This window comes from Rhamphochromis longiceps, linkage group LG9 (assembly GCF_057381845.1).
Source record: "Rhamphochromis longiceps isolate RC_006_pf linkage group LG9, R_longiceps_female_GT1.1, whole genome shotgun sequence".
NCBI classification, from domain to species: domain Eukaryota; kingdom Metazoa; phylum Chordata; class Actinopteri; order Cichliformes; family Cichlidae; genus Rhamphochromis; species Rhamphochromis longiceps.
Genome location: NC_140565.1, coordinates 37,235,506 through 37,360,732, shown reverse-complemented (window position 1 = coordinate 37,360,732; position 125,227 = coordinate 37,235,506). Strand labels below are relative to the sequence as shown.

The 125,227-nt window shown below is 44.1% G+C and overlaps 4 protein-coding genes and 1 long non-coding RNA gene across 10 annotated transcripts; 1 reads left to right on the top strand and 4 right to left on the bottom strand.

The window, feature by feature from the left end:
• Positions 1–42,507: 42,507 nt before the first annotated feature.
• On the bottom strand, positions 42,508–43,146 carry LOC146662844 (uncharacterized). Its single transcript, XR_014913213.1, has 2 exons — positions 42,945–43,146; positions 42,508–42,812 (listed from the first exon to the last, which is right to left on the bottom strand). It is a non-coding gene; the product is annotated as an uncharacterized LOC146662844 (long non-coding RNA).
• Positions 43,147–47,546: 4,400 nt separating this feature from the next.
• zbtb14 (zinc finger and BTB domain containing 14) lies at positions 47,547–62,383 on the bottom strand. The gene is made up of 10 exons (XM_085419436.1): positions 61,889–62,383; positions 55,268–55,456; positions 50,422–50,592; positions 50,178–50,273; positions 49,966–50,103; positions 49,654–49,898; positions 49,493–49,578; positions 49,273–49,412; positions 49,093–49,188; positions 47,547–47,994 (listed from the first exon to the last, which is right to left on the bottom strand). Exons 2-10 carry the CDS (start codon positions 55,454–55,456, stop codon positions 47,854–47,856), a joined length of 1,302 nt encoding a protein of 433 aa, XP_085275562.1. The 5' UTR covers positions 61,889–62,383; the 3' UTR covers positions 47,547–47,853.
• A 6,225-nt stretch (positions 62,384–68,608) lies between these two features.
• On the bottom strand, positions 68,609–83,896 carry gnal (guanine nucleotide binding protein (G protein), alpha activating activity polypeptide, olfactory type). 4 transcript variants are annotated; one of them, XM_085417678.1, is made up of 14 exons: positions 83,768–83,817; positions 83,351–83,437; positions 82,345–82,485; positions 81,840–81,912; positions 78,846–78,900; positions 78,570–78,689; positions 76,745–76,842; positions 76,277–76,331; positions 76,128–76,201; positions 70,348–70,406; positions 70,149–70,269; positions 69,671–69,801; positions 69,117–69,184; positions 68,609–69,040 (listed from the first exon to the last, which is right to left on the bottom strand). In XM_085417678.1, exons 3-14 carry the CDS (start codon positions 82,478–82,480, stop codon positions 68,894–68,896), a joined length of 1,137 nt encoding a protein of 378 aa, XP_085273804.1. In that variant the 5' UTR covers positions 82,481–82,485; positions 83,351–83,437; positions 83,768–83,817; the 3' UTR covers positions 68,609–68,893. The 4 variants fall into 4 exon arrangements, with proteins under 4 accessions (XP_085273804.1, XP_085273805.1, XP_085273803.1 ...); XM_085417679.1 differs by lacking the exon at positions 83,351–83,437 and having other exon boundaries at positions 83,768–83,896; XM_085417677.1 differs by lacking the exon at positions 83,768–83,817 and having other exon boundaries at positions 83,351–83,479.
• A 624-nt stretch (positions 83,897–84,520) lies between these two features.
• Positions 84,521–109,712, bottom strand: sycp2l (synaptonemal complex protein 2-like). Of its 2 annotated transcripts, XM_085417648.1 has the most exons (25): positions 109,478–109,712; positions 108,926–109,045; positions 107,835–107,948; positions 107,649–107,753; positions 105,358–105,382; positions 105,002–105,081; positions 104,639–104,727; positions 104,503–104,537; positions 104,014–104,156; positions 102,151–102,203; positions 102,020–102,065; positions 101,832–101,924; positions 100,731–100,803; positions 100,484–100,611; positions 97,168–97,288; positions 97,003–97,052; positions 96,869–96,935; positions 90,109–90,242; positions 89,985–90,018; positions 89,098–89,190; positions 88,862–89,034; positions 88,693–88,787; positions 86,123–86,222; positions 85,463–85,509; positions 84,524–85,329 (listed from the first exon to the last, which is right to left on the bottom strand). In XM_085417648.1, the coding sequence occupies exons 1-25, from the start codon at positions 109,478–109,480 to the stop codon at positions 85,275–85,277; spliced, it is 2,076 nt and encodes a 691-aa protein (XP_085273774.1). In that variant the 5' UTR covers positions 109,481–109,712; the 3' UTR covers positions 84,524–85,274. The 2 variants fall into 2 exon arrangements, with proteins under 2 accessions (XP_085273773.1, XP_085273774.1); XM_085417647.1 differs by lacking the exon at positions 109,478–109,712 and having other exon boundaries at positions 84,521–85,329; positions 108,926–109,107.
• Positions 109,713–109,957: 245 nt separating this feature from the next.
• On the top strand, positions 109,958–123,374 carry gcm2 (GCM transcription factor 2). Of its 2 annotated transcripts, none has more exons than XM_085417658.1 (8): positions 109,958–110,354; positions 114,690–114,753; positions 116,486–116,674; positions 116,764–116,876; positions 117,919–118,044; positions 118,132–118,388; positions 118,502–118,742; positions 118,969–123,373. In XM_085417658.1, the coding sequence occupies exons 1-8, from the start codon at positions 110,262–110,264 to the stop codon at positions 119,281–119,283; spliced, it is 1,398 nt and encodes a 465-aa protein (XP_085273784.1). In that variant the 5' UTR covers positions 109,958–110,261; the 3' UTR covers positions 119,284–123,373. The 2 variants fall into 2 exon arrangements, with proteins under 2 accessions (XP_085273784.1, XP_085273785.1); XM_085417659.1 differs by lacking the exon at positions 109,958–110,354 and adding an exon at positions 110,378–112,455 and having other exon boundaries at positions 118,969–123,374.
• The last annotated feature ends 1,853 nt before the right edge of the window (positions 123,375–125,227 follow it).

The following is a 125,227-nucleotide window of genomic DNA, read 5'->3' as shown; positions in this document are numbered from 1 at the left end:
GGTTGAGAGGAAAAGAGGAAAGTACAGAGAGAAACATAGAAAAAACTAAGTAAAGAAAAAATTAAAAAGCCAAGAAAAAACCTAAGTAAGAAGGAACAGAAAAAAGTAAAGACAAAAAAGTCAGAAAGAAAAGCTAAGAAAAGAAAAAGTATAAATAGAGGACAAACCAGTCCCTACCCTCATTGAGCCCAGCCTGATGAAGGCGAAGTAACGCCGAAACGTCGCGACGGGCTCAATAGAACAACTAATGGCCACTACTACCCAATGATGGGCAATTTTTTGATCCGGGGGCATCAGTGCCTACCCCAGTCGAGTGAGCGTGCATCAGGGGACCCAGACTTCTGCCTGGGACCCCTTTCTTTCCCCAAACCCTTACCAGCCAGGTCCCGGTGGAGTGGGCGATGCCCCTACCCACATCTCCTACCCTAACCCTAACCTATCCCCCCCTCCCTGTCCCAACCCCAGAAAAAACAGAAAAAAAGCCTAAAAAAATGGAAAAACAAAAAACAGAAAAAGAAGCCTAAATAGAGTGGTTACTAAGGATGGGGGTGCCAGAAAAACAAGATGATAGACAGAGTGGACTAAGGAATAGGGGGTGCCATAAAGAAAAAGGATAGAAAGAAAGCTCCCCAAGTAGGGTTGAGAAAAAAAGAGAGAGAGTAAGAAAGCTCCCCAAGTAGGGTTGAGAGGAAAAGAGGAAAGTACAGAGAGAAACATAGAAAAAACTAAGTAAAGAAAAAATTAAAAAGCCAAGAAAAAACCTAAGTAAGAAGGAACAGAAAAAAGTAAAGACAAAAAAGTCAGAAAGAAAAGCTAAGAAAAGAAAAAGTATAAATAGAGGACAAACCAGTCCCTACCCTCATTGAGCCCAGCCTGATGAAGGCGAAGTAACGCCGAAACGTCGCGACGGGCTCAATAGAACAACTAATGGCCACTACTACCCAATGATGGGCAATTTTTTGATCCGGGGGCATCAGTGCCTACCCCAGTCGAGTGAGCGTGCATCAGGGGACCCAGACTTCTGCCTGGGACCCCTTTCTTTCCCCAAACCCTTACCAGCCAGGTCCCGGTGGAGTGGGCGATGCCCCTACCCACATCTCCTACCCTAACCCTAACCTATCCCCCCCTCCCTGTCCCAACCCCAGAAAAAACAGAAAAAAAGCCTAAAAAAATGGAAAAACAAAAAACAGAAAAAGAAGCCTAAATAGAGTGGTTACTAAGGATGGGGGTGCCAGAAAAACAAGATGATAGACAGAGTGGACTAAGGAATAGGGGGTGCCATAAAGAAAAAGGATAGAAAGAAAGCTCCCCAAGTAGGGTTGAGAAAAAAAGAGAGAGAGTAAGAAAGCTCCCCAAGTAGGGTTGAGAGGAAAAGAGGAAAGTACAGAGAGAAACATAGAAAAAACTAAGTAAAGAAAAAATTAAAAAGCCAAGAAAAAACCTAAGTAAGAAGGAACAGAAAAAAGTAAAGACAAAAAAGTCAGAAAGAAAAGCTAAGAAAAGAAAAAGTATAAATAGAGGACAAACCAGTCCCTACCCTCATTGAGCCCAGCCTGATGAAGGCGAAGTAACGCCGAAACGTCGCGACGGGCTCAATAGAACAACTAATGGCCACTACTACCCAATGATGGGCAATTTTTTGATCCGGGGGCATCAGTGCCTACCCCAGTCGAGTGAGCGTGCATCAGGGGACCCAGACTTCTGCCTGGGACCCCTTTCTTTCCCCAAACCCTTACCAGCCAGGTCCCGGTGGAGTGGGCGATGCCCCTACCCACATCTCCTACCCTAACCCTAACCTATCCCCCCCTCCCTGTCCCAACCCCAGAAAAAACAGAAAAAAAGCCTAAAAAAATGGAAAAACAAAAAACAGAAAAAGAAGCCTAAATAGAGTGGTTACTAAGGATGGGGGTGCCAGAAAAACAAGATGATAGACAGAGTGGACTAAGGAATAGGGGGTGCCATAAAGAAAAAGGATAGAAAGAAAGCTCCCCAAGTAGGGTTGAGAAAAAAAGAGAGAGAGTAAGAAAGCTCCCCAAGTAGGGTTGAGAGGAAAAGAGGAAAGTACAGAGAGAAACATAGAAAAAACTAAGTAAAGAAAAAATTAAAAAGCCAAGAAAAAACCTAAGTAAGAAGGAACAGAAAAAAGTAAAGACAAAAAAGTCAGAAAGAAAAGCTAAGAAAAGAAAAAGTATAAATAGAGGACAAACCAGTCCCTACCCTCATTGAGCCCAGCCTGATGAAGGCGAAGTAACGCCGAAACGTCGCGACGGGCTCAATAGAACAACTAATGGCCACTACTACCCAATGATGGGCAATTTTTTGATCCGGGGGCATCAGTGCCTACCCCAGTCGAGTGAGCGTGCATCAGGGGACCCAGACTTCTGCCTGGGACCCCTTTCTTTCCCCAAACCCTTACCAGCCAGGTCCCGGTGGAGTGGGCGATGCCCCTACCCACATCTCCTACCCTAACCCTAACCTATCCCCCCCTCCCTGTCCCAACCCCAGAAAAAACAGAAAAAAAGCCTAAAAAAATGGAAAAACAAAAAACAGAAAAAGAAGCCTAAATAGAGTGGTTACTAAGGATGGGGGTGCCAGAAAAACAAGATGATAGACAGAGTGGACTAAGGAATAGGGGGTGCCATAAAGAAAAAGGATAGAAAGAAAGCTCCCCAAGTAGGGTTGAGAAAAAAAGAGAGAGAGTAAGAAAGCTCCCCAAGTAGGGTTGAGAGGAAAAGAGGAAAGTACAGAGAGAAACATAGAAAAAACTAAGTAAAGAAAAAATTAAAAAGCCAAGAAAAAACCTAAGTAAGAAGGAACAGAAAAAAGTAAAGACAAAAAAGTCAGAAAGAAAAGCTAAGAAAAGAAAAAGTATAAATAGAGGACAAACCAGTCCCTACCCTCATTGAGCCCAGCCTGATGAAGGCGAAGTAACGCCGAAACGTCGCGACGGGCTCAATAGAACAACTAATGGCCACTACTACCCAATGATGGGCAATTTTTTGATCCGGGGGCATCAGTGCCTACCCCAGTCGAGTGAGCGTGCATCAGGGGACCCAGACTTCTGCCTGGGACCCCTTTCTTTCCCCAAACCCTTACCAGCCAGGTCCCGGTGGAGTGGGCGATGCCCCTACCCACATCTCCTACCCTAACCCTAACCTATCCCCCCCTCCCTGTCCCAACCCCAGAAAAAACAGAAAAAAAGCCTAAAAAAATGGAAAAACAAAAAACAGAAAAAGAAGCCTAAATAGAGTGGTTACTAAGGATGGGGGTGCCAGAAAAACAAGATGATAGACAGAGTGGACTAAGGAATAGGGGGTGCCATAAAGAAAAAGGATAGAAAGAAAGCTCCCCAAGTAGGGTTGAGAAAAAAAGAGAGAGAGTAAGAAAGCTCCCCAAGTAGGGTTGAGAGGAAAAGAGGAAAGTACAGAGAGAAACATAGAAAAAACTAAGTAAAGAAAAAATTAAAAAGCCAAGAAAAAACCTAAGTAAGAAGGAACAGAAAAAAGTAAAGACAAAAAAGTCAGAAAGAAAAGCTAAGAAAAGAAAAAGTATAAATAGAGGACAAACCAGTCCCTACCCTCATTGAGCCCAGCCTGATGAAGGCGAAGTAACGCCGAAACGTCGCGACGGGCTCAATAGAACAACTAATGGCCACTACTACCCAATGATGGGCAATTTTTTGATCCGGGGGCATCAGTGCCTACCCCAGTCGAGTGAGCGTGCATCAGGGGACCCAGACTTCTGCCTGGGACCCCTTTCTTTCCCCAAACCCTTACCAGCCAGGTCCCGGTGGAGTGGGCGATGCCCCTACCCACATCTCCTACCCTAACCCTAACCTATCCCCCCCTCCCTGTCCCAACCCCAGAAAAAACAGAAAAAAAGCCTAAAAAAATGGAAAAACAAAAAACAGAAAAAGAAGCCTAAATAGAGTGGTTACTAAGGATGGGGGTGCCAGAAAAACAAGATGATAGACAGAGTGGACTAAGGAATAGGGGGTGCCATAAAGAAAAAGGATAGAAAGAAAGCTCCCCAAGTAGGGTTGAGAAAAAAAGAGAGAGAGTAAGAAAGCTCCCCAAGTAGGGTTGAGAGGAAAAGAGGAAAGTACAGAGAGAAACATAGAAAAAACTAAGTAAAGAAAAAATTAAAAAGCCAAGAAAAAACCTAAGTAAGAAGGAACAGAAAAAAGTAAAGACAAAAAAGTCAGAAAGAAAAGCTAAGAAAAGAAAAAGTATAAATAGAGGACAAACCAGTCCCTACCCTCATTGAGCCCAGCCTGATGAAGGCGAAGTAACGCCGAAACGTCGCGACGGGCTCAATAGAACAACTAATGGCCACTACTACCCAATGATGGGCAATTTTTTGATCCGGGGGCATCAGTGCCTACCCCAGTCGAGTGAGCGTGCATCAGGGGACCCAGACTTCTGCCTGGGACCCCTTTCTTTCCCCAAACCCTTACCAGCCAGGTCCCGGTGGAGTGGGCGATGCCCCTACCCACATCTCCTACCCTAACCCTAACCTATCCCCCCCTCCCTGTCCCAACCCCAGAAAAAACAGAAAAAAAGCCTAAAAAAATGGAAAAACAAAAAACAGAAAAAGAAGCCTAAATAGAGTGGTTACTAAGGATGGGGGTGCCAGAAAAACAAGATGATAGACAGAGTGGACTAAGGAATAGGGGGTGCCATAAAGAAAAAGGATAGAAAGAAAGCTCCCCAAGTAGGGTTGAGAAAAAAAGAGAGAGAGTAAGAAAGCTCCCCAAGTAGGGTTGAGAGGAAAAGAGGAAAGTACAGAGAGAAACATAGAAAAAACTAAGTAAAGAAAAAATTAAAAAGCCAAGAAAAAACCTAAGTAAGAAGGAACAGAAAAAAGTAAAGACAAAAAAGTCAGAAAGAAAAGCTAAGAAAAGAAAAAGTATAAATAGAGGACAAACCAGTCCCTACCCTCATTGAGCCCAGCCTGATGAAGGCGAAGTAACGCCGAAACGTCGCGACGGGCTCAATAGAACAACTAATGGCCACTACTACCCAATGATGGGCAATTTTTTGATCCGGGGGCATCAGTGCCTACCCCAGTCGAGTGAGCGTGCATCAGGGGACCCAGACTTCTGCCTGGGACCCCTTTCTTTCCCCAAACCCTTACCAGCCAGGTCCCGGTGGAGTGGGCGATGCCCCTACCCACATCTCCTACCCTAACCCTAACCTATCCCCCCCTCCCTGTCCCAACCCCAGAAAAAACAGAAAAAAAGCCTAAAAAAATGGAAAAACAAAAAACAGAAAAAGAAGCCTAAATAGAGTGGTTACTAAGGATGGGGGTGCCAGAAAAACAAGATGATAGACAGAGTGGACTAAGGAATAGGGGGTGCCATAAAGAAAAAGGATAGAAAGAAAGCTCCCCAAGTAGGGTTGAGAAAAAAAGAGAGAGAGTAAGAAAGCTCCCCAAGTAGGGTTGAGAGGAAAAGAGGAAAGTACAGAGAGAAACATAGAAAAAACTAAGTAAAGAAAAAATTAAAAAGCCAAGAAAAAACCTAAGTAAGAAGGAACAGAAAAAAGTAAAGACAAAAAAGTCAGAAAGAAAAGCTAAGAAAAGAAAAAGTATAAATAGAGGACAAACCAGTCCCTACCCTCATTGAGCCCAGCCTGATGAAGGCGAAGTAACGCCGAAACGTCGCGACGGGCTCAATAGAACAACTAATGGCCACTACTACCCAATGATGGGCAATTTTTTGATCCGGGGGCATCAGTGCCTACCCCAGTCGAGTGAGCGTGCATCAGGGGACCCAGACTTCTGCCTGGGACCCCTTTCTTTCCCCAAACCCTTACCAGCCAGGTCCCGGTGGAGTGGGCGATGCCCCTACCCACATCTCCTACCCTAACCCTAACCTATCCCCCCCTCCCTGTCCCAACCCCAGAAAAAACAGAAAAAAAGCCTAAAAAAATGGAAAAACAAAAAACAGAAAAAGAAGCCTAAATAGAGTGGTTACTAAGGATGGGGGTGCCAGAAAAACAAGATGATAGACAGAGTGGACTAAGGAATAGGGGGTGCCATAAAGAAAAAGGATAGAAAGAAAGCTCCCCAAGTAGGGTTGAGAAAAAAAGAGAGAGAGTAAGAAAGCTCCCCAAGTAGGGTTGAGAGGAAAAGAGGAAAGTACAGAGAGAAACATAGAAAAAACTAAGTAAAGAAAAAATTAAAAAGCCAAGAAAAAACCTAAGTAAGAAGGAACAGAAAAAAGTAAAGACAAAAAAGTCAGAAAGAAAAGCTAAGAAAAGAAAAAGTATAAATAGAGGACAAACCAGTCCCTACCCTCATTGAGCCCAGCCTGATGAAGGCGAAGTAACGCCGAAACGTCGCGACGGGCTCAATAGAACAACTAATGGCCACTACTACCCAATGATGGGCAATTTTTTGATCCGGGGGCATCAGTGCCTACCCCAGTCGAGTGAGCGTGCATCAGGGGACCCAGACTTCTGCCTGGGACCCCTTTCTTTCCCCAAACCCTTACCAGCCAGGTCCCGGTGGAGTGGGCGATGCCCCTACCCACATCTCCTACCCTAACCCTAACCTATCCCCCCCTCCCTGTCCCAACCCCAGAAAAAACAGAAAAAAAGCCTAAAAAAATGGAAAAACAAAAAACAGAAAAAGAAGCCTAAATAGAGTGGTTACTAAGGATGGGGGTGCCAGAAAAACAAGATGATAGACAGAGTGGACTAAGGAATAGGGGGTGCCATAAAGAAAAAGGATAGAAAGAAAGCTCCCCAAGTAGGGTTGAGAAAAAAAGAGAGAGAGTAAGAAAGCTCCCCAAGTAGGGTTGAGAGGAAAAGAGGAAAGTACAGAGAGAAACATAGAAAAAACTAAGTAAAGAAAAAATTAAAAAGCCAAGAAAAAACCTAAGTAAGAAGGAACAGAAAAAAGTAAAGACAAAAAAGTCAGAAAGAAAAGCTAAGAAAAGAAAAAGTATAAATAGAGGACAAACCAGTCCCTACCCTCATTGAGCCCAGCCTGATGAAGGCGAAGTAACGCCGAAACGTCGCGACGGGCTCAATAGAACAACTAATGGCCACTACTACCCAATGATGGGCAATTTTTTGATCCGGGGGCATCAGTGCCTACCCCAGTCGAGTGAGCGTGCATCAGGGGACCCAGACTTCTGCCTGGGACCCCTTTCTTTCCCCAAACCCTTACCAGCCAGGTCCCGGTGGAGTGGGCGATGCCCCTACCCACATCTCCTACCCTAACCCTAACCTATCCCCCCCTCCCTGTCCCAACCCCAGAAAAAACAGAAAAAAAGCCTAAAAAAATGGAAAAACAAAAAACAGAAAAAGAAGCCTAAATAGAGTGGTTACTAAGGATGGGGGTGCCAGAAAAACAAGATGATAGACAGAGTGGACTAAGGAATAGGGGGTGCCATAAAGAAAAAGGATAGAAAGAAAGCTCCCCAAGTAGGGTTGAGAAAAAAAGAGAGAGAGTAAGAAAGCTCCCCAAGTAGGGTTGAGAGGAAAAGAGGAAAGTACAGAGAGAAACATAGAAAAAACTAAGTAAAGAAAAAATTAAAAAGCCAAGAAAAAACCTAAGTAAGAAGGAACAGAAAAAAGTAAAGACAAAAAAGTCAGAAAGAAAAGCTAAGAAAAGAAAAAGTATAAATAGAGGACAAACCAGTCCCTACCCTCATTGAGCCCAGCCTGATGAAGGCGAAGTAACGCCGAAACGTCGCGACGGGCTCAATAGAACAACTAATGGCCACTACTACCCAATGATGGGCAATTTTTTGATCCGGGGGCATCAGTGCCTACCCCAGTCGAGTGAGCGTGCATCAGGGGACCCAGACTTCTGCCTGGGACCCCTTTCTTTCCCCAAACCCTTACCAGCCAGGTCCCGGTGGAGTGGGCGATGCCCCTACCCACATCTCCTACCCTAACCCTAACCTATCCCCCCCTCCCTGTCCCAACCCCAGAAAAAACAGAAAAAAAGCCTAAAAAAATGGAAAAACAAAAAACAGAAAAAGAAGCCTAAATAGAGTGGTTACTAAGGATGGGGGTGCCAGAAAAACAAGATGATAGACAGAGTGGACTAAGGAATAGGGGGTGCCATAAAGAAAAAGGATAGAAAGAAAGCTCCCCAAGTAGGGTTGAGAAAAAAAGAGAGAGAGTAAGAAAGCTCCCCAAGTAGGGTTGAGAGGAAAAGAGGAAAGTACAGAGAGAAACATAGAAAAAACTAAGTAAAGAAAAAATTAAAAAGCCAAGAAAAAACCTAAGTAAGAAGGAACAGAAAAAAGTAAAGACAAAAAAGTCAGAAAGAAAAGCTAAGAAAAGAAAAAGTATAAATAGAGGACAAACCAGTCCCTACCCTCATTGAGCCCAGCCTGATGAAGGCGAAGTAACGCCGAAACGTCGCGACGGGCTCAATAGAACAACTAATGGCCACTACTACCCAATGATGGGCAATTTTTTGATCCGGGGGCATCAGTGCCTACCCCAGTCGAGTGAGCGTGCATCAGGGGACCCAGACTTCTGCCTGGGACCCCTTTCTTTCCCCAAACCCTTACCAGCCAGGTCCCGGTGGAGTGGGCGATGCCCCTACCCACATCTCCTACCCTAACCCTAACCTATCCCCCCCTCCCTGTCCCAACCCCAGAAAAAACAGAAAAAAAGCCTAAAAAAATGGAAAAACAAAAAACAGAAAAAGAAGCCTAAATAGAGTGGTTACTAAGGATGGGGGTGCCAGAAAAACAAGATGATAGACAGAGTGGACTAAGGAATAGGGGGTGCCATAAAGAAAAAGGATAGAAAGAAAGCTCCCCAAGTAGGGTTGAGAAAAAAAGAGAGAGAGTAAGAAAGCTCCCCAAGTAGGGTTGAGAGGAAAAGAGGAAAGTACAGAGAGAAACATAGAAAAAACTAAGTAAAGAAAAAATTAAAAAGCCAAGAAAAAACCTAAGTAAGAAGGAACAGAAAAAAGTAAAGACAAAAAAGTCAGAAAGAAAAGCTAAGAAAAGAAAAAGTATAAATAGAGGACAAACCAGTCCCTACCCTCATTGAGCCCAGCCTGATGAAGGCGAAGTAACGCCGAAACGTCGCGACGGGCTCAATAGAACAACTAATGGCCACTACTACCCAATGATGGGCAATTTTTTGATCCGGGGGCATCAGTGCCTACCCCAGTCGAGTGAGCGTGCATCAGGGGACCCAGACTTCTGCCTGGGACCCCTTTCTTTCCCCAAACCCTTACCAGCCAGGTCCCGGTGGAGTGGGCGATGCCCCTACCCACATCTCCTACCCTAACCCTAACCTATCCCCCCCTCCCTGTCCCAACCCCAGAAAAAACAGAAAAAAAGCCTAAAAAAATGGAAAAACAAAAAACAGAAAAAGAAGCCTAAATAGAGTGGTTACTAAGGATGGGGGTGCCAGAAAAACAAGATGATAGACAGAGTGGACTAAGGAATAGGGGGTGCCATAAAGAAAAAGGATAGAAAGAAAGCTCCCCAAGTAGGGTTGAGAAAAAAAGAGAGAGAGTAAGAAAGCTCCCCAAGTAGGGTTGAGAGGAAAAGAGGAAAGTACAGAGAGAAACATAGAAAAAACTAAGTAAAGAAAAAATTAAAAAGCCAAGAAAAAACCTAAGTAAGAAGGAACAGAAAAAAGTAAAGACAAAAAAGTCAGAAAGAAAAGCTAAGAAAAGAAAAAGTATAAATAGAGGACAAACCAGTCCCTACCCTCATTGAGCCCAGCCTGATGAAGGCGAAGTAACGCCGAAACGTCGCGACGGGCTCAATAGAACAACTAATGGCCACTACTACCCAATGATGGGCAATTTTTTGATCCGGGGGCATCAGTGCCTACCCCAGTCGAGTGAGCGTGCATCAGGGGACCCAGACTTCTGCCTGGGACCCCTTTCTTTCCCCAAACCCTTACCAGCCAGGTCCCGGTGGAGTGGGCGATGCCCCTACCCACATCTCCTACCCTAACCCTAACCTATCCCCCCCTCCCTGTCCCAACCCCAGAAAAAACAGAAAAAAAGCCTAAAAAAATGGAAAAACAAAAAACAGAAAAAGAAGCCTAAATAGAGTGGTTACTAAGGATGGGGGTGCCAGAAAAACAAGATGATAGACAGAGTGGACTAAGGAATAGGGGGTGCCATAAAGAAAAAGGATAGAAAGAAAGCTCCCCAAGTAGGGTTGAGAAAAAAAGAGAGAGAGTAAGAAAGCTCCCCAAGTAGGGTTGAGAGGAAAAGAGGAAAGTACAGAGAGAAACATAGAAAAAACTAAGTAAAGAAAAAATTAAAAAGCCAAGAAAAAACCTAAGTAAGAAGGAACAGAAAAAAGTAAAGACAAAAAAGTCAGAAAGAAAAGCTAAGAAAAGAAAAAGTATAAATAGAGGACAAACCAGTCCCTACCCTCATTGAGCCCAGCCTGATGAAGGCGAAGTAACGCCGAAACGTCGCGACGGGCTCAATAGAACAACTAATGGCCACTACTACCCAATGATGGGCAATTTTTTGATCCGGGGGCATCAGTGCCTACCCCAGTCGAGTGAGCGTGCATCAGGGGACCCAGACTTCTGCCTGGGACCCCTTTCTTTCCCCAAACCCTTACCAGCCAGGTCCCGGTGGAGTGGGCGATGCCCCTACCCACATCTCCTACCCTAACCCTAACCTATCCCCCCCTCCCTGTCCCAACCCCAGAAAAAACAGAAAAAAAGCCTAAAAAAATGGAAAAACAAAAAACAGAAAAAGAAGCCTAAATAGAGTGGTTACTAAGGATGGGGGTGCCAGAAAAACAAGATGATAGACAGAGTGGACTAAGGAATAGGGGGTGCCATAAAGAAAAAGGATAGAAAGAAAGCTCCCCAAGTAGGGTTGAGAAAAAAAGAGAGAGAGTAAGAAAGCTCCCCAAGTAGGGTTGAGAGGAAAAGAGGAAAGTACAGAGAGAAACATAGAAAAAACTAAGTAAAGAAAAAATTAAAAAGCCAAGAAAAAACCTAAGTAAGAAGGAACAGAAAAAAGTAAAGACAAAAAAGTCAGAAAGAAAAGCTAAGAAAAGAAAAAGTATAAATAGAGGACAAACCAGTCCCTACCCTCATTGAGCCCAGCCTGATGAAGGCGAAGTAACGCCGAAACGTCGCGACGGGCTCAATAGAACAACTAATGGCCACTACTACCCAATGATGGGCAATTTTTTGATCCGGGGGCATCAGTGCCTACCCCAGTCGAGTGAGCGTGCATCAGGGGACCCAGACTTCTGCCTGGGACCCCTTTCTTTCCCCAAACCCTTACCAGCCAGGTCCCGGTGGAGTGGGCGATGCCCCTACCCACATCTCCTACCCTAACCCTAACCTATCCCCCCCTCCCTGTCCCAACCCCAGAAAAAACAGAAAAAAAGCCTAAAAAAATGGAAAAACAAAAAACAGAAAAAGAAGCCTAAATAGAGTGGTTACTAAGGATGGGGGTGCCAGAAAAACAAGATGATAGACAGAGTGGACTAAGGAATAGGGGGTGCCATAAAGAAAAAGGATAGAAAGAAAGCTCCCCAAGTAGGGTTGAGAAAAAAAGAGAGAGAGTAAGAAAGCTCCCCAAGTAGGGTTGAGAGGAAAAGAGGAAAGTACAGAGAGAAACATAGAAAAAACTAAGTAAAGAAAAAATTAAAAAGCCAAGAAAAAACCTAAGTAAGAAGGAACAGAAAAAAGTAAAGACAAAAAAGTCAGAAAGAAAAGCTAAGAAAAGAAAAAGTATAAATAGAGGACAAACCAGTCCCTACCCTCATTGAGCCCAGCCTGATGAAGGCGAAGTAACGCCGAAACGTCGCGACGGGCTCAATAGAACAACTAATGGCCACTACTACCCAATGATGGGCAATTTTTTGATCCGGGGGCATCAGTGCCTACCCCAGTCGAGTGAGCGTGCATCAGGGGACCCAGACTTCTGCCTGGGACCCCTTTCTTTCCCCAAACCCTTACCAGCCAGGTCCCGGTGGAGTGGGCGATGCCCCTACCCACATCTCCTACCCTAACCCTAACCTATCCCCCCCTCCCTGTCCCAACCCCAGAAAAAACAGAAAAAAAGCCTAAAAAAATGGAAAAACAAAAAACAGAAAAAGAAGCCTAAATAGAGTGGTTACTAAGGATGGGGGTGCCAGAAAAACAAGATGATAGACAGAGTGGACTAAGGAATAGGGGGTGCCATAAAGAAAAAGGATAGAAAGAAAGCTCCCCAAGTAGGGTTGAGAAAAAAAGAGAGAGAGTAAGAAAGCTCCCCAAGTAGGGTTGAGAGGAAAAGAGGAAAGTACAGAGAGAAACATAGAAAAAACTAAGTAAAGAAAAAATTAAAAAGCCAAGAAAAAACCTAAGTAAGAAGGAACAGAAAAAAGTAAAGACAAAAAAGTCAGAAAGAAAAGCTAAGAAAAGAAAAAGTATAAATAGAGGACAAACCAGTCCCTACCCTCATTGAGCCCAGCCTGATGAAGGCGAAGTAACGCCGAAACGTCGCGACGGGCTCAATAGAACAACTAATGGCCACTACTACCCAATGATGGGCAATTTTTTGATCCGGGGGCATCAGTGCCTACCCCAGTCGAGTGAGCGTGCATCAGGGGACCCAGACTTCTGCCTGGGACCCCTTTCTTTCCCCAAACCCTTACCAGCCAGGTCCCGGTGGAGTGGGCGATGCCCCTACCCACATCTCCTACCCTAACCCTAACCTATCCCCCCCTCCCTGTCCCAACCCCAGAAAAAACAGAAAAAAAGCCTAAAAAAATGGAAAAACAAAAAACAGAAAAAGAAGCCTAAATAGAGTGGTTACTAAGGATGGGGGTGCCAGAAAAACAAGATGATAGACAGAGTGGACTAAGGAATAGGGGGTGCCATAAAGAAAAAGGATAGAAAGAAAGCTCCCCAAGTAGGGTTGAGAAAAAAAGAGAGAGAGTAAGAAAGCTCCCCAAGTAGGGTTGAGAGGAAAAGAGGAAAGTACAGAGAGAAACATAGAAAAAACTAAGTAAAGAAAAAATTAAAAAGCCAAGAAAAAACCTAAGTAAGAAGGAACAGAAAAAAGTAAAGACAAAAAAGTCAGAAAGAAAAGCTAAGAAAAGAAAAAGTATAAATAGAGGACAAACCAGTCCCTACCCTCATTGAGCCCAGCCTGATGAAGGCGAAGTAACGCCGAAACGTCGCGACGGGCTCAATAGAACAACTAATGGCCACTACTACCCAATGATGGGCAATTTTTTGATCCGGGGGCATCAGTGCCTACCCCAGTCGAGTGAGCGTGCATCAGGGGACCCAGACTTCTGCCTGGGACCCCTTTCTTTCCCCAAACCCTTACCAGCCAGGTCCCGGTGGAGTGGGCGATGCCCCTACCCACATCTCCTACCCTAACCCTAACCTATCCCCCCCTCCCTGTCCCAACCCCAGAAAAAACAGAAAAAAAGCCTAAAAAAATGGAAAAACAAAAAACAGAAAAAGAAGCCTAAATAGAGTGGTTACTAAGGATGGGGGTGCCAGAAAAACAAGATGATAGACAGAGTGGACTAAGGAATAGGGGGTGCCATAAAGAAAAAGGATAGAAAGAAAGCTCCCCAAGTAGGGTTGAGAAAAAAAGAGAGAGAGTAAGAAAGCTCCCCAAGTAGGGTTGAGAGGAAAAGAGGAAAGTACAGAGAGAAACATAGAAAAAACTAAGTAAAGAAAAAATTAAAAAGCCAAGAAAAAACCTAAGTAAGAAGGAACAGAAAAAAGTAAAGACAAAAAAGTCAGAAAGAAAAGCTAAGAAAAGAAAAAGTATAAATAGAGGACAAACCAGTCCCTACCCTCATTGAGCCCAGCCTGATGAAGGCGAAGTAACGCCGAAACGTCGCGACGGGCTCAATAGAACAACTAATGGCCACTACTACCCAATGATGGGCAATTTTTTGATCCGGGGGCATCAGTGCCTACCCCAGTCGAGTGAGCGTGCATCAGGGGACCCAGACTTCTGCCTGGGACCCCTTTCTTTCCCCAAACCCTTACCAGCCAGGTCCCGGTGGAGTGGGCGATGCCCCTACCCACATCTCCTACCCTAACCCTAACCTATCCCCCCCTCCCTGTCCCAACCCCAGAAAAAACAGAAAAAAAGCCTAAAAAAATGGAAAAACAAAAAACAGAAAAAGAAGCCTAAATAGAGTGGTTACTAAGGATGGGGGTGCCAGAAAAACAAGATGATAGACAGAGTGGACTAAGGAATAGGGGGTGCCATAAAGAAAAAGGATAGAAAGAAAGCTCCCCAAGTAGGGTTGAGAAAAAAAGAGAGAGAGTAAGAAAGCTCCCCAAGTAGGGTTGAGAGGAAAAGAGGAAAGTACAGAGAGAAACATAGAAAAAACTAAGTAAAGAAAAAATTAAAAAGCCAAGAAAAAACCTAAGTAAGAAGGAACAGAAAAAAGTAAAGACAAAAAAGTCAGAAAGAAAAGCTAAGAAAAGAAAAAGTATAAATAGAGGACAAACCAGTCCCTACCCTCATTGAGCCCAGCCTGATGAAGGCGAAGTAACGCCGAAACGTCGCGACGGGCTCAATAGAACAACTAATGGCCACTACTACCCAATGATGGGCAATTTTTTGATCCGGGGGCATCAGTGCCTACCCCAGTCGAGTGAGCGTGCATCAGGGGACCCAGACTTCTGCCTGGGACCCCTTTCTTTCCCCAAACCCTTACCAGCCAGGTCCCGGTGGAGTGGGCGATGCCCCTACCCACATCTCCTACCCTAACCCTAACCTATCCCCCCCTCCCTGTCCCAACCCCAGAAAAAACAGAAAAAAAGCCTAAAAAAATGGAAAAACAAAAAACAGAAAAAGAAGCCTAAATAGAGTGGTTACTAAGGATGGGGGTGCCAGAAAAACAAGATGATAGACAGAGTGGACTAAGGAATAGGGGGTGCCATAAAGAAAAAGGATAGAAAGAAAGCTCCCCAAGTAGGGTTGAGAAAAAAAGAGAGAGAGTAAGAAAGCTCCCCAAGTAGGGTTGAGAGGAAAAGAGGAAAGTACAGAGAGAAACATAGAAAAAACTAAGTAAAGAAAAAATTAAAAAGCCAAGAAAAAACCTAAGTAAGAAGGAACAGAAAAAAGTAAAGACAAAAAAGTCAGAAAGAAAAGCTAAGAAAAGAAAAAGTATAAATAGAGGACAAACCAGTCCCTACCCTCATTGAGCCCAGCCTGATGAAGGCGAAGTAACGCCGAAACGTCGCGACGGGCTCAATAGAACAACTAATGGCCACTACTACCCAATGATGGGCAATTTTTTGATCCGGGGGCATCAGTGCCTACCCCAGTCGAGTGAGCGTGCATCAGGGGACCCAGACTTCTGCCTGGGACCCCTTTCTTTCCCCAAACCCTTACCAGCCAGGTCCCGGTGGAGTGGGCGATGCCCCTACCCACATCTCCTACCCTAACCCTAACCTATCCCCCCCTCCCTGTCCCAACCCCAGAAAAAACAGAAAAAAAGCCTAAAAAAATGGAAAAACAAAAAACAGAAAAAGAAGCCTAAATAGAGTGGTTACTAAGGATGGGGGTGCCAGAAAAACAAGATGATAGACAGAGTGGACTAAGGAATAGGGGGTGCCATAAAGAAAAAGGATAGAAAGAAAGCTCCCCAAGTAGGGTTGAGAAAAAAAGAGAGAGAGTAAGAAAGCTCCCCAAGTAGGGTTGAGAGGAAAAGAGGAAAGTACAGAGAGAAACATAGAAAAAACTAAGTAAAGAAAAAATTAAAAAGCCAAGAAAAAACCTAAGTAAGAAGGAACAGAAAAAAGTAAAGACAAAAAAGTCAGAAAGAAAAGCTAAGAAAAGAAAAAGTATAAATAGAGGACAAACCAGTCCCTACCCTCATTGAGCCCAGCCTGATGAAGGCGAAGTAACGCCGAAACGTCGCGACGGGCTCAATAGAACAACTAATGGCCACTACTACCCAATGATGGGCAATTTTTTGATCCGGGGGCATCAGTGCCTACCCCAGTCGAGTGAGCGTGCATCAGGGGACCCAGACTTCTGCCTGGGACCCCTTTCTTTCCCCAAACCCTTACCAGCCAGGTCCCGGTGGAGTGGGCGATGCCCCTACCCACATCTCCTACCCTAACCCTAACCTATCCCCCCCTCCCTGTCCCAACCCCAGAAAAAACAGAAAAAAAGCCTAAAAAAATGGAAAAACAAAAAACAGAAAAAGAAGCCTAAATAGAGTGGTTACTAAGGATGGGGGTGCCAGAAAAACAAGATGATAGACAGAGTGGACTAAGGAATAGGGGGTGCCATAAAGAAAAAGGATAGAAAGAAAGCTCCCCAAGTAGGGTTGAGAAAAAAAGAGAGAGAGTAAGAAAGCTCCCCAAGTAGGGTTGAGAGGAAAAGAGGAAAGTACAGAGAGAAACATAGAAAAAACTAAGTAAAGAAAAAATTAAAAAGCCAAGAAAAAACCTAAGTAAGAAGGAACAGAAAAAAGTAAAGACAAAAAAGTCAGAAAGAAAAGCTAAGAAAAGAAAAAGTATAAATAGAGGACAAACCAGTCCCTACCCTCATTGAGCCCAGCCTGATGAAGGCGAAGTAACGCCGAAACGTCGCGACGGGCTCAATAGAACAACTAATGGCCACTACTACCCAATGATGGGCAATTTTTTGATCCGGGGGCATCAGTGCCTACCCCAGTCGAGTGAGCGTGCATCAGGGGACCCAGACTTCTGCCTGGGACCCCTTTCTTTCCCCAAACCCTTACCAGCCAGGTCCCGGTGGAGTGGGCGATGCCCCTACCCACATCTCCTACCCTAACCCTAACCTATCCCCCCCTCCCTGTCCCAACCCCAGAAAAAACAGAAAAAAAGCCTAAAAAAATGGAAAAACAAAAAACAGAAAAAGAAGCCTAAATAGAGTGGTTACTAAGGATGGGGGTGCCAGAAAAACAAGATGATAGACAGAGTGGACTAAGGAATAGGGGGTGCCATAAAGAAAAAGGATAGAAAGAAAGCTCCCCAAGTAGGGTTGAGAAAAAAAGAGAGAGAGTAAGAAAGCTCCCCAAGTAGGGTTGAGAGGAAAAGAGGAAAGTACAGAGAGAAACATAGAAAAAACTAAGTAAAGAAAAAATTAAAAAGCCAAGAAAAAACCTAAGTAAGAAGGAACAGAAAAAAGTAAAGACAAAAAAGTCAGAAAGAAAAGCTAAGAAAAGAAAAAGTATAAATAGAGGACAAACCAGTCCCTACCCTCATTGAGCCCAGCCTGATGAAGGCGAAGTAACGCCGAAACGTCGCGACGGGCTCAATAGAACAACTAATGGCCACTACTACCCAATGATGGGCAATTTTTTGATCCGGGGGCATCAGTGCCTACCCCAGTCGAGTGAGCGTGCATCAGGGGACCCAGACTTCTGCCTGGGACCCCTTTCTTTCCCCAAACCCTTACCAGCCAGGTCCCGGTGGAGTGGGCGATGCCCCTACCCACATCTCCTACCCTAACCCTAACCTATCCCCCCCTCCCTGTCCCAACCCCAGAAAAAACAGAAAAAAAGCCTAAAAAAATGGAAAAACAAAAAACAGAAAAAGAAGCCTAAATAGAGTGGTTACTAAGGATGGGGGTGCCAGAAAAACAAGATGATAGACAGAGTGGACTAAGGAATAGGGGGTGCCATAAAGAAAAAGGATAGAAAGAAAGCTCCCCAAGTAGGGTTGAGAAAAAAAGAGAGAGAGTAAGAAAGCTCCCCAAGTAGGGTTGAGAGGAAAAGAGGAAAGTACAGAGAGAAACATAGAAAAAACTAAGTAAAGAAAAAATTAAAAAGCCAAGAAAAAACCTAAGTAAGAAGGAACAGAAAAAAGTAAAGACAAAAAAGTCAGAAAGAAAAGCTAAGAAAAGAAAAAGTATAAATAGAGGACAAACCAGTCCCTACCCTCATTGAGCCCAGCCTGATGAAGGCGAAGTAACGCCGAAACGTCGCGACGGGCTCAATAGAACAACTAATGGCCACTACTACCCAATGATGGGCAATTTTTTGATCCGGGGGCATCAGTGCCTACCCCAGTCGAGTGAGCGTGCATCAGGGGACCCAGACTTCTGCCTGGGACCCCTTTCTTTCCCCAAACCCTTACCAGCCAGGTCCCGGTGGAGTGGGCGATGCCCCTACCCACATCTCCTACCCTAACCCTAACCTATCCCCCCCTCCCTGTCCCAACCCCAGAAAAAACAGAAAAAAAGCCTAAAAAAATGGAAAAACAAAAAACAGAAAAAGAAGCCTAAATAGAGTGGTTACTAAGGATGGGGGTGCCAGAAAAACAAGATGATAGACAGAGTGGACTAAGGAATAGGGGGTGCCATAAAGAAAAAGGATAGAAAGAAAGCTCCCCAAGTAGGGTTGAGAAAAAAAGAGAGAGAGTAAGAAAGCTCCCCAAGTAGGGTTGAGAGGAAAAGAGGAAAGTACAGAGAGAAACATAGAAAAAACTAAGTAAAGAAAAAATTAAAAAGCCAAGAAAAAACCTAAGTAAGAAGGAACAGAAAAAAGTAAAGACAAAAAAGTCAGAAAGAAAAGCTAAGAAAAGAAAAAGTATAAATAGAGGACAAACCAGTCCCTACCCTCATTGAGCCCAGCCTGATGAAGGCGAAGTAACGCCGAAACGTCGCGACGGGCTCAATAGAACAACTAATGGCCACTACTACCCAATGATGGGCAATTTTTTGATCCGGGGGCATCAGTGCCTACCCCAGTCGAGTGAGCGTGCATCAGGGGACCCAGACTTCTGCCTGGGACCCCTTTCTTTCCCCAAACCCTTACCAGCCAGGTCCCGGTGGAGTGGGCGATGCCCCTACCCACATCTCCTACCCTAACCCTAACCTATCCCCCCCTCCCTGTCCCAACCCCAGAAAAAACAGAAAAAAAGCCTAAAAAAATGGAAAAACAAAAAACAGAAAAAGAAGCCTAAATAGAGTGGTTACTAAGGATGGGGGTGCCAGAAAAACAAGATGATAGACAGAGTGGACTAAGGAATAGGGGGTGCCATAAAGAAAAAGGATAGAAAGAAAGCTCCCCAAGTAGGGTTGAGAAAAAAAGAGAGAGAGTAAGAAAGCTCCCCAAGTAGGGTTGAGAGGAAAAGAGGAAAGTACAGAGAGAAACATAGAAAAAACTAAGTAAAGAAAAAATTAAAAAGCCAAGAAAAAACCTAAGTAAGAAGGAACAGAAAAAAGTAAAGACAAAAAAGTCAGAAAGAAAAGCTAAGAAAAGAAAAAGTATAAATAGAGGACAAACCAGTCCCTACCCTCATTGAGCCCAGCCTGATGAAGGCGAAGTAACGCCGAAACGTCGCGACGGGCTCAATAGAACAACTAATGGCCACTACTACCCAATGATGGGCAATTTTTTGATCCGGGGGCATCAGTGCCTACCCCAGTCGAGTGAGCGTGCATCAGGGGACCCAGACTTCTGCCTGGGACCCCTTTCTTTCCCCAAACCCTTACCAGCCAGGTCCCGGTGGAGTGGGCGATGCCCCTACCCACATCTCCTACCCTAACCCTAACCTATCCCCCCCTCCCTGTCCCAACCCCAGAAAAAACAGAAAAAAAGCCTAAAAAAATGGAAAAACAAAAAACAGAAAAAGAAGCCTAAATAGAGTGGTTACTAAGGATGGGGGTGCCAGAAAAACAAGATGATAGACAGAGTGGACTAAGGAATAGGGGGTGCCATAAAGAAAAAGGATAGAAAGAAAGCTCCCCAAGTAGGGTTGAGAAAAAAAGAGAGAGAGTAAGAAAGCTCCCCAAGTAGGGTTGAGAGGAAAAGAGGAAAGTACAGAGAGAAACATAGAAAAAACTAAGTAAAGAAAAAATTAAAAAGCCAAGAAAAAACCTAAGTAAGAAGGAACAGAAAAAAGTAAAGACAAAAAAGTCAGAAAGAAAAGCTAAGAAAAGAAAAAGTATAAATAGAGGACAAACCAGTCCCTACCCTCATTGAGCCCAGCCTGATGAAGGCGAAGTAACGCCGAAACGTCGCGACGGGCTCAATAGAACAACTAATGGCCACTACTACCCAATGATGGGCAATTTTTTGATCCGGGGGCATCAGTGCCTACCCCAGTCGAGTGAGCGTGCATCAGGGGACCCAGACTTCTGCCTGGGACCCCTTTCTTTCCCCAAACCCTTACCAGCCAGGTCCCGGTGGAGTGGGCGATGCCCCTACCCACATCTCCTACCCTAACCCTAACCTATCCCCCCCTCCCTGTCCCAACCCCAGAAAAAACAGAAAAAAAGCCTAAAAAAATGGAAAAACAAAAAACAGAAAAAGAAGCCTAAATAGAGTGGTTACTAAGGATGGGGGTGCCAGAAAAACAAGATGATAGACAGAGTGGACTAAGGAATAGGGGGTGCCATAAAGAAAAAGGATAGAAAGAAAGCTCCCCAAGTAGGGTTGAGAAAAAAAGAGAGAGAGTAAGAAAGCTCCCCAAGTAGGGTTGAGAGGAAAAGAGGAAAGTACAGAGAGAAACATAGAAAAAACTAAGTAAAGAAAAAATTAAAAAGCCAAGAAAAAACCTAAGTAAGAAGGAACAGAAAAAAGTAAAGACAAAAAAGTCAGAAAGAAAAGCTAAGAAAAGAAAAAGTATAAATAGAGGACAAACCAGTCCCTACCCTCATTGAGCCCAGCCTGATGAAGGCGAAGTAACGCCGAAACGTCGCGACGGGCTCAATAGAACAACTAATGGCCACTACTACCCAATGATGGGCAATTTTTTGATCCGGGGGCATCAGTGCCTACCCCAGTCGAGTGAGCGTGCATCAGGGGACCCAGACTTCTGCCTGGGACCCCTTTCTTTCCCCAAACCCTTACCAGCCAGGTCCCGGTGGAGTGGGCGATGCCCCTACCCACATCTCCTACCCTAACCCTAACCTATCCCCCCCTCCCTGTCCCAACCCCAGAAAAAACAGAAAAAAAGCCTAAAAAAATGGAAAAACAAAAAACAGAAAAAGAAGCCTAAATAGAGTGGTTACTAAGGATGGGGGTGCCAGAAAAACAAGATGATAGACAGAGTGGACTAAGGAATAGGGGGTGCCATAAAGAAAAAGGATAGAAAGAAAGCTCCCCAAGTAGGGTTGAGAAAAAAAGAGAGAGAGTAAGAAAGCTCCCCAAGTAGGGTTGAGAGGAAAAGAGGAAAGTACAGAGAGAAACATAGAAAAAACTAAGTAAAGAAAAAATTAAAAAGCCAAGAAAAAACCTAAGTAAGAAGGAACAGAAAAAAGTAAAGACAAAAAAGTCAGAAAGAAAAGCTAAGAAAAGAAAAAGTATAAATAGAGGACAAACCAGTCCCTACCCTCATTGAGCCCAGCCTGATGAAGGCGAAGTAACGCCGAAACGTCGCGACGGGCTCAATAGAACAACTAATGGCCACTACTACCCAATGATGGGCAATTTTTTGATCCGGGGGCATCAGTGCCTACCCCAGTCGAGTGAGCGTGCATCAGGGGACCCAGACTTCTGCCTGGGACCCCTTTCTTTCCCCAAACCCTTACCAGCCAGGTCCCGGTGGAGTGGGCGATGCCCCTACCCACATCTCCTACCCTAACCCTAACCTATCCCCCCCCCCCTGTCCCAACCCCAGAAAAAACAGAAAAAAAGCCTAAAAAAATGGAAAAACAAAAAACAGAAAAAGAAGCCTAAATAGAGTGGTTACTAAGGATGGGGGTGCCAGAAAAACAAGATGATAGACAGAGTGGACTAAGGAATAGGGGGTGCCATAAAGAAAAAGGATAGAAAGAAAGCTCCCCAAGTAGGGTTGAGAAAAAAAGAGAGAGAGTAAGAAAGCTCCCCAAGTAGGGTTGAGAGGAAAAGAGGAAAGTACAGAGAGAAACATAGAAAAAACTAAGTAAAGAAAAAATTAAAAAGCCAAGAAAAAACCTAAGTAAGAAGGAACAGAAAAAAGTAAAGACAAAAAAGTCAGAAAGAAAAGCTAAGAAAAGAAAAAGTATAAATAGAGGACAAACCAGTCCCTACCCTCATTGAGCCCAGCCTGATGAAGGCGAAGTAACGCCGAAACGTCGCGACGGGCTCAATAGAACAACTAATGGCCACTACTACCCAATGATGGGCAATTTTTTGATCCGGGGGCATCAGTGCCTACCCCAGTCGAGTGAGCGTGCATCAGGGGACCCAGACTTCTGCCTGGGACCCCTTTCTTTCCCCAAACCCTTACCAGCCAGGTCCCGGTGGAGTGGGCGATGCCCCTACCCACATCTCCTACCCTAACCCTAACCTATCCCCCCCTCCCTGTCCCAACCCCAGAAAAAACAGAAAAAAAGCCTAAAAAAATGGAAAAACAAAAAACAGAAAAAGAAGCCTAAATAGAGTGGTTACTAAGGATGGGGGTGCCAGAAAAACAAGATGATAGACAGAGTGGACTAAGGAATAGGGGGTGCCATAAAGAAAAAGGATAGAAAGAAAGCTCCCCAAGTAGGGTTGAGAAAAAAAGAGAGAGAGTAAGAAAGCTCCCCAAGTAGGGTTGAGAGGAAAAGAGGAAAGTACAGAGAGAAACATAGAAAAAACTAAGTAAAGAAAAAATTAAAAAGCCAAGAAAAAACCTAAGTAAGAAGGAACAGAAAAAAGTAAAGACAAAAAAGTCAGAAAGAAAAGCTAAGAAAAGAAAAAGTATAAATAGAGGACAAACCAGTCCCTACCCTCATTGAGCCCAGCCTGATGAAGGCGAAGTAACGCCGAAACGTCGCGACGGGCTCAATAGAACAACTAATGGCCACTACTACCCAATGATGGGCAATTTTTTGATCCGGGGGCATCAGTGCCTACCCCAGTCGAGTGAGCGTGCATCAGGGGACCCAGACTTCTGCCTGGGACCCCTTTCTTTCCCCAAACCCTTACCAGCCAGGTCCCGGTGGAGTGGGCGATGCCCCTACCCACATCTCCTACCCTAACCCTAACCTATCCCCCCCTCCCTGTCCCAACCCCAGAAAAAACAGAAAAAAAGCCTAAAAAAATGGAAAAACAAAAAACAGAAAAAGAAGCCTAAATAGAGTGGTTACTAAGGATGGGGGTGCCAGAAAAACAAGATGATAGACAGAGTGGACTAAGGAATAGGGGGTGCCATAAAGAAAAAGGATAGAAAGAAAGCTCCCCAAGTAGGGTTGAGAAAAAAAGAGAGAGAGTAAGAAAGCTCCCCAAGTAGGGTTGAGAGGAAAAGAGGAAAGTACAGAGAGAAACATAGAAAAAACTAAGTAAAGAAAAAATTAAAAAGCCAAGAAAAAACCTAAGTAAGAAGGAACAGAAAAAAGTAAAGACAAAAAAGTCAGAAAGAAAAGCTAAGAAAAGAAAAAGTATAAATAGAGGACAAACCAGTCCCTACCCTCATTGAGCCCAGCCTGATGAAGGCGAAGTAACGCCGAAACGTCGCGACGGGCTCAATAGAACAACTAATGGCCACTACTACCCAATGATGGGCAATTTTTTGATCCGGGGGCATCAGTGCCTACCCCAGTCGAGTGAGCGTGCATCAGGGGACCCAGACTTCTGCCTGGGACCCCTTTCTTTCCCCAAACCCTTACCAGCCAGGTCCCGGTGGAGTGGGCGATGCCCCTACCCACATCTCCTACCCTAACCCTAACCTATCCCCCCCTCCCTGTCCCAACCCCAGAAAAAACAGAAAAAAAGCCTAAAAAAATGGAAAAACAAAAAACAGAAAAAGAAGCCTAAATAGAGTGGTTACTAAGGATGGGGGTGCCAGAAAAACAAGATGATAGACAGAGTGGACTAAGGAATAGGGGGTGCCATAAAGAAAAAGGATAGAAAGAAAGCTCCCCAAGTAGGGTTGAGAAAAAAAGAGAGAGAGTAAGAAAGCTCCCCAAGTAGGGTTGAGAGGAAAAGAGGAAAGTACAGAGAGAAACATAGAAAAAACTAAGTAAAGAAAAAATTAAAAAGCCAAGAAAAAACCTAAGTAAGAAGGAACAGAAAAAAGTAAAGACAAAAAAGTCAGAAAGAAAAGCTAAGAAAAGAAAAAGTATAAATAGAGGACAAACCAGTCCCTACCCTCATTGAGCCCAGCCTGATGAAGGCGAAGTAACGCCGAAACGTCGCGACGGGCTCAATAGAACAACTAATGGCCACTACTACCCAATGATGGGCAATTTTTTGATCCGGGGGCATCAGTGCCTACCCCAGTCGAGTGAGCGTGCATCAGGGGACCCAGACTTCTGCCTGGGACCCCTTTCTTTCCCCAAACCCTTACCAGCCAGGTCCCGGTGGAGTGGGCGATGCCCCTACCCACATCTCCTACCCTAACCCTAACCTATCCCCCCCTCCCTGTCCCAACCCCAGAAAAAACAGAAAAAAAGCCTAAAAAAATGGAAAAACAAAAAACAGAAAAAGAAGCCTAAATAGAGTGGTTACTAAGGATGGGGGTGCCAGAAAAACAAGATGATAGACAGAGTGGACTAAGGAATAGGGGGTGCCATAAAGAAAAAGGATAGAAAGAAAGCTCCCCAAGTAGGGTTGAGAAAAAAAGAGAGAGAGTAAGAAAGCTCCCCAAGTAGGGTTGAGAGGAAAAGAGGAAAGTACAGAGAGAAACATAGAAAAAACTAAGTAAAGAAAAAATTAAAAAGCCAAGAAAAAACCTAAGTAAGAAGGAACAGAAAAAAGTAAAGACAAAAAAGTCAGAAAGAAAAGCTAAGAAAAGAAAAAGTATAAATAGAGGACAAACCAGTCCCTACCCTCATTGAGCCCAGCCTGATGAAGGCGAAGTAACGCCGAAACGTCGCGACGGGCTCAATAGAACAACTAATGGCCACTACTACCCAATGATGGGCAATTTTTTGATCCGGGGGCATCAGTGCCTACCCCAGTCGAGTGAGCGTGCATCAGGGGACCCAGACTTCTGCCTGGGACCCCTTTCTTTCCCCAAACCCTTACCAGCCAGGTCCCGGTGGAGTGGGCGATGCCCCTACCCACATCTCCTACCCTAACCCTAACCTATCCCCCCCTCCCTGTCCCAACCCCAGAAAAAACAGAAAAAAAGCCTAAAAAAATGGAAAAACAAAAAACAGAAAAAGAAGCCTAAATAGAGTGGTTACTAAGGATGGGGGTGCCAGAAAAACAAGATGATAGACAGAGTGGACTAAGGAATAGGGGGTGCCATAAAGAAAAAGGATAGAAAGAAAGCTCCCCAAGTAGGGTTGAGAAAAAAAGAGAGAGAGTAAGAAAGCTCCCCAAGTAGGGTTGAGAGGAAAAGAGGAAAGTACAGAGAGAAACATAGAAAAAACTACGTAAAGAAAAAATTAAAAAGCCAAGAAAAAACCTAAGTAAGAAGGAACAGAAAAAAGTAAAGACAAAAAAGTCAGAAAGAAAAGCTAAGAAAAGAAAAAGTATAAATAGAGGACAAACCAGTCCCTACCCTCATTGAGCCCAGCCTGATGAAGGCGAAGTAACGCCGAAACGTCGCGACGGGCTCAATAGAACAACTAATGGCCACTACTACCCAATGATGGGCAATTTTTTGATCCGGGGGCATCAGTGCCTACCCCAGTCGAGTGAGCGTGCATCAGGGGACCCAGACTTCTGCCTGGGACCCCTTTCTTTCCCCAAACCCTTACCAGCCAGGTCCCGGTGGAGTGGGCGATGCCCCTACCCACATCTCCTACCCTAACCCTAACCTATCCCCCCCTCCCTGTCCCAACCCCAGAAAAAACAGAAAAAAAGCCTAAAAAAATGGAAAAACAAAAAACAGAAAAAGAAGCCTAAATAGAGTGGTTACTAAGGATGGGGGTGCCAGAAAAACAAGATGATAGACAGAGTGGACTAAGGAATAGGGGGTGCCATAAAGAAAAAGGATAGAAAGAAAGCTCCCCAAGTAGGGTTGAGAAAAAAAGAGAGAGAGTAAGAAAGCTCCCCAAGTAGGGTTGAGAGGAAAAGAGGAAAGTACAGAGAGAAACATAGAAAAAACTAAGTAAAGAAAAAATTAAAAAGCCAAGAAAAAACCTAAGTAAGAAGGAACAGAAAAAAGTAAAGACAAAAAAGTCAGAAAGAAAAGCTAAGAAAAGAAAAAGTATAAATAGAGGACAAACCAGTCCCTACCCTCATTGAGCCCAGCCTGATGAAGGCGAAGTAACGCCGAAACGTCGCGACGGGCTCAATAGAACAACTAATGGCCACTACTACCCAATGATGGGCAATTTTTTGATCCGGGGGCATCAGTGCCTACCCCAGTCGAGTGAGCGTGCATCAGGGGACCCAGACTTCTGCCTGGGACCCCTTTCTTTCCCCAAACCCTTACCAGCCAGGTCCCGGTGGAGTGGGCGATGCCCCTACCCACATCTCCTACCCTAACCCTAACCTATCCCCCCCTCCCTGTCCCAACCCCAGAAAAAACAGAAAAAAAGCCTAAAAAAATGGAAAAACAAAAAACAGAAAAAGAAGCCTAAATAGAGTGGTTACTAAGGATGGGGGTGCCAGAAAAACAAGATGATAGACAGAGTGGACTAAGGAATAGGGGGTGCCATAAAGAAAAAGGATAGAAAGAAAGCTCCCCAAGTAGGGTTGAGAAAAAAAGAGAGAGAGTAAGAAAGCTCCCCAAGTAGGGTTGAGAGGAAAAGAGGAAAGTACAGAGAGAAACATAGAAAAAACTAAGTAAAGAAAAAATTAAAAAGCCAAGAAAAAACCTAAGTAAGAAGGAACAGAAAAAAGTAAAGACAAAAAAGTCAGAAAGAAAAGCTAAGAAAAGAAAAAGTATAAATAGAGGACAAACCAGTCCCTACCCTCATTGAGCCCAGCCTGATGAAGGCGAAGTAACGCCGAAACGTCGCGACGGGCTCAATAGAACAACTAATGGCCACTACTACCCAATGATGGGCAATTTTTTGATCCGGGGGCATCAGTGCCTACCCCAGTCGAGTGAGCGTGCATCAGGGGACCCAGACTTCTGCCTGGGACCCCTTTCTTTCCCCAAACCCTTACCAGCCAGGTCCCGGTGGAGTGGGCGATGCCCCTACCCACATCTCCTACCCTAACCCTAACCTATCCCCCCCTCCCTGTCCCAACCCCAGAAAAAACAGAAAAAAAGCCTAAAAAAATGGAAAAACAAAAAACAGAAAAAGAAGCCTAAATAGAGTGGTTACTAAGGATGGGGGTGCCAGAAAAACAAGATGATAGACAGAGTGGACTAAGGAATAGGGGGTGCCATAAAGAAAAAGGATAGAAAGAAAGCTCCCCAAGTAGGGTTGAGAAAAAAAGAGAGAGAGTAAGAAAGCTCCCCAAGTAGGGTTGAGAGGAAAAGAGGAAAGTACAGAGAGAAACATAGAAAAAACTAAGTAAAGAAAAAATTAAAAAGCCAAGAAAAAACCTAAGTAAGAAGGAACAGAAAAAAGTAAAGACAAAAAAGTCAGAAAGAAAAGCTAAGAAAAGAAAAAGTATAAATAGAGGACAAACCAGTCCCTACCCTCATTGAGCCCAGCCTGATGAAGGCGAAGTAACGCCGAAACGTCGCGACGGGCTCAATAGAACAACTAATGGCCACTACTACCCAATGATGGGCAATTTTTTGATCCGGGGGCATCAGTGCCTACCCCAGTCGAGTGAGCGTGCATCAGGGGACCCAGACTTCTGCCTGGGACCCCTTTCTTTCCCCAAACCCTTACCAGCCAGGTCCCGGTGGAGTGGGCGATGCCCCTACCCACATCTCCTACCCTAACCCTAACCTATCCCCCCCTCCCTGTCCCAACCCCAGAAAAAACAGAAAAAAAGCCTAAAAAAATGGAAAAACAAAAAACAGAAAAAGAAGCCTAAATAGAGTGGTTACTAAGGATGGGGGTGCCAGAAAAACAAGATGATAGACAGAGTGGACTAAGGAATAGGGGGTGCCATAAAGAAAAAGGATAGAAAGAAAGCTCCCCAAGTAGGGTTGAGAAAAAAAGAGAGAGAGTAAGAAAGCTCCCCAAGTAGGGTTGAGAGGAAAAGAGGAAAGTACAGAGAGAAACATAGAAAAAACTAAGTAAAGAAAAAATTAAAAAGCCAAGAAAAAACCTAAGTAAGAAGGAACAGAAAAAAGTAAAGACAAAAAAGTCAGAAAGAAAAGCTAAGAAAAGAAAAAGTATAAATAGAGGACAAACCAGTCCCTACCCTCATTGAGCCCAGCCTGATGAAGGCGAAGTAACGCCGAAACGTCGCGACGGGCTCAATAGAACAACTAATGGCCACTACTACCCAATGATGGGCAATTTTTTGATCCGGGGGCATCAGTGCCTACCCCAGTCGAGTGAGCGTGCATCAGGGGACCCAGACTTCTGCCTGGGACCCCTTTCTTTCCCCAAACCCTTACCAGCCAGGTCCCGGTGGAGTGGGCGATGCCCCTACCCACATCTCCTACCCTAACCCTAACCTATCCCCCCCTCCCTGTCCCAACCCCAGAAAAAACAGAAAAAAAGCCTAAAAAAATGGAAAAACAAAAAACAGAAAAAGAAGCCTAAATAGAGTGGTTACTAAGGATGGGGGTGCCAGAAAAACAAGATGATAGACAGAGTGGACTAAGGAATAGGGGGTGCCATAAAGAAAAAGGATAGAAAGAAAGCTCCCCAAGTAGGGTTGAGAAAAAAAGAGAGAGAGTAAGAAAGCTCCCCAAGTAGGGTTGAGAGGAAAAGAGGAAAGTACAGAGAGAAACATAGAAAAAACTAAGTAAAGAAAAAATTAAAAAGCCAAGAAAAAACCTAAGTAAGAAGGAACAGAAAAAAGTAAAGACAAAAAAGTCAGAAAGAAAAGCTAAGAAAAGAAAAAGTATAAATAGAGGACAAACCAGTCCCTACCCTCATTGAGCCCAGCCTGATGAAGGCGAAGTAACGCCGAAACGTCGCGACGGGCTCAATAGAACAACTAATGGCCACTACTACCCAATGATGGGCAATTTTTTGATCCGGGGGCATCAGTGCCTACCCCAGTCGAGTGAGCGTGCATCAGGGGACCCAGACTTCTGCCTGGGACCCCTTTCTTTCCCCAAACCCTTACCAGCCAGGTCCCGGTGGAGTGGGCGATGCCCCTACCCACATCTCCTACCCTAACCCTAACCTATCCCCCCCTCCCTGTCCCAACCCCAGAAAAAACAGAAAAAAAGCCTAAAAAAATGGAAAAACAAAAAACAGAAAAAGAAGCCTAAATAGAGTGGTTACTAAGGATGGGGGTGCCAGAAAAACAAGATGATAGACAGAGTGGACTAAGGAATAGGGGGTGCCATAAAGAAAAAGGATAGAAAGAAAGCTCCCCAAGTAGGGTTGAGAAAAAAAGAGAGAGAGTAAGAAAGCTCCCCAAGTAGGGTTGAGAGGAAAAGAGGAAAGTACAGAGAGAAACATAGAAAAAACTAAGTAAAGAAAAAATTAAAAAGCCAAGAAAAAACCTAAGTAAGAAGGAACAGAAAAAAGTAAAGACAAAAAAGTCAGAAAGAAAAGCTAAGAAAAGAAAAAGTATAAATAGAGGACAAACCAGTCCCTACCCTCATTGAGCCCAGCCTGATGAAGGCGAAGTAACGCCGAAACGTCGCGACGGGCTCAATAGAACAACTAATGGCCACTACTACCCAATGATGGGCAATTTTTTGATCCGGGGGCATCAGTGCCTACCCCAGTCGAGTGAGCGTGCATCAGGGGACCCAGACTTCTGCCTGGGACCCCTTTCTTTCCCCAAACCCTTACCAGCCAGGTCCCGGTGGAGTGGGCGATGCCCCTACCCACATCTCCTACCCTAACCCTAACCTATCCCCCCCTCCCTGTCCCAACCCCAGAAAAAACAGAAAAAAAGCCTAAAAAAATGGAAAAACAAAAAACAGAAAAAGAAGCCTAAATAGAGTGGTTACTAAGGATGGGGGTGCCAGAAAAACAAGATGATAGACAGAGTGGACTAAGGAATAGGGGGTGCCATAAAGAAAAAGGATAGAAAGAAAGCTCCCCAAGTAGGGTTGAGAAAAAAAGAGAGAGAGTAAGAAAGCTCCCCAAGTAGGGTTGAGAGGAAAAGAGGAAAGTACAGAGAGAAACATAGAAAAAACTAAGTAAAGAAAAAATTAAAAAGCCAAGAAAAAACCTAAGTAAGAAGGAACAGAAAAAAGTAAAGACAAAAAAGTCAGAAAGAAAAGCTAAGAAAAGAAAAAGTATAAATAGAGGACAAACCAGTCCCTACCCTCATTGAGCCCAGCCTGATGAAGGCGAAGTAACGCCGAAACGTCGCGACGGGCTCAATAGAACAACTAATGGCCACTACTACCCAATGATGGGCAATTTTTTGATCCGGGGGCATCAGTGCCTACCCCAGTCGAGTGAGCGTGCATCAGGGGACCCAGACTTCTGCCTGGGACCCCTTTCTTTCCCCAAACCCTTACCAGCCAGGTCCCGGTGGAGTGGGCGATGCCCCTACCCACATCTCCTACCCTAACCCTAACCTATCCCCCCCTCCCTGTCCCAACCCCAGAAAAAACAGAAAAAAAGCCTAAAAAAATGGAAAAACAAAAAACAGAAAAAGAAGCCTAAATAGAGTGGTTACTAAGGATGGGGGTGCCAGAAAAACAAGATGATAGACAGAGTGGACTAAGGAATAGGGGGTGCCATAAAGAAAAAGGATAGAAAGAAAGCTCCCCAAGTAGGGTTGAGAAAAAAAGAGAGAGAGTAAGAAAGCTCCCCAAGTAGGGTTGAGAGGAAAAGAGGAAAGTACAGAGAGAAACATAGAAAAAACTAAGTAAAGAAAAAATTAAAAAGCCAAGAAAAAACCTAAGTAAGAAGGAACAGAAAAAAGTAAAGACAAAAAAGTCAGAAAGAAAAGCTAAGAAAAGAAAAAGTATAAATAGAGGACAAACCAGTCCCTACCCTCATTGAGCCCAGCCTGATGAAGGCGAAGTAACGCCGAAACGTCGCGACGGGCTCAATAGAACAACTAATGGCCACTACTACCCAATGATGGGCAATTTTTTGATCCGGGGGCATCAGTGCCTACCCCAGTCGAGTGAGCGTGCATCAGGGGACCCAGACTTCTGCCTGGGACCCCTTTCTTTCCCCAAACCCTTACCAGCCAGGTCCCGGTGGAGTGGGCGATGCCCCTACCCACATCTCCTACCCTAACCCTAACCTATCCCCCCCTCCCTGTCCCAACCCCAGAAAAAACAGAAAAAAAGCCTAAAAAAATGGAAAAACAAAAAACAGAAAAAGAAGCCTAAATAGAGTGGTTACTAAGGATGGGGGTGCCAGAAAAACAAGATGATAGACAGAGTGGACTAAGGAATAGGGGGTGCCATAAAGAAAAAGGATAGAAAGAAAGCTCCCCAAGTAGGGTTGAGAAAAAAAGAGAGAGAGTAAGAAAGCTCCCCAAGTAGGGTTGAGAGGAAAAGAGGAAAGTACAGAGAGAAACATAGAAAAAACTAAGTAAAGGAAAAATTAAAAAGCCAAGAAAAAACCTAAGTAAGAAGGAACAGAAAAAAGTAAAGACAAAAAAGTCAGAAAGAAAAGCTAAGAAAAGAAAAAGTATAAATAGAGGACAAACCAGTCCCTACCCTCATTGAGCCCAGCCTGATGAAGGCGAAGTAACGCCGAAACGTCGCGACGGGCTCAATAGAACAACTAATGGCCACTACTACCCAATGATGGGCAATTTTTTGATCCGGGGGCATCAGTGCCTACCCCAGTCGAGTGAGCGTGCATCAGGGGACCCAGACTTCTGCCTGGGACCCCTTTCTTTCCCCAAACCCTTACCAGCCAGGTCCCGGTGGAGTGGGCGATGCCCCTACCCACATCTCCTACCCTAACCCTAACCTATCCCCCCCTCCCTGTCCCAACCCCAGAAAAAACAGAAAAAAAGCCTAAAAAAATGGAAAAACAAAAAACAGAAAAAGAAGCCTAAATAGAGTGGTTACTAAGGATGGGGGTGCCAGAAAAACAAGATGATAGACAGAGTGGACTAAGGAATAGGGGGTGCCATAAAGAAAAAGGATAGAAAGAAAGCTCCCCAAGTAGGGTTGAGAAAAAAAGAGAGAGAGTAAGAAAGCTCCCCAAGTAGGGTTGAGAGGAAAAGAGGAAAGTACAGAGAGAAACATAGAAAAAACTAAGTAAAGAAAAAATTAAAAAGCCAAGAAAAAACCTAAGTAAGAAGGAACAGAAAAAAGTAAAGACAAAAAAGTCAGAAAGAAAAGCTAAGAAAAGAAAAAGTATAAATAGAGGACAAACCAGTCCCTACCCTCATTGAGCCCAGCCTGATGAAGGCGAAGTAACGCCGAAACGTCGCGACGGGCTCAATAGAACAACTAATGGCCACTACTACCCAATGATGGGCAATTTTTTGATCCGGGGGCATCAGTGCCTACCCCAGTCGAGTGAGCGTGCATCAGGGGACCCAGACTTCTGCCTGGGACCCCTTTCTTTCCCCAAACCCTTACCAGCCAGGTCCCGGTGGAGTGGGCGATGCCCCTACCCACATCTCCTACCCTAACCCTAACCTATCCCCCCCTCCCTGTCCCAACCCCAGAAAAAACAGAAAAAAAGCCTAAAAAAATGGAAAAACAAAAAACAGAAAAAGAAGCCTAAATAGAGTGGTTACTAAGGATGGGGGTGCCAGAAAAACAAGATGATAGACAGAGTGGACTAAGGAATAGGGGGTGCCATAAAGAAAAAGGATAGAAAGAAAGCTCCCCAAGTAGGGTTGAGAAAAAAAGAGAGAGAGTAAGAAAGCTCCCCAAGTAGGGTTGAGAGGAAAAGAGGAAAGTACAGAGAGAAACATAGAAAAAACTAAGTAAAGAAAAAATTAAAAAGCCAAGAAAAAACCTAAGTAAGAAGGAACAGAAAAAAGTAAAGACAAAAAAGTCAGAAAGAAAAGCTAAGAAAAGAAAAAGTATAAATAGAGGACAAACCAGTCCCTACCCTCATTGAGCCCAGCCTGATGAAGGCGAAGTAACGCCGAAACGTCGCGACGGGCTCAATAGAACAACTAATGGCCACTACTACCCAATGATGGGCAATTTTTTGATCCGGGGGCATCAGTGCCTACCCCAGTCGAGTGAGCGTGCATCAGGGGACCCAGACTTCTGCCTGGGACCCCTTTCTTTCCCCAAACCCTTACCAGCCAGGTCCCGGTGGAGTGGGCGATGCCCCTACCCACATCTCCTACCCTAACCCTAACCTATCCCCCCCTCCCTGTCCCAACCCCAGAAAAAACAGAAAAAAAGCCTAAAAAAATGGAAAAACAAAAAACAGAAAAAGAAGCCTAAATAGAGTGGTTACTAAGGATGGGGGTGCCAGAAAAACAAGATGATAGACAGAGTGGACTAAGGAATAGGGGGTGCCATAAAGAAAAAGGATAGAAAGAAAGCTCCCCAAGTAGGGTTGAGAAAAAAAGAGAGAGAGTAAGAAAGCTCCCCAAGTAGGGTTGAGAGGAAAAGAGGAAAGTACAGAGAGAAACATAGAAAAAACTAAGTAAAGAAAAAATTAAAAAGCCAAGAAAAAACCTAAGTAAGAAGGAACAGAAAAAAGTAAAGACAAAAAAGTCAGAAAGAAAAGCTAAGAAAAGAAAAAGTATAAATAGAGGACAAACCAGTCCCTACCCTCATTGAGCCCAGCCTGATGAAGGCGAAGTAACGCCGAAACGTCGCGACGGGCTCAATAGAACAACTAATGGCCACTACTACCCAATGATGGGCAATTTTTTGATCCGGGGGCATCAGTGCCTACCCCAGTCGAGTGAGCGTGCATCAGGGGACCCAGACTTCTGCCTGGGACCCCTTTCTTTCCCCAAACCCTTACCAGCCAGGTCCCGGTGGAGTGGGCGATGCCCCTACCCACATCTCCTACCCTAACCCTAACCTATCCCCCCCTCCCTGTCCCAACCCCAGAAAAAACAGAAAAAAAGCCTAAAAAAATGGAAAAACAAAAAACAGAAAAAGAAGCCTAAATAGAGTGGTTACTAAGGATGGGGGTGCCAGAAAAACAAGATGATAGACAGAGTGGACTAAGGAATAGGGGGTGCCATAAAGAAAAAGGATAGAAAGAAAGCTCCCCAAGTAGGGTTGAGAAAAAAAGAGAGAGAGTAAGAAAGCTCCCCAAGTAGGGTTGAGAGGAAAAGAGGAAAGTACAGAGAGAAACATAGAAAAAACTAAGTAAAGAAAAAATTAAAAAGCCAAGAAAAAACCTAAGTAAGAAGGAACAGAAAAAAGTAAAGACAAAAAAGTCAGAAAGAAAAGCTAAGAAAAGAAAAAGTATAAATAGAGGACAAACCAGTCCCTACCCTCATTGAGCCCAGCCTGATGAAGGCGAAGTAACGCCGAAACGTCGCGACGGGCTCAATAGAACAACTAATGGCCACTACTACCCAATGATGGGCAATTTTTTGATCCGGGGGCATCAGTGCCTACCCCAGTCGAGTGAGCGTGCATCAGGGGACCCAGACTTCTGCCTGGGACCCCTTTCTTTCCCCAAACCCTTACCAGCCAGGTCCCGGTGGAGTGGGCGATGCCCCTACCCACATCTCCTACCCTAACCCTAACCTATCCCCCCCTCCCTGTCCCAACCCCAGAAAAAACAGAAAAAAAGCCTAAAAAAATGGAAAAACAAAAAACAGAAAAAGAAGCCTAAATAGAGTGGTTACTAAGGATGGGGGTGCCAGAAAAACAAGATGATAGACAGAGTGGACTAAGGAATAGGGGGTGCCATAAAGAAAAAGGATAGAAAGAAAGCTCCCCAAGTAGGGTTGAGAAAAAAAGAGAGAGAGTAAGAAAGCTCCCCAAGTAGGGTTGAGAGGAAAAGAGGAAAGTACAGAGAGAAACATAGAAAAAACTAAGTAAAGAAAAAATTAAAAAGCCAAGAAAAAACCTAAGTAAGAAGGAACAGAAAAAAGTAAAGACAAAAAAGTCAGAAAGAAAAGCTAAGAAAAGAAAAAGTATAAATAGAGGACAAACCAGTCCCTACCCTCATTGAGCCCAGCCTGATGAAGGCGAAGTAACGCCGAAACGTCGCGACGGGCTCAATAGAACAACTAATGGCCACTACTACCCAATGATGGGCAATTTTTTGATCCGGGGGCATCAGTGCCTACCCCAGTCGAGTGAGCGTGCATCAGGGGACCCAGACTTCTGCCTGGGACCCCTTTCTTTCCCCAAACCCTTACCAGCCAGGTCCCGGTGGAGTGGGCGATGCCCCTACCCACATCTCCTACCCTAACCCTAACCTATCCCCCCCTCCCTGTCCCAACCCCAGAAAAAACAGAAAAAAAGCCTAAAAAAATGGAAAAACAAAAAACAGAAAAAGAAGCCTAAATAGAGTGGTTACTAAGGATGGGGGTGCCAGAAAAACAAGATGATAGACAGAGTGGACTAAGGAATAGGGGGTGCCATAAAGAAAAAGGATAGAAAGAAAGCTCCCCAAGTAGGGTTGAGAAAAAAAGAGAGAGAGTAAGAAAGCTCCCCAAGTAGGGTTGAGAGGAAAAGAGGAAAGTACAGAGAGAAACATAGAAAAAACTAAGTAAAGAAAAAATTAAAAAGCCAAGAAAAAACCTAAGTAAGAAGGAACAGAAAAAAGTAAAGACAAAAAAGTCAGAAAGAAAAGCTAAGAAAAGAAAAAGTATAAATAGAGGACAAACCAGTCCCTACCCTCATTGAGCCCAGCCTGATGAAGGCGAAGTAACGCCGAAACGTCGCGACGGGCTCAATAGAACAACTAATGGCCACTACTACCCAATGATGGGCAATTTTTTGATCCGGGGGCATCAGTGCCTACCCCAGTCGAGTGAGCGTGCATCAGGGGACCCAGACTTCTGCCTGGGACCCCTTTCTTTCCCCAAACCCTTACCAGCCAGGTCCCGGTGGAGTGGGCGATGCCCCTACCCACATCTCCTACCCTAACCCTAACCTATCCCCCCCTCCCTGTCCCAACCCCAGAAAAAACAGAAAAAAAGCCTAAAAAAATGGAAAAACAAAAAACAGAAAAAGAAGCCTAAATAGAGTGGTTACTAAGGATGGGGGTGCCAGAAAAACAAGATGATAGACAGAGTGGACTAAGGAATAGGGGGTGCCATAAAGAAAAAGGATAGAAAGAAAGCTCCCCAAGTAGGGTTGAGAAAAAAAGAGAGAGAGTAAGAAAGCTCCCCAAGTAGGGTTGAGAGGAAAAGAGGAAAGTACAGAGAGAAACATAGAAAAAACTAAGTAAAGAAAAAATTAAAAAGCCAAGAAAAAACCTAAGTAAGAAGGAACAGAAAAAAGTAAAGACAAAAAAGTCAGAAAGAAAAGCTAAGAAAAGAAAAAGTATAAATAGAGGACAAACCAGTCCCTACCCTCATTGAGCCCAGCCTGATGAAGGCGAAGTAACGCCGAAACGTCGCGACGGGCTCAATAGAACAACTAATGGCCACTACTACCCAATGATGGGCAATTTTTTGATCCGGGGGCATCAGTGCCTACCCCAGTCGAGTGAGCGTGCATCAGGGGACCCAGACTTCTGCCTGGGACCCCTTTCTTTCCCCAAACCCTTACCAGCCAGGTCCCGGTGGAGTGGGCGATGCCCCTACCCACATCTCCTACCCTAACCCTAACCTATCCCCCCCTCCCTGTCCCAACCCCAGAAAAAACAGAAAAAAAGCCTAAAAAAATGGAAAAACAAAAAACAGAAAAAGAAGCCTAAATAGAGTGGTTACTAAGGATGGGGGTGCCAGAAAAACAAGATGATAGACAGAGTGGACTAAGGAATAGGGGGTGCCATAAAGAAAAAGGATAGAAAGAAAGCTCCCCAAGTAGGGTTGAGAAAAAAAGAGAGAGAGTAAGAAAGCTCCCCAAGTAGGGTTGAGAGGAAAAGAGGAAAGTACAGAGAGAAACATAGAAAAAACTAAGTAAAGAAAAAATTAAAAAGCCAAGAAAAAACCTAAGTAAGAAGGAACAGAAAAAAGTAAAGACAAAAAAGTCAGAAAGAAAAGCTAAGAAAAGAAAAAGTATAAATAGAGGACAAACCAGTCCCTACCCTCATTGAGCCCAGCCTGATGAAGGCGAAGTAACGCCGAAACGTCGCGACGGGCTCAATAGAACAACTAATGGCCACTACTACCCAATGATGGGCAATTTTTTGATCCGGGGGCATCAGTGCCTACCCCAGTCGAGTGAGCGTGCATCAGGGGACCCAGACTTCTGCCTGGGACCCCTTTCTTTCCCCAAACCCTTACCAGCCAGGTCCCGGTGGAGTGGGCGATGCCCCTACCCACATCTCCTACCCTAACCCTAACCTATCCCCCCCTCCCTGTCCCAACCCCAGAAAAAACAGAAAAAAAGCCTAAAAAAATGGAAAAACAAAAAACAGAAAAAGAAGCCTAAATAGAGTGGTTACTAAGGATGGGGGTGCCAGAAAAACAAGATGATAGACAGAGTGGACTAAGGAATAGGGGGTGCCATAAAGAAAAAGGATAGAAAGAAAGCTCCCCAAGTAGGGTTGAGAAAAAAAGAGAGAGAGTAAGAAAGCTCCCCAAGTAGGGTTGAGAGGAAAAGAGGAAAGTACAGAGAGAAACATAGAAAAAACTAAGTAAAGAAAAAATTAAAAAGCCAAGAAAAAACCTAAGTAAGAAGGAACAGAAAAAAGTAAAGACAAAAAAGTCAGAAAGAAAAGCTAAGAAAAGAAAAAGTATAAATAGAGGACAAACCAGTCCCTACCCTCATTGAGCCCAGCCTGATGAAGGCGAAGTAACGCCGAAACGTCGCGACGGGCTCAATAGAACAACTAATGGCCACTACTACCCAATGATGGGCAATTTTTTGATCCGGGGGCATCAGTGCCTACCCCAGTCGAGTGAGCGTGCATCAGGGGACCCAGACTTCTGCCTGGGACCCCTTTCTTTCCCCAAACCCTTACCAGCCAGGTCCCGGTGGAGTGGGCGATGCCCCTACCCACATCTCCTACCCTAACCCTAACCTATCCCCCCCTCCCTGTCCCAACCCCAGAAAAAACAGAAAAAAAGCCTAAAAAAATGGAAAAACAAAAAACAGAAAAAGAAGCCTAAATAGAGTGGTTACTAAGGATGGGGGTGCCAGAAAAACAAGATGATAGACAGAGTGGACTAAGGAATAGGGGGTGCCATAAAGAAAAAGGATAGAAAGAAAGCTCCCCAAGTAGGGTTGAGAAAAAAAGAGAGAGAGTAAGAAAGCTCCCCAAGTAGGGTTGAGAGGAAAAGAGGAAAGTACAGAGAGAAACATAGAAAAAACTAAGTAAAGAAAAAATTAAAAAGCCAAGAAAAAACCTAAGTAAGAAGGAACAGAAAAAAGTAAAGACAAAAAAGTCAGAAAGAAAAGCTAAGAAAAGAAAAAGTATAAATAGAGGACAAACCAGTCCCTACCCTCATTGAGCCCAGCCTGATGAAGGCGAAGTAACGCCGAAACGTCGCGACGGGCTCAATAGAACAACTAATGGCCACTACTACCCAATGATGGGCAATTTTTTGATCCGGGGGCATCAGTGCCTACCCCAGTCGAGTGAGCGTGCATCAGGGGACCCAGACTTCTGCCTGGGACCCCTTTCTTTCCCCAAACCCTTACCAGCCAGGTCCCGGTGGAGTGGGCGATGCCCCTACCCACATCTCCTACCCTAACCCTAACCTATCCCCCCCTCCCTGTCCCAACCCCAGAAAAAACAGAAAAAAAGCCTAAAAAAATGGAAAAACAAAAAACAGAAAAAGAAGCCTAAATAGAGTGGTTACTAAGGATGGGGGTGCCAGAAAAACAAGATGATAGACAGAGTGGACTAAGGAATAGGGGGTGCCATAAAGAAAAAGGATAGAAAGAAAGCTCCCCAAGTAGGGTTGAGAAAAAAAGAGAGAGAGTAAGAAAGCTCCCCAAGTAGGGTTGAGAGGAAAAGAGGAAAGTACAGAGAGAAACATAGAAAAAACTAAGTAAAGAAAAAATTAAAAAGCCAAGAAAAAACCTAAGTAAGAAGGAACAGAAAAAAGTAAAGACAAAAAAGTCAGAAAGAAAAGCTAAGAAAAGAAAAAGTATAAATAGAGGACAAACCAGTCCCTACCCTCATTGAGCCCAGCCTGATGAAGGCGAAGTAACGCCGAAACGTCGCGACGGGCTCAATAGAACAACTAATGGCCACTACTACCCAATGATGGGCAATTTTTTGATCCGGGGGCATCAGTGCCTACCCCAGTCGAGTGAGCGTGCATCAAGGGACCCAGACTTCTGCCTGGGACCCCTTTCTTTCCCCAAACCCTTACCAGCCAGGTCCCGGTGGAGTGGGCGATGCCCCTACCCACATCTCCTACCCTAACCCTAACCTATCCCCCCCTCCCTGTCCCAACCCCAGAAAAAACAGAAAAAAAGCCTAAAAAAATGGAAAAACAAAAAACAGAAAAAGAAGCCTAAATAGAGTGGTTACTAAGGATGGGGGTGCCAGAAAAACAAGATGATAGACAGAGTGGACTAAGGAATAGGGGGTGCCATAAAGAAAAAGGATAGAAAGAAAGCTCCCCAAGTAGGGTTGAGAAAAAAAGAGAGAGAGTAAGAAAGCTCCCCAAGTAGGGTTGAGAGGAAAAGAGGAAAGTACAGAGAGAAACATAGAAAAAACTAAGTAAAGAAAAAATTAAAAAGCCAAGAAAAAACCTAAGTAAGAAGGAACAGAAAAAAGTAAAGACAAAAAAGTCAGAAAGAAAAGCTAAGAAAAGAAAAAGTATAAATAGAGGACAAACCAGTCCCTACCCTCATTGAGCCCAGCCTGATGAAGGCGAAGTAACGCCGAAACGTCGCGACGGGCTCAATAGAACAACTAATGGCCACTACTACCCAATGATGGGCAATTTTTTGATCCGGGGGCATCAGTGCCTACCCCAGTCGAGTGAGCGTGCATCAGGGGACCCAGACTTCTGCCTGGGACCCCTTTCTTTCCCCAAACCCTTACCAGCCAGGTCCCGGTGGAGTGGGCGATGCCCCTACCCACATCTCCTACCCTAACCCTAACCTATCCCCCCCTCCCTGTCCCAACCCCAGAAAAAACAGAAAAAAAGCCTAAAAAAATGGAAAAACAAAAAACAGAAAAAGAAGCCTAAATAGAGTGGTTACTAAGGATGGGGGTGCCAGAAAAAAGAGATGATAGACAGAGTGGACTAAGGAATAGGGGGTGCCATAAAGAAAAAGGATAGAAAGAAAGCTCCCCAAGTAGGGTTGAGAAAAAAAGAGAGAGAGTAAGAAAGCTCCCCAAGTAGGGTTGAGAGGAAAAGAGGAAAGTACAGAGAGAAACATAGAAAAAACTAAGTAAAGAAAAAATTAAAAAGCCAAGAAAAAACCTAAGTAAGAAGGAACAGAAAAAAGTAAAGACAAAAAAGTCAGAAAGAAAAGCTAAGAAAAGAAAAAGTATAAATAGAGGACAAACCAGTCCCTACCCTCATTGAGCCCAGCCTGATGAAGGCGAAGTAACGCCGAAACGTCGCGACGGGCTCAATAGAACAACTAATGGCCACTACTACCCAATGATGGGCAATTTTTTGATCCGGGGGCATCAGTGCCTACCCCAGTCGAGTGAGCGTGCATCAGGGGACCCAGACTTCTGCCTGGGACCCCTTTCTTTCCCCAAACCCCTAACCCTAACCCTAACCCTAATAACTAGTTACTGTGCTCGTTACCACAATAATAACGTAGTTACTGTAACGCGTTACTTAATAACGCGTTAGTCCCAACACTGGTCCTGACACATCTCTAAAATATCGTCTGCATACAGAAATAATTTATGTCCTCTCCCTGCTCCGTTCACACCCACAATACTTGAATCTTCCCTAATTTTAATAGCCAGGGGTATTGTCAAAAGTGTTAATTTAACACTCAAAAGAGTGGACACATATAGACACTTTCTAGTGTCAATTTAACACTGGAGATTTTGCAGTGTATTTGGCGGGCAAGGCGCCTCCAAAAAAGGGGCATAGGAAATTTTTAATTAGGGTCTGCAGTGTTACATTTACTAAGCATTCGAAGTTTAAATAACTATATTATTGTATAAAAATGCATTGAAAATGCACTGCATATTACAATAATAGTAGTATTGAACATACAATTATGCGTTTTCTCCTCGGCCATTTTCATAAAGGTCTTGCGAAATGCATTCTGGGATATTTAGCTGTACCAAGTCCACACAAGTCACCGCCGATGCATGCTCGATAAAACGGGCGGAGCGAGAACACATCCAGGAATTTTTCACGTTCTCGCCTTGATGCGTACTTCGAATTGGAACAGTACTTGGTCTCTGACTGATGACGTATTGCCAGTACATGAGAACGCAAGTACGCATATTGAGACAGGCCCCTTGTCTCTTTAGTTTTCTATTTTTCACATGTGCTCTGAATAAAGGATTTGATTGGCATCATATGAGATCACTTACAAAACATGTCACTGGTCTGTGTTTCTGTAGCAGATTTCAAACGGTTGACTGCGTTGTGACGACAGACACAGACTGGCTGGAAACTGGATTTATTTATGCATTGTATATATATTTTTTTATTTATTAAAAAAAAACTATATACAATACAGTTTTGAGAATGTTCACACTCAGTATATTATATCTCAGCTACATTTCCAGTATCCACTGACTGCTGTAAAGACAAAGGGAAAGGCTGTGCTGATGAAAACAGCCTGACTGTAAATATGAGAAAGGTTGTGCAGAGTAAAACAGAAATGGTCTTTGGAATTGCAGTAAAACATCTGGGTCCATAAAAAATGGCATCTGGTTGTGGAAGTTATAAGTTATCCAACAGGGTGAATAAACTGACCTATTGGCTGCCTAGGGTTGGGTTTCTCCACTTCAACATTCAGGGTTCTAGAGCAAGCAGTTGTTCTGCAGTATGTGGGAGAAACTACAAGCGTGATTTGTAACTGTATTCTCACAGATGGTGTCCTGCAGGTTTCACACCTGAATCAGATGATTAGTTCATTACCAGGCCTCTGGAGAACTTTCATTTATCCATTTAAATCAGCTGTGTTGGATCAAGGGCACAGGCCCCAGCAGGACACCGGCCCTCCAGGCCTGCAGTTCCCACCCTTGCTCTATACAGACAAAAACAACATTTGTGATAGAGCTTAACTTTGTGGCCTCAGAGCCTCCTCTTCTTCTTCGTCTTCAGAGAAGTGAGAGAGATAATAGTGGGAACACTGATGTAAAATAAACATCAGGGGAGCAGTTTTATTTTGATCTGACTCCAATATTTTAACTTATGTAACAACTGATAGAGCATTGACCAGTCAAGGCTGATTCACTATTCTTTGGTTTAATCCCTTTTTTCTCTGCTCAGTCACAGAATCTGAACGTGTGTGAAAACAAGAAACACTTCCTGTCTCAATTTTAATCCGGTCATTTCCATGGGAACTGATGTTCTCTATCATTGAAAATAATTGACTCTGTAAATCTGGCAAAATAAACAGAAACATTCCTGCACAAACACACTTCCTGTTGCTGTTCTTTTATTAAGCCACTCAAATGGGACAAACAGTCCAATCCAACAAGGAGCAGCCCTCGAAGAAAAGACAGGGCACATCAGATACGTTCTTCTGAAAGAAGCCAACTGCCACATTCATTATAATTACCAGTGCTTCCATGAGGAGAAACTGCTCACACTGTAATAAACAAAACCTGCAAACTTCAGTATAAAAATGCGATTGATTTCAGAGACTGATCAAAGTTTATTATTGATATTTAAAACTTCATCATAGGTTTAAAGTGGCAAGGAAGATGAGAGCAGCTTCAGAACAGTCAGCTTGATGAAGATGAGGGTCTGGTAATAATGATGAAGATGAGGGTCAGGTCCTGGGACTGCGCTGCACCCTTTGGCGGTACTCTGGTAGGTGACGGAGGATCCACGCCGCAGGAGCTAGCATGGCCGCTGCAAACACCGACATGACGAAGAAACTTTGCTGTCAGAAAAAAAACAAGTGTCACTATTTTATGATTACTGGATGGTTATTGGCTGATATTGATCTGTTAGTGTTTAATGATAAGTTAGTGGCCTTTGACTAGTTAGTGAGTAATTCGATACAGAGACTTACCGCAGCTCCAATCCTGTTTCGAGGAGGTTTACTGTAGATTGCCCTTTTCATCTCCTTCACTACATGATTTTGACGAGTCAGAGCTGAAGAATTTCCCGTCATCCTAAACGCACGGCTCACCGTCATCACGGTAACAACACCTGACCACCAAGTGGCATGTGAAGCTGTGCAATTGGTTGTTGTTCAGCTCCCGTTCAGTCACTCGACGTGCTCGGTGAAAGACGCTCATCGAGACTGAGGCTGAAATTTTCAGGAGAAAGCAGAGGAGGAAGAGGAGGAGCAGAGGGGAGGTCTGCCTGATGGAGCTGCAGATTAGATTTCCTGCGAAGAAAAAGAAGAGGAGTGATGAAGGATAAAAGGTAGATGTTTGGTTTGATGTGCAGAAACAGACCTGCAGGCTTGAACCTGCTCAGCATCAATTAAGTTTTGTCTCACTAAGAAGCTGGAGCAGCTCGATTCACTTTGTCACAATACTGTTTTTTTATCCTTTCTTTTATTGAATTTCACGTTACAGATTACTTTACCTGTTGTAGTTTGTTACTCTTTACAGTAGTCAGATTACAGACTGTATAAAACATAACAACTAGTTTGTTTTGTCTCATTAAAGCTTTCCTTCACTCCCAATACAAACAAAGAGATTTGATTTGAAATAACATCTGCAGTCCATCACTAACGTCTCTGTCAGTAATCAAACTCTGCTGCTTCTCTTTCCTACTACTTTAGAGTTACACAGTGTGTTCTGCTGCTCAGCTCGTATCAGGACACAATTTCAATTCCTTCAGGTTAAATATTTTATTTGCTCCACAGATAAACTCAGAAAACATCTGAATATTATTAATGATCATTTTACCAGAACAAGTTTACTTTCCTCCAGGTTTTCATTGATCTTTCTTTTGTAGTTTGACTGTTTTTCATTAATTTTCTTCACTTTTATTTTCTGCATCTTCAGAAACATGTTCCAGTTCACTCTCTGCATCTGCAGATGTTTTATTTGGATCTCCATAAGCTGAATCTTTTCATGTCCTCTTGTCTCTGGGTTCAGGTTACCAGCCCGGACTTTTGGAAAAGGACAGAGTTTACAGATCAGCTTAAAGCAGTGTTTATTGTGCTGTTTGTAAACTTCTGTTTATTAACATTTGGCTGACCTGCTCAAGTGGCAGAGCAGGTCAGCCACTAATCAGAAGGTCGGTGGTTCGATCCCAGGCTGCCTCCTGGCTGCATGCCAAATATCCTTGGGCAAGATACTAACCCCATGTTTGCCTACTGGTGGTGGTCAGAGGGCCCGGTGGCGCCTGTATCCGGCAGCCTCGCCTCTGTCAGTGCGCCCCAGGGCAGCCGTGGCTACAATGTAGCTGCCATCACCAGTGTGTGAATGTGTGTGTGAATGGGTGGATGACTGAATGTAGTGTGAAGCGCTTTGGGGTCCTTAGGGACTATAAAAGCGCTATACAAATGCAGGCCATTTACCTGAAAGTTTTGGACAGCTTATTTAAAGGACTCTTTATATCCTGGTCACTAAAGCGGACACATGACAGTTTATGTGTTTAATGTCCTGAATTAAAAAAGATGGAAGTGAAAGATTTTTGTTTTTTATGAAATGCTGATCATAAATTCATGGATAAATCACATTTTTAAAGATATATTAAAGATAAAATCAGTTCTCTCAATCAGACGTTAGAAAGGTAATAATGAATTAATGGGTTACTAATTTGTTTTCTCTGGTCCCAGTCGCACCAGGAGTGACATGTTTACCTACATGCTCTCCATAATTCGCTGTCTGTCTGAGTGGTGTCCAAAAAATGATGTGGTCCTTAATTCGGAAATTTGGATAATTCAGAAACCTTCTGTGGAAACACTGGTCTTCTTGGGAGAGAAAAGACTGTGTTTCCTTCCAAAGCACCAAAATAAAAGACAATGAGAAGCTCACAAGGCCACATTGTTGCTCCTGTGGAGGAGCAGCAGTAGTAATCTTCCATTCCACCTCATTACTCTACACTCGTTGTTATCCATCAATCACCTTACTCAATTTCATTATCTAGATCATAGGTGTCAAACTCTGGCCCGCGGGCCAAATTTGGCCCGCAGCCTAATTACATTTGGCCCGCGAAGCCATACCAAATATTATATTATACAGCTAATGTATATATTGTTTAGTATTAAGCTTTGCTTGTTCCATATTCAGTTTTTCAGCAAAACGTGTTTGAGTCCATAAGAAAAGATTCATTCTTATATCTGGAGGAATAAATATATTTCAATAAATATTAACGTTAGCCCGCGACTTTGTTCCAGTTTTGAATTTTGGCACACTGTGTATACCCCTGATCTAGATACTTAAATGATTAGTCTCAAAGCTGACTTTTCTCTGAAAATGTAAAAGCCACCACTTTCATCACAGTCTGGATCTTGTTCTGACGTACAGCATAGAAACTGAACATTTATTCAAGTTCCCTGCATACCCTCGTCGATCTGCACGGCCCACGACCCCTGTACAGGAAGTCTGTCCTGCCTCTCTGATTGAAAGTCCTAACCTCCGGTCCCATGACATCTGCCCAGAGTTCAGATGGAACCAGTGTGGGTGAGCATCCTACCTCCAAATGGTCCAGCTGTTTTCTTCACTAACACTGAGACAATAAGCAGACCTGAGTAGCCTTGAAGGTCAAACCCTATCAGTCCCACCTGTTGATGGTAGATCAGTCCCTCTAGAGTCTCTGTTGTAAAATTAAGTTCAATTCGCTTCAGTTTTATTTATACAGCGCCAAATCACAACAATAGTGGCAACAATCATATGCCCTATGAGCAAAACCCTCCGGCAGAGTCAGGCTCAGGGAGGGGCGGTTGAGCTAGTTTCAGTACATGATGTGATACATCAAATATGATGCTGTATAAAGCATATGTTTGGAGTCCTGTTGGGACCCCGAAAAACAGAACCACAGGCCTACATCTACGTACAAACGCATATTAAAATATTAATTCAAAAATTAAAACGTGTGATCAGTCTTGACATGGTTAATGGTCAATATTCACATGAAGTTAGAGTGTTGTCATGGCAGCCGGTTACATTCAGACGTTCTCACAGATGCTGAAAGTGCTGCTGCGCCAGCATCGGTTCATCTTTGATCAGAGATGGTCAACATCACACATTTACGTGTTAATGTATGAAACTCGTTATTAAAAACTTATTCGTGCCCCATCTTTACATCACGTCGGCCACATGACAAAACTCATTTTTCACTGACATTTGTTTTCTTGCTAGCTGATCTCAGAACAATGAAAGCAGACCAGCAGCAGCGCTCTCTCATCAGTTTACCGTCAGACCAGAGGTTTGTCCAGAATGTGCATGAGCAAAACACTGAGCATACCAGGATACAGCCAATGTTAACGGAAGACAGACATGCCCTCGACAAAGAGACAAAGCTGCAAAAGTTCCTCCGGTCTCCTGATCCTGCATCATCGAGATCAAGGAAAAGTGGGTAGGAGAAGGTCTTAGGAAAAGAGAAAAGCCCTTACCTTTGTGGCATCCAGTGCCACGCTGGATGTCTGCCATGTTGAAACCAGTTGATGGACTACAAAGCACACATCTGATTTCGCTAGGTGTTCTGACCCCATTGTTTTATGGTGGTCATAGAAACAAGATCAGCCTCCTTCTTTACAAAGGTCAGATTTACTGATGTCTGCAGCAGCTGAAAGCATTTCTCCATCATCAGTTATCCCAGCAGATTTGTACTGAAGGGAAAAACTAATTCTAAAGACTGCAATACCGCAAAAGGCATTACTATTCACTGAGCCTTAATGTGGAGCTCATGCAGCAACCGTTCAACAGGAAGTAGCAGTCCAGCTGTGAGTTTAACCGGCCGTTTTTGACTACTTTTGATTTTACTTCTATATTTCAACTTTAAAAACGGTTTATCTTGCCTTGTTTGGTATCATTATTTTCAGCACAACCTCAAATATCTGAAATTGGAGTTATTTTTTCATTTTGACATACTGTATTTGCACAATTAATCTAAATTCAGACAAAAAATGTAAAATCCGAGTAGAAAAAAGTTATGTTTTACTGTAAAAACCTCAAACATGTTTAATGAATCATTTTCATAACTTGAAATGCAATTATAAATTGTATATTTCTAAAAAAGTATGTACAAGATTTGCAAACTACAAAGTTATATGGTACTATTCACCAAAAAATGCAGCCAAGGCTTCAGGCGTGTTTTATATAACCATTTAAATCTATTTACAGAACAAGTTGATTGGTTGACATGGAAAACTTTAACAAAAATTAGGGGTGTTTTTTCTTTTTCTTTTTTCAATTGCAAACGGAGAGTGTTTGCTAGCGTTGTCCTTAGAAAACGCCGTTTCTTCCCGCTGTAAACACCGCTCTTTTGTTCAGAAAAACCATTGCGTGTATTTTTTAATCATAACTCTGGTTTTGTGGCCCATCGACACAATTTAAAAACTGGTATATAGTTTGAAGTCTGCACTTTCGACCTAAGTGGAAATGGAGACTCTGGGTCGCTGCATCTTGTTGTTGTGTTGTCTTAAATTGGTCATGTGACCAATGATGAACAACCTTTTTGGGCTAATAACCTTAGGAGAACATGTCGATAAGGTTGAATCTTTATTGAAACTGTTCTCTCTGTCATTGCTCATGAAACTGAGCAGAAGTGTTTATAATTTACACAGTTTATAAATTTATGCTTCAAACTGAAAAGACAAACACGCCAGGTTACAAATCACACATGTAGCCAGAGGGAGGTCACATGACAACATGTGAATCACATGACCGCTCGGTTTATCTTACACTTGGGTTCACGTGCATCAACTCGATGCAGGAAAAAAGGCTCCTAGCAAACACAGCCAAAGTCAGTTCAAAGTTTGTGAGAAAACAAAAGGTTAAAGGGCTGTCCAGATGTTAGGAGCAGCTGATGGAGTCCAGATGTTGCTCCTCAGCAGCCATGGCAGCAGCCTGCAGTGTCTCAGTGTCACTCTGCAAAGGATTCAGCTGCTTCCTCTCACTGTGCATGTTGTTCTCATGACGCTTCAGATCTGACGCCTGAAATGACAGAAGGACAGTGAACGCACCACAACACAAACGTACCGGCACTACGGACACTGTGTAATACTACAGCATAATATTACACATACTTAGTGCAGTACTGTATATACTCTGTTATAGTACTTGTGTTGACATGCAGATGTTGATGTAATGATAAGGCTGACCAGCAGGGGGCACTGCATTTAAGAAAGCTGATGAATGGCAACAGTGGGGCACCTAAAAGAAGACTGGTCTGTGGTGTTGCATAATAATGTTTGGCGAGGAAGCTCACAATGCAAAAGAGGATGCTGTGTTATTTTTAACTAGGAAGACCACACAGTACTGTGTATATACTGATTGCAGTACTGTATATATGGTATAATATGTACTAGAGATGGACCGATCTGATATTACGTATCGGTATCGGTCCAATACTGACGTGAATTACTGGATCGGATATCGGAGAGAAATAAAAAATGTAATTCGATCCATTAAATATCAAAAAAGCACCTCACAAAACTTGCGACACGGCGTAACTCGGCTCATAACGTCGCAGCAGTGTGGTCACCTGATAGAGCGGTTGTGTGTATTTGTAGCCTCGCTACCAAACCAGCATTTCATCTCCGAGGAAGTGATCCCAGAGAGAAGTAAAACAAGTGTGTAAGTTCATCTCTGAGTGTTTGTAAAGCATTCCAGCGTTACGCTTAACAACCGATATATGTTTTAGAGCCCTATTAGTTTGGTTGCTTACTCTTTAAAATACCAGAATAGGAGGATGGAGCAGGTTTAAGTTTATTAGATTGATCAGTGTTGCTGAACTATGAAATATTTTGGGTGCAGTGTATTTTTTACATACAGGTATAACAGAATAGCTTTAGTGTTGTTGTTTATTTAAACTTGAGTATGAACTTATACAAAAAGCAGCAAGATATTAAAAAAAGAGTTTTATTGATTAAAAAACACTATATTGGATTCATATCGGTATCGGCCGATATCCAAATTTATGATATCGGTGTCGGACATTAAAAGTGGTATCGTGCCATCTCTAGTCTATATACTGTGTGTAGTACTGTCTATATATACCATATGTAGTACTCAGTACACTGAGTGCAGTACCTTGGCGAAGGCCTTGGTGCAGGACGGACAGACGAACGGTTTCTCTCCTCTGTGTCTCCTCTCGTGATCCTTCAGGTGAGACTTGTGTTTAAAAGCCTGCAGGCACACAGGTGAGAGCCAGACTGGTTACAATGGTGACAGGAAAGATGGGCGCACAGGTGAGAGGACAGGTGAGTTCACCTTTTCGCACATCTGGCAGGCGAAGGGCCGCTCGTTGCTGTGAACTCGTTCGTGTTTCTTCAGGTCCGGAGCGCGAATGAACGATTTCCCACACACGTCACACCTGTAGGGTTTGAAACCTGCATGGATCTTCAGGTGTTCTGAACAGACAGGTGAGGGTTAGGGTGACCTCAGGGAGCATAGAAGTAAGAAGCAAGTAAACGTACGTGGGTGTGGTTACCTTTCAGGTGAGCGTGGGTAGTGAAAGCTTTGGTGCAAATGTCACAGGCGAACGGACGCTCGGCCGAGTGAAGCTTCTCGTGCTTCCTGAGCAGAGACAGACAGATGTGTCCTTCGCCTGTGGCTTCAAGATCCATTTTCATCATTGAGGTGTGTACTTACCTGAGTCTGCTCTCATCCAAGAAAGTCTTCCCACACACCTGGCAGGCGAGCTGCTCGCGGTGTCCGTACAGCAGGTATTCGAACTTCATGTCGGCAGTCGCCGTTGACCAGCCTGGCGGCTGCTCGTCCTTCACTTCCCCTATGCTGTCCGCGAAGGTCAGCGTCTGTGTGGTGTGATGCTCCGCTCCAAGCTCTTTAGGCTCCGCCTCCATCTCCGTCACCACATCCTGGTTGTAGCAGGTTACCTGGATGGACGATGTGTCAGTGACAGTCGTCGTGGATACAGGAATACTCAGGTGTAAGTATGCGTACCTTGTGCACATCCTCATTGGTCAGTTCCTTTAGGATCGCCTCTTGCACATGCAGCGCTGTACTGGGAGACTTCTCCAGCTCCGGATTGGCCGAGGGCTCCACAAGGTCATCTGTGGCGGACGTGTCATCGTCAAGCACCTACACACAACAGTAATCAGATTACAAAGTACAGGCTCTGACAGTTAACTGGTAAACAATGGGTTAATCCGTACCTCCGAGTCGGCGGCCAGCTGAGCCTCAGGCGGCAGCGCCATCTTTACGATGTCATAGGGAAACTTCTCCTTGTCCTCCGACGACACATCTCGCTTCTGAGGACACACCCACCAACACCTGTTACCTGTGTGTGTCACCAGCTTGTGTGTTACATGCATTTTATGCTACCTGCATGTGCATTACCTGTGTACACGCTTCACTTGTATGTGGATTACCTGTCTGTGTGTCGCCCGTGTATGTTACCTGAGAGCAGAGTTTGTCAAGGAAGCGGATGCCGAGGATCTGGCCTGATGACATCATCAGGTTGACGTCCTTCTTCTTCACAGAGATCTTTGCCGTGTACATGTAGTTCAGGACTTCCTCAAAGATGTCAGAGCGGATGAAGTCAATCTCAATCACTGATGAGTTGTCCACCTGAGAAGACACACACGTACAGGTGAGACATCTCACCAGAACACACTCGGGAACCCCTGGAGGCCATGAAGTGAACTGCAGTCACCATACATATACACATACATGTATGATGTATGTGTATACAGGGAGTGCAGAATTATTAGGCAAGTTGTATTTTTGAGGAATAATGTTATTATTGAACAACAACCATGTTCTCAATGAACCCAAAAAACTCATTAATATCAAAGCTGAATGTTTTTGGAAGTAGTTTTTAGTTTGTTTTTAGTTTTAGCTATTTTAGGGGGATATCTGTGTGTGCAGGTGACTATTACTGTGCATAATTATTAGGCAACTTAACAAAAAACAAATATATACCCATTTCAATTATTTATTTTTACCAGTGACACCAATGTAACATCTCCACATTCACAAATATACATTTCTGACATTCAAAACAAAACAAAAACAAATCAGCGACCAATATAGCCACCTTTCTTTGCAAGGACACTCAAAAGCCTGCCATCCATGGATTCTGTCAGTGTTTTGATCTGTTCACCATCAACATTGCGTGCAGCAGCAACCACAGCCTCCCAGACACTGTTCAGAGAGGTGTACTGTTTTCCCTCCTTGTAAATCTCACATTTGATGATGGACCACAGGTTCTCAATGGGGTTCAGATCAGGTGAACAAGGTGGCCATGTCATTAGTTTTTCTTCTTTTATACCCTTTCTTGCCAGCCACGCTGTGGAGTACTTGGACGCGTGTGATGGAGCGTTGTCCTGCATGAAAATCGTGTTTTTCTTGAAGGATGCAGACTTCTTCCTGTACCACTGCTTGAAGAAGGTGTCTTCCAGAAACTGGCAGTAGGACTGGGAGTTGAGCTTGACTCCATCCTCAACCCGAAAAGGCCCCACAAGCTCATCTTTGATGATACCAGCCCAAACCAGTACTCCACCTCCACCTTGCTGGCGTCTGAGTCGGGCTGGAGCTCTCTGCCCTTTACCAATCCAGCCACGGGCCCATCAAGACTCACTCTCATTTCATCAGTCCATAAAACCTTAGAAAAACCAGTCTTGAGATATTTCTTGGCCCAGTCTTGACGTTTCAGCTTGTGTGTCTTGTTCAGTGGTGGTCGTCTTTCAGCCTTTCTTACCTTGGCCATGTCTCTGAGTATTGCACACCTTGTGCTCTTGGGCACTCCAGTGATGTTGCAGCTCTGAAATATGGCCAAACTGGTGGCAAGTGGCATCTTGGCAGCTGCACGCTTGACTTTTCTCAGTTCATGGGCAGTTATTTTGCGCCTTGGTTTTTCCACACGCTTCTTGCGACCCTGTTGACTGTTTTGAATGAAACGCTTGATTGTTCGATGATCACGCTTCAGAAGCTTTGCAATTTTGAGACTGCTGCATCCCTCTGCAAGATATCTCACTATTTTTGACTTTTCTGAGCCTGTCAAGTCCTTCTTTTGACCCATTTTGCCAAAGGAAAGGACGTTGCCTAATAATTATGCACACCTGATATAGGGTGTTGATGTCATTAGACCACACCCCTTCTCATTACAGAGTTGCACATCACCTAATATGCTTAATTGGTAGTAGGCTTTCGAGCCTATACAGCTTGGAGTAAGACAACATGCATGAAGAGGATGATGTGGACAAAATACTCATTTGCCTAATAATTCTGCACTCCCTGTATGTGGGGGTGATTGTGGCTCAAGAGTTGGGAGTTCGCCTTGTAATCGGAAGGTTGCCGGTTCGAGCCCTGGCTTGGACAGTCTCGGTCGTTGTGTCCTTGGGCAAGACACTTCACCTGTTGCCTACTCGTGGTCAGAGGTGGCGCCAGTGTCCGGCAGCCTCGCCTCTGTCAGTGCGCCCCAGGGTGGCTGTGGCTACAATGTAGCTGCCATCACCAGTGTGTGAATGGGTGGATGACTGGATATGTAAAGCGCTTTGGGGTCCTTAGGGACTAGTAAAGCGCTATATAAATACAGGCCATTTACCATATATATACACATATCATATATAGGAGGAGATATATATATATCTTTAAGAAGGGAGACCGGAGGGTGTGTTCCAACTACAGGGGATCACACTCCTCAGCCTCCCTGGGAAAGTCTATGCCAGGGTGCTGGAAAGGAGAGTTCGTCCGCTAGTCGAACCTCGGATACAGGAGGAACAATGCAGTTTTCGTCCTGGTCGCGGAACACTGGACCAGCTCTTTATCCGCTCGAGGATACTTGAGGGTGCATGGGAGTTTGCCCAACCAGTCTACATGTGTTTTGTGGACTTGGAGAAGGCATTTGACCGTGTCCCTCGGGGTGTCCTGAGGGAGGTGTTGCGGGAGTATGGGGTGTCTGGCCCATTGCTACGGGCCATTCGATCCCTATACAACCGTTGCAAGAGCTTGGTTCACATTGCCGGCAATAAGTCGGACTCGTTCCCGGTGGGTGATGGGCTCTGCCAGGGCTGCCCTTTGTCTCCGGTTCTGTTCATAATTTTTATGGACAGGATTTCTAGGCGCAGCCAAGTGGCGGAGGGCTTTCGCTTTGGTGGCCTCAGAATCTCATCTCTGATTTTTGCGGATGATGTGGTTCTGTTGGCTTCATCGGGTGAGGGCCTCCAGCTCGCACTGGAACGGTTCGCAGCCGAGTGTGAAGCAGCGGGAATGAGGATCAGCACCTCCAAATCTGAGGCCATGGTTCCCAGCCGGACAAGGGTGGAGTGCCCACTCCGGGTCGGGGATGAGTTCCTGCCCCAAGTGGAGGAGTTCAAGTATCTCGGGGTCTTGTTCGCGAGTGATGGGAGAAGGGAGCCGGAGATCGACAGACGGATTGGGGCTGCAGTCATGCAGACGCTGCACCGGTCCGTCGTGGTGAAGAGGGAGCTGAGTGTAAAAGCGAAGCTCTCAAAGGCGCTATTTAAATAAAATGTATTATTATTATTATTAATTTACCGGTCGATCTACGTCCCTACCCTCACCTATGGCAATGAGCTGTGGGTAGTTACCGAAAGAACGAGATCGCGGATACAAGCGGCAGAAATGAGCTTCCTCCGAAGGGTGGCTGGCCTCTCCCTTAGAGATAGGGTGAGAAGTTCGGCCATCTGGGAGGGGCTCAGAGTAGAGCAGCTGCTGCTCCACATCGAAAGGAGCCAGCTGAGGTGGTTCGGGCATCTGACAAGGATGCCCCCTGGTCACCTCCTGGGTGAGGTGTTCCAGGCATGTCCCACCGGGAGGAGGCCCCGGGGCAGACCCAGGACACGCTGGAGAGATTATATCTCTCGGCTGGCCTGGGAACGCCTTGGTATTCCCCCGGATAAGCTGGAGGAGGTGGCTGGGGAGAGGGAGGTCTGGGCCTCTTTGCTTAGGCTGCTGCCCCCGCGACCCGGCCTCAGATAAAGCGGATGAAGATGGATGGATGGATGGATATATATATATATACTGTGTTACTGTGTGTTTGTGTGTGCGTAACCATTATACCCTGAACTGGGACACAGCACACAGCTGTTAAGCTGTGAAGAGGACTCTCCATTTACATGAACAAACTGGAGTCTATTAGATAGATATGATACAAACCACTGCAGCACAGTACCTGTAACACCTACAGCATGTTCTAATCGCTCTAATAGGATATTATGGTCGACAGTATCGAACGCTGCACTGAGGTCTAGCAGGACAAGCACAGAGATGAGTCCACTGTCAGAGGCCATAAGAAGATCATTTGTAACCTTCACTAAAGCTGTTTCTGTGCTGTGATGAGCTCTGAAACCTGACTGAAACTCTTCAAATAAGCCTCTGCAGATGATCTGTTAGCTGTTTGACAACTACTCTTTCAAGGATGTTTGATATGAAAGGAAGGTTGGAGATTGGCCTATAATTAGCTACGACTGCCGGGTCTAGAGATGCTTTTTGAGTAAAGGTTTAACTACAGCCAGCTTGAAGGCCTGTGGTACATAGCCGATCATTAGAGATAGGTTGATCATATTTAAGATCGAAGCATTAATTAATGGCAGGACTTCTTTGAGCAGTTTTGTAGGAATGGGGTCTAAAAGACACGTTGATGGTTTGGAGGAAGTAATTATTGAAGTTAACTCAGAAAGATCAACTGGAGAAAAAGAGTCTAACTTAACATCAATACTAAGCATTAGTACTAAGAGCAGCTGTAGATAATATTACATCTGTGGGATGATTATTGGTCTTTTTTTCTCTAATGTATAAATTTTATTTGTGAAGAAGTTCATGAAGTCATTACTAGTTAACGTTAAAGGGATGGTTGGCTCAACAGAGCTCTGACTGTTTGTCAGCCTGGCTACAGAGCTGAAGAGAAACCTGGGGTTGTTCTTATTTTCTTCAATCAGTGACGAATAGTAAGATGTTCTGGCTTCGCGGAGGGCTTTCTTATAAAGCAGCAAACTATTTCTCCAGGCTAAATGATGATCCTCTAAAATGAAATGATGAAATTAAATGTGTTGTAGATTTAAATGTTAATAAGATGTTGCTGGCGGGGACCTTGGTGTCACCTTGCACAGTCGGTCTTCACCAGGTAAACTGTATTTGTTGTATTATTGTACTCTTTACCTTACTATCTAAATTGCCTGAGGCAACTGTTGTTGGCACTATACTAATAAAACTGAAAAAATCTGCACAATACTTTGTGTTCGAAGTACTCATTAAGTACACAGATGTATTTTTGAGGTACCTCGTGTTTTTTGAAGAGCTTTTTAAAGTAGTTGGAGCAGGCGGCGAGGACGCAGCGGTGAGCACGGAACTTGACGTCTTCGACGACCACGGCAATGTCGCAGTGCTCGCCCTCCAGCCGCTGCTCGTTCAGCAGCTTCAAGAAGATGCTCTTATGTTCGTCGTCCACGTACTTCACCATTTCCGCCATCTGAGAACAGGTACAGATCACGTGATCAGGTTCAAAGCACCCTGGTCTGGGGGTAATGATACTCACAGCTAGTATTATCCCCCAGGACTGAAACCACCTGACCAATCAAAATGTGTGACATCATCAACACCCGTTTTTACATTACAATCATGTGAGGTTCTCCTCGTGTCTCTGATCTATACCTTCCCCATCCTAAGGCCTCAGGCATGAATGATCAGCGTTCTATGTCAGAGGTCCAGGACACCATTTCTCCCTTCAGCTATGACCGAGGCGATGCCCCGGCTCCAGCAACAACCAGGTGTTGATGGTTAGCTAACGACACTAGCCAGGAAGAACATCTGTAGCTGTTTGCATGAGGTCACAGCTGATCACGTGATACGTCACATGATACTGAACACAGATGACATCAGCTCTGACATTACAACAGCGTAAATGGAGTTGCAGTACACAGCTGGATGGTGTCTGTTACCATAGCAACCTGGTCACCTGTTACTGCATCATGCTGTTTGTGGTAAATGGACTGGTTCTTATGTAGCACTTCTCTTTGAGCGCTATATACAACGCGCCTCTGTCTCCCAATCACACTCATTCACACTCTAATGGAGAAACAAGGGTACACAGACTGCAGCGGCCAGAGATCGGACCGCCGACCTTCCAATCAGCAGACCTGACCTGCTCCAACCCTTATACATAAACTTCCTGTATTATTTCAAATTAAAAGCCTTTCACTGCAAACGTGTGAGCAGGCTTTTATTGTCAGGTCATGTGATCCATGTGTCACATGTTCACAGGCCTCCTCCGACTCACGGTGCGGTTTTAAAGATTTCCCTTCAGAGTGTTTGGATTCTTAAAAACAGTCGATGTTTGAGATCGCACCATCAGCGTAATGATGATTCATCTTTGAACTTTCTGTCACATCAACCACCACTAACTGTTAATGATGTCACTTCCTGTCAGCTCACTGAACCCACTGAGTCCATTTTGCTAGTGAAAGTTCTTCACTGAGAGACGTGACCCGAAAGTATCTGTGTGGCGGCCATAATCAGAGCTGTCCCACATACTAAGGAAAGGAGCTTCAGTGCGTCCTTAAGCAGAGGAGACGCCGGAGCATCCTTTAGATAGCTGTCCACAGTCCTAATCTTTCATGAAAACATCGACGTAATATCATGTGTTCGTCATAACTGCATTTTCTATTTCATCGGTAACCTGCTGACATATTTACAGTTTTTATCAGCAGCTGTTAAACTCACAACTGAACATCACACAGCTAGAATAAAACTACTTCCCGTTGAGTCGTCGCTGTGTGAAGAACGCTGTATGAGCACAACACTAGGGCAGGGCGATATGGCCAAAAATATATATCACGATATATATTTGAAAATTTGCGATAACGATATAACTGACGATAACCATGTATAATATCCACTGAAGTTAAAAAGAGGTGCTTTGCAACATTAAACTGCAGTGTGCCAAATAAAAAAGTCAAATATGTATTTTTCGGACCATAAGGTGCACAGGATTATAAGGCACATCAAGCGAAACAAAGCAGTCAGATAAATCAAACTTTATTGAACTCATTCTTCTTGCTTCCTCCACTTCTGTACCATTGATTCATTAATGTTGAATTCTCTGGCAGCAGCTCTATTCCCATGTTGTTGCAGTATATTAATGACTAACCTCGTATTGTGGATGGATTATCTCAGTTGTTCTCCTGACTGAAGTTTGGTCCGTTTACAGCATCCTGCCATGCGATTGCATTTGTCTCTAACTATCAGGAACCTTAACGTTAACTTTTATAAGTGGAAAAGTGTTAGTGTTCGTCCTCCAGCTTCACTGTTTATGTTATGCTAACATAGCTGTGTCGCTAGCGATCACGTAGCACAGCATTAAACACCAGCTAGCCCAACTTCAGTAACGCTACAAACGTCATTGTCTTCATTTATATTGGAAGTGATAGCAGAGCTGTACGTTTGATTTTTTTTTCAGAAATCTCTCAGTCAGAACATGCTATATCATGCTTAGGTAACTAGCGAAACTAGCGAGCTAACTTCCGCTAACTTCTAACTCCGTTAAATGTAATGAATTCTGTTTTCATGGATGCCTGGATGTTAAACATCATAGTTATACCTGGTAAAGCAGCAACACTGGTCATTTTATTAAAGATGGAAGAATTTAGACAGTTTTTAACTCTCAGTGATGTTCGTTTGACTTCGGGACCTTAAAGGACGGCGTTTAGGACCCAGATTACTCCCAGATTAACGAGCACCTTAGGCCAACAAATACGGCAATAACGATGGCCACTTGCATGTTCTACAAAAAAAAAGTGCTTTGTTGTGTATCTGATGGACAAACACCAAACCAGTTAAGTTGCACCATTTTTACAAACTAATTCTGGTTCATCCCTTTCACTCAATCTGCTTTCCTCATTCTCATTCTCCGTTACCGCCGCGCTTTTTCGGCACTGCGCTTGCGTGTTTTACCCATATTCTATCGCAGTATTTCATTTTCTTATCGTTGCCTAGCATTGTACCAGTATTACCGTGAACGGTATAATATGCCCCAGCCCTACTCAACACTGTGATCTACATGAACTGACCAGCGTGTGCTTAGAGGACTTAACAGTCTTCAGGACTCATGCTTCATGTCAGCTGGGATCAGTGATGATGGAGGACTGTTACTGCAAATCCCAAACAGGGTGGAGGAAAGGAGTTCCACAGCAGGAAAATATAAAAATGTGAGATTTCATCTTGTGCTATGTAAGGTAACTTATTCTAATCTCCTAACAGTCACTTCCTTACAAAGAAAAAGCAGCCAGCTATGTTTTTAGCAGAGCAAATTAGTGGCTCAATATTTCCGGCAGTTCAGACACATGAGCTGAGGCTCAGTGTGCTTTGGATATATGAGAGAGCTCTGAGGGTCAGGACGCAGTCGTTCCACCTGTGTGAACAGCTGATGTACACCATCCCTGTACAATGCTGGGTTTACACTGTGCGATTTTTGGCCCATTTTGAGCCGATTTTTGAGTCGTGCGAACGTTTTGTTGATCGGCCCGATTTTGGCCTTCATCGTGTGTCGTGTAAATGGTAAATGGCCTGTATTTATATAGCGCTTTACTAGTCCCTAAGGACCCCAAAGCGCTTTACATATCCAGTCATCCACCCATTCACACACTGGTGATGGCAAGCGATTAACACCTCACGACCAGCTCCCGGTTTGAAATCCACATGACCGTCGTGAGTGTCACCGCAGCCGCTCACACTGCGCACACGCAAACACATAAACGTTGGTGAAAAAGACGGAGCAGCAGTGCAGCGTGTGATCTGGAAACAAGCGATGGAGGCACTTGTAGAACTTTGGAAAGCTCATCCGAGCCTTTTCGATGTGGCCTCACAAAATTATCACGACCACAACAACCATGAAAATAGTTGGATTTACATTGCTGCTCAATAACAGCTGCCTGATTTTTCATTAGCAATTTAGCAAAGTTGATGGTGGTGTGTGTCTGTGTGAGTGAAAGACAGAGAGGGAGCGAGCGACAGAATTTCTGTTATAACCTTCATGCTATGGACGCACAGTGTGAGCACTCGGGGCGCATCAGAGCATCGGGCCGTATAGTGTGAGACCCTGCATTGTGACCTACGACCTTCTAACCCCTGCGAGTCAATCGTACAGTTTGAGCAGAAGCTGAATAACGCGACTGAAAAAAAAAAATCGCAGTGTCTGCCCAGCTTTAGTCATCCTCTTAACACACTGTATACTGCAACAGCTACACCCTTTTTGCACATGCTCTTCTTTCTTATTCAGACATTTATCAATAAGTGACTTCTACACACACACACACACACACACACACACACACATATATATGTGTATATATATATATATATATATATATATATATATATATATATGTGTGTATATATATATATATATATGTGTGTATATATATATATATATATATATATATATATATATATATATATATATAGTGTAGTATATAGTAGGGCTGGGCCATATTGTACCGTTCATATATTGTACCGGTATAATGTTAGGCAAAGATAGGAAAATGAAATATCGCGATAGAATATGAGTAAAACGCGCATGCAGTGCCTTTGTTTTCATACGCACATGGCCGATTGCTGAGTGAAATAGATGAACCAGAATTGGTTTGTAAAAATGGTGCAACTTCAGTGATGTGGAACTGGTTTGGTGTTTGTCCGTCAGATACACGACAAAGCACAATTTTTTGCAGAACATGCAAGCGGCCGTCGTTATTGTCGTATTTGTCAGACTAAGATGCTCTTAAATCTGGGAGTAATCTGTGTCCTAAACTCTGTATGCTTCAGTTCAAACGAACACTGCAGCATCACTGATAGTTAAAAACTGTCTCAATTCTTTCATCTTTAATAAAATGACCAGTGTTGCTGCTTTACCAGGTGTAACTATGAAGTTTAACTTCCAGGCATCCATGAAAACAAAATTTATTACATTTAACGGAGTTAGAAGTTAGCAGGAAGCTAGCGGAAGTTTGCTCGCTAGTTTCGCTAGTTACCTAAGCATGATATTGCATGTTCTGACTGAGAGATTTCTGAAAAAATTCAAACGTACAGCTCTGCTATCACGTCCAACATAAATGAAGACAGGAAACTAAACAGCAGTGACGTTTGTAGTTACTGAAGTTGGGCTAGCTGGTATATAATGATGTGCTACGTGATCGCTAGCGACACAGCTATGTTAGCATAACATAAACAGTGAAGCTGGAGGACGAACACTAACACTTTTCCACTTATAAAAGTTAACGTTAAGGTTCCTGATAGTTAGAGACAAATGCAATCGCATGGCAGGATGCTGTAAACGGACCAAACTTCAGTCAGGAGAACAACTGAGATAATCCATCCACAATACAAGGTTAGTCATTAATATACTGCAACAACATGGGTATAGAGCAGCTGCCAGAGAATTCAACATTAATGAATCAATGGTACAGAAGTGGAGGAAGCAAGAAGAATGAGTTTAATAAAGTTTGATTTATCTGACTGCTTTGTTTCGCTTAATGTGCCTTATAATCCCGTGCACCTTATGGTCCAAAAGATACGTACTGCACACTGCAGTTTAATGTTGCAAAGCACCTCTTTTTAACTTCAGTGGATATTATACATGGTTATGCTCAGGATATGTCAGCCCATTTCTACTGGAAATGCCTTTTGGTTATACTTTAAGCAAGGAATTTACATTTGCACTGTTACATTTTTATAAAGCTTTAATTTACATAAAAACCAGCTTCTTGTTTAAGTGAAAATAAATGGGAGGTTGTCTTTTTGCGCTAGTAATGTTGTGGAGTTGTATTTTGTCTCGCATCAATTATATCGTCAGTTATATCGTTATCGCAAATTTTCAAATATATATCGTGATAAATATTTTTGGCCATATCGCCCTGCTCTAGTATATAGTATATTGTGTCTATTAGTTACTTCTTGTAATGTCTGTCTTTGTTACTGTTTGTACTGGAGCACTGTAATCAAAATAATTTCTCCAGGGATTAATAAAGTATTCTGATATCTGATTCTGACCTACTGACGAACAGTCTGAGGACGGAGGTTTTTCTTGGGACGATTCCACACTTGCTCTAAGGAAAGGAAACAAGGCTAGGACATAGGAAGTGGTAAGGCTGAGGTCAAAGGTGAAACACTTTTCAACAGCTTTATTTCCAACTGCTGTAATCCAGGAACTCTGAGCAGAACTGCAGCCAATTGGCTTAACAAACAACACGTGATCAATGTTCAATCAGCAGATCAATTCGCTGATAATCATCAATGCTGTCGTTGATCCAGCTGTCACGTGCTGCTGTAATACCAGACTCGGGTACACGCGCGCGCAGTACATGCAGCTTCTATACAGCGGACACGCGCATGGAACGCGTGCACGCTGCGAGTCGAGCTGAGGAGACGAGAGCAGGCTAGCTGTTAGCATGTAGCCGTTAATATCGATCGTTGATCGGAGCGTTCCGGTACAGCCCGGCCCGGGATAGCCTGTCCCGGTACCGGTCCAACCCGGGATAAAGCCAGCCAATTCCGGTCTGAACGGCGCTTGGTGAGGATCGGGGAAAGTCGCGTTGCCGTTAGTCGGATCACCGGTACTTCCGCCATCTGTACTTGGTACCGGTGCGTGAGCGGGCCCCGGTCAGTGCGCGTGAAATGGCGGGCAGGACGGAGAGAAGATGGAGTTTCTCGCTAACCCGCGCGCTCACCGGCTCGCGGGCCACCGCTCCGCCGTCCCCGGGACGGACACGCAGGCACGCGAGCAGCCACGGCGCCGCGGCCTCGGCCACACGGAGCTCGAGCGGCCATGAACGGCTCGAGAGCGCGCAGCATCCCCGCGGAAACGGCGACCGCGGCGGGACCAGGGGCGCGCGGGTCCGCGAGCGAGTCTTACCGTGACACGAGACCGGGGGCGTCCGTCGGGGGAGGGGGTCGGTTCCGGCGGGGAGGGGGGGGAGGTCGCGACACTTTGTCCTCCTGTTGTTGTTGTTGTGACGGTGACGAGCTTTGCGCCAGCACGCTCACTCTGCGGAGGCACGCAGGCAGCGCGCCAAACCCCTGTGGGAGACGCGCATGCGCAGTGCAGTTGTTGTGGACAGGGCTCCGAACGCGCCCGTTTGGTCCCCCCGAATGTGTTTGCGCGCGTTGGAAGCAGTGCAGTCACGTGACCACAGCAGAGCCTCTGAACGGCTCGTGCTGACGGAGCAATGTTGCGTTTACATGAAGGGGGGCTCTGCCCAGTGTTGCCAACTCCTCAGTAAGGAAAATCGCTACTGGCTGCCCTAAAAGTCGCTAGAAGTCGCTAAATGACGTAATTGCCTAATTTGCATAATTGGTCATGCTAATGTAATTGTAACCCACGTTGTTGGAGAGAGAAATAACATCGTTGAAGAGACAAAGTGATTAGAAAACGTTGTAAATGCATTTAGAATTTATTTAGAACTAAAAATTACATTTCTTTTAGCAATTATTGTTTTTTTTAATGTCACAATTCCAACCCTGATCCTTTATCCGGGCCTGGACCGGCAACAGTGACCCGAAATTAGCACCCTGGTGGAGTTACTCTGTGTGAGTGTGTGTTTATAACAGGGGCGGAGCGTGGGGGTGGCTTACTGGGCTTCAGCCCGGGTTGTTTTGTCAGAAGCCCGGGGTCTTTTGGAGTGTAATTTTTTCATAGTTAGATGCCTGGCTGACAACTGTATAAAACAAAAAGTACACACAATATTCGAAGCACATAGTGCACACTGTGGGAATTTACGACTGTGCGTGAATCCCCCCTGATATAGAGATTGACAGACCACGTGACTTTCGCTCATTGCATGCCGTGAACTCGTGGCAAAACAATCCAAGTACCGCATCAAATGCAAGCATTTGCAGCACCGCAAAACGTTCATTCTTCGGTTCCAATAAAGTCTTGCTTTTTCTTTGCCCCCCAAAAAGGTTCTGTACAAAACGAAGGAGAACAATGCCGGTCTGTACAAAGACAGACTTGATGAAAAGTCAAAGAAAAGATACGAGGAAAAAAATCAAACCAGTGAAAGTGTTAGATCCTTACAGCACACAGAGGGACAAAATACGTTAGCGTGCTGCCCAACTTTCACCACGCTCATATTTATAATTATACGGTTCTTGGAGTGAGTGCATACACTTGTGAAGTTTAGTAACTTCCGGTCACTGCAACAAGCCCAGGTACAGTTTACCGACGGATGGGTGCAGGACCTTGAAATGCACTGTGTAGAAAGTAAAGACCATCGTACGTATCATAAGTTTACCAGTCTCACAAATCGTCTTCATAAATACACATTCGTTAACCGTTTATTAATATAACCTTTGAGCTCAATGGTAATTAATTAGTAGTGGAAATAATTTCTGGTAGCATCACAGAAATGTAGCAGTGACAATAATATTGTATGCTGTAATCGCACTGGGCAATTAGTGATACAAAACAACTGTTTTATCCTGTGAATAAAAGTATATGTTTTTGTCAATGTACCATGGTAATAACAGAAGCGAAACACAATATTGTGTCAGGACAATTCACTATTTATGCACAATAAATAAAGGAGCATAGCGCGACAATTTCTGTTCAGCGCCAGACTTGCTTGTAACCTATATCACTAATTATGTTAAGAAAAATGACGTATTAACTACAACAGAAGACTGACCTTTGTGGAAATGCTTGGAGCAGACTAACCTGTGAGCTGGAGTGTTCTGGGACGTTATATTTGCTCTTTGAATGGCTGCAATCCAGGCCACCCGTTGCCTCTTCGTTACTTCGGAAACACGGCTCGAACTATTTCTCTTCAACGACGTAATCCGATAACAACCGATCTCTTTACCCGTCGGCTTTCCGTGGCTGTCATGCGACTGGCTATTGCAGTTAATAATACAACAGCTTCTTGCCATTTTTGTGTTTCTTTTTATCGCTGTATAACTGATTTCAATTGAAAGCCTGCGTGCGCTAGTACCTCTTGCCACGAGTTCCCAGAATTCTTTGCGGTTTTACCCCTGAGTGACGTCACATTTTCAATCTCTATTGGTATGATCCGAGCTCAGGCACTAAGCGACTGAGCGAGAGGGCGGGGCAGCTGCTGCCTGTGAGTGCGCTGTTGGAGAAACGGAGTCAGCCATACTAAGGAGACCTTAAGATTGACCAGGTACCAAAGCAAATCATTCGTACCATACAAATAATGTAAATATAACGGTGTATCATGAAAGATTGATATCAAACTGATCACTTGACCAATATTACGTTACTCGCTCTTCAAGTGAATCAACAAATGGCGAAATGAAAAGCCGAACAAATGCTATTTTTTTAGAGAGTCTTAGCTTACGTGTGTTTATTTCATATTTTCAGTTCTTACCCTCCCCGACTAAATCGGTTTCAGTAATGTACTGAAATATAAGAATGGACATTAGAGGGTTCTTTCAAAGAAAAAACTCAGGTAAATGTTATTTTATATATTATGCTTTGTATGTTGTTCAGTATATTTCTATGCAAAACAAGAGGAATTTCAGTACACAGCAGGATATTCACATTTGTAACCAGATATTTACATACTCTTTAGGGAGAAAACATAAAACATTTTTACTGTACAACATCAATTTAGAGTAAACTTTTGTTTTAGATAAATATTGAAATATATTTTGAATTAGTTAAATGTCAGAATAAAGAGAGACAGAGCTTCTATTTTTATCACTTTCATCAAATGTAGGAGTACATATACACTAAGTTTATTGTTAATTAATATGAAAACTCCAGACGATTCCATTCTGAGCTGAAGAAGCTTCTGATAGGTTAGTAGAGTCCATGTGAGTAAATTGGTGGCACAGCTGTGGATGCATATAAGGCAAAACACAGAGCCTGTTTCTTTAACATGGGAAAATCAAGAGATGTCAACCAAAACACCAGGAAAAGAATTGTGGAGCTCCATAAGTGTGGCTCAATTTTGAATACAATTTGGGTGTCATTTGCAATTAAGAAATACAGATAGTTTCTCTCTTTACTCTTAAATTTAACAAATATAAATTAAACATTTAGTCTAATTTGAGGTTTTACCTTAAATAAGTGTTTGTGTTTTTATCTGAAGAGCATGTAAATATCTGGTTTCAACTGTATATTTGATGATTGTCAGCACAAAGAGGGAGAGAGGAACAGAGAGGGAGATGGAGAATGAGGACAGAACAGAGATGAACAAGAGCAGGTGAGACAGACATGTTAGTCAAATGGTTGTTTACCAAAAGTATCACCGTATCATAGGTACTCATGTATCTCGTACCTAGTGTTTCTTTTTAGGTTTGTTATTTTTCAAATTCTGTATTTATTAAGTTATGCAGGCTTGTTTGCACAACAAGGCTAAATAATTATATAAACTTTTCTCAATCTAAATAGTGGACTTTGGTAGAATTAAAAAAAATAAGTGTAGTGCAGGTCTATCATCTAGTTCTGATTGTGGTTCTGTCTTGGTTAAGTCCTCAGTAGTCCTGATTTTGAACTGTTGTAGTCCTGTTTTAATTCCGGATCAGTTCTGGGTCTGGTTGAATTGGGGTTTAGTCCTCGTGTCTTGATACAGCCCCGACTTTGTTCTGCCTTGCTGCTTAATTAAAAAACTAGTTTAAGGTGTCCTGCATATGTGATATATATTTTTCCCCATATGAAGTCACTTTTTTGAACAAAACTCAAAACAGAGCCAATTAATCTTTCAGTCATTTCTAAACCCCCCCCCCCCAAAAAAAAATAAATAAATAAATAAATAAAAGAAAATCCCACATGCATACTACCCTTTAGGGCTAAGCCCCGGGTGTTTCAAATGTCTGGCTCCGCCTCTGGTTTATAAGTAGTTTTAAACCTTGTGATCCATAAAACAGCATAAGAGTAAAAGAATTGACTGCGTTACAGTCAGTGCAGGAGCAGCGGCTTCGCTCATGCGCAATTCATTTGCAGTTTGGACGCATAGGTGTGAACATCTTCTGCCCTGATAGCAGCTGGGGGAGGACTACCTCCGCCCGTGAGCGCTTTGGAACGGGCGAGGTGCCCACGGCAGCACCGCTGCTTATTGAGACTAAGAGCGATACGCACTTTCACGTCAAAAAGTCGTCATAAATAAGTCTCCAATAATACCAGAAAAAGCCGCTAGATTTATCGCTAGTCGCTTTTTAGAAAAAAAGTCGCTAAGGGGGTCTGAAAACTCGCTAAATATAGCGACAAACTTGCTTAGTTGGCAACACTGCCTCCACCAGGCGCGCAGGAGAGCGCCCTCTAACATCAGAGACTGGAGGTGAAAGCCAGTGTTGGAAAAACACAGACAGGCTGCAAACGTTAAACTTTTTTTTTTATGTCCCATTCTCGTGAACGCCACTATCGTTCTATTTCCACCCTTTTATCAGACACAGATTTTATTTGTCACATACACAGTACAACATATAGTGAACATGTGGTGAAATGCTTGTGTCCTGAACTGCGGACAGGCTGCAGACATAGCCGCGTCACTCCAGGGCTGGTTTTTAGAATGAGGGATCTAGCCAGAACCCTTACTGGATACTGGGTGGGAACTGAATTTGTGACCTGCACTCCAGAGGTGTGTAGTTTTACCACTACACTATCCAGCTGCAACTAGTCCAAATTCAGCAGGCGCACCATCCGAGCGACACGCAGTCAGGATCTCAGAGAACTGCATGGATCTCTGTGACCAGAACAGTGGACGGACAGAGGAGTGGTTCCAGAAAAGCAGTTTTTACACAGAGAGCTTTGAACACACCGTGAGGTCACCTGCAGTTAATAATAACAGAGAAGAAGAAATCTTGACAGATGTGCTCACCTGTTACTGGAGTTGGTGAAGGAGGCACAGAGCCCGAATGTCCCACCTGTCTGTACCTGTCTGACTTTACAGGCGAAATAAAAATGTAATACTCTTCAGAATAAAAGCTTTTTCTTTTCTTTTTAAACATCACTGGCATCACATACAGGTCATGAGTCATTCTCTGACTCACTGGAAGACAGAGTGACAGATCATGTCGGTCTGTCCACTTACTTTTGACTAGTTAAGAAGATCTGGTGCACCTGTAGAAAATGTGGCCACAGACCCTTCTGACCTGCCGACCATGTTAGAAACATCTGTACAGGAAGTGGATTATTTCAAGTCGATTGAACATTAGTACATGATGAGCAGTAACCATGGTAACAGCTGTTACAGGTACTCCGATACTTAAAAATATTCAGTCCACAACACAGCATAAAAACCAACTGTTTACATGAAGATTACTCAGATTACTGAGAATACTCCAATTACAGTCTTAGGGTGTTTTCACACCTATGGTGTTTAGCCCATTTAAGTCAGACTCGCATTTGTTTTCCCATCACTGCATTCATTTATGGCGTTCACATGATCTGACCTTATCCTATGTGAAACTTTACAAAGCCATCAGCTGACTCGGACCACAGGAAATGTTTAATGTGAGAATGTTTAATCAGAGAATTTAAGAGAAGCTTCACCATCAGGGGGCAGTGTTGCGTGCTTAGTTGTGCAGGTATAAACCAGCTGATAAAGTACCTGTCCTAAGTTCAAGTGGCGCTGTTACAGGAAGAAGGTTCAAAGATATCTCTGTTCTCCCACAGCCCAAACTATGGGATAGTAAAGGTGTGCCTGGTGATGAGCAGGTGACACACTCAGGTACACATGCCTCTCACCTGGTGGCAGTCAGAATCCAGACACACGTACATGATTCTGCAGCATAGCTCAGTTATCTCATCCTCTCACAGTTTATTGTTTTTAGATGTTTTTAGTAAAGAATGAGGATAAACGAGATCACTTTAGTGCTTCGTACCTGCTCTGGTGATCAGAGTCCTCAAGCCGGCAGAGTCATCTGCACCTGCTCACCTGGCTAGTTTGTGGCATTAAAGCCAGCAGGTATAATACTGCCAGCCTGAGGTTAGTTACCATCAGCTCATTTTCATCTACATGTTGGCAGTAAGCTACATTACTCTCTCCTAACTCTTTTAATGACAGAGTAGTAGTTCTGTGTCTCTGTGCCCTTTATTTAGATGCACTGTCATCTGAAGATCAGCAACAAAAATAAAAAATAAAAATTTTATTTGTATGTTTCATTTGGATCAAACCATAAAGATATGTTATAGTTGTTCAGGAGCAGAAAGCTGAACAATCTGGTCTCACTTCAAAGTCCCCAGTTTCTCTGTGTGCTGTTGCTTCTCAAAGAGTGAAAACATCGTCACAGCTTGTGTTTCTGAGAAAGTGTTCAAAATCAACAACGTGAAGCTCTTAAAATGTGAAGAGGTTTTTTTTTTTGTTGTTTTTTTTTTTTTTTTTTTTTTAAAAGGGAAAGATCCCTGAATTTTAATTTGGAAATTAATTGGAAAGACAGGAAACGACTCTGTCTTCTAATCTGAAGACAGAGTCGTTTCCTGTCACGTTATATTCTATCTGCTGTGGACATGAATCTTGAGTCTATAGGTTACCGTGGCGTAGCAGAGCCAGGACACACCTGGCAACCTGCAGGTAAACACTTAGCTCTCTGAATAACAAATAAAAACATTTGAACAGCTTCTGAATAAAGACTGACCTTTGACCCCAAGTTCACAGGTAAACAAAGGTGTTTAATTATTCAAATGGATCAGCCAATCAGAGCAAAGATAACACAAATAACATGTAAAAATAGATTTCCAGACTCCACCTCCTCCCACATGACACATTGCTGCCATGCCAATAATTCTGACCACAATGCCCTGCAGGACATAAAGAACATGGAACACACAGCTAATAAGAGTCTGTCCTAATCTATAATCACTAATAAATATCACAAACGCTATGAGCATTGATCGGCTATCTGCTTCCATTACTTATTGGCTTCTTCAGAGTGGCCGGGGCCAGGCGGCGCCCAGCAGTCAGAGCAGTTCATACTGCCGCAGGTGCATCCGCTGGATGATGTCACGGCAGTCGTTGAAGACACGGCGGATGTTCTCGGTGTCAACAGCACAGGTGAAGTGAGGGTAGCAGTAATGTTTGCCGTCACCACTCGCTGTACTGATCCTCTGAAACGGGAGTCGCATGTTAGTCTGAACACGCCATCGTGTGATAGCGTGATGTCAAGGCGGGAAGCGATTTTACCAGAAACTCATCTCTGATGAAGAACTTGGCCCTCATCACTTTGGGGTCTTCATCAGTGTCTGGAACAGCTGAAACAAGTGTGCATGGTCAAGAGGTGTGTTCACGTGCTCGAGGCGCACTCACGTGTTGGTGGGACAGATTTCAATTTGTGTTTATTCAACCAGGAAAAAATAAAAAGTCTCAAGATTAAAAGTCCCAACCAAGAATGACAGCATTACAGGCGTAAGCTACACATATATATACACACAAGTCATACAGCAGTCAATCACACAAAGGGGGGGGGGGGGAGAAAAATCACGTACAGACTTCAGTCACAATAAGCCTTCAGAAGCAACGCTCCAAGGCCAGAAACAAAGCTAATAATATTCAGGAAAAACCATTTGCATCCTGAATTAACTGCATTCAGCTCATTTAAAATGGCCTTAAACTCAGTCAAACCTTAAGTCTCCTGCACATTCTGCAGCCTATTCCAGGAGGAAGGAGCAGCAAGTTTGAAATTCAGTGCAAACCTTTGAGACAAGGACATTAACTTTCCACACTCTTTGGATATTTACCATCAGCAGGAAGCTGGTAGTTGTTATATTCTGGGAAATAATCCTCCAGCTTCGACTTTCCAGCCAGAATCTTCTCAGCAAGAACATCCTGTTTGTTCAGGAAGAGGATCACTGAAATAGTCTTCAGGAACCTATGGCCAATCAGAGAACAGGACAGTCAACTACATGTACTCAGTTGGTAGGAAGTGTTTAGAAGAAAGAAGAAGAAGAAGAAAGTGTACTTTATTGGTCCCCGTGGGGAAAATCCCTCTCTGCATTTAACCCATTCACTCAGTGAAGCAGTGGGCAGCCATTGGGCGCCCAGGGAGCAGTGTGTAGGGACGGTACCTTGCTCAGGGGTACCTCAGGGTAGCTGTTCAGGGGAATCGAACCCCCGACCTCCCGATCATGGGGCCACCACTCTACCTACTGAGCTATCCCTGCCCTGTTTAAGGCAGCCAATCAGAGTGTAATTGGCAACTTCAGTCAGTCAGAGAACCTGTTGGTCCAGATGGATCTGAAGAGGTCCAGAGATTCTCGCAGCCGATTGGTGGAGTTGTCCTCACGGATCACCATGTTGTAGCTGCTGCTCGCTGCCACGAAGATGATGGCGGTCACATCTGGACGCAAGTGCACACACACATCAAACTCCCTGCTGCTTTCAGGCTCGATCGATAAAGAATCTGTTTTTTCCTCACCGTTGAAGCACTGAATCCACTTCCTGCGTTCGTCCCGCTGTCCTCCTACATCAAACATACTGACACACACAAACACGGTTAGAGCTGTCTGTCAGCATCAGTGATGGGAAGGTTACTTTAAAAATGTATTCCACTACCGACTACATGCCCCAAAATGTAGTTTGTAATTTATTCTGTTACGTTACTCAATGAGAGTAACGTGTTTTGAATAGTACATGAATGTCCAATTGCTGTGTGATTTATTACTATTACTGAAGGTTACTCTCCACACCAACACCAGCTAGATGTTTAAATCTTAATATAAATGAGTAACAGTAGGTGGACATTAGGTAAGGCTGCACTTTTTGCAGCAATCTCGTATAGAAAACTGTTTGGCACGTATATAAAACAGGTCCGCGGCTCCGAACCATAGTAAAGGGACCTCTGGCTAATACGTCGGGTTCGTGTTGGGCTTGTAGCTGAAAACTAGCTTTACTTTGTTGTCTGGGTCGACTTTGCGAGAGACACAGAGAGGCATTGAAAGGCTGCTCCAACTGAACTTATTGTTTGGGAGGAAAACACGAACACAGTGTACAGTCGAGTCTTACCAGTCGATTATTGTCAAGGTGATGAGTAGTCGAGCAGAGCCTGGAAAGCTCTGCCTATTTCCCCTCATTAAAATTTTTTTTTTGAATAATGATTTTTAAAATTTTTAAGATTAGGCTTAAAACTTTCCTTTTTGCTAAAGCATATAGTTAGGGCTGGACCAGGTGACCCTGAATCCTCCCTTAGTTATGCTGCAATAGACGTAGGCTGCCGGGGCTTCCCATGATGCATTGGGTGTTTCCTTTCCAGTCACCTTTCTCACTCACTATGTACAGTGGGGCAAAAAAGTATTTAGTCAGCCACCGATTGTGCAAGTTCCCCCACCTAAAATGATGACACAGGTCAGTAATTTGCACCAGAGGTACACTTCAACTGTGAGAGACAGAATGTGAAAAAAAAATCCATGAATCCACATGGTAGGATTTGTAAAGAATTTATTCGTAAATCAGGGTGGAAAATAAGTATTTGGTCAATAACAAAAATACAACTCAATACTTTGTAACATAACCTTTGTTGGCAATAACAGAGGTCAAACGTTTACTATAGGTCTTTACCAGGTTTGCACACACAGTAGCTGGTATTTTGGCCCATTCCTCCATGCAGATCTTCTCGAGAGCAGTGATGTTTTGGGGCTGTCGCCGAGCAACACGGACTTTCAACTCCCGCCACAGATTTTCTATGGGGTTGAGGTCTGGAGACTGGCTAGGCCACTCCAGGACTTTCAAATGCTTCTTACGGAGCCACTCCTTTGTTGCCCGGGCGGTGTGTTTTGGATCATTGTCATGTTGGAAGACCCAGCCTCGTTTCATCTTCAAAGTTCTCACTGATGGAAGGAGGTTTTGGCTCAAAATCTCACGATACATGGCCCCATTCATTCTGTCCTTAACACGGATCAGTCGTCCTGTCCCCTTGGCAGAAAAACAGCCCCATAGCATGATGTTTCCACCCCCATGCTTCACAGTAGGTATGGTGTTCTTGGGATGCAACTCAGTATTCTTCTTCCTCCAAACACGACGAGTTGAGTTTATACCAAGAAGTTCTACTTTGGTTTCATCTGACCACATGACATTCTCCCAATCCTCTGCTGTATCATCCATGTGCTCTCTGGCAAACTTCAGACGGGCCTGGACATGCACTGGCTTCAGCAGCGGAACACGTCTGACAGTGCGGGATTTGATTCCCTGCCGTTGTAGTGTGTTACTGATGGTGACCTTTGTTACTTTGGTCCCAGCTCTCTGCAGGTCATTCACCAGGTCCCCCGTGTGGTTCTGGGATCTTTGCTCACCGTTCTCATGATCATTTTGACCCCACGGGATGAGATCTTGCGTGGAGCCCCAGATTGAGGGAGATTATCAGTGGTCTTGTATGTCTTCCATTTTCTGATGATTGCTCCCACAGTTGATTTTTTCACACCAAGCTGCTTGCCTATTGTAGATTCACTCTTCCCAGTCTGGTGCAGGTCTACAATACTTTTCCTGGTGTCCTTCGAAAGCTCTTTGGTCTTGGCCATGGCGGAGTTTGGAGTCTGACTGTTTGAGGCTGTGGACAGGTGTCTTTTAATACAGATGATGAGTTCAAACAGGTGCCATTCATACAGGTAACGAGTGGGGGACAGAAAAGCTTCTTACAGAAGACGTTACAGGTCTGTGAGAGCCAGAGATTTTCCTTGTTTGAGGTGACCAAATACTTATTTTCCACCCTAATTTACGAATAAATTCTTTACAAATCCTACCATGTGAATTCATGGATTTTTTTTTTCACATTCTGTCTCTCACAGTTCAAGTGTACCTCTGGTGCAAATTACTGACCTCTGTCATCATTTTAAGTCGGGGAACTTGCACAATCGGTGGCTGACTAAATACTTTTTTGCCCCACTGTATTAATAGACCTCTCTGCACTGAATCATACTTGTTATTAATCTCTGTCTCTCTTCCACAGATTGTCTTCATCCTGTTTTCCTTCTCTCACCCCAACTAATCACAGCAGATGGCCCCACCCCTCCCTGATCCTGGTTCTGCCGGAGGTTTCTTCCTGTTAAAAGGGAGTTTTTCCTTCCCACTGTCGCCAAAGTGCTTGCTCATAGGGGGTCATATGATTGTTGGGTTTTTTCTCTGTATTTTCTCTGTATTATTTTAGGCTCTACCTTACAATATAAAGCGCCTTGAGGCGACTGTTGTGATTTGGCGCTATATAAATAAAATTGAATTGAAAAATATTTCTTCACATCATTATCTGGGCCGCAAGTAGAGGTGACATGGGCCGCGAGATTGAGACACGGGCATTAGAGCCTCTTAATGCGTGTTTTGTTTGGGTTTCCACTGTGTGTGGAATTACCAAAAATAGAGAGGCCATAGCCTAATATATGACACAGGGAAATACCGCTGTGTAATCCATTTATTTCAACAAAGTAACTGTATTCTGATTACCACCTTTTAAAGGGTAACTGTAATGGAATACAGTTACTCATATTTTGCATTTTAATACGTAACACCGGTACATCTATTCCATTACTCCCCAACACTTGTCAGCAGTGCATTGTGGTTATTCATCAGTGATCTACAATCAGGTTCTCTGATGGGGCTTATGGTTTTCTTTAGGAACAAGAAGTAATTAAGTAAGTAACAAAGCAAACAAAGCCAATCTGAGCCAAGAGCTTCCCAAATACAAGCAGTATATTAAATGCCCGACCAGAGAGGAGAGGACCTTGGACCACTGTTACAGCACGATCAGCGGGGTCTATCGCGTGGTTCACTCGGACTTTCTGACCACGTCATGATCCACCTAATCCCCGCGTACAGACAGAGGCTGAAGCTCTCCAAACCTGTCGTGAGGGCTAAAAAAAACCCAAAAAAAAACTGGAGCAACGAGGCTGTGGAGGAGCTTCGCACGTGTTTGGAGTCTACAGACTGGGACACAATGAAGGCTGCTTCTAACAGCTTGGACGAGTTTACGGACACTGTCACCTCCTATATCCACTTCTGTGAGGTCAGCATTGTGCCATCACGCACCAGGGTGAGTTATAACAATGACAAACCCTGGTTTACTCCTACACTCAAAAAGCTGTAGCTGGAAAAGAGAAAGGCGTTCAGAAGCGGAGCCAGGGACTGCTACAGAGAGGCCAAGTACAGGTTCACTAAAGAAGTGGACATTGCTAAACATCAGCACTCTGAGAAGATGCAGCAGCAGATCTCAGAGAATGACTCGGCCTCTGTGTGGAAAGGTTTTAGGAATATCACCAACTACAAGCCTAAAACCCCCCATCCACCGATGACTTGCTCTTGGCCAACACCCTTAACGACTTTTACTGCCGTTTTGACGAGCTATCAGGCAGCCTTCACACCTCCAACGGCCCCAACAATAGAGACACTTTGGACACTCATTCCCCCACCTCTCCCCCCTCCATAGAGCCATCACCACCTTCAAACACTTCACCTACAACACCCCCCTCCTCACCCCACAAAAAAGAGGATTTCACACCACCTCCTCCCACCACAACTCTTCATATTCAAACAGATGTGAGGAAGCAGTTTAAGAGTCTGAATGCTCGGAAAGCTCCTGGCCCAGACGGTGTGTCTCCTGCCACCCTCAGACACTGTGCAAACGAGCTGGCCTCAGTGTTTTCTGGCATTTTCAACTCGTCACTGCAGGCATGTCATGTGTCTGCCTGCTTCAAGTCCTCTACCATAATCCCTGTCCCCAAGAAACCTAGGATCACTGGACTAAATGACTACAGACCTGTGGCTCTGACATCTGTGGTCATGAAGTCATTTGAGCGCCTGGTTCTCTCCTACCTCAAGACCCTACGGCCCCCCTCCTGGACCCCCTGCAGTTTGCATACAGAGCCAACAGGTCTGTAGATGACGCCATCAACATGGCCCTACACTTCATCCTGCAGCATCTGGACTCCCCAGGAACCTACGCCAGGATCCTGTTTGTGGACTTCAGCTCTGCCTTCAACACCATCCTTCCAGACCATCTCCAAGGCAAGCTTTCCCAGATGAATGTGCCCGATCCAATCTGCCGGTGGATCACTGACTTCCTGACGGACAGGAAGCAGCATGTGAGGCTGGGAAAGAACGTCTCGGACTCCCGGACCATCAGCACCAGCTCCCCTCAGGGCTGTGTTCTTTCTCCTCTGCTCTTCTCCCTGTACACCAACTGCTGCACCTCCACCCACCAGTCTGTCAAGCTAATCAAGTTTGCAGATGACACCACCGTTATTGGACTCATCTCGGACGGGGATGAGTCTGCCTACAGGAGGGAGGTTGAACGTCTGGTGCCCTGGTGCAGCCACAACAACCTGGTGCTGAACGCCCAGAAGACAGTGGAGATTATTGTGGACTTCAGGAAGCACACAGCCCCCCCCCCATCATCCTGACTGACACCCCCATCACCACTGTGGACTCATTCCACTTCCTGGGTACCACCATCACCCAGGACCTGAAGTGGGAGCCCACCATCACCTCCGTCATAAAGAAAGCCCAGCAGAGATGTACTTCCTGAGGCAGCTGAAGAAATTCAACCTGCCAACACGGACGATGACGCAATTCTACACTGCAATCATCGAGTCCATCCTCACCTCCTCCATCACCGTGTGGTACGCTGGAGCCACTATCAGGGACAAACAGAGACTGCAGCGTGTTGTGCGCTCTGCTGAGAAGGTGATTGGCTGCAGACTCCCATCTCTGCAGGACCTGTACGCCTCCAGGACACTGGGGCGTACAGCTCAGCTCACAGCTGACCGTTCTCACCCTGGACACAGTCTGTTTGACCTGCTCCCCTCAGGCAGGAGGCTCCGGTCCATTCGCACCAGAACCTCTCGCCATGAGAACAGTTTCTTCCCCTCTGCTGTTGGACTCATGAACAATAACCACATGACTGTTGGCACCACTAACATATGACCCTATGCTGTGTTCACTGCATCATTCCATGTTTGCACTGATCACCACCTGCACTCATGTATATAAATCTATCTACTTAGCACTTATTTTTATTTTTGTTTATTTCAGCGTTGTCTGACAGTATGTTTGCACTAAGTACCACAGCAATTTCCTAATGTTGTAAACCTGCTCAACATTGGCCTGGTAAATGGCCTGTATTTGTATAGCGCTTTTACTAGTCCCCTAGTAAAACCCTTTCTGATTCCGATTCTAATTTCCTGTCTGTGAAACTGTTCTGCTGGTCGTTCCACTTACTGGAAGTTGACTTTGTCCACCTGAAAACTGGTTTCAAAAATCCCTGAAGTCAGAACTCTGCAGCGCAGCAGGTCCTGCAGGAGGAGAACAGCGAGTCAGCAATAGGTGAGTCATGCTGGGTGCTGCTGTTTGATTGGCTGGTTCGTTACCTGGTCGGTGGGTGAGTAATCGGGCCTCCGAACTGATTCCAGCCGATTCAGGAAGCTGAAACACAGGATGAGATAATGATGAGAAGCTGTACAGGAGTGTTGTGATTGGTCCACTGAGATTGCAGAGTGTGTGATGGTTTGTATATCTTTATGAGGACACAGTTCTCTTTGCAGTGACAGTGCAGTAGCATTCAGGTGGGGCCTATGTTTGATTGTGAACTGACTACACCTGCCAATGGGATGCCTGAGAATCTTTGGGTTACCAAATGATACAGCTAACTTCTTTTGTAATTTAAAGTCAAACCCATGCTTCTTCAAGCTCTGGTCTCAGTCTCCACATTTATGCTTTTGAACCAAGTTGTAACATGAGTGAGGGTCAGAAGCGGTATCTGTGCTGAGGTGTGCCAGTGCCCTGGGTGTAATGAAGGCCCTCACAAAGACTGGAACATGTGAATGTGAGTGTCTTACTACTGAGCGCAGTCAATCAGCTGATATTCATTGGCACGCTCAAAGCACGCCTTCACACCGTCGTCCTCCCACAGCTTCTGAGCATGCTCAAAGAACTCCTGAAAGATCAAAAGTTTAGCTTTGACGTTTCCTGTCGAAGCATGATTGTGAATCCATCAGCATATCTGCAGGGGGAAAAGGGCGTAGACAACGAGGAAGAGACGGCACACTTTTTGGAGATGTGTTTTCCCTTACATCGTCTGACTGACTGGACGACTTCATATCAGAAGTGAGGAAAAGCAAAGTCAAATGTGATGAGACCGTAACATGGAGATTTTTTTCCCTGTGGACATGCTGATGGATGTTAGCATGATTGTGTTTCAGTAGGAAATATTTTGTGCTGTGTGATAACCTGTGATGCTGTAAACTGTTTGGTTGTGTTGGCTAAGAGACTCATTTATAGCATAAAGTAGCACTGATAGCTGATCATCTGCTTTGCCCAGCTGATTGGCTCGATACACCCGGTGTTGCAGGGAAAAACTGGAGTGTCGGACTCCAGCCGTCGGTCTGGGGACTCAAACAGGCTCTCCACCTCCACACTCCTCGTACACAAACACCAATCTCACAGCTAACAGCTGTTTCAGTGCAGCACTTCCTGCTACAGACAGTAAAGTGGACAGTCTTTCCTGGTTTAACATGAACTCACTGCTGCAGCACTAAAGTGATCCCGTCACACTGAAACCTTGATCCAGTTCGGGACACAAAGGTAGTTTATTTCATTCATTTTCACGTGTTTGCCGTTCAAACCCAGGCTTCCTGTCTACGCAGTAGAATGTCACAGCTCTGTAACCCTCCGGCCACACTGGTATGTCAGTGGGCAGATGTTGTTAAACATGAACTCACAGGTAGTTGATTTTATCATTTATAAATCATGTGGTGCTGACTGAAGGCTGGATGAACAGAGCTCATGTTGCTGGTTATTACAGTAGCGTCCACACCTAATCTACTGAGGAGGAGCTGTGATTTCCACAGTTTAATATTTTTAGGGCGGCTGACACGTTGGCAGGGCGATGTCGGCTGACTGGACAGCAGTGACTGCGCCGTGAAGCGTGTGAGAGTGAAGCAACGCAGGAAGACATTTGTTTTGAGTCTGAGTCTTCAGAGACTCCACTGTTTGGATAATGAGGCCTCAGGTGATTCCCTGAGGCAGGTGTGTGTGCGGCTGAGGTGAAGCAGTTACATCATGTCATTAACATCATTAAAACAAACAAGATTTAAAGCAGGTCTCCTGGTGCTGCTTTAAAGGTGCAGCTCACCTGTAATCAGGTAAGTCTTCTCTTAGCTGCTGACGACTGCAGACAGCTTCAGCCGAGCTGCCTGTATGTGTCACACCTTGGTCTCACCTGTCCTGCAGGAAGTCCTGACCATTGGTCACGAGGTGACAATACGGAGATGTTGGATTAACTTCATCGCTTTCAGTGATTATTTATATTTCTGTGATGGCTGGAAACTTAAACACAAACTGATCTTTACACAGAGTGGTGAAGAAAATCCTTTTGACAATTCACACAACAATCACACCCCAGTGATGTCACCCACTTCAAATCCACCAGCGTCAACCTTTAAAACAGAAACACCTTTAACAACTTCTTTCTTCCAGCCAGTCAAACGTTCACACGCCACACGACCTCCGACCGTCATGTGACGTGTCTGATTTCCTGCAGGACTGAAAGAAACTCGCCTGTTTATGCTCGCTGCGCCAGCTTTACAGGTAAGCAGCCTCACCTGTGTGTGTGTGTGTGTGTGTGTGTGTGTGTGTGTGTGTGTGTGTGTGTGTGTGTGTTACCTCGGTGTATTCAAAGTCAGACAGAGGACCGATGCTCTTGATGTAGTCCGCTCTGAACTGGTTACCAGGGTTACCCAGGGGAATGGGCGGAGCCAGAATAGTCATAGCTGACACAATTGTCTAAAACAAACAAACAAACAAACAAACAAACAAACAAACACACACACACTTGCTCCAGCTGTCCGTCACCACCTGTGATTAACCTCCAACTGGAAATTGTTTTTCAAATGTTTGAACCAATTACTGAGGTTCTGTGTTCGCCATCATGTCACTCACCACGATGGCGTCCTTCACGTTCTTCCTGATGTCCTGAACCTTTTGCTGCTTCTCCCTGAAAGACCAACATGAAAACTGGCTCAGGTAAAACATCCTGATGCCTCAAGAGTCTGAACATGTTCAGCTGCAGTTTGTTTAGTCCTCAGTCTCCATCTACACCCAACGTCTTGTCATTCAAGCTACACTCCACAAGATAAAACTTTATTCCAATTCAAGTCACAAACAGAGACACATCTGGGCGTCTCCACCTGTGATGATGTCATTATTAGAAATATTGATCCAAAAAACACTTATTATAATAATAAACACTTTGACATTAATGAGGGATTAAATATAGTGACTCCAGCATCTACCGAGGCCATTCATAAACATTTTTAAGGATTTTTCACAAGCGGAAGACAGCTGACAGTTTTTGTTTTATACTTTGTGAAGCACTTTGTGATCTTTCTATCTAGAAACGTGCTATATAAATAACATTTTACTTACTGACAATTTTCCTAGGAATGGACATCCCAGCAAATTCACCCCAAAGACTGAACAGGTATGGACAGTTTGCAAAGCTGCATCGTATTAAACCAGAACACTTACACTTTTATACAATACCAAAGTCAAGATATTTGTTTTTTTATAATGCGCATGTTTGGAGAAAACCATGGTTCTGTCTAAGACCTATACATCATGCCTATTGGCCAGGGTTATGTATTTAACCAACCGCACTGCAGTCAGCTGATGCTTTAAAGCAAGTGGATCTGCTTTGTGCAGTTTCAAACTTTTCTTTTAGATGTGTTGGTTTAGCAAAAGCATAACTATATTTAAGGATGCATGAAAGTTTTCACAGCCAACCTTCATGTGCTTTGTGGTGTGGAAACAGGGTGTCCTGTGTCCTGCTGAGGGTGCATCAGTAGTGTAGGGTTAACTATCCAGTCCCTGTACCATATACAGTGGGGCAAAAAAGTATTTAGTCAGCCACCGATTGTGCAAGTTCCCCGACTTAAAATGATGACAGAGGTCAGTAATTTGCACCAGAGGTACACTTCAACTGTGAGAGACAGAATGTGAAAAAAAATCCATGAATCCACATGGTAGGATTTGTAAAGAATTTATTCGTAAATCAGGGTGGAAAATAAGTATTTGGTCACCTCAAACAAGGAAAATCTCTGGCTCTCACAGACCTGTAACGTCTTCTGTAAGAAGCTTTTCTGTCCCCCACTCGTTACCTGTATGAATGGCACCTGTTTGAACTCATCATCTGTATAAAAGACACCTGTCCACAGTCTCAAACAGTCAGACTCCAAACTCCGCCATGGCCAAGACCAAAGAGCTTTCGAAGGACACCAGGAAAAGTATTGTAGACCTGCACCAGACTGGGAAGAGTGAATCTACAATAGGCAAGCAGCTTGGTGTGAAAAAATCAACTGTGGGAGCAATCATCAGAAAATGGAAGACATACAAGACCACTGATAATCTCCCTCGATCTGGGGCTCCACGCAAGATCTCATCCCGTGGGGTCAAAATGATCATGAGAATGGTGAGCAAAGATCCCAGAACCACACGGGGGGACCTGGTGAATGACCTGCAGAGAGCTGGGACCAAAGTAACAAAGGTCACCATCAGTAACACACTACAACGGCAGGGAATCAAATCCCGCAGTGCCAGACGTGTTCCGCTGCTGAAGCCAGTGCATGTCCAGGCCCGTCTGAAGTTTGCCAGAGAGCACATGGATGATACAGCAGAGGATTGGGAGAATGTCATGTGGTCAGATGAAACCAAAGTAGAACTTCTTGGTATAAACTCAACTCGTCGTGTTTGGAGGAAGAAGAATACTGAGTTGCATCCCAAGAACACCATACCTACTGTGAAGCATGGGGGTGGAAACATCATGCTATGGGGCTGTTTTTCTGCCAAGGGGACAGGACGACTGATCCGTGTTAAGGACAGAATGAATGGGGCCATGTATCGTGAGATTTTGAGCCAAAACCTCCTTCCATCAGTGAGAACTTTGAAGATGAAACGAGGCTGGGTCTTCCAACATGACAATGATCCAAAACACACCGCCCGGGCAACAAAGGAGTGGCTCCGTAAGAAGCATTTGAAAGTCCTGGAGTGGCCTAGCCAGTCTCCAGACCTCAACCCCATAGAAAATCTGTGGCGGGAGTTGAAAGTCCGTGTTGCTCGGCGACAGCCCCAAAACATCACTGCTCTCGAGAAGATCTGCATGGAGGAATGGGCCAAAATACCAGCTACTGTGTGTGCAAACCTGGTAAAGACCTATAGTAAACGTTTGACCTCTGTTATTGCCAACAAAGGTTATGTTACAAAGTATTGAGTTGTATTTTTGTTATTGACCAAATACTTATTTTCCACCCTGATTTACGAATAAATTCTTTACAAATCCTACCATGTGGATTCATGGATTTTTTTTCACATTCTGTCTCTCACAGTTGAAGTGTACCTCTGGTGCAAATTACTGACCTCTGTCATCATTTTAAGTGGGGGAACTTGCACAATCAGTGGCTGACTAAATACTTTTTTGCCCCACTGTATGTTTACCTTACTAGCTATGTTCTGCATCCTATTCATTCTTGGTGGGCTCTGCCAGACTCGCCTTTTGTCAGTCTGTTCATAGAACTTCATGGCGTATCCAAGTGATGGAGGGATCTGCTTTGATCTCTCTGCACTTTGTGGATTATGTGATTCTTTTAGCACCGGGTGCATTGGTAAAGCAGTGGGAATGAGAAGTCCAACTTCTGATTCTCAGATAGAAAAGGGTGCAGTGTCTACTGCACATGAGGGGCAGAGTGCCTAAGTCCCAGACGCACTGCTCACTCAATAACAGCAGAGTTTCAACCTAGCCTGGGATTAACATCAGCACAAAGACTGAGCCAGAAGCTTCATGACGTAGGTTTCCATGAGCCAACACCTACTGGTTATGTACACTGTGATGTATGCATGCGTGTACGAATGTGTATGTGCTAATGGCTTTAATAAACTCACTCAGCATTAAAGCCGTCCACATGAAGAATCCTCATCTGTTTGACAATGGTGCTTTTACCCGATTCTCCTGCACCTACAGTTACAGAGAGATGGATGGACAGATGCGATCCTTACAGTCAACATGGTCTTCCTCACACATAATATTCAGAAAGCTGAGCCAGGTTTTAGTGGATAAAATGAGTGGCTGCTTTTTTCTTCTTATATCACCTACTGGTGTAAACACATGGAGTCTCATAGCTTTCATGGGTGACGAGCTCAAGAGCTAAAGTCTGATTAGAGATGTCAAGTATTGTCATAATTTATTGTTGGGTAACTAAATGTTTGGCTAAAGTTCAAAATATTATATAAGCTTTGTCAGAGGACCCAAAATCTGGTGACATGACGGTGCTACTGTGACAGAAAGCCTAACATAGCCTTATTGTGCCCCATATTTGGAACTACTTTTTAAAGTTAATTCTGAAATTGCTCAAACAAAAATAGATTGAAAGAGACGGCGGCATCTCACCAAGCAGTAAGAGTCTGTGTGTAGCTTTGTACGTCTGTCGTTCCCTCTGCAGCTGCTTCTCAATCTTCTTATTTGCTTCTCTCTTTGCCTTTTCATCCAGTCGTTCTTCATCTGTTTTGCCGCCCAGACAGCCCATCTCAACTGGAACCATAGAAACCAGTAAGAACCGGACAAAGACCCACCACACAGCGCATCTTTGTTTTTTTTAATGTGTGTAAATTCTTGAGCCATCCCTCAGGTTTTTTTTATAGCTCAACTTCCTGGTGACTTTTAAAGTGGTCTTGAGCAGTTGTTTTTCAGGCTTTGAGGAAGCTCCTTTAAACTTCTTCTTTGGCTGCTTTTTCATTCATGTTTTTGACTGTTGGCTGACAGCTTGGCACATCGTAGCAGGGACGGCGTAAGGGGGAGAAAAGTCCACTTTAAGGATCGTTGACAGAAATAACATTTGTTTACCAACATTAGTTTTGTTTTCTTTTTGGCAAGGAGGAATAAATCCAGTTAGCTTCTGGCCCCGCCTCACCCCACCTCATTTCATGATTTGGTCCAGGAGCACGCCCCCCAGCTGATGCCGAGCAGTAAGACGGTTGGATGGCTCCATTAAAACGTGAAGCCTGGGATAGACAGACTAATGAAACTCGTAGTGTAGGAAGCTCAAGCAGTTTCTTCAGTGTTAGCTAGCTAGCTTCATTCCTAAAAGGAATGTTTTTGGTGTGTATGGGTCTGCATGTATTTTGCCGCTGCTCAAGTGCTTTACTTAAGTACACTTGTACTAAAAAAGCAGATCTCCAATACTGAAAACCAAGATCTAGCGTAGCATAGATCTTGGTTTTCAGTATTGGAGTTTTTTTAAAATAGAAATCTGATATCAGTAGATGAAAGTGTTACTGTGAAGAGCATTTGAAGAATGTGTATAATTGTTCCGAGTACTTTTACTTTAAATGCTACAGGTAGTTTATTTTTTAATTGAAATGCTGAGTTTAAATTGTAGAAGTTGTTTAACACAAACCAGATTTAAAATCCTTGCAGTCGTGTGGGGACACGGAGCCAAACAACGTTTCCTACACTGGATTTGCTTTTTCCTCCTGGAAACATCCTACATGGTGGATCACAGACAGCAAAGGATTTGTGTATTTGTGCTTTTACCCTTCTTCACAAATACTTTCTGGTCTTCACAGCCTGGTTCATGCCTGACAGGTCTCTCTGTCACACTCACGTAGATTTATAACAAGCAATAACAAAAACAAACCATAGAGGAAAAATGGAAATGGGTTTGAATGGAAAACGAAATCTTAAAAATGTAAATAAACAGTTTTCACTCTTATAATAAACTGATTGCTCTGAGATAAACTACATTCTAAACTGTAAATGAGCTGGGTACAGGACCCTAGCACTGATCCAGTTTAAAAGTCTGAAAGGTACCGACCCGTGATGTCTCAGCAGCTCAGGATCAGTCCGGCCATCAAAGTCCACGAAGAAGAAGAATACAGAGTTGTTGGCCCAGGTCCAGTTTCAGTCCAGTTCAGGCAGACGGAGCAGATTGCTGCTGCTCGGGTGTGCTCTTCTCTGAGTAGTGACACACCTGAGCAGCTCTCTCCCACCTGCCTCCCCTCTAAGGTCTCTAACGGTGCCTCATTAGGCATCTCCCCATCTCCTTTCCTTTGGGGGATCTTTGCTGTTTTTCCTCTTGTGTCAGTTTGTTGCCTGACGACTAGTGGCACAGACACAAAAACAAACTGGTTTCAGGCAGGACTCTGTTGGACCAGAACAGACTCCAGTCCAGATAAAAGGTCGAAACTGATGTTTGGGAGGAAACGGGTGCAGGAATAAAACTCGGAAAGACAAATCTGAGATATTTCAACATGCGATGCGTTTCCTTTGTAACCTTACTGAAATAAATGAAGCTTTGGGAGATAACGTGACTGCAGTTTTTTCAGCAGCTCCTCGTACAAACACCTGAACTCCTTTTATTTCTTCAGCCATGCAGCGACATTAACATGTGGCTCACATGCAGTCAGTGTAATCTGAATCATAAATAAAGGTTTTTGTCCACAACCAACTGCAGCTGTTTTAAACACCAAACTGCAGAAAGCTCTGAATCTCTGGCTGATTACTCTGAGCTGCATGCGTGTGATACAGACCATAAACTGTTTAAGCAGCAGGGGCGCTGCTGCACAGGGACCAGTACACTCAGCGTTTCACCACCTGTGCAGGCTCAAGGAGCGCATCTTTTTTTCTTTTTTTTTTTTCTTTTTTTTTTTAACTGTGGGCATTATTCCCCTCATATTTATTGTGATTATTAAAATATTTTGTTTGCGTTTGTTCTTTGGAACAGACATCATTTCTCAAGTGCTCCACCAAGTTTGTCTCCACCTGGTGGATTGGTCAAGTCACTGCAGCCTTTCAAACTTTAACCATGGCAATGAGCTGTTACCACTAAAGACAATAAGAAATAAAACATAAACAAATAAATGTCAGCACGTATCGATTATTGTAACGCTCTCCTTTCTAGGCTACCAAAGAAAAGTTTTAGAGGTTTACAGATGGTGCAAGGCAGGCATGCTCTGTGGGGGGTTTTAAAGCTAAGTTGAAGACTCACTTGTTCATCCGATCCTACATGTCTTAATTCGCTGCCTTTAAAAAAAAAAAAAAAAGAAGTTATTTTTAACTTGTGTTTTTAAACGTGTATTGCTGTGCATCACTTTTATTTATCTCTTTATTTTCAAAGAGGTGTACTTTGTCTGAAAGCACTTTATAAATAAAATCATCATCACTACTACAACAAATAAAAATGAACTCACTGACTTCTGCTCTTTGTTTTTATTTGTTGTCTTCAAATATATTTTGTCCGTATTCTGAGGAGAAACTTAAATACTAAACTTTGTGTTCTAACAAAAGAAACTGAAATGTGTCTCTCAAAGACATATGCTTCTTTACTGGCTGGCTGGATGCTCCACCCCCGCCTCGCCACCCTCCGAAGACTTCAACCTGAGGTGACAAAAAATGAATCCTGAAGATTTAACGTCTGACAAGTTAAAACTAGTCTGGATCAGTTAAGTGTAAGATTTAAAACAAAACTCAAACTCGATCTTTCCGTGTGAACAGGTGGAATCAGACTGACCTCTGCTGTTGTTCAGCGCAGAAGGAGCTGAGTCGCTGCATCTCAGACTGGAAAAAACAATTTTTGGATCAGGTCTTAAAAATTCAACCTTTGGTTTGGAAGAAGCCACAACTTTTCATCAGCTTATGTTTTTCTTGGTTGTTCAGTGCATGTACTACAGACTCATATATTCCTCAAATACACCTCACTGTCATTAGTAGTAGAAGTAGAGATAAGTTTCTCGGGCCCTGCCCTGTTCCCCACCACCAGTCCTCATTTGGGCCACGGTCACTTTAAGTTGCAGTGAGTTGTCACCACATCACCATGAAATGCTTCCAAAGTGGACGTAGCTTTAGGCCTGCTTTGACAATCTCAATGAAGAGAGCACTACAGATGTGAAAGCAGATGATAGAGTGTCAAGAGAGCAACTTTCAGGAGTGGCAGAGAAATGTGTTTAGAAATAAAGTTAAAGAGGCGAGGCAGAGATGGTTTGGAGATGTGCAGAGGAAATATCTTAACTTTGGGGGTTAAGCTGAGGAGAAATGGAAGCTTATGCATAAATGCTAAACATTTTAAAATAAATTTTCAAACTACAACTTTGCAAATCAGAGGCCGTGATTTAGCACTCAAGTGTTTGAGCATGTACACAGACTGTAGTATTACTGCAGTCTGTTGTAGTACCTGGATCTGAGTGGTTAAGGAGTTCAGGTTTGTTGAGTTTTCTTCAAATTGCTTCACCTGATCAGACACACCCTTTTCCAGCCTTTGTAGCAGCAATAACCTGCAAACACACAAACACACAGCGCTGTTTAGTCTGCTGTAGCTGTTGTTCTTTCAGTCTGTATTATTCTGTTTTTCAATTCAACTTTATTTATACAGCGCCAAATGAGAACAGTTGCCTCAAGGTGCTTTATATTGTAAGGTAGACCCCACAATAATCCATACAGGGCAAAACCCAACAATCATATGAACCCCTATGAGCACTTTGGCAACAGTCGGAAGGAAAAACTCCCTTTTAACAGGAAGAAACATCCGGCAGAACCAGGCTCAGGGAGGGACGGGGCCATCTGCTATGATTGGTTAGGGTGAGAGAAGAAAAACAGGATAAAGACACGATGTGGAAGAGAGAGAGATTAATAACAAGTGTGATTCACCAGAGAGTCCTATTAACCCACGTTGAGTGAGTGAAAGGTGACTCGAAAGGAAAAACTCAATGCATTATGGAAATCCCCCAGAGGGGCCTGAAAACTGAAGGCTCTGCCTCCCATTCTACTTTTAAATACTCTAGGAACAACAAGTAGGCCTGCAGAGCGAGAGCGAAGTGCTCTAATAGGGTGATATGGTACTACAAGGTCATTAAGATGAGATGGGGCCTGATTATTTAAGACCTTGTATGTGAGGAGCAGGATTTTGAATTCTGGATTTAACAGGAAGCCAATGAAGGAAAGACAAAACAGGAGAAATATCATATCTCACAGTACAATAATATTGAACGGGTTGCATTGTTGTACATGTCATGTCATGTTTCTCAGGTCTTTGTCTGAATTTCTTATGAACATTACTTGTCATGTTCTCATGTTGTTGCTAAGGATTGTCTTATTGCACTGGAGTCACACTGGGTTAAATATTTACACTTGGGTTTTAAGGGGTATTTATTATTTTCTTCACTATTTTATTTACGGGTTGTACGGAAGCCCCAAACGCAATTTCATTGTTCTCTGACAATGACAATAAATAAATAAAATACTAAAATACTAAATATGCTCTCTCTTTCTAGTCCCTGTCAGGACTCTTGCTGCAGCATTTTGGAATAACTGAAGGCTTTTCAGCAAGTTTTTAGGACTTCCTGATAATAATGAATTATAGTCGTCCAGCCTGGAAGTAATAAATGCATGAACTAGTTTTTCAGCGTCACTCTGAGACAGGATATTTCTTACTTCAGAGATGTTGCACAAATGGAAGAAAGCAGTCTTACATATTTGTTTAATATGTGCGTTGAAGGACATGTCCTGGTCAAAAATGACTCCAAGGTTCCTCACAGCGTTACTGGAGGCCAAGGTAATGCCATCCAGATTAAGAAACCATATTTCTAAGATTTTGAGGGCCGAGTACAATAACCTCAGTTTGATCTGAATTAAGAAGCAGAAAGTTAGCGGCCATCCAGGTCTTTATGTCTTTAAGACATTCCTGCAGTTTAACTCATTGGTGTGTGTTATCTGGCTTCATGGACAGATAGAGCTGGGTGTCATCTGCATAGCAGTGTAAATGTATGCTATGTCTTCTAATGATGCTGCCTAAGGGAAGCATGTATAATGTAAACAGAATTGGTCCTAGCACTGAACCCTGTGGAACTCCATAATTAACCTCAGTGTGTGTGAAGAGGACTCTCCATTTACATGTGCAAATTCGAGTCTATTAGATAGATATAAACCACTGCAGTGCAGTACCTGTAATACCTTCTGTCATTATTCAATGTTATGAGTGTTTGTTCTTTATGTGTGACTCCTCCCACCAGACAATGGCTGTGGGTTTTTCCTTTTCTCTGTCTCTTAGGGATGGACACCTGGGTGTGCCTGCTGAGTTGTTTGGTGGAGTTGGTTCCTGTCCTGGGATTGGATAATTGGTTGATCACCCCCAGTACTTAACCTCCAGCTGAACATCTGTAGGACCAAGGAGCTGGTGGTGGACTTAAGGAGTCAGCACAGAGACTACAAGCCTATTATCATCAATGGAGGTCCAGTGGAGAGTGTGCAGTCCTTCAAGTACATCGGTGACCACATCTCCTCAGACTTGACATGGTCTGCCCACATTCAGGTCCAGACCAAAACAAAAAAACAAAAAACTAGGCAGCACATGTATCATCTCCGACAACTGAGGAAGTTCAGTTTCTCTCCAGGGATCCTCAGGACTTCCTAAACAATTAAATTGGCTACAGAAAAACACCATTGTGTGTTGTAACAGGAACAGAAAGTGATATTCTACCATAGAGGGAGTGAACACCCGGTGACAGCCTGCCTAAGCTTGTTCAGATTTTTATAATATTATAGTTTTAGTTGTAAAATCAGTTGCTCTGCTAGCAGTACAGCTGTGCATGTTTATGAACATGCTCATAGCTCGATAGATGAACCCCTGAGTTGTCTAATCAAGTAGAAAACTAACTTCTTGTGAGTGATGATGTAAAAATAAGAAGTCAAAAGAGATCCTGGGTATGGAGAAGTGGATTCTGGGGAAAGGGATGGTGTATGCTGTACCTGTGTTGATGTAGAGCCATGAGCAGGGCGGACACATGTTGTTGTTGCTCCTTTAGCGAAAGAAGAATTTCAGTTTCAACTTTCTGCCAGTGGCCCTGAAATTTGAGTTACTGATTATCTAATCACAGCCAATAATAAAACCAATAATCAATAAGATGTGGTTACTGACAGTGAAGTGTTCCTCCAGCTGTGCTCTGAAGGTTTTGATGGAAGCTGTGATACCATACATCAGGTCTGACTCTGTCACTGCTCTCAGCTCACAAGTCTCACTGTCCACAGGTGGTCCCGCCTCCTCTGTTAACAGCCCCGGCTCTTCAGGTGAGCGGTCTATAACCAGGTGAGCTGGAGCAAGATTATCAATCATTTTAACTTCAGGCAAACTGTGTGAAAAGTATAAGAATTTACCTGTCGACAGTGGTTTAGATCCTTCTCCCTCTTGTTGAAACGCTGCCCTTCTCTTGTGGACCAACTCACCCTCAGTTTGATCTGACAGGTAACCTAAATACAGGAACAGGTAACAGGTAACCTAAATAGATAAATGTATAAAACCCTTTATACACTGAACAAAAATATAAACGCAACACTTTTGTTTTTGCTCCCATTCCCCATGGGATGGACGTAGAGACCTAAAATTCATTCCAGATACACAATATAACCATCCCTCCCAAACAGTGGTCACAAATCAGTCCAAATGTGTGGTAGTGGGCACATCTGCTATATTGAGATAATCCATCCCACCTCACAGGTGTGCCACATCAGGATGCTGATCTGACATCATGAGTAGTGCACAGGTGTACCTCAGACTGCCCACAACAAAAGGCCACCCTGGAATGTGCAGGTCTGTGCACTACTCATGATGTCAGATCAGCATCCTGATGTGGCACACCTGTGAGGTAGGATGGATTATCTCAATATAGCAGATGTGCCCACTACCACACATTTGGACTGATTTGTGACCACTGTTTGGGAGGGATGGTTATATTGTGTATCTGGAATGAATTTTAGGTCTCTACGTCCATCCCATGGGGAATGGGAGCAAAAACAAAAGTGTTGCGTTTATATTTTTGTTCAGTGTATAAAAAGAGTCTTCAGGTTGTGAGTAAAAAAAAAGAAAAAAAAAAAAAGAAATTATCAGCTAAAATGAGTCATGTGGGTTTGGTCATTCTTTTTGCTGTCAGTGTTTTTCTGTTACATTTCTCACAGGTCTGCAAAAACAAATGATTAAAAAGGTGTTTCAGATGTCATGAAAGTCAGTTTGGAAGTGACAAATGTGGAGGCTGAGAAGAGCACACCTGAGTCTGGAGCTTTTCTTTTCCTGAACACTTCCTGCAGGAAGAAACAGGAAACTGATAAAAACAAAACAAAAAAAACAAGAAGGAACAATGGATCTGAAAAGAACTATCAAAGGACATGAACCTGCTCCAAAGGGAAGCTGCTTTCTTCAAAGTCCTGGGAGACCTGTAGCTCCACCCCTTTAGGGTCATCTGACACCGGTTCTATTGCATCTGGCAGGTGAGTTTCAACAGTGACGTCGCTGACAGTATGAAAACCTGAAATAGAAAACAAAAAACAGACCTGTAGAGGACAGGAGATCATTACAGTTCTTCCTGTTCAGAGAGGTTCATTTATTTTCCTATAGATGGGACTGGCCTTTAGCAAAGCACAATATTATCCACAGTTAAGCCTATTCAAATGGCAGCCCACGGGCCACATGCAGCCCAGAAGCAACCTGTGAGTGGCCCCGTCTGTGGTCGTGGAAGAAACGCAAAAAAAAAATTAATTTAAAAAAATTAAAAATTGAAATTCCTACAGCATAGTGTAGACTGAATGAAACACTCCTAGTAGCCTAGCAATATTTAACCCACAATGCACTGTGACGTAAACATATTAAATAATCATCGTAATATAGGATGCGACAACAGCATGTCTTTCTCAGTCCAAACGCGTAAAATTGACAATGAAAACCTTTCGGTTTAACCCTGCCTGGACTGACAAGTACTTAATCATTTTACCGCCAAATCCAAACACCAAACCTATGTGTTTAATTTGCCGTGAGTGTGTGAAGGCAACACAATGATAAACACCAGACTTCCTATACAAACTTTCCAGAGCGATCGAAGGAGAGGGCTGCAAAAGCACAGTTTAATTGCGAGTTTAACTGCATCTTACAACCGGAGTTGCACTACGATGATGAGGGTCCTGCACAGCCCAAGAGACATGCAGCAGCTTCCCTTCATGTTTGCTGGATCTTGGTGAAAAAGAAAAGGCCTTTCACAGATTCTGAAACAGTGAAATACTGCATGCTGGCCGTGGTGGATGTGGTGATAAATGATGAAAAAATTAAAGTGAGTGTGACATCTGCTATTAAAAACCTGTCACACAGTTCAAATATTCATAGAGTTGAAGTTCTGGCATCAGACGAGTTCGAAGTGCTGTTAGATGACCTGAAGAAAACTGATGCCTATAGCAGGAGATGGGTTCACAGACAGAACTGATAATGCACAGTTGTGCATATATGTCCGTTTTTTTGATGGCAAATTGCTAGGCTTACTACCACTAAAGGGACACACAGCTGGCGAAACAATGCTTGAGAAGATTTCAGCTTTTTTTGAGGAAAGTGGTCTGGATTTGAAACTTGTCTGTATACTTGTGACGGAGGAGGCTCCATCCATGGCAGGAGAAGTGAGTGCTTTGGCAGCACGGTGGTTGGCTGTTGAACAAGATGGCGCGGCCACGTCCAGACGCCTTCCTGACCGCTCCGCTCCGACTATCCACTTTTCTTGTTTTTTACCTATTTTTTGCTCTGGTTTACATCCCAAAATCCTCTAGTCTTATAGTATACGACAGCGGATCACTTGTAAACATCGGTGCCAAGGTTGCACATCTAATCTTGGCCACTTTTAAACCTGACCCTTCCTGGCCGCCAGAGATTCTACGCGGCGTGGAGAACAACAAAGGACGGGCCGCTCATCCGAGGCACAGAACAAAGAAGCGCCGGGGAAAACGCGCTGGTATTAGGAACAGACTGAGACAGCAGGCGCATCGCGCACCACTGCCCAGTATCCTACTGGCCAATGTACAATCCATGGAGAACAAGCTCGATGACCTAAGAGCATGGGTCACCTTCCAACGTGACATGAGGGACTGCAACATTCTGTGCTTCACGGAGACATGGCTGACCCCCACCATGCCGGACCAGGCCGTAACTCCGTCGGATTCATTCTTTGTGCTCCGCGCGGACAGAACGGCAGAGTCGAACAAAACCAAAGGTGGGGGAGTGTGTTTCATGATAAACAGAAAGTGGTGTGATGCCATGAGCATTTCTACTCTCTCCAGCGGCTGCTCGCCACATCTATAGTTCCTGAGCATTAAGTGCCGCCCTTTCTATCTGCCCCGTGAGTTCACCTCAGTCATCGCCACGGCGGTCTACATCCCACCCCAAGCGGACACAGGTATGGCTTTGTCCGAATTACATGATGTGCTGAGCTCGCTTCAAAACAAGGACCCGGGCGCAGCAGGAGACTTTAACAAAGCGAACCTCAGACAAGTCATGCCAAACTTTTACCAGCATGTCTCGTGTCCAACGAGAGGGGATCGGATTTTGGATCACTGCTACACGCCATACAAGCAGGGCTACAAAGCTGTCTCACACCCGGCTTTTGGGAAGTCTGACCACAACGCCATCTTCCTCATTCCCCAGTATAAACAAAGCATACGGAGGGAAGACGTGACCAAGAGGGAGGTAAAACGGTGGACTGCCCAATCAGAAGCTACGCTACAGGACGCACTCAACGACGTCGACTGGGACATGTTCAGAGCATGCGCAGTCGACATCAACGAGTTTACGGAAGTAGCAGTATGCTTCGTCAATATGCTAGCGGAGGAGATTATCCCCACTGCCAGAGTCACCACATTCCCAAACCAGAAACCGTGGATGGACAGATCGATCCGCACTGCAGTAAACGCCAGGACCGCCTCCTACAACGCGGGTCTCGCCACTGGCGATATGAGCGCCTACAAAGCGGCCTCATATGGCGTGCGGCGCGCGGTGAGAGATGCCAAACGCCGGTACCGGGAACGTGTGGAGTCCCGCTTCCACCAGGGCGACACACGGAGTATGTGGCACGGACTACGCACCATTACGGACTACAAAGCCAGGGACACTGCGCCGATCAACGCCGACTCTGCATTCACCAACGAGCTGAATCGGTTCTACGCCCGTTTCGAGGTTAGCCAGGCGGCTAATGCTATCTACCGCCTGACTACCGAGGACAGTGACGTCATCAGCGAGAGACCGGTGACCAGCATCGCAGAGCATGACGTCCGAGCGGCACTGAGGAGAGTGAACACAAGGAAAGCGGCGGGGCCAGACGGCATCACCGGCTGTCTGCTGTGCTGCTGTGCTGACCAGCTAGCAGGTGTGTTCACTTACATCTTCAACGAGTCCCTGGCAAAGTCTGTGGTCCCCACATGTTTCAAAAGATCCACCATCATCCCCGTGCCCAAGAACAGCAAACCCTCATCCCTGAACGATTACCGGCCAGTTGCACTGACCTCTGTAGTAATGAAGGTGTTTGAGAGGCTGCTGAAGAACATCATCTCCTCCTCCATCCCAGACACCACAGATCCGCTGCAGTTCGCCTACAGATCCAACAGATCCACAGAGGATGCCATCGCCCACGTCCTACACACCACTCTCAGCCACGTGGACAAGAAACAGGGTAACTATGTGCGAATGCTGTTTGTTGATTACAGTTCAGCGTTTAACACAATAGTGCCCTGCAGTGCCCTGCAGACTGTTCACAAAGCTGAGGGATCTGGGACTTAACAGCCGTCTGTGTGCATGGGTGTTGGACTTCCTCACTGGCAGAACTCAGGTGGTGAGGGTGGGCAGGTGCTTCTCCAACAGCATCACCATCAACACAGGAGCACCTCAGGGATGTGTCCTCTCGCCACTGCTCTACTCCCTCTACACTTCAGACTGTGTGGCCACCCATGGCTCCAACACCATTGTGAAGTTTGCTGACGACACAGTGGTGTTGGGTGCCATCTCCAACAACGATGAGGCGGCCTACATGGATGAAGTGAAGAATCTGGCATCGTGGTGCCAGGACAACCACCTCCAGCTGAACGTCAGCAAGACCAAGGAGCTGGTGGTGGACTTCAGAAGGGGTCAGCACAGAGACTACAAGCCCATCATCATCAATGGAGCTCCAGTGGAGAGGGTGCAGTCCTTCAAGTATCTTGGTGTCCACATCTCCTCAGACCTGACATGGGCTGCCCACATTCAGGTCCTTCTTACTTGGCTCTCGGCGAAGGCGGTCGCACTTTTCTCCTCTCCTCCTTCCCCTTATCTTCCCTGCTTAGCCTCTTGTGTCCTGTCTTGTCTCGCGTGCACTACTTTTCCCTGGAACAGTCTCTCACTGTCGTTCTCTAAAACCTAACAGAGAATTATGGATTTGATCAACTGGTCTCTGAACGCTATTGACACCCTCTTAACGAGAAGTCTGGGCTCGGGAGAGCCCGAGTGCCCTGGAGGGACTTTCCCTGCCGGATACACGATGGATGGGTGGCAAACCTGGAGGATCTTGTGCCTGGCGGGACTGTCTATCGAGGACGCTGAGGATATTTACCTATTCGGAACCATGATAACAGGGTTCTTGCTGATCGGAGCTGGCTTGGCCCTGACTTATCGGAGAAATAAGAGAGCGGAACCAGCTGTTCAAACTCCCCCTAAGCTGACCGCTGGAATTGAAGCGATGGGACGAGGCGCGGCCTCCCACACCGAACGCAGCATGGTTAACACCTTGGAGACGCTTACAGCTGCCGTGAAGACTCAAACTAACACCATTGAGCGTATGATGGGATACATCAGAGAGGGGCCTGCTCACAATAACACCCTTGAGCGAAAGTTGGATAACATCGCAGAACGGCTCACTGCAGCTGTGGGGTCTCAGAACCAAAAGAATGACAACACCACGGAACAGAAGCTTGATACCATCATGGGGAGGCTCGCAGCGCTCCAACGGGAAATCGAGGCCCCAGTGTCAGAGTGCTAAATTCGCTGCTCGCATAAAGGAGAAATCAACAATATTCAACATTTGGACACCACGGCGCCAGCTGCTAGGCCCAAGGCTGGAGCCCACCAAAACAACTCCCTGATAACGACTGTGTGATGACTATTCTTCCCATCCCATGAAGGACACCTGGATCGGCTGGAGGACTGTTTACTTAGCCTGATACAGCGAAGGACACTGTCTCAGCTGAACTATGGACACGCACACACATACACTTACACTGATAAGCACGCACTCATCCCCCTCCCTTCCAAACGCCTTCGATGCTTGTTCCTGCGGGGGAAGGCAGCGGGTCTGCGTGCCGCGCTGAAATGATAGCATGGTGCAGGACGACTGCTGTGTTCCTTCGAATCACCCCCCACCCCCCTATCCATCCCCTGTGGCTTGTCATGTGCTCTGATGTTGTGATGTGGACATTAATGTGCTCTCTGTGCAGAGGAGTTTTTTTGTTTCCTGTTCTCATGCTGTCCTCCCATAGGTTGCCCAGCGTGTTGTACTTTTCCCAATGTTGTGTAATTTTTTCAGTGTTATTCTCCCAACGCTGCCGGTCTCCGACTGTATTCCCTTGTGTTGTCTTGTTGTTGTGTGTGTAAGTCGGGGGGGGTCCTATTCCTCTGTGGGGCAACCTGCATATGGCCAATAAAGCATTCATTCATTCATTCATTCATTCATTCAAAAGGCTAGGCAGCGCCTGTATCACCTACGACAACTGAGGAAGTTCAGGGTCTCTCCAAAGATCCTCAGGATTTTCTATACAGGCGCTGTGGAGAGCATCCTCACACAGAACATGACATCGTGGTTTGGGAACAGCTGTGTGAAGGACCAAAAAGCTCTCCAGAGAGTGATCCGTACAGCAGAACGCTGCTGCAGGATTGCTCTCCCCCCGCTTCAGGACACCTACACCAGGAGATGCCAGACTAGAGCAGCGCAGATACTGAAGGACCCGTCCCATCCTGGCAACAAACTGTTCCAACTTCTGCAATCTGGTAGAAGGTTCCGCATCATCCGGGCAAGGACAGAGAGACTCAAGAGGAGCTTCTATCCCCAAACCATCCGTGCCCTAAACACACACACCCGCCCTCTCACATCATCTATAACTGACTGAGTCAGGACTCTTCCAGACACTAAACCAAGGCACAATGTACATTTCAATTCCTTTAACTTTAATATGTTTATATTGTCTATCCTGTAAAATAGTCAGATGTCTATTCATATTAATGTACAGAATTCACCTGCTTGCTGCTACTGCACATTCACCCAGTGTATATACTATATACACACACTATATATATTCAAATCAAATCAAATCACTTTTATTGTCACATCACATGTGCAGGTACATTGGTACAGCACATGTGAGTGAAATTCTTGTGTGTGTTATACTTGTATAACTATGCATGTGACAAATAAAGAACCTTGAACCTTGCACTGCATTGTTCATCAGACTGTGTTGTACACAAAACTAAGTGCGGAGCTCAAAACCACAATGGACAGCGTCATGGCTGCAGTTTATTTTATTCGCTCAACATCAAGCCTCCAGCACTGCTTATTCCGCATGCTGCTCGCAGAAAAGTCTGCTGAGCACCATAACCTGCTGTTGCACAACGATGCCAGGTGGCTGTCCAAAGCCAGGGCACTGGAGCATTTCTGTGATGTCAAAGAGGAGATCACAGCAGGCAAAAAAAAGCAGAAACTGCAGATGTGACCATTGTCCTTTAAAATGTGTCTGTTTCAGCAAAATATTTATTTTGAAAGGGAATTTTCAAAATGTTTTGTTTTTTTATTTCAAATGTGCAAAGAGTTTAGTTAGAGCTCCCCTTTTTAATGGCCCTTTTTTGTGAGCGGTCACCAGATTCACAGGGAAAAAAAAAGAATAAACATTACTTGTTTTTCACTTGTGTGGGTTTGAAATGGATCATGATCTGCTGCTTACTGACTGCAACAAAAGATCAGTTCCTCGGTTTCAAAATCTTTCCCAACGATTGAGTTGAATAGCCGTGATTCACAGTGATAAACCACTGAGACGTTCATTTGTTTAGATCTTTACAGTAACTCTAAACTTCGAAATAACCCGGGGCTTAAAGAAGAAGCTAACTTACTGTGACATCCAGACGTCGTGTGTCTGATTTGATCAAACAGGACCTCCGCTGCACTTCTGGCTGCAGGCTAAAAGCAGAACCCTGAAGGTTAGACATCAGAAACAAACTGTTTATTTGTTGGCGATTGTTGTTACCTTGGATACAGTGGAGTCGTCTTCACTGCTCGGAGACGACAGAGGTAAAACTATGGAAGGAGAAAGGTTAGTTAATTTGTAACGATAACACAATGAAAGCCATCTCCCTCTGATGATGGTGCGGTGATAACAATTATGTACAAGTTCAATGAAGATGTGACTCACTCTTAAGCTGGCTCTTACTTGGCGCCTTCTTATGGCCATACGCTCGTCTGCCATGTTTGTTTGTAGTCGAGGCCTGGGCTGTACCGCCTGGATCTTTGACATGTGGGGTATTCTGCACTTTCTGTCAGAGTGGGACATCATCAACATGAAATAGACAGACTAATATTAATTCCACACAGGAAATTTACTTGTTACATCAAGAGACCGGAAGACAAAATAATAATAATAATAATAATAATAATAATAATAATAATAGATTGGGTGCCTTGAAAAGCGCTATATAAATCCAAAGCGCTTTACAATACCACTATTCATTCACTCTCACATTCATACACTGGTGGAGGCAAGCTACAGTTGTAGCCACAGCTGCCCTGGGGCAGACTGACAGAAGCCAGGCTGCCATATCGCGCCATCGGCCCCTCTGGCCAACACCAGTAGGCAGTAGGGTAAAGTGTCTTGCCCAAGGACACAACGACCAGGACCTCACTAGAGCCCAGGGATCGAACCGGTGACCTTCCGGTTACAGATGCGATTCCCAACCCCCTGAGCCATGGTCGCCCCCGAAAATAAATTCGTGATTACTAGAAAAACTTAATAGAACAAACAGTGTGCAATAAAGCTAAACACTATAATACTTACAAATGGATGCTATTTACAGTAAATAAAGTCTGAATATTTTTGCAGACAGCTATCACAGCTGTGTACTGCAGTCTGCTGTGGGGATGAAGGGCCTACGACCCTGCTCCTACACCGTGACTAACAGCCCACTGCTGAAGGAGCTGTTCAGGGCCTCCACAGTCTCATGCAGGGGGTGACCAGTGTTGTCCATAATGAACAAGGCCCAGCATCTCTATGGGGTCTGGAGGACTGTCCAGGATAGAGCTTGCCTTCTTCACCTATTAATCTGTTGCTCTCCATCTCTCCCTTGCCTCCCCAGCAGACAACTGCATAAAAGATAGCTGAAGCCATCACAGTGTAATAAACACTCTTCACTAATATCCTGCACATGCCTGTCCAGCACATGGAGCCCACTTTAAAACAGCTTGTACAGTGCGTGAGCGTTGTGTGTCCAGTTTATTGTTAAGGTGAAGTACCCAGGGATCTTTACCTGTCCCAACCCTGATGTCCAAACAGGTTTGAACAGACACTCCACTCCCCCAGCCCAATCATCTCTTTTGCAAACCCCCGCGTCTTCGACAAATGTCAGCTTTTGTTCCCATGATTTCACACCTCTCAGCCCTCACCCACTCTTCTGCTACACAAGACTCCATCTCACAGCTCCCCTCCTCCACCACCATCCTGTCCCTGTCAGTACTTCAGGCGAGGAATGGCTCAAGGTCAAGGTGAGAAAGGCTGCAGGTCTGGATGGCATCAGCTCCAGGCTCCTGAGGAGCTGTGCAGACCAATTGTGTGGCATCCTGGCATACATGTTCAGCACGAGCAGGGGAAGCTCCACAGCTGTGGAGTGGTACTAGTACTGAAGACCACACATCCTGGATGGACCTCAACAGCTGATGAAGACCCTTGAGAGGTTGGTACTCAAACATCTTCGCCCTCTGACGTCTTAATTGGATCTGCTGCAGTTGGCCTACGACCCTAGCACTGGGCTAGATGATGCCAACATCTACCTCCTGCACCAAGCTCTGACTCACTGGAGTCTGCAAGCAGTGTGGGGATCATTTTCTTTAATTTCTCAAGTTCTTTTGGGGGGGGGGGGGTTGTTTTTGTTTTATTATTCATCTTCTCTAGTGGTTGTTATGCTGGATGCTGGTTATGCAGGTTAGATTGGTAAAACAAAAGGAATGCAGAGAAATAGAAATAAAAGAAAAGGGTGAAGTAAACAGAGTTCTCTAACAAAGCTCACTCATATGATACACAGCACCTAAAGACAAAACAGAGGGGGCACACAAACAAATATACAGCTTGTGTGTGTGTGTGTGTGTGTGTGTGTGTGTGTGTGTGTGTGTGTGTGTGTGTGTGTGTTCAGTGATTTAAAAATCATTGTGAGGCTGCAATCAAGAAACCCTTCTGAGACCCAGCAACCAGACCAATCCTCTACCCTTAATAACAAAGGGATGTAGATGCAGCGAGCCCTAGATCCAGGCCTGTCCACCTACACCTTCTGAAGCGTGGATGGGCAGGTGGCCCCGTGCTCTGCAGTGATCCCGGGTGCAGTGTACTCGCCCCCACAAAGATGTTGGGGACTCCCTGGAAAGAGAGAGGTTCAGTAAGCACCGCCAGTTCTCACACCCTGCCACAGGGCAAGAAAGAACGGACCAGTGTTGAGTGCAGCACCAAACTGGAGGCCAGCACCCTTCCTCCCCACCACAGCGAGTACTCCAGCTCAACCTCTCAAAGCACCAGCACATCACTCAACCGACAGTGAAGACAGAAGAACAAGACAAACTAGCCTGAATTGGAGACAAGCCACAGCACCAGCTCCCCCAAGCCATCTAAACTGCTCCCTCTCCTGAACATGTGAGGACGACAACAGACCCCCCACACTGACACCAGTGAACATTCAGGGAACGGACCTGTACCTGGGTGTTCACCTGAACAATAAACTGGACTGGAGTCCCAACACTGACGTTATTTACAGTATGGGTCAGAGCAGACTCCACCTGCTGAGGACAACAAGATCTTTTCAGGAGCATACCCTGCACTCCAAGACCTCTGTTGTGGCCTCGGCCATCATCTATGGTGTTGTCTGTTGGAACAGCAGCTTCTCTACAGCTGAGAGGAAGCAGTTGGATAAGCTCCATACGAGGCCAGCTCTGTCCAAGGATGCCCCCAGTGCAGGTAGTAGGAGACAGAAGAACTCCAATGTCTCCCAACCCGTGCATGAAGCTGTTGCAGAACTGGAGAGCCCTTCAGTGACAGACTGCCGCATCCACAGTACACAAAGAAGCGTTATGGCAGGTCCTTCCTCCCAGCAGCTGTTAGACTTTTATAACCATTGATGCAGCTTCTCATAACACCAAGAAATCAAACAAAAAATAAAACCATGGCTCAGGTACAAATTCAAGTCTGAAGAGAGACCGGTTATCAGAAGAGAAGCACTGACAGATTTAAACTACCTGTGTCACCTGTCTAAGACACGCAGACTGCAGATCTGATGATACAATTACAAATATTGATCCTTGACCAGCAGTCATCAAAACCTTTTTGTTCAAACATGGTAGGGGTTTTTGTTTTGTTTGTTTTTTTACAGGAAAAACTGATTAGAAGTCCAATAACAGAACAGTCATCACTGTCTTTGCGAGTTGGCGAGACAGAGCGGCAGGCTGACAGGACAGGTGGTGAGACAAACCATTACCATGAACACTCTCCCAGCTGCCTCTTCCAGTTCTTTGTGGTGTTTGGAGTTGAAGGTCAGCTCCACTGTCTGGCCTCTGACATTGTGGTGCATGATGGGATTGTTCAGCCAGAAACTGAGGACCGTCTCTTCCCCAGGGCATCATGGGAAAAACAGAATTGTCCAATTCATGCTCTGGTCCTACTTATACATAATCTAACATACCTGAATGCTTCAACATGCTGGATTTTAGGGTTAAAGTTCTGACCATTCTGTTTGACCTGCAGACTGTAATGATCCACCTCCTCCTTCGGCACATGAATGGATCCCCACAGGAAACCCTGAACAAAAACATAACCAGAACACAGCAGGAGAAAAATGTGAATATGCAGCCAAACTCAGTGTCCAACTAAAACTTCAAGGCAGTTGTTCCCTTTGGTGCTTTTAAACAAAACCTTATTGCATTATTTGACACAACATTTTATTTGAGGGTGCCTTTCAGAAACCCAAGGTCACCTTACAAAGCAAAAAATGAAAGGGGCAATAATTATAAAACAAGTTATCCATCCATCCATCCACTTCTCTTCTTCAGAGTTGTGGGGGGCGCTGGAGCCTATCCCAGCTGTCATAGGGCAATAGGCGGGGTACACCCTGGACAGGTCGCCAGTCTGTCGCAGGGCTAACACACACAGACATCCATTCACACTCACATTCACTCCCACATTCATACCTATGGACAATTTAGTTTAATCAATTAACCTATCCCCACAAACTGCATGTCTTTGGACGGTGGAAGGAAGCCGGAGTACCTGGGAGAACATGCAAACTACACACAGAAAGACCCCGGCCTGATGGTGAAATTGAACTCAGGACCTTCTTGGTGTGCAGCAACAGTGCTAACCAGTGTGCTGCCCATAAAATAAGTTAAAATTGCAAAACAGAACTTGACAACAGATAAAAATCAGCAAAAAAGTGAATAAGCCAGTTTGAACAGATGGGTTTTGAACTGTGACTTAAATATAGGAAGAGAGTCTACATTTCTTATGGCTGGAGGAACAGAGATCCAGAACCGAGGAGCAGAGCAACTGAAGGCTCCCCATAGTGGTAAGATGAGGAGAAGGAACAACTTGAATGGCAGACGAGGATCTGAGAGGCGGGAAACAGTGTTGGTATGAAGCAGATCACAGAGATAAGGAGCAGATTTATGGATACACTTCCAAGTGAGAAGTAAGATTTTAGAGTTTATCCTGGCTTCTATTGGCAACCAGTGAAGCTGCCGAAGAATTGAATACAGCTTATCAAGCAAGCCCCCCAAAACAACCTAAAGTCTGTCAGTTCTACAGTAAAACTTCATAGTATGGAGTACTACCTGAGGCTCATCAATGAAGAAGCTGACACATCCTGAGCCCGTGTTAAAGTCTATCCAGAACTCATCTAGTTTCTCATCTTTTGGACGAAAGAGCTGCACAAGAAAACATACAGAGTCTGAATACAAATGCCAAAAAAAATTACGTCCTTTTTAAAAAAAATTTATTTTTCAAAGGGTGAAAAATGTACCTGAGTGGAACTGAGAAAGGCACGGAGGCAGGGAATAGTGTAGACGCTGAGAGACAGAACACAGGTAACTACTGTGATCAGAGTTCTCCGATTTACTTTATATTAATAAATATTTAAATATGGTTCATCACCTCCCCTGGTTTCCATGGTAGCAGTTGACAAAATTCAAGAATCGTCTGCAGTCCTGCACAGTGAGACAGATGGCTGACTTACTTCATAAAAAAATTAAAAACCTGTATAAAGACAGTTAAGCCAGTTTCCCAGATATGCGGTTCAGTTGGCGTCATCGATCCACGACGTGATGAGACCCTGTTGGTTTATCCCAACCTCACCTGTGGTCACAAGCCGTGGCATGGACTAAAAGACACAGAAAATAGCTTCCTCTGGCTCTTCCTTGAGATGGGGTGAGGACTTTGGTCATTTAGGAGGGGTAGAACTGCTGCTGCTCCACATCAAAAGTGACATCTCCTCAGTGAGGTATTGCAGGAATGGAGGTCCAGGCTAGACCCAGGACATGCTGGTTAGATTAGAGCAATTGGCTGTCTGGTTGGGTTTTTATTGAAATTATTTTCTAGACTCCACCTCTCTGGGAACATCTTAGGCTCTCCGAGGAATGGAGGCCCATCTCACCTCACCACACTCCCTGCCAGTGGCTGATGCCCTCAGACGTTGGTGTGTTTGTGGTTCTTGGTGTCTGGGGCCGAGAGCTCATGTATGTACCGATTCATGGCCGATTGGCGGGCCCTGGTGCCTGTGGCCCAGGTGGGCCTCTTCCGGGGTATAGGGTGCCCTCAGGCCTGTGGGCATGGGGCTTGGTCCTCTCTGGCACAGCTGGCTGCCGGCAAAGCATGCGGGCACGTCACAGCAACCCCCTCTGGCCTTTGCTCCGTGGCTGCTGGGTGACCTCTCGTTTGGGGCTCTCCTCAGCTCTTCCCAGGAGGGTGGCACGGTTGCCCCCCTGGTGGTCCTCCTTGGGTTCTTGTACTCTGGGACCTGGATCTCCTCCATACTTGCTATATGCCCTGGGGGACGGGGCTATGGCTCCCCACACTCCCTAGCAGACCATTACATGGAGAAACCTTTTGAATACAAGTGTGCTGATCCACACAGGTGTGCACACAGACACAAACTACACCTTTCTTGGCTGCTGCCTCAAAGCACATTGTGCACTGTTGAGCTTGCGTACTGCACAATAACATGTAATATTTAGTATCTACTGTTAGCTAGTTTATTGTGATGGTGCTGTATTTATTATGTTGCTCTTTTTTGTTTGTTTTTTAATTATAATAAAAGGTTTACCAATTGGACCAATATGGCAAGGCCATGATGATCCAATTGGTAAACTAAATCCGCTTGGCATCTTTTTTGGCCTTCAGACATCAATTCTGACGCCTAAGATCCAAACGGGACAGGCAAAAAAGACAAACAAACAAAAAAACAAAACAGAAAATAAATTATTTTCTACTGTGGCCAAAATGACCTTGGTTCACTTTAGTCAGTTCAGTTTTATTTGTATAGGACCAAATAACAACAGTTGCCTTAAGGTGTTTTATCAAATGACTCTTGCACAAATAATGTTTATGTGAAACACGGAAAACAGTGATGCCAGAATGATAGCTGGCTAATAAGCTGTTACATTAATGCTGCATGTTTAGCCTAAAAGCTTCAAGTTATATTAGAGAAGATTGTTGTTTGTTTGTTTTTTTAATATACAAATTGTCAGAAAAAACAACAACATTTTTTTCCCTTCAAGATCACATTAATGAAATACTAATAATGCTTTGTGGATGTACTTGTTTTTAGGGTATGAATCCAGTCCAATCTTGTGGCTGACCCGAGGTAGACTTGGAGAAAATTTAAAGATTCACTTTGATTACTCAGAAGGTTCAATACAGGCTTAACAACCTGAACTGTGTGTGTTGTGTTCATCACACTGTGGAATTTAAACAGAAAGCTTGGAAATGACATACAGAGTGAGACAGCTGAGAACTCACCGACTCAAAATCAGCATCTCTGATGTCACAGAAAGCCATGCTGATGTCAGGGATGGAGAACCACTGACTGGCTTTCTGCATGCGGTCTCTGCGTGGAGTCATGCGACACAGAGCTTCTGACAGGCTGACCTGCAGCTCATAGTCTGAAACGGAGAACTACAAACGTGGCTGTCTGTAATAACACTTTTATTCTAGGCCCTTTCCTGTTTACGGGCTTCCTGTCTAACATAGAGGTGACAAACATGACGCTTCTATATATTCACTGCTAACAGCACTGAGGGGACGGTGTGCTCAGGTGTTCCAAGTGCAGAGTCAAGACTCGGCTCTAAACTCTTCTGTTCACACTCATGAGACTTCCTCAGGACATCGTTTAACCACAGCGATTCTAAATATCCGTAAAGCATTATGACAGGTGAAGAGAAAACAATCCCAATAAAGAAAACAAGAATCGCTCATGTTGAATATTCGGTGCGATTTGCTGTAACTCACCTCCAACTGTCAGAACTGCTGCAGCCACCTGGGGTCTGTCAGACAGGCAATCAAGCAGATAGTACTGAATTTAGATAGGTATACATGTGCTGGTTAGAAACATTTCAATGTAAAAATCTCAGTGTGCACTACAGACAGCATTTGGTTTTGATTCTGGTCATTCTGGATCAGTCGCCTCTGTTCTCGGCTCAGAGACTCCAGCACGCTGTTGAAAGTCCTGATGGCCTGAAACAAGAGAAATTACACTGAGGTCAGTCATCCAGATCACGGTGATCTAAGGAGCGTGGAAAGAAAAGCCACTGGAGTTCTTTGAGTTTCTTTGAGAAACTTAACTGCTCCTTTGGTTCATCCGCTTCTCTTTCCACGCTCCTTAGATTGCCTCTGTATTGTCCAAATACTATGTGACCCAGCTGTTCTTTAGAGTCAGAGCAAAGCTGTGTACAAAAACACATCACAGCCCAGCACAGACAATGAAAAGCACACTGTGTCAGTGCATTACCTCCAGTCTCAATGGGAAGTGAACTTCTGTTTCCAGAGTCAGATGAACCAACTGCAGAAGAACTACTGACAGCTGACTCACTGAGAAACGGACAGGTAGTAGATGACAGGACGGACAGGTGAGACTCATGCTTCGGTGGGAAATCTACATCATAACTTACACTGCCACCAGAAACTCATTTGATCCCTACACTGTAACCTTCCAAGAAATGTACCTACATGTCACTGAACTACCTGGAAGGTTGTGGTTTAGGGATGAAAGGAGCTGCCAGTTAACGAAGCTAGGACATCATCATCTCCAGCAGAAGTCTAAATGAAGCCTAACACATGAAGATCAAAGCAAAGACAGAAACCAACCTGGAAGAGAAGCTTGGCCAAGCAGCTGAAACGAGACGATAGAGAGTGTATTTAATGAGCCTGGTTCATCTCCCAGCAAACAGCAACTCTTACATCCTATGTTACACTGAATTAATGTGGAAAAGATTTTAATGACGGTTTCACTCCATCAGCAAAGTGTTTAGCATTGACCCAGTTATAAAATCGATCAAATTAACTGCATTAATCAGACATCTGCAGCCAGAGCCTGTAGCGAGCACAAAGTTGTACAAAACAAATGTTTGGGGTTTTTCTGCTTCAGGGTTCTGCGGTAGGACCAGTTCTGTTTACGTTATGAACTCTCTTTGTTAGAGTTAGCAGGAGCTGCATGTACTGAGAGGAAACTTAAAGCTCGCAGAAACTGTCTACAGTGTTGGCCTCTTATTGGTGGATGACTGGATATGTAAAGCGCTTTGGGGTCCTTAAGGACTAGTAAAGCGCTATATAAATACAGGCCATTTATTGTGAGTTTTAGCTCCAGGCTCACCATGAATCCCAGACTGTTCAGAAACACAAGCTGGATGCAGCTTTGGCCAACCTCCAGGAGAACATCTCTCATCACAACAAAGTGAAGGAGCTCTTCTGTCATAGTGGTCATCACTGTGTCGGTTACCTGTAATGCTAAAATAAAGCTGTAGCAGAGAGAGCTTGAAGGCCACCACATCTGGTGCTGCCAGAGTCCAAGACCAGAGCAGAATCTTTACAGTGACCCCAGTACAGGACTTTGGATCCAAACCAATGGCAGAAATGATTTGACTTGGACCGGGAGGTGACATGGATGAATGAAGTACAGCTAGATCCTAATCACCCAGACACATTAGGGAATCATTTCCAGGTCCATCACTATATGTGTTCAACAGGACGTTAGATTTGATCTCACATACTTAACGGTACGAAACAGTAAATGAAGTGTGATGTATTCATTTGGGGCACAGAGTGGAAAAAGGTGTGTCTGAGCATGTCCAGTGGTGCTTTTTATTTCTAAAGTAACAGTTACACATATGAAAGTTTAAACTGGACCCATGGAAACATGAAAGCATCCTGTTCCACAGCCTGATGAATGAATGCTATTGGTTGGACAGGTGTTCTTTGTGTGCGTTCTGCTTGTCCAGAGACTTGGCACGTGAACACATGGACAGTCCGTCTGAGCTGGGCTTCATTCAGCGGTATCGAACAGCGCTTTAAATTTACACAGATCCATTTGAAGGTTTTACAGCTCTAACGTATAACCTGTGAAATAATCAGCAGTACTGCATTTTACCACCAAATCACCAGAACCCATTTCTGTAATCCCAGGAGTTTGATTCTGTTCATCTGGACATTTTTAGTGGGACAAACGTTTCATCGTCAGGTGACTTCTTCAGTGTCAGCTGACTGCAGGTTTCCCCAACCTTAGACACAATCTGAAATCTGTGAGGTCAGTTTCTTCTTTCACCATCTTACAGTGCTGTAATCACAGCCATTCCCCAACTCTCTGTGAACTGTACTATGTCCAGAATCAGCCTTTTGGGATTTCCTTACCTGGATGATTGAGCATGCATCAAGACCTTTCTGCAACATTCTGCTACCTTTTACAACACTGTAGCATTTTATTCATGTTGTTTATAGATTTTTAATCACCAGTGGATAGAAATAATTTCCTGTGCAAGACAATGAGCTACATCAAGTCATATAAGCTGTTCCTTTCAGATTGATAGAATGCTACCAACACCACCTTTAATGTCAGCATGCAGGGTGTGAACACAGCGAGTTGATAACCAGCTTAACAGTTTATGGTGACTGCTAACATCAGGGTAAGTGGATTCAGATAAAAAACCCTGGGTATGTCTGTGAAGGTTCTCAGACATCCACGTCATCGTAGTCTAAGGAGCTTGGAAAGAAAAGCGTCTGGACTTCTTTAAGTTACTTGAAGACGTTTCACCTCTCATCCGAGAAGCTTCTTCAGTTCTAAGGTCAAATGGTGGAGAGTCCCAGAATTAAACCCAGTGGAAGTATCCCACTGGGTTACTCCTTCGTACCTCTTTGGGGGGGATACTTTGGGGTGAAACATCTTCAAGCAACTTAAAGAAGTCCAGACGCTTTTCTTTCCAAGCTCCTTAGACAACCCTGGGTATGTTAAACTCACTTTATAGAATAAGTCCCAGGTGAGATGTTTAGCATCTGTTACCATGGCGATTCAACAAGTAAAACAATATTGGCCTTATCGACACAGCTAGCTAACACATGGATGTGGCTCCACAGTTATAGCCCTCTGGGTAGAGAAATGTTCTCACCAGGAAGAAGTCAAAGAACTCCTCAGTGAGATTCAGCAGGGGGGTGGAGATTCTCTGAAGGTCAGAAGTCAGCCGTTCACAGACCGCTTCAAACCACATCAATGCCTAAAAGGCAAACAACAACATGAAGGTAATGTGACGCATGACATCTGACCCGATTTATTCTGACAAATTTAGACAGATTACTTTAGCAGTCAGTCCATGACCGATGAGCATCTGCAGGTCTTCTTTGTTCTCTGCCAGAATCCCCAAAGACTTCAAGACAAGCATAGCTCTGCTGAAACCAGAATCACGCAGCTCCTAACAACCAAGCAAGCAAACAGGTGTGTGGTAAGACTCAGTCATGCTCACATCACTCTGATGCTTTATTGATCCTGCAGTGGAAACGGACGTTACACAAACAGGAGCATAAAGAACACAAACCTACTACAAACCAAGTAAAACGTACCACAGAGGCACGCTGAGGCCTTTTAACGTCAGGCAGGCCAGACGTTTCACGTACAACAGCGTGACTCAAACACCTCCACATGGAATACTTTGTTTGACATGAAACTTTGATTATGAACATGTCGGGTCTTTATGGCTGCTTGGAACCTTCCAGAGCGCTTGCTTTAACATGGACAAAACTAAATGTAATCAGTGGACTTTCTACATCAGCTGGTATGAAATATGAACTTATCGTGCAGATTTTTAGTCCCAAACCCAGGCACTCTCAGAGGCATCAACACAAAAGCCCATTTCATTTAGCAGACAGACTGAGGAGCATGCTCAGTCTGACTTCATTCTGGCCAATGATTTTCAGCCAATCACAGAAAACATCCTGAGGTCATGTGACTTGTTAAAGGTAAATGACATCATTTACCTTTCTGTTCATCATTTAAACTTCATTGTTTTCTAAAAGCTGTAACAGGAGGATAAGATGATGCCTGAGCTCTACAGCATCTTTATGTTAACTTTGATCTAACCTGTCACCAGGTGAGAGGCAGGTGCACCTGAATGGCAATGTGGTGGTCAGCTTGGCCCAGACAGGACGTTTAATCTTCCGTCTGTAACAGCACCAACTGTTGCACCACCCTGACCTCAGGACAGGCACTGCATCAGGTGGTTTCTAATGGCACAGGTCAACAAACCAACACAGTGTGGGCAGACACTGCCCCTTGGTGGTGAAGGTTTTTGTTAAATGCATAAACTTTTAAAGCTTAAGTGAACATTTGTGGTGAACATGGAGAACTCCTGTCTGATAGTCATGCATAGAGAACAAACAGTTACCCCCTTACCTTGGTAACCAGCTGGTCCAGCCGGGTGAGGGTGCTGCTGGTCAGTCCTTCATAGTAGAGCAGAGAAGCCAGATGGGACGTGTCTCCATGGAGCATACAGTCCTCCACCTGAACCTCGAACTGAGCGACAGGGAGATGCAGGTGTGTAAAACCATCAGACATAAAGTGTGCTCCCTGCACCAGACCCCACTGACATTCACTCTGATTTAAGAATCAGACGTTTGTTTGCTCCCAGTTTAAATGCAAAAGGATCACTTCCGGTGACGGACAGCAGGGGGCAGTACAGGCTGGACTGTGTGGCACAGGGGTGGACAAAATAACAGAAACACCCGCAGAAGCTGCTGTTAAACACGTTTTTAAAGTTAAAAACGATTTTGAATCGATATAGAAGCGTTATTGATTCCTAGTATGTGATGTCATCACCCTGATCTATGACGCACTGCAGTTTTCGGAGTTTCATAAATCGAGCAGGGAAACAACCAAAGTTCATAAATATACTTCCAATCGATACTTGACTTAATGATCAGTGATCATATCAAACTGTGAGTTTACCATCGCGTCTCCTCGTCCTCCCTCAGCTTCTGATGTGACGGGGGCGCGCACAGCTGGAGGTCATTAACTCATCACAGAGAAAGTAGTTCCGACACGCGAAGGAATATCGGCTTCTTTTTTGTGTACTTTGAGATTCTCACAAAAAATTGTAAATAAAATTAATGAAAATCTTAAAAATCAACTTTCATTTTAAAAAAAACTGTTTTAATGAGAAACACCAAAAGTCTCTCTCACACACACACGGAGGCGGGCGCGCAGGTGAGCAGGTCATCAGGTGTGTCCTCTAATAGATGACTAATGAATTTGTTTGTTTTGGGAGAAACACTGACGTGTTTACACAACACACACGGACAGATTTTTTCAAAATCAGCTTATTTATTTAGAAGAAAAATAATTAATAAGAATAATAAACAGCTGTTGTTATTAATGTGGCTGTTGTTCAGAGCATTGATTGATTATTGGTGATCGTCACGAGGCTGCACACTTGTTTTTGTCTCGTTTGTATTTTTAGTTTTTCTTCCTCTCTCACCTGTACACACCCCCTCCCGCTCCCTCTTCCCTCCGCAGGCTCGCGACTCTCTCACTTCTACCTGAGTCCTCTACAGAGCTGCACGCGCTGTCCGGAGTCACGCGGATCATTTTGAATGTTTTATTTCACCTGCGGACTTCCGGTTTGAAAAGAGGTTTGAAAACTTTTAATTTGGCTCAGATTCTAATTCTTTGATTTCGAAAGAACCATCGGAGAGCCGAAGAGGACAGGGTCAGGCCCGCCAGCGGCAGGAGGATGTCCCGTGCCGAGGAGCGCGAGGAGGCGGACTGCGTGTGTTCCGTCGGGATGAAGTTAACGTGGGACATCAATGACCCCAAGCTGCCCCAGGTACCACGTGATCCCAGTCATCCTTTATTGATTTTAAATGTAATCAATAAAAAAAGATTGAGAGGAAATAAGAAGGAAGCTTAAATTAGGCAGACAATGAACGGAGTCTGGAGAAGCAGGGAGTCAGGGCCGGAGACGTTTGTTCATCAGTGATCACAGTTTGATCCGCTCCGAGCACAAACGCGGCAAGAAGAAACAAACAGAAAAAGCAAAACACGAAAATAAAATTAAAGTCAGATGTTTTTAATTAGCATAGAAATAATCCGAGTTTGTTTTAGAATTACAGGCCACCTCTGGAGAATTGTCGTCACATCTGGAGCTCAAATTAAATAAAAAAAAAAAAGTGTTTGAATTTAGTTAGATTTTTTGCTTTCGAGAAAATGAAACGAAAAAAAAAGAAATAAATAAAATAAAAATGTGAAAGAGCAGCAGGTCTGAGAGTGTGAGCGAACACACAGTGACAAACCCAAATATCCACGTTTAAAAATAAGCTTTTGAAAACTAAACAAATATCTGAAAAATAACTCGTTCATGCAGAATATTTACACACATATAAGTGTCACAATAAAAAGGAATTCGTTCATTAATAAGAGCGTACACACTGCTTATTATATTATAACATTATTTGAATTTATAAGTCTACAGAAATCAAAGTGAGCAACTCAATAAATGTTTCTTATTTTATTTATTTTGATTTTGTGAGATGGTCTAAAGAAAACGGTCCAGTGTGTGATTTACATGGAAGCTTTGACACATCCCAGCGCGAAACCACGTCCATTCCTGATGCACGTAATTATCGATAATTAACTAAAAATCTATAATGAATATATGATGCAGTAACTGACATTACAAACACTCAGTCGTGCATGAGGAATTAGAGGAGGGCAGAGGTCGAAGTTTAAAAGGGTTACAAAATTCAATTCAATTAAATTTTATTTATATAGCGCCAAATCACAACAAAAGTCGCCTCAAGGCGCTTCAAAATAAAAACACAATATTGAAATCAGCTGTTCTGCATCGAGAAAATGTTTGTTTGTAGTTTCTGGATTTTTCTGCCTTGTATGGAACACATGAACGTGTTTGATCAATAATCAAACCATCGACCTGTTTTTATTTACATTCACAGGTCGAGTCTTTGAAAGTTTGATTGGATTATTGATCAGTTATCGATAATCGGTCACTTTCACATCATTAAACACGTTCTCCAGTATCTTATTCTACAAAACTTTATTTAAACAAACTGTTCAGAGGATTTAATAAAAAATAAAGACATTTATTTGTAGTGTGTGTGTGTGTGTGTGTGTGAGAGAGAGAGAGAGCGGACTGAAAAACCCCACATTTAAGAACAAGCAGAACAAATTATATTTCAGTTCTTTTTAATGTAATGAATGTGAAAAATGTCCGTTGAATAAAATCATGTTTCTCCTGCAGGCGTTTTTTCAGACACGTTTTTATTTATTTTTATTTTTTCATGACATGCGCAGATCCAAACAGACGAGCCTTCACAAACACGTTTTCATTAATTTGGTAATAATAATCAATAATTATTATTGATAATAAATAATATTTGTATTATTACTTCAGTTCAGTGGTTTGAATCAGGAGAATGTGTCACGCGTGAAAGTTTCACACATTCCCACAGACCGGTGCAGAGTCAGAGGTTTTGTGGAGGTTGTTTGAAGGTTACGTGAAGCCGCCGTGTGACCCGCGCTGACTCGGCTCTTTGACTCTGTTTTTCTGGAGGTTGTTTGAAGGTTATGTGAAGGTTCGTGTGACCCGTGCTGACTCGGCTCTCCGCTCTGTTGTTGCTCAAACAGAAAAAACTGGTTTGTATATTTTTGTTTCCAGTGAAACCAAACACACATCTCCCATCGCACACAGCTCCCACGCTGATCGATATCTGTGATCGATCCGGGACACAGCTTTTACACTCAGAGCTGATTTTTCAGATCGAATTCAAATGATGGAGCTGATGCAGGATAAATAGTGTGGTTCAGAGGCCGCTGAGGGCCACGGCCTGGACTAGACTTTATCTGGCTTCACAGCCTGACTCCCAGCCGACTGTCCACGCTCCGTGTCATGATCCTGGACGTGGACATGGGTAAGAATGTTTGCCGAATGGTTTCGGGTCACGTGGAAACGGGGTTTGGTTGTTTGTTAATTCACTGCCTGACAAGAAATTCAAAATTTGCTCCAGAAATATTTACGCCCAAATAATTTTAAGTAATGAGATTACATTTCACGAATCGGGTCAAATGATTTTTTTGTTTGTACGAATCAGAATCAAGAGTTTTATTGCCAAACGTTGAGCAGATTTGCAACATTAGGAAATTGTTGCGGTGCTTTGTGTGAGACATTAATAGATATAAATAGACATAAATAATCAGTAATTATTTCAATAAACAAACCGTTGACTAGTCATCTACATTTAACTCAAAGTGATTCAAAGAATCGCTTTTTGGAGAGCTGCGTGAAAATATGTGCAGAGGATTTTCCACGATCGCACTGAACCAGCCGTTTTTAATCTGGGCTCCTCCGCTTAAAGTGCCGTGGGCTGGTTCATGTACCGGGCTCTCGTCTCTGGTCTCCTGGGTTTGGCCCACTATGATCCTCTGATGTCTCTGACTGGACGTCCTAGACTGGATTCTGGAGATATAAACCGGCCGCTGTTTCAAACTAAACACGAGTGCAACTCCGTGGAACGGGCCGTGGTGTGAAGTCGCTGCTACCTGAAGACTTTGTTGAAGAAACCCTCCCAGTGAGGACAATAATAAGCAGCAAGTTGGTGCTGGTCAGACTGGAGCTGGCTTCTGTCCTGTGATGCGAGGTCTACTCTATTAGCCGCGTAGGTACCGACGTGTTCCCACCACGGCGATGAGCCGAGACGTGTCTCCAGTGTAACGTGGAAATAAAACGAGTTTAAAATGTGCGGTTCCTTGTTTGAGTGAAATGATGTAACTGAATGTTTGTATGAATTTAAGGTCGTTTTCAGTGTTTTTTCTGTTTCCTGACTGTGAGTCTGGCGTTTTTCTTTGTTAAAGATAAACTTTTCACACTTTACTGATAACGCTCACACATCTATTCACAGAATCAGACAAAGATTTACCAACATCAGTAAGCACGTGTGTTTTCTCGGGGCCACCGTACATTTCACACAGCGTTCAGGGCTGTATCCGATCAGGATGTGTTACATCATATTCTATAAGGATGTTATGTGTTTGTAGACTTTCTGCCCAGTTTGACCCATTTAGCAGAAGTCAGCCTGTTTAAGGCTCTGATATCTATTCTGTGTGACTTACAGCAGTTATGACATGGTCTGATTTTCTCACCCAATAAAGGAATATTTCATATATCAGTCTACTCTTCATTCTATCAGAAACAGTTATCACAGCTCGTACATTTTCTTTTTACACATATTTGTAAGCATTGAGCCAAATTTAGTAATGCCAACATATTAAACGAACAATATTTGTCTCTCATATATGATACATCTGTATATACACTGTCACAGATACTTGAGTGTCTTTGAGTGAAGATTTAAGGTGATAGGAAACATAAATGACTTCAACTTGAATCTTTACTGAAGCTCAGTGTTTGACACAGAGTTCACTCACATGTGCTGTACCAGTGTACCTGCACATGTGATGTGACAATAGAAGTGATTTGATTTGAGAGTTCAAACTCACTGCTGTAATAACTAATAATGATTAATATAATAACTATAATATTGGCCATATTATATTTACACTGACTTTAGTCTCATGAACAACATTAACTAATTGTTATTTACTAACTAATCTTATATGACTGTTCAGTACAGATATGAAGCCCAACAATCATGTTTTACAGTCCTGTGGTCTCAGCCTCAGATACTTATTAAATCACACAAAGCTCGTGTAGAAACAAACAAACAAATGAACAAAATATGTTCTCCTTCATTTCTGTCAACTACACGTTTCCAGCTATCATGGTTGCTAGGCAACCTGGGCAGCGCGATGGAGGCTAGACCGCCCATTTCACAAGCCTCGCACTTCCGGCCTTAGCGGTCTTTGAGTACGCGGCCCTTGAGGACCGTTGAGGCTGCGTACTTTTAGACCCTGAATTGGGGTACAGCCCAGGTCTGTTTCAGTGTGAGGGCATCGGTGCGTCACACCGTCATCAGCTGATCGATCACTGCAGTAATCTATTCCTGTGTAGCGGCCTTTGACTCATAATTTCGCCTTTATTTTCATTATTATATCATATTATATTATTATGTCAGCAACAATAAATACATAAAGCGCATTGAGTCAGAGCTTCAAAGTCTTACCCGTGTGTGTGTTCGTCTGTCTGCAGGACACGAAGCAGTTTGACCCGTTCCAGGAGTGGACAGACGGTTACGTTCGGTACATTTACAGCGGTGAGAAACTTTTTCGTGTTGCTAAGATTTTTTTAAATTTTTGTTTATTTAAATTCTGTCCAAACATAAAAGACATGATGTGAAGATTTATGAGCCTGTAGGTTGATTCCCACTCAGCTTTAATCATTTTTAAACTTTATTTGACCTTCTCAGTCATTTTCTTTTAGGGAGCATGATTACATGTCAAAATATATATGTACAAGTTATTATTGTGAAATTGTTTTAAAATGTCATAAACATGCTGCAGTGTTTGGGTAATTACTCAAAACATAATAAAAGGAGTTTGTTCAGTCAGCTGAGTTAAGTGCATGTCTGACCAGAGAAAGAAAGTCACGACTTACCATGGCAACAAGTAAATAAAAAGCATTTTAGTTCAGTTTAGTTAATTTTTTTACCAATATAGTCCCAAATTCATGAGTTTTATGTTGTAGAGTAGAGACCCACAGCAGGGTGTCCAACTGTCCTGCAGGTTTTAGATGTGTCCTTGATCCAACACAGCCGATTTAAATGGCTAGATGACCTCCTCAACATGTCTCGAAGTTCTCCAGAGGCCTAATCATGTGATTCAGGTGTGTTGACCCAGGGTGAGATCTGAAACCTGCCCTCGAGGCCTGGAGTTGGACACTGCATGCACTTTGGCGACAATGGGAAGGAAAAACTCCCTTTTAACAGGATGTTAAAAATGTGAGGATTTAACGGGGAGTCAATGAAGGGAAGCCAAAACAGGAGAAATCTGCTCTCTCTTTCTAGTCCCTGTCAGGACTCTTGCTGCAGCATTTTGGATTAGCTGAAGGCTTTTTAGGGAGTTTTTTGGACATCCTGATAATAATGAATTACAGTCATCCAGCCTGGAAGTAATAAATGCATGAACTAGTTTTTCAGCGTCACTCTGAGACAGGATATTTCTAACTTTAGAGATGTTGCACAAATGGAAGAACGCAGTCTTACATATTTGTTTAATATGTGCGTTGAAGGACATGTCCTGGTCAAAAATGACTCCAAGGTTCCTCACAGTGTTACTGGAGGCCAAGGTAATGCCATCCAGAGTAAGAATCTGCTTAGATACCATATTTCTAAGATTTTGAGGGCCGAGTACAATAACCTCAGTTTTATCTGAATTAAGAAGCAGAAAGTTAGCGGCCATCCAGGTCTTTATGTCTTTAAGACATTCCTGCAGTTTAACTAATTGGTGTGTGTTATCTGGCTTCATGGACAGATAGAGCTGGGTGTCATCTGCATAGCAGTGTAAATGTATGCTATGTCTTCTAATGATGCTGCCTAAGGGAAGCATGTATAATGTAAACAGAATTGGTCCTAGCACTGAACCCTGTGGAACTCCATAATTAACCTCAGTGTGTGTGAAGAGGACTCTCTATTTACATGCACAAACTGGAGTCTATTAGATAGATATGATACAAACCACTGCAGCACAGTACCTGTAATACCTACAGCATGTTCTAATCGCTCTAATAGGATATTATGGTCAACAGTATCGAACGCTGAACTGAGGTCTAGCAGGACAAGCACAGAGATGAGTCCACTGTCAGAGGCCATAAGAAGATCATTTGTAACCTTCACTAAAGCTGTTTCTGTCTTGATTGGCTGTGGCTAACCAATGAGATGTTGGAGTTGGTTGAATACATTTTAAAATATACACCATGAAATGATTTAATTAGGAAATATAATTGCTCAGTGGTCTAAAAGTCACTGTTTGGTGGATTTTGTTTTGCAGCTGAAGATAAGAATGCTCAGAGACATCTGTCTGGCTGGGCAATGAGAAACACCAACAACCACAACTGTCAGATCTTGAAGAAATCGTGTTTAGGTGTGGTGGTTTGTTCTCGAGGTTGCACACTGCCTGATGGATCCAGACTTCAGCTTCGACCTGCCATCTGTGACAAAGCCCGGCAGAAGCAGCAGAGTAAGAAGAGCCTGGACCAAAGACTTCTCAGGACTTCCTCACCTGTGTTCACGTTCACCTGACCAGTTTATTTTTCTTGTGTGTTTCAGAGAAGCTTTGTCCCAATTGTAATGCTGCTCTGGAGCTGCTCCCATGCCGTGGTCACAGTGGTTACCCTGTCACCAACTTCTGGAGAGTCGATGGAAAGGCCATCTTCTTCCAGGTTGATTAATAATAATGGATTGCATTTATATAACACTTTTCTAGGCACCCAAAGCGCTTACAATTCCACTATTCATTCACTCTCACATTCACACACTGGTGGAGGCAGCTACAGTTGTAGCCACAGCTGTCCTGGGGCAGACTGACAGAAGCGAGGCTGCCATATCGCACCATCGGCCCCTCTGACAATCACCAGTAGGTGAAGTGTCTTGCCCAGGGACACAACGACCAAGACTGTCCAAGCCGGGGCTCGAACCGGCAACCTTCCAATTGCAAGACAAACTGCCAACTCTTGAGCCACGATCGCCCCAATTTGATTATCAGCACAACTGGTTTTCTAGCTGTAACACTGTCAGTGAAAAAAAATTGTATTTAAAATATTTAAACATGAATAAATATTTAAATGATAGCTAATAAGAAATATTTGCTCATTTTGTGTTTGGTTTAAAACTAACTGCAACACATTTGAATAAAGCAGTTATCAAAGGGCATCATCGGGTCTTCGTCAACCCTCTGAACACTGCAGCCTTTTCGTGTCTACAAGTTTTTTCAGATTCTCCAAAATCTTTTGTCAAATGATGAAACACTGATGATAGAATCACAACGTTAATTGTGTTTATCTGCATTTTCAGTGAGAGAAATGTTTAATGTTTTCTGGGATTTCCTTACCTGGATGATTGAGAAGGATAAAAATCAATCTTTGGATTAAGGCTCGGATCACGCTAACGCTAACAATGTTCGGTTTGAACTGTTGAATTATCTATAGTTGCTGGTCCATCAGGTGTTTATTGCACAACCTTTACTGCAACTTTATTGAAATGTATTGCTGCATCTTTAAAAAGATTTAAGTTTTGATGTGTTGATTTTGTTCTGTTTATCATGAAACAATGATTTCCATCATATTTTATTCGGTACAGTTTTAAACAGGTTTAAACTACAACTGTCAAAATTAGGGTACAAATCAAATTCAGTGTTTTTATTTATGTATCTATTTATCTAAATGACATTTTTGTGAATTTGATGTTACTATTATTGTCCTCCAGGCAAAAGGCGTTCATGATCATCCCAGACCAGAGTCCAAATCAGAGACTGAAGCCAGAAGGAGTTCAGTAAAGAGACGAGTCAACTCACCTCCATTCACACCAAAGAGACGACTCATTGAAACACAGGTTGCTACCAATAAGCCACAAACAATAACCACTGTTTGTTCACATCTCTGCTGTTTACTTACTGTTTCCCTGTAATTTTCCCTTTAGGCTCTTGGCCCTGCGCTCCTCTCCTGCGTTGAACCAACGGATAGGATTTCCTTCATTGAACCAAACTTCCCTCAGCACTACCCAGCATTCCAAAGCCCAGAAACCTACTACAACCCCCACAATGCACTGGGAGAGAGCACACCAACACTTCAGAAACCAGCCAATCCCAGGCTTTATATGAGCAGGCCCGGATATGACTTCCAAGGATACCTGACCTCACCTTCATATCCTGTGACCTCTGACCTTTGCGACCCTAGGTTAGCTTCAGATATTCCTCAAAACAGTTTCTGGTAGTGTAAAAATAATAAAATGCACCATAAATGACATGTAAAGTTTCACAGGTTTAAACCAGATTCTGGTTTCTGTGCAGAGTGGCCCCGGTCCTGGGTTCCTCGTCGTCCTCGTCTCCATCGTCAGCTCCTCTCTCCTCCTCCTCTACCTCCTTTGACCCCCAGACAAAGACCCCTTCTGGATGGAAAGAACTGCTGAAGAACTCTGCCCCCTACAGTGACAACCACCATTACTACAGCACAGAGTACCCTTGCCGTTATGCCAGCAACAACCCGGGTTCACCAGCAGCACTGCAGACCATCATCACAACGACAACCAAGGTGAGTAACCCTCAAAACCTGAGGTTTGTCTCAACTTGTAGAGCCTGCAGGAGACATGCGTAAGAGTCAGGTATGAGATACGTGTTTTGTAGTTGGACTTGCACATGGTTGACCTTGTGTATTTCACTGTAAACTGAAAACAATTGGCTGACATAGAAGCTTGAATATCTGTTTCACCTGTAAATAATGTCGTTGTCACATTATCACCTCCTGTGTTCCTCCTCAGGTCTCCTATCAACCGTGTCCGAAGCCTCCTGCTGCCCTCCCTCCTTACCAGTCGTGTCCCAAACCCTCTGTCGGCCTGCCCTCTTACCAGCCCTGCACTCCCTCCAAACCTGCTGGCCTTCCTGGCTGCTCCTCCTTACTAGACGACCCCTCCTCATCCTCATACTCCACCGAGGTGAAGGTGACAGAGGATTCGGGTGGAGTCATCAAGTCTCTATCTTTCCAGCCTGAGCCTCTTCAGACCAAAACCGAACGGGCTGACGGCTACGACTACCGCTACTCGTACCCCAACACGTACCGCTACGACGACTACTGAGGGAGCAATACATCCATCACTGTTACCACTGCCGCAAACTTCCTATGGCTGCTAGTATCACTGGACCATTCAGGTACCAAGAGGATCAGTCTGAATCCAGGTTTTGGTCCCTGAGAGACTTTCTGGAAAAATTCACTTATCAAACGATGATCTTTTTCACGTCGGACGTCAGAGAATCACCTCTGGAGACGTTCAGGGGAGGAACTCAGGCAAATGGGAATATTTGCAACCAGTATCCTGTTACTGGGCTGGTGTTTCTGGAGCTCACCCTTTAGGTGCTTCTCACAAAAGAAAAACAGCATAAATCATTAAAATACTGTGTATATTATTTATTATCTTTCAACTTTCTGATATTTCCTGAAACAGGCTGACACGCTGATTCGTGGTAATCTCCAAAATCTAGTCAAGACACAACAAACTGTACAGCATATTTGAGCAGAAGGTTTTATGTTTTCACCACAAAACACAAATTTGTATTTCGATGGATAGTCTTCATATCAACTTTGGCCAAAGTTTCAAATAACAGAGCCTAACAGTCTAAAGCTAAGCTCACTGCTCTGAACACTTGGTTTCCTGCTGGGTTTTTTACACTCTGTATCTGTAATTATCATTAAATATCATATGACATCACATTGATGTCACAGAGATAGTCATAGATTGTATAACCTATATAGATCCCATCTCATCTACGTAAGATATAGAGTCACAGAATTAAACTGGCAGTGAGCACAGGAAGTCATCATGTCAGAATGAGAACATTTGGCTCCATCAGCAGACTGAGATTCATTACTGAATAACCAGCACACACGTTGCACTGTTTGTTGGACTGGATTTCCTTTATTTCAAAACCCATTTAATCATGTTTCATATTTTTAAGAACATTTTATTAGTTTCACTGGAACAAATTTCTGTGAGCATCTGAAAACAGAGGGCTGCAACAAAGGGGCGATGTCAAAGATCAAAACTGAACTATAAGTGTCTCTGTGTGCCGAGGAAGACCCTGAGATGTGACTGAAAGCTGGATCCAAACATATATATATATCCATAAATAAAGTAGAACTAAAACGTCTGAAAAGACTTTCACGTGAGAGACTTTTAAACACTCTGCAATCAGAAATCATAATGACCTGTATGCACTTGGAGTATTTATTCTATCTGTTAAAGCCACTGCCTTTTCCTGAACCTGGAAGAACAAACAACGTTTGACTGAGGAGATCTGAACCTGTTGAAGTGACACATTAAAGCAGCTGATCTTCACACTCTGCTGTTTCTCGATTCTTTCTGAAATCAAACCCACACTCATGTCTTTAACAGTATGAAACAAACTGGTGGAATGGCCCTTTAAGATCTGACAGGGGTTAAATGAGCAGGCTCTCAATCAGCAACACACAATATCGACTATAAGTACACATCATCAGTTATAATTTTATCATTATGATAAAAACAGATAAAAATGGTTCCTATAGCTTTAGTGTGAGACTGTGCTAACTATAAAATGAAACAGATTGTGAATTTAATAAAGCAACGAGCTGATTCGGGGCAGAGTGAATCAGCTGTGGTGTTGCAGGGACTTTACAGGGCAGCAGAAACCTTCAGAAGGACTGTTGTGCAGAATTAAAACCGTATAAATAAAACTGTGTTTTCAAATGGATGCTGAGAAAGTGTAAAGCAGTGAGTGGACAACAGACCAAACGTGAGTAACCTTCATCAACAACAGACAAAATAACCCAGACAAGGATACTGTTGACTGACATGAGTGTGTAGTTAATACGTTGAATGGTTACCTAGGCAACCAGGGGTCTACCTGTACCAGAGTCGGTTCAAGGTTACACAGTTTTGTCACAATGACCTTGGAAAGGAGACAACACCATGAAGTTATCAGCGTCTGTCACACAGCGACTCACACCTGGCTCGTCCTCAGTACAGTTCACGCTAATTCAGGCACGCAGATGTTTTCAGGAATATTAATATTGAATGTTAGTGGGACTTTCTTTCTTTGAGTTTGCTGATCTCAGAGCTTATTTAGAGAAAAGTTTAACAGGATGACGAATTAACATCTAAAACTGCCACAGGTGTTTCCGAGTCACAGGTAAGCCTAGTGCACAGGTGAAGGCGGCCTTTAGTGAGTCCAGCTTCATTCAGCAACATGGATGTGAAGTCATCACTGAGACCACTGTCAGAAGGACCCCTTGTGGGCTCCGAGCCTCATAGTGAGCACCCTGCAGCACAGGATCAAAGCGCTGCTGTTTGGACATCTGCGGGTTTCGGTCTGAGTAATAAATGTTGTTTTGACAAGAGCATGTCGGGACAGGACTCACTGAGCTGTCCTCAGGGTGAACCTTTATGTCCTCGCAGACGCTCTTCGACCGCCTCATCTTCCTCTCTTTCACTACGATCCATTACGATCGCTCACTCCTCAGCTCACTTGTTACCTGCCTTCAGTGTACGCTAACATCCATCAGTGGATGATTATGTTCAGAGGCTGGCAGGCGGCGGAGCCACCCAGTCTGATCCTCGCACACACACTCACAGTAAAGTGTGCGTGTTAGTCCCCATAGGGAAATAGTTCCTCTGCATTTAACCCATTCACCCAGTGAAGCAGTGGGCAGCCACCAGTGCAGCGCCCGGGGAGCAGTGTGTAGGGACGGTACCTTGCTCAGGGGTACCTCAGGGTAGCCGTTCAGTGGAGTCGAACCCCCGACCTTCCGATCATGGGGCCACCACTCTACCTACTGAGCTATCCCTGCCCACCTACTGAGCTATCCCTGCCCTACAATCCTGCAGATTACTCCATAACAAATCTGAAACTGAGATATCAAAACTCTGCTTCTGTCCAACAGCCTAAAAGAAAACTCGCTCACATCATAATGCTGTACACAGCGAGGTTAGAGTTAAAACTATTCTCCAGTAGGATGACGACGATGATGATGATTTTCATATCAAAGAGATTTGAACGGTAAAATGTAAAGATATAAGATATAAATATAAGAGGATTTTCTGCACCTTAAGTACCAGGTGAGCAAACAATGTTTCCACAGGCGGGATCTTCTTCAAGCAGACACTAGGCCACGATCTTCATCTTCATCATCCTCACATGTGATAAATTTATGTGAAGGTGACGAGTCTGACAATACTCATCCAAATGCTCACGTTACACACACACACACTCTCGGTGATACTTCTCCTCTCTGCCCCTTACCCTGAATAAACCAAATATCTGCACCCGCCAGCAGCCATGTTTGCTCTGTCACTGTCATCAGTTGGACCGGGATGCTGAAAAGGAACATCTTTTCAGACTTTATTGCTCAATAATCAGATGATGATTGATGGAGACAGGCAGGAAACATGAAATTTTTCCTCCTGTATGGTGCCAAAAAACCTTTGAAATCAGGAGGTTTGGCGCTTTCAGGTAGTTCAATGATGTTCTAATCAATACTTGTTATTGATAAGTTACAGTAACCTGTGCTGAACGTATCCCTGCTGAGGAACACCGCATAGTTGAATTCCTGCACAAGAGGTTTCTGTCTCCTGACTCACCTGGTGCCTCACCTGTCTCTCACCTGTAAACCAGGTGAGGCTGAGTGCAGATAATCCCAGACTGTGTAATTCTATCCTTTCCCCAACAATCACCTCATCCTGTCTCCTTATCTCCTTATCTTCTTCTTTTTCTTCTTCCTCTCCGCTGATTTCCATCGCCGCTCTTTCACACGCAAATAATTTCATCCCTCCTCTTCTTCTTCTTCTTCTTCTTCTTCTACTTCTTCTCTGCTAAATAAATCATCGTCTGCTGACATGAGATACCTTTCCAAACAACGGCACATGTGCCCTCCACCCCTCCATCCACCGATCCCTCCACTCTGATGTGGCTTCACGCTAATGGATGTTTTCAATTTGATGCTACATGGTTGTGATTCCCGACAGAGAGACAGACAGATGGAGCGAGACAGAGGCAGGATGAGGAAAGACGTGTTAACGAGAAGAATAACCTTATTGTACAATAACGTCCAACGACCGTCTTAGAGCCAGGGAAACCTGTCCAGACTTTAAAGTACATTAGAGGGTCGCTGTGGTTCACCTGCTCCATTTTAACTTTGTGTTCCCATTAAATCGACACCGTCCTCTGAGAGATTCAAGGAAACAACAAGTCTGGCTGAACAGGACCAGGTGTAGGATTAACTGCTTCTCTGGTCTCGTGTCGCTCACTTTAATTTTAAACTGTGTAATTTTAAAACTGTATATACTGTATATTCTTTGTATTTGTTATCTCACTCTTATTGCCTGTTCTTATTGTCAACGTTATGCTGCTTTGTTGTAAGTTAATTGCCCCTTGGGGATAAATAAAGTCTTTCTGATTCTGATTCTGTGTCATTCTTTCAACTCCAATAGCACGATGAGTGCAGCTGTTCTCCCAGGAGTCACAAAAAAGTTTAATGTGCAGGCTTCCCGATGCATCCATGTTCTGACTGGGATTTCTACACTGGAACGTCCAGCTCTGGATGTAAATGAACACATAGCAATGACATCTGTGAAGTCGGGCTAGTTCACTTATAATGATGTGATGATGGTGACACAGAACAACTATGCTGCACGCTTATCTCTCACATCTCAAAGCTCGCTATGAATATCACTGTGCTTGCATTTGGCGTCACACACACAACTTTCCTCTTTTACTAAGCAACCAAAGGCCAGGTGTTGCCATATCATTTTTTGGTTTGCTGCATTTTTCAGCCAATAGGAAGAGTGTGTCATGTTTTTTGCTCGGAAGCATCTTCTCTTTGAAAAGTCTTGTTTTTTCAACCTTTCCTTCCTGTAGCAAACATGGCAACAGTACTGAGGGAAACTCTGGTTTTACTTGGTCTATCAACACAATTTAAAAACTGGTGCATAATTTGAAGTCCATTCAAGTTGAAACAGATACTCGGTGAGGGTGTGTCTTGCTGCTTCGTCATTTAAAACCGATCCTGTGATTTGGACGCTCTGGCGCTTCTCTGGCTTCCTGAGGATTTGATTGTCCTGAAAAAAACTTGAGGGTCTTCAGAGGGCAGAGACAAACACCATCATATGACATGAAGAAGGTATGCCAAGAGATGGTCCATCCACACCAGAAGGTCAGTTATTAACATGAAGAACAAGTTCCTGTCTCAGGTAAACCAGGGCCATCACAGATGACCCCTTACCCCCCTCCCCACCACCCCGTCCCACACCTCCAGACTCACAACCTCTTCCCCTGGGGCATACTACGCCCCCTCACCAATCTGAGCCGTGGTCTGACTAACCCTCATCACTCAGTACACTCACACATGGACTCTATACGCAGACAAAGTCCCTTTGCACTGCTTCCAAGCACTTTTCTCTCCAATCGCTCTAGACTGTGTATTCCCCTCTGTTTGCTATTATATAATGTAATACATATATATTTTCTTTACTTTGTGTGGAGCTCGCCAACTGTTTTGTTTTACATGTTCTATTCTATTCTATAACGTCTGCATCACCTCTGTTGCCTAACTGTGGATCCACCCCTGCTGCTGTGTGGGTTTAACATTAAAATGCCTCATTTCGCCGTCCAGTCTTTTCCCATCATTGGACCGTCTGCCTTCTGCATCAGCTTTCCTGTCTGTGTTAGTTACTGTTCTGATTTAGTGATGCTGTGGCGTCCATCTCTTTAGTTTGGCATGTGCATCAGCATTATATTAAACACTCTGTGTAGGTAATAATGGGAGAGGGCCACCAACACAGCCTTTAGCTGTAACAACAGTATGCAGATGACAAACAGAATATGAGCCTATTGATTTTAACGGTCGATGATGGTGATGGAGCGATCACCGAGTGTGAAGATTTGTTCTTGAAAATCCCAAGAAAGGACAGAAAATAAGAGTCTTTTCTGTCACAGAGGCAGATACAACCAGAAACAGGTCAAAGACGGAGAAGCAGAGCTGAGGAGAGA

What these genes read in the sequence shown, in the direction of transcription:
- gnal (XM_085417676.1), bottom strand. Translation starts at nt 82,495, where the DNA reads ATGGTTCCAGTTGAGATGGGCTGTCTGGGCGGCAAAACAGATGAAGAA. An exon ending in ATTACTCACCCACCGACCAG is followed by an intron (nt 76,202 to 76,276) that starts GTAACGAACCAG and finishes CTCCTCCTGCAG; the next exon opens with GACCTGCTGCGCTGCAGAGT. An exon ending in TCATCAGAGATGAGTTTCTG is followed by an intron (nt 69,041 to 69,116) that starts GTAAAATCGCTT and finishes CTCCCGTTTCAG; the next exon opens with AGGATCAGTACAGCGAGTGG.
- gcm2 (XM_085417658.1), top strand. Translation starts at nt 110,262, where the DNA reads ATGTCCCGTGCCGAGGAGCGCGAGGAGGCGGACTGCGTGTGTTCCGTC. An exon ending in CGTTCGGTACATTTACAGCG is followed by an intron (nt 114,754 to 116,485) that starts GTGAGAAACTTT and finishes TTTGTTTTGCAG; the next exon opens with CTGAAGATAAGAATGCTCAG. An exon ending in GACGACTCATTGAAACACAG is followed by an intron (nt 118,045 to 118,131) that starts GTTGCTACCAAT and finishes TTTTCCCTTTAG; the next exon opens with GCTCTTGGCCCTGCGCTCCT.
- zbtb14 (XM_085419436.1), bottom strand. Translation starts at nt 55,456, where the DNA reads ATGGCGGAAATGGTGAAGTACGTGGACGACGAACATAAGAGCATCTTC. An exon ending in AGCTGGCCGCCGACTCGGAG is followed by an intron (nt 50,104 to 50,177) that starts GTACGGATTAAC and finishes TGTTGTGTGTAG; the next exon opens with GTGCTTGACGATGACACGTC. An exon ending in CCTGCCAGATGTGCGAAAAG is followed by an intron (nt 49,189 to 49,272) that starts GTGAACTCACCT and finishes GTGTGCCTGCAG; the next exon opens with GCTTTTAAACACAAGTCTCA.
- sycp2l (XM_085417647.1), bottom strand. Translation starts at nt 109,087, where the DNA reads ATGTCTGATGGTTTTACACACCTGCATCTCCCTGTCGCTCAGTTCGAG. An exon ending in AGTTCTTTGACTTCTTCCTG is followed by an intron (nt 105,383 to 107,648) that starts GTGAGAACATTT and finishes GTCTCGTTTCAG; the next exon opens with CTGCTTGGCCAAGCTTCTCT. An exon ending in AAGAAAAGCTCCAGACTCAG is followed by an intron (nt 89,191 to 89,984) that starts GTGTGCTCTTCT and finishes TCCTGTATTTAG; the next exon opens with GTTACCTGTCAGATCAAACT.